This window comes from Magallana gigas, chromosome 9 (genome assembly GCF_963853765.1).
Source record: "Magallana gigas chromosome 9, xbMagGiga1.1, whole genome shotgun sequence".
In the NCBI taxonomy this organism is placed as follows: Eukaryota; Metazoa; Mollusca; class Bivalvia; order Ostreida; family Ostreidae; genus Magallana; species Magallana gigas.
The window spans coordinates 39896779-40040957 of record NC_088861.1 but is presented as its reverse complement, the minus strand read 5'-3'; the positions used below and the strand labels follow the sequence as shown (position 1 = coordinate 40040957).

General features: G+C 32.1%; 2 protein-coding genes across 3 annotated transcripts; both read right to left on the bottom strand.

Moving 5' to 3' along the window:
• Positions 1-30802: 30802 nt before the first annotated feature.
• Positions 30803-54206, bottom strand: LOC136271392 (uncharacterized). Of its 2 annotated transcripts, none has more exons than XM_066071325.1 (8): positions 54079-54206; positions 52989-53063; positions 48495-48569; positions 43259-43357; positions 43049-43093; positions 33846-33975; positions 33042-33129; positions 30803-31433 (listed from the first exon to the last, which is right to left on the bottom strand). In XM_066071325.1, exons 1-7 carry the CDS (start codon positions 54106-54108, stop codon positions 33077-33079), a joined length of 507 nt encoding a protein of 168 aa, XP_065927397.1. In that variant the 5' UTR covers positions 54109-54206; the 3' UTR covers positions 30803-31433; positions 33042-33076. The 2 variants fall into 2 exon arrangements, with proteins under 2 accessions (XP_065927397.1, XP_065927398.1); XM_066071326.1 differs by having other exon boundaries at positions 43049-43084.
• Positions 54207-55003: 797 nt separating this feature from the next.
• LOC117690630 (deoxynucleoside triphosphate triphosphohydrolase SAMHD1-like) lies at positions 55004-126702 on the bottom strand. The gene is made up of 14 exons (XM_066072490.1): positions 126641-126702; positions 122108-122155; positions 115345-115505; positions 115124-115239; positions 114987-115051; positions 80702-80818; positions 80372-80422; positions 80044-80196; positions 61195-61286; positions 60945-60995; positions 60504-60720; positions 58936-58992; positions 55403-55441; positions 55004-55012 (listed from the first exon to the last, which is right to left on the bottom strand). The coding sequence occupies exons 1-14, from the start codon at positions 126665-126667 to the stop codon at positions 55004-55006; spliced, it is 1203 nt and encodes a 400-aa protein (XP_065928562.1). The 5' UTR covers positions 126668-126702.
• Between the last annotated feature and the right edge of the window lie 17477 nt (positions 126703-144179).

Genomic DNA, 144179 nt, shown 5'->3' with positions numbered 1-144179 from the left:
GACCTTAATAAGTTAATTTCACTATTAAAATTGACCATTTGCAGTCATGCTTCCGCCTATCAGTATTTTCAGTACTTTGATTCCCCTGTATTTAAATATACGCAAATTTCTCTCTCCTTCTCTTTTTTTCTCTCTCTCTCTCTTTTTCTCTCTCTCTCTCTGTAAACAGGTATTCAATCATAGGTACATCCACAGGGGGCAAGCCCGTTTTAACATTAATTTCAATGTAACCATAAATAAAGAAAGGGGTCGAACTCTGACCCAGATAAAAAACTACCAGCTCGCTTCAAAAGCCAAATTAATCAAATATTTCTTACAACACTTGCAATATGCATGTATTTTTCAAAAAAGTAATATCTAAAATACACTCATGCGGAATTTCAAGTTGATGGGTCTTAAAATAGCGGATATATACGCCATTATTATCTCGAAGTCGCCTGTTTATTTTTACTCAGACATTTACCGGTCTAGGGCTTACGATTGGATTTTGCCTTTGACAACAGCAGTATTGCAACAAGTCGAGAAACTTTTATTCAAAATTTAGAAATAAAAAAATAAAATACTAACGCTAACCCTAAACACTAAAAGGTTAGAACAAAAACGAGATATAGTCTTGTCAAAAGTATTGTATTGTTTAACATCGAAGAAGTGTGAATTTGTAATAGGTTTTAATGGTTAGGATATATATTTTTAAGGCTCTGTTGAAATGTGATGTCATATATAAAGATACTGGAGCCATATATATTTGGTTAGTATTCAAAGGTGTGTTTTGTTTGCTATTTTAGGTCACTTTTAGAAACAGCCCAACAAGGTACAATTCTTCTGATTCATTATTTCTAAACCGTATCAATGAAGAAAAAGAAAAAAAAACATTATTTAATATAGAAGATCGAAATAGAACCTACATGTAGTGAGAAATAATCCAAAAATGATTTAACTGATATTTATTAAATAGGTTGTGGAACTTTATTAGACTCCTTACTTCATTCGAACTCTGTTCTGGTACTCAATGCAAGCACATTTTCTTAGATAATAAGTTAATGTTGCGATTCCTCTTGGATGAAATGTGGGGATAAGGAACAGTGTTTAAACTCAAAAGTCCAAAGGAACATTTCAAATCAGGAGCAGAGCAAACATGGACCTCTACTAAAATTAGAGACAGGATCAGGTGGCATGAAGTAGTAGTGAAAAAATTCTGATGACCAGTCACAGACGCCCTGTGCTCTTTGTCGTACTCGGGAAAGCGTAATACATTTGTAGACAATTCGGTGATAAATAATGGCCTAGCAATAACTATGGAAAAAGTCAGTCAGCATTCAAACTAGCGGAAGATTGTATTTGCTGACATGTTGGTTGTATCGACCATAGAACTCACAAAATGATGATTTCTTTTGAAACTTTTGATAATTTTGTTTAACAACGTGTGTATCAGTAGATTGCCTCGTTTCAGAAATTGTCCATGCGTTAAGGATACACTTGCATATCAATTCAAATAAGAGACAGAAACTCCATAATTTTTTCTACAACGGATAAAATAAGCCTCATAATCATTGCACTATCAATGTCATTGGTTTAAAATAAATCTTTTACTGGTATATTGTAGTTTTGAAATTGCCTCTATTATAATAAAGTAATTTGGATTATATATATATATATATATATATATATATATATATATATATATATATATATATATATATATATATATATATATATATATATTGAGAAAATCATAATTGTACAAATATGAACATTAGACATTTGCAAAGAGAGCCCTTTAACATAAGCAAAAATTTCAGATTAATTGGCATAATTGGTTAAAATAAATTGTAAACTTGTATGCTTTTCTTCATGTTGATTTGCTTTTTGATGTATTGACGAGCATTTATTTACATTTGAACAGTCAAATTATGCCAAAGACGTCACAATTGTAAAGCATGCAAACATCCGTTAAGAATTTTAACACTTTTTTTTACCTTTAAACATTGATAGACATTAATTACTTGTACAAGTATTAAACAGATTCAAAAATCAAAACCGGTTTCCAAAGATCAACACAAGCCTTCACCTCATTTCTCAACTTTTCAAACAATCACAAAATCATTTATATGAAGAAATTGCTTGAGGCTAGTCCTTACTTTAGCGCATTATTTTAGGACCGTTTCAATCATTTATGTTAACATATTTCTTCTATTCACTAAACTCATTGATTTTTTATTTGTTAAGATAATCGGCAACGAGCAGTTGTCAATTAATTGTTATGTATCTGTAAAAACGATGGTGTTCAAATTACATCTATGTATTACAACGAACAAATACCTTTTCTTTTGTATGGTGGACACCATAAGCTATTTAAGATTTAAAATAATCTTCACTTTTTCTTCTCCTTTTCTTAAAGTATTTTCTTCTCCTTGATTGAAAAATCAAATCTCTGTTATGTACACAGCAAATATGTGTTCAGGAATTAGACCTACTCGAACTATTTCAAATATAAATTGCGTAAAGCACTCACTGTATGCTGACTTAGATAAACCTGCTGGTTTGGACTTGATCCTTATGTATTCAATAAAACAGCAGTATAATGTTACTTTCTCTTTTCAACTCTTTCTAAAATTAAAAGAGTCTTAATTTTCTAAAACCCCATAGATCAGCAACTACTTTTATATTCTCGAAATCTTCATTAATGAACATAGATATTCAGTGGTAAATTAGAAGCTTAACATACCTGGGTTCTCATATTAATCGACCCTATTAACAGAAACTGTTCTGCGTTTTTATCTTTTTTGGATTTAGAACTAGACATTTTCAACAATAAAATGTTTAATTTAAAAAAAAATAGGTCTATTTTAACCATTCATTTTCAATTTCATCTTTTTTTTATGCGTTTGTTTTCTGTTGACCAATCAAGATCGCAATCAAGGCCTCAATCGCTACTTATGCAGCTGTCGAAAAGCGTGGTTAAAACTACTTTCAAATTGGCTAATCTAATTTTCAACGCTTTTAAATGTAAAACATAGAGTTAACCAAATAGTACTGTTTACCAAAGATTATCGCACTTATTATTGCAGTATTTAATGACAAAATTGTGTAATATCTGAACTTAAAACTCAAGTCCTACCAGCTACATGTTTAAACACATATATTTAAAGGCATAGTCACGGGATAAGAGAGAGTTGGTTGTATTTTGATGGCTCAATTAATAAAAAAAAACACCGCTCCCCCTTCCTATCACAACTACCACCATCATTGCATTTTTCGATATAGTTTACAATTCATGTATGAAAATACTCAGACATGTGGTGATACGGAATAGAGTTCAACATCTAAAGTCCAAAGGCAAATTACAAAACAGGAGCAGAGCGAACACCGACCTCTTAAACATAGAGGTAGTGTCAGGTGCCATGGAGGAGTGAGCATCCTCTGCTGACCGGTCACACTCGCCGTGTGCTCTTTACGCAATCGGGAAAAAGAAAATTCAGTACACAATAAGGTGATTGATTATAGTCTAACAATTAGTATGAAAAACGTCGGTTAGCATGTGCGACCCAATGGAAGATTGTATTTGCTGACAAGGTCTTTGTATCGACCATAGAGACTTACGAAAATGATGACTTTAAACGAGATAGTCATGTTTTATCAACTTGTTTATTGGTACATGTAGCTAATTGTCAATCAATCTGGCATGATATTAAGATCTTTTCGACTTTAGATCAAAGGAGCTTTTGCTTTCGTTTTTTTAGGGCATTTTGACTTTGGTCGATAAAAAACCTATAGTTGTCCTTCCATTTATTCGAGCTTTATAACCTTTGGTTCAACGAGGTCAAACGGAAAACCTTACTGCGTTTTTATATTTCTTTTGACCTAATATCTTTCCATCTTTTAGGTGAAAGACCTATTATCTTTTAAAAATGTTTTTACAGCTGTTTTTGTTCTTTCTACCTTACAGGTGAAAGACCTCTTTCCAACGGAAGACCTTATTGTTATTGCTTTGTTTCTTTTCCTTTTTTTAAGGTATTCCGTCTTCAGCGAAAGACCTTACTGTTTTTCTACTGTTTCTCATTCTTCTATATTATTATTTGTTTCTTCTTGGTAGACATCCTTAATTTCTCAACCATTTCTCCATCGATTTTCATGATGTTTACAGGGCTGATGTCTTAGGTAAATGTCTCTTTGCATTCCACTTCCTGTCTGAAAATCACTTCTGCTTTTGAAGTATCTCCCTTTATCATGCATATTAAAACATACTATTGTCCAAGCATTTCCTCAAAAACCGTTATTGTTAGAGACTTGAAATTTATATGCAAGATAGAGTGGTTATGGTACAATTGTTTGCTTGGTTTAGATTTGACTCAAGTAATTATCCTTGAAGCTCGCCTGGACCTGAAAATGTTGAGGTTGATTTTTTTGACAATTTTTTGAAAATTTAAGATTTTATAACGAATATCATTCTTATTAACATTTTGTTGACACATGTAGAGCATAAAAAGTTTATATATATAAGAGCTTTAAACTGACAAGTGTAAAAGGGGCTAGCCCCTCATATGATGGGCCAAGAGGGATCTAAAGTATTTTATCTATATATCTTTAATTAGAAATATTTTTTAAAGCATTATAGAAGCAACATGTTTATCTTCCAGCTATTTATCTATACATGATAAAAGTGTTTTGTTGTATTACATAATTAGGGATTTAAAGGGGCTAGAAGTCAAATATTTCGATCATATACATCTTAAAAAGGAGAAATATTTGGGAAAGCATTTTAAAAAAGAAGATGCTCGGAATAACGTTTGTAATAATATGTAACCACCAAAGTTTCGTTCAATGGTCCCTTTAAGGAGATAAAGGGTCGGCCCTAAAACAATCTTTCCCATATATTTCAAGAACGGTAAAAAATTTGGAAACACTGATTGAACAAAAGAAGACCTTTAATTTAATATAAAAAAGGGACTCCCCCCCCCCCCCCCCCACCACCCCCAAATTAAAGACCAAGAGAGGTCTAAAGTCTTTTTATCCAGATCTCTTTCATAATAAATATTTTGTAATGCATTATAGAACCAAAAATGTTTATCTTTCAGTTTCTTGTCTATATTTGTTAAAAATTCATTTGATGTGCTGCAGATATTTGTTTTAATGAAAAGAAAGTTACCAAAAATATTTCATGCTCCAGAATCAAATGAATATTTTAATCAAATGACTTGTGTGTTAAATAATGTGTTTGCTTCTCGAATCATTAAGTAAGTGTGCAAGTCTAAAACGTGTTTTTAATGAACAATTGAACTTTTTTGTAATGTTTTGTAATTACAATTGAAATATGTAAAATCATGAAACATTTTAGACAGTCAAACTACACAAATTCTTTATTTTGAATGCTCTTAACACAATTAAAAGTACCTGAATTTCATATGCTGATATATTTTTGAATTACTGCATTGTATATAGCATGCGTATGTAATATTTGGAAAGACAAGTTTGACCTCTCTTCATTTTTTTTAAATTTCTGATAAAAAAAAAAAAAGTTTCAAAGAATGATAGTTTCTATCATATTTTTACGTTTGCTGATGATCCATGATTTTTCTTCCATCTTTTTACTTTTTGCATGGTTATTTATCTAATGGATAAAAATAAAGATGCGTGCAAGATGTTAAGATACCAGTGTTCAATATAGTACCGCCACCCCGCCCAAATTTTGATGGATTCTTTAAAAACGTTGCTGTTCATAACTTTGAGTTAATTCATGTGTATTTTTACATTCAAAATATTACTTTGAATAACCTCGGAGGCATATCTGATTTTTAAAATCTTTTTTTTTACATTAATTTTGCTTTCTTCACTTACAGTACTGTGAAAAATCGTTGTCATAAAATGGGACTAGCTTTGATTGTCCTTAGATACTGGTGAGGATATTTGTAATCAGTCATTTTTTTCTTATCAATATGTTGTACGTATTTAAGTAGTGAATATTAGTAGATTTAAATCTCTGTTTTGGTAACTATTGCTTTTATAAATCTGTATAAAATTTACATTTTTTTTTCGAGAATTGGGCACAACGCCAGTTGTATGACCCTTTTGCATTAAGTTTGAAGGAATGTCAGTCATATCAAATATGTTTAAAAAGTATTATCATATGCCTGCTTTAAAAATGATTAAATACAAAAACATTGTAATCAGAAATCTCATTTTAAGCCCCGATAGATACGGTATTTTGCACGTTTTTAAATTATTCTTGAGCCCTCTTTAAGATCTTTTTTGTACAGAGCGTTAGTGTCTTTTATCTATATCTATTTTAATCAAACTTATTCATTGTGATTATTGGAAAGACAATATAAAACTTGTATGCCAATTATATATACTCAGTATCATAATTTTCATTTCACCTTGATAAAAGACACACCTGTGTATGTCTTACACATTCTGTATAAGTTCCAAGATTTTCTCAAACTGAATAAACAAAAACGGATTTGTTATGCATATACACTTAAATTTGCGTTGCATTCAGGTTCATGTTAAGACATGCATATAACAAACGTCGGTTGTAATAATTTCTTATCCTTCTTAGGTACTTGCACACAATCGATTTGTAGATAAGAATTTTCTCAAGCTGAATAAACAAAAACAGATTTGTTATGCATATACACTAAAATTGGCATTGCATCTAGGTTCATGTTAAGACATGTATATAACAAACGTCGGTTGTAATAATTTCTTATCCTCCTTAGGTACCTGTATACAATCGATTTGAAAATAAGAGATGTCAACTAGAATCCTCATTATCTAGAAATAATTATATAATAAAATACGTTGTCAACGGAATGTACAAACATTACCAGGGCGGGATAGATTAATATCATATCAATATCAAACAAACTGTTAGCCCCACTTAATAAGAATAAAAAACAAAACACTCTTACTCGACTAGTTAATGAATCTCATAATCAATATTCAAAACCTTAATTCATTGAACAGTTGCGTGTCTATTTCAGGTGCGCAAAGCTTAACCATTTGACGTCATGTAGGTAACAGTCCTTTTAATACTTATTTCAACCTAATTTAGTAATTAATAAAAAACTTAGCATGGTAGCTTCTAAGGTTTTTAGATTCCTAATCATTCATATATTCAAACATTACAATCATAAAATTAGTAACCAAAAAAGAAAAGGCTTGTAAAAAAAGAAAAAAATATATATATTAATGTTTATAGAATTGTCTCCTGCAAATTATAAAAAGAAAATTATCAATTTTTTATTCGTGCATTTACCTTTACCTATTTCCTATACGTAAGTTTTGACTTAAGCATTATCGGGGAATTTGAACAGGATACAATTCGAAGATAAAAAAGAAATGCTGATGCCCGTAAATGCATTTTGTCTTCGTAAAAATGTCTCTTACAAATGACAATGACTTAAAAGATTCATTAAACCTACCATGTAATTTTATATAAACCAATCCTCCTGCTGCTTGAAAAAATAAGTCTGTCACATCTTTCCCGGGCTGAACGGCTTACATTGCTAAATAAAATCGTGTTATGTATGTCTTGTTTTCTTACTGATTTACCATTGCCATAGTATCGCACTCCTTTATGAAAGTTACTGATCATATAGATTTTACACATGTACATTTTTGGTAGAGTAATTGTGATTGTTTGCCAACTTTAAGTGTTTAAGTGAGGGCACTAATTAAAAGTACTTCTATACCGTCTGGTTATGGGTAAGGGCGAATACATTTTCCTAAAACAGCCACATGATTCGAACAGCTATTTGTCGAGGCGGCATTTAAGCTGCGTCTCAGGTCAAGTGCTACTCTATGACTCCAGAGGAAGAAGCGAGTTGAGAACAGTGGGTTGAGCGTGCCATCGGTAACAAAAACAGTTTTAAACTAGAAACGGGCTTGTTGCAAGCAACAACTAGGTATTCCGTCGCAGCTACGTCATACATGTGACGCATTACAAAATTGATACCTGAGGTGTGTTCAGCAGAGAGAGGGCCCGTGAACGCTCGACAAACTTTGTGTTGCGGGTATAGAGGAATTTGGCTCGCGCTTGCGGGCGCTCGCTCTGTTGAACACGTCTCTGACCATGATACAATATTAGATGTATCGACTATTAGTAAAAGAGAAAAATGCTTTCGATATACAACAGAATTTGTTTCAAAATAATGACTTTGTGAAATACAATTGCTCTCGACCTATATACATTAAAGTTAAGTGATATATATACTATCGATACGCTGTGTTATTACATTCCTAATAATATATAAAGCCTTATTAGGCCTACACATGCACATGTATTTTTTTTCTAAAACTATCTAGGGCAAAGGAACCTTGGCTCTCCCGGTTAATTAATCATTTTAATTCAATTGTTCGGGGATTGTCTGGAACTCATTATTAAATGTGCATCAATTATTTGTGTCCGCGTAACTGTCGTGTAAACTTTTTAGCGATGCTTGCTCAGAAATGTAATTTACAGTAGACCCCGTTTGGTACGAACACGGATAGAGCGAATTATCGGATACAGCAAAGTTTTATTAAGTCCCCGGTAAAATTCTTATCAAATCCTTGCAAAATTTACGGTTATAACGAACTCGGATATAACGAATTTACGGATATAGCGAATTGATTTTGAGTCCCGAAGAGGTGAATAATAACGTAATTTAACACTATTATAACAATATCTGTTTAAATTAAAAAGTTCGCACTACCATTAAACATAATAGTTTGAATGAATTTATTTTCATATAATTTTTTTTTTCAATTCACAATCCGATTATTAAAGATGTCAAAGTAATGTATCAATTCTTTAAGCCTCAATTAGCAAACATTATAGTCTGGTGAAAGAAAACATGTATGTTGTGAATTCTCTATAGCTATTATTACAAATTCGTTATATTACGGATAAAACGAAGTAAATTCATTGGTCCCTAGGATTTCGCTATAACCGAGTTTTACTGAATCATGTTCATCGTATTGGATGTGTAAGCATATTGGCACCATTTCGATTAGTTTTAAAGCAGCATCACTTGATTTGATCTAAATCACGGTTGCTATTATGTCTTTTCCTATAATACTATAGCATAGACATAACATGTTTTCTTACTTCTGGACCATCTCGCGGCTGCCCGATTAATTTCACAGCGATAGGTAGAAAGTCACTTGTCTGTGCTTCATAAGATATGACGTCATAGTTAACTTTGACATCACGATCTGCATTCCTTTCCATCGTTCTTAGGGGATGTATCGTAGCGTAATAAGTGATATTCATTGTGCATAATAAAACCGCTTCGTTCCTTTACATAGACCCTGTTAAAAATACTAGCGATACTAAATTCAATATCACCGATATGGAGTATAAACAAATCAACAGTAACTATTCATAAACTAATGGTTTTGAGACTCCCCCTGCTACGTGTAATCTAATGAATGGTGATATGTATATGCATATAGAAACAGCTTGGCGCAAGTGAAAGATAAAAACAATCTTAGTATATTTTACCTGAAATCGGGAGAGAAAATAAGTACCAATGTGAATCTTGCTGGGGGAAACCTTCTGATTGACCCGATTTTGTGTAAATCGAGCCTAAATGGTAAAAATGTGCCTAATTTCGATGGCGGTGCGAAATGTTTTGACAATATTTCAAATAAACGAAATATTTATATGAACCCCCAACAAGAACTGCAAAATACATTACTTATCGAAGGATTTTTCATAATAATATTTTTGATTTAATGTTATTATTCACTTGCGCCGATGCGATTTTTATACATTATTTACCGTGTTAGAATACACCCGTCACGTGCTTAAGAAAGATATATGACGTCACAAAAATACATCAAATATAGTGTTGGGTGTCACTGTTAATTTATGTAATAAAAGTTTAAAGAAACTCGCTCGGTTGAAGTATTTTTCGATAATTAAAAATAGTATCATTTTTGGATATATATTTAGCTTCGGACAGCCTTAACATAGCCGCGCTCTTTTTTGAACAACATTGTTAAAATCTGTGTGCATATTTGCCAAGGAGATTGATGAAAAGAGCATATCTACTAAATTTACTAACTATATAAGCAACTAGATACGATCTCGTTACGAGTAAAGAGTAGGTCTTCCGTTCAATACTAACATTTTTTGTTCTTACAACCACCTAAAATGGTTATTGATTTTTGTGATACAAATGATTGAATATTTTAGGGGCCAGTCTTCTAGATCCTTAATGGGGACAGACATCGGTGCTTTGATTAATGGAATCGATTAGAATCATCAATGCAAACATTTTCTCTTCTACAATGCTTAACAAATTATGTCTCCTTTTCTAGATACATTGCGTCCAAGTTTAAGTACTTTGGCCCCTAAAAATCCCTTATTACGTAATGAATGGGCGTGACATTGATTTTTTTTTCTGATATATTTTGGTATTATCAACAACTTTGCTTCTATAATGGATAACAATATCTATATCGTTTTTAAATTATTTGCAATATAGTTTACGAGTCTCTTGGCCCCTAATTAAAGGGGTCAGCCACTTTTTCTTGATTTCTTTGAAAAGGTCTTAAGAATACAAACATTTTTTGTTCTTACACCCATCTTAAATTGTTGTTCATTTTTGAGATACATGTGCAAATGTTTGAATAGTTTAGGGGCCAGCCCTGTAGATCCCTAATGGGGACATACATTGGTGTTTTGATGAATGGAATCGATTAGAATCATCAATGCAAACATTTTCTCTTCTACAATGCTTAACAAAATATGTATCCTTTTCTAGATATATTGCGTTAAAGTTTAAGTACTTTGGCCTCTAAAAATCCCTTATAACGTAATAAATGGGCGTGACAATGATCTTTTCTAATAGATATTGGTAATATCAACAACTTTGCTTCTATAATTGATTACAATATCTTTATCGTTTTTAAGCTATTCGTAATAGAGTTTACGAGTCTCTTGGCCCCTAAAAAAAAGGGCCAGCCCCTTTTTCTTGATTTCGTTGGAAAGAATTTATGATTATCTACCACTTTTTTAATATATATCTTAACAAAATATCAACTGATAAAAAGATACAGATCAAAACGTATGAAAATTTTGAATAAAAATTCGTACCCAATTTTCGTGCCTAGGCGAGCTCATAGAAATAGCGCCACTGGCGTTAAACAACACAATAGTGCACAACCCCAAACTATGGACTACCTATCCTGAAAATTTCATAGTCATATCTCTGATAGTTTCTGAGATCAGCTCTGCACAAAATAGGTCATTAAAAACTACAAAATGGCCGATAAATCGGTACCGGACGTAAGGACAACAACAATTTCAAAAACATATAAAATTCAGATCATTCCTCATTTTTTGTTAAAAAATAGCCAAAATCGGCTGAATAGTTCTCGAGAAATCGCGTGCACAAAATTTGGGGGAAAAAATAATAAAAGAAACAGTACGAAACCTATAAGGTCTTCCGTTGGAAACGGAAGACCTTAATTAGGGATCTTTAAAAGTAGTCAATAGTTTGGTTCTCCTCATGTTGTTTTTTGCATTTGCAATTTATTGTGAGAAACTTGTTTAATCATCATACTTGTCTAACTTAAAATATAAACAGAATCACATGGACGACGACTATTTTTAGAGAGTTGGTATGCCCCGTATAAAGATATATAATTTTACACGCATTTTTTATCAAACGCTGCAATGAAGCTTTTAAAGATACAGTTATATGCGGATGTCCTGACCATTTTTAGTTCTGAGGATTAATTTCGTTTTCCGGGGAGGTGAAGGACCGGTGTTTTCTTATTTGGTTATTCAATCATCTTCATTTAATTATTCGTTTTTAAAATCATTGGAATGCCAATATTACGTTTTAATCCAGTTAAAAGTTAAAATACTAACCAGTTAGTCTCGGTGAGTATTCGGTCAACCTGGGTATGCGTACAGAAGAAAATGCAATAATTAAGAAAATCGGATGAAGGATCTGGTTCCCAGGTCGTCCATCTGTTTTTTGTTTTTTTTTTGGTTTTTTATCAAACTGGGAGTTACATACATGGAGCTAGAGATTTTCAGACTCTTATTATAATTAATCATGTAAATTTATTTTGTTTCATCGAGTCAGTTTTCACATTATTCTATTCTTTTTTAGCCGTATTTTAGCTCCGGGACACCTTAACACTGCTTCATGTTGAGTTGTTTTTCCCAATGGTTTGCTTTTTGCCTAATTTTTATAACTATAACTGGCTCCGCCGTCACCTGAATTTTCAAATTGCTCAACTAGATCCTCAACTCAAATCCTTAATAAAAAAGTGTGTGAATTTGAGGTCAAGGGTTGAGTATTAATTTGAGGAATGTTGGCGACGGTGGGGCCTGTATATTACCGTTAATAAAATGTTTTACATCGGAAGATGCACGTTTTCTTGTCAGACTCATTTGGAAGAAAGATCATTTTTTTTTCAAAATAAGTATGATGATATTGTGTGACATCATATACATGTATGTAATTAAAAGACAAAAATTTTTTCCTAAACCTTTTTCGTGGGGAAAAAATATAAAAGATTTTACATTGTTTTTTATAAAACATGTTACAAGTTTTAGCCAAATATTGTTTAATTTATACGAATTTTAAATAGTATAAGATTATCATAAATCCATGTATTTAACTTTTCATGTATGTTGTACATTGGCAAAAATGAAAAGCATAATAGAGATTGCAACGGCTATCATACATGTATCAACATTTAACAGTTTCTTGCTTAATCTACGAGGGAGTGCAAAACCCCATTAAATTGTTGTTTATATAATGCATACTATTGTATTTGTTCATTTAGTTTTATTTGCCCTTTTTTTTAAATTTCTTATTAAAAAAAACCCCCTCAAATATAGTGCTATTTTGCATTAGAAATTAGAATACTTACGGGTTAAGAAAATATTTTTTACTTCTTCTAAAATCTTAATTTCTACAAACTTATCGTTTAAGTTGTTTTTTATAGAAACGATGTGTACGATTTTTATAAAGAAGCTTAATCCGTTTTGTTTACATTAGAACAGCAAACAAAAGCTATACCGCTTACCCATTAATCACCTCCAGCATACGTAAACATTCTTTACTTATCTGTTCAATAATTATAAATTGTGTTGCACTGCTGTTTATCATACATGTATAAAAACAAAACTGAAGAAACGTTTGTTTTTTTATAGGTTTCTTTAATGGTTAAATCGTAAACCTCTGGATTAAAGACGTTATTGAACTTACTATTTCGTTGTAATGCAGCGAGGCTAAAAGCAGTTTACAAATGCAATATCATATATAAAACTATGGCATATATTTCTTCAGCCTACTGAAAGAGTATTTTTATTAAAAAAGAGTACTTTAAAATTTACAATGTCACAAGAAGGATTATAAAGTATTAACTGCCCAACCTAGATTATAATCGTTTAACGTGGGTAGACATTGACCTCATTTCTTAAATATTACTGACTTAGTAGGATGACCGAGAACGGAATTTATCATGATATTCATGCATTGTTTTCATGTTGAAAAGATGTCACATAAAAGCCACACATTACTTTATTTGATTTTATGACAATTGTAATTATCCTGTGATGACCCCCCTCTTTCGAAATGTTATCTGTTCAATTCACCTGTAACGAGCCTCAACTCACTGGACCTTTAAAATTAAAATCAGTCCGTGCACAGTTTGGACACGGCAGTCCGAGGGGAAGGACGCAACCAAGACTTCTCCTGTTTTTTTTTGTCCAAATACTGGCACATTTTTACTTTGCTTTAAGCATTCATATTTATAATGCCTATGGTCCAGCTTATCTGAGGTAAGCCGTTTTTTGTCATTATTATTGTGTTTTTAATGTTATTGTTTCATAAATTCAGTGAATGTCTTAAAACATCCAGTTACGAAGTTTCTCGGTAAATTCAACTTAAAGCTATTCACGTTTATTATTAAATATCTTTACCAGCTGTTTACCTGTATTTAGCATTCTTATTATGGTGGTCCGTTTATGTCTTTATGTATATGAATGAGATATGTTCCGTTGGTCTTTTTTTAAAGCGCTAAGCATAGCTGCAGAGCTTTTTGTCGCCAGATTTATAAACCTACTTCCACTTTCGTTTTCGCGTTTTCTATATACCGCCACCTACTGGCGGATGCTGGAGAAGTCGTATCATGGAGAAGTCGTACTCTGGAAAAATCATAACCATGCAGTAGGGAGAACTGAATTATCTTCAAGTTATCCTGCATGCAGATGCATTTGTTCCTCCAGTATTAAATTAACAATAAGTTTCATTTAAATGTCATTATTATAATTATATCGGATACGGGTGCTCCAAAAGCCATATCATAATGATTTATTTCGAGAAAAAATTAATGTTATATGCATTAGGTTGTGTTTTATGTGTTTAGTTATAATTGGAATAATTGTACAATATCAAGGTTTTGAGTGTTTTAAAATGTAATGTGGTACAGTTATGAACGCCATGTTTTATATAAAAATGTAGAATTTATATATATAAAAATTTTCAATTAACACCGTGCCCTTTCCACGATAATTTGTGCTGCTTTTTATAAACATTATTTTAGGCTTTGTTTCCTGTATGCAATATTTCAGAAATATTTTTCTTTCAATTTGCATTGATATGTAATTTTATAATTATCCAAAACCAATGATTTGATTATTATTTATGAAAAAAAATAAAACTGTCGAGTTACTTGAAATACTACAGTAAATATATGTAGCAATCTTTATAAAATGATACCAGCTAACCTCGTTTAATTTGCAAATATAATTTTATTAATGATTTAATTTATGTGCAGTATGGACAAATTACGCATTAATAAAACACTTAATAACAGTAAAAATGTGTAAGATTCAACATTGCTATGAATTAAATATAACTTTTAGATATTTAAATGAATTCGCTTATTATGTGATATCCATTTTATTGGTATATATGAAATAAAACTTCTTGCCAATTTAATATTGCTTGATAACGTTGAAAATATACTAAAAGTTTACTATCTGAGTTCGATTTTTCTAAAAGAACCCGTACCCTATTTCATGGCTACGGGTTTTCTTTAATACGACCTCTGTTACGCTGGTGAAAACAGTTCCTCCATCCAATGGCAGCTTCTCGGGCCTTTCCGGCAGACCATGTATGTATTGCAGGTGTCACTACAGTATTAAAGTTTCTATATATCCCTACCATAAATGCCCATCTTAAGATACAAGTTAAAAATTCAAAATAAACTTCTGCGAAAATCTTTTTGATATTTTTTAAAACAACACTTCTTCTCCAATTTAGTATCAAAAACACAAGCAAGGCACGATAGTTTTTTTTACGTTGAAGTTACACGTGTGCTTGAAAAGCACAAGACCACAAGTCAAGAACTTATCACCCCTCTTCCCATAAAAAACAACACACATCACAAAAAATGACCTAGCTCGCATTGTTACAAAACGTGAATAGTCAGACATCTTACACATTATTTTTTTTCATCCATAAAAAGGTAGCCCCTGTCGCAGGCGGAATCGACCCAAATTCGAAGGAGAATTCGGGAATGGTTTTGCCTCAGCTAGGTTTAGACGTGAACCTAGTACGGTGAAATACTGCTGTGACATCTGCATAGGCGTCCATGACAACATCCTTTTAATAAAACTTGTTAAAAACACGATACTTTTTACGTCTGATGAGATGTGAGCTAGACTTCATCAAATTCAATGATATATCCTAAAATATACCTCAGAAGAGACCGTCTAGTTGATGCTTAAATGAAAAGAAGCGACTCCATTTTGATATTCTAACATCAGGTAATGTGAATACATTAGGGGTCTTTGCATGGTGTATTGTAAAAAAAGGCTGGAAATATCGTTCAAATACCAAATCTTATAATTTGAAGAATAAGTTGCATTCCTTGCAAGGCAGATCTGTCTTTATTTTCTTCACAAGAAGCACGCACTCTGCAGCTCTGCTAAACAGTTGCAAAATCTGTTTAAAACTAATAAGCAATATCATTAAAAAATTACTACAAATGATATCGATTTCCAGAAATTGCTAAAATTTTAAAGTCAAGCATTTTTTCGACATGGCTTAAGGCAGATTGTTATACTGTAAATTGTAAATTTTGACTTTACAGTCAAATGGATATTCCATTTATGCTTACATTTATTGCGAAATGCTTTTATTATGATTTTTTTAAAAGTCTGTCATCAGTATTTTGTTTTCATGTAACACGACAACATGCATTAATCATTAAAAAGAATTATGCATTCTATAACTGAGACACATCCAAATTCTACATAATATCTGAATTCTGAGTAAGTGCATTTTTCTCAATAACGAGCAATATGATTCTTTACATGTATTTTCATATCAATCGATATATTTTTAACACTTTCTTCCCGACTTAGCGCTTTTCAGTACTTTCAGTACTTTGATTGTGAATAATTGTCTCACTTGATAGTCCTCCAGAAAAACAAAACACTCATAAGGTTTGTAACTGACTGATTATGAAATTATATTCAATCTTATAGACGGCAATGCGAAGCCGGGGTGTCTATGAAATTGATCAACCCGACATATATTTCCATAGTCAGTCAGTAACATACCTAATAAGTAATATTATTGCATTACAACGTTTTTAACACAAATAATTGTTTTATAATGTAGGGTTTTTAAAAATGATTTATTGTTTACTGTAACGTAAAATATATACACAAGTTTTAGGTCAGGTGATCTTTTGCCATCTGCGTAAATTTCATCCGTCGATGTCGGTTGTCAATTGTCCGCCGTTTATTAACATTTAAGGAGACCGATTTGGGTTTTTTTGCAGAAAAACTACGATAGCAAAACTCTTTATTTTTTAACCATGTATAATCTAAACCAACTCTAGTTTATTTGCAAATTAAAGTTTCAAGAAAATCGACCGTCTCGTTCTTTTTAAGGGTCATCTAAGAATAGAGGTACATTTACTATAGGAATACATAGGAAACTCTCATTTTCCGCATATCAAAGCAGATTTAAAAAAAAAAAAACTACAATAGCTTTTTTCTCAAATTGTTATATATGATTTGTTATATCATTCCTATCTTATATGTAAAAAATACTAAATTCTACCGTCTGGTTTTTAGTGGGGGCCATATCAAATATTAAAATGCACCAAATTTTGCTATATGTTTGGATCATAACGAATAAAGATTGGTCTAATGGATTAATTCAAAAAATAAGCAAAATGTTTTCGAGGATAGCATCATTCTGTGTATCAAATTTCAAGGGCGTATAATATTTACTTTTTCCTTTATGTTATTTCTTATAACGTACTCCTACAAAGCTTTATTTTATCATAACGTCATGGCAACGCTCCCCTACCCTACTACGGAAAAATCGATTTAAAAAAATCCTTAAAAAATCTAAGTATTTTATTCTGTTTTGTATTTATTGTGTTCAATTTAATAAATGGTATCGAAAAAAAAAATCATACGAAGTATAAATCAACTATGTTATACTAGAATGCGCAAAAATATGTGCAATGAAAACTAAAGTCGGCCTCCTTAAAACATTTTTCAAGCTTTTTTGGTCACTAAAGTCACTCAAGTAACCTATTGCAGTTGGTCTTCGTCCGTCGTCGTGCGTCGTCTGTCGTCCATCGTCCGTCGTGCGAAAACGATCTTACATTTGAAAACTTACCATTTTTAGTTTTTGTTGAGTTTTAGTTTGAAGCATCTGTAGGAGAAGAGGAATATAAATTGTAAAAAAAAAACCTAAATGCATGGTTGTGAGGTCCATGAAGCCTTCTACCGAAATTGTGAAATTCATGGACCAATATAGACATAAATTAAAATGTATTAAATCTTAGAAAATCGTCATCTTTATTCCCATATTAATTTGAGAAAAACTAAATGCATGGTTATGAGATCCATGAAAGCCTCTACCAAAATTATAAAATTCACGATACCTGGGTCAGGGTTCAGGCCCTATGGTGGAGTCCATTTTGGCCATATTGTGAAAATGTATTCAATTTTAGTTTTTTTCTACTCTACTAAATAAAGGTTATTTTTACTTATATAACTTTTTAATTACATGTTACAGAGCAAGAATATCCGAATATTCATTATTCGTACGATGTGTGGCATGGGATGAAGAACTTAGGGAAAAAATCATATAAAGGTATGTTAAATATTTGCTTGTCTTCACTTACAAGAAAAAAACCCAGCAATATGATAAGTGAAATTATTAACTTGTTAGTAGACATATAACTTACAGGGGACATGGATTGGTGTTTTACATTATGCTGTGAACGTTCACGAGTGAGTTTTGCCATACAGCTTCACCAACATATAGTGGACATGGACCTCTTACATCTGAAAGGGAGAAAGGGTGGCTGAAAAGAGACAGTCCAGCACATGTGGGCCTTAGACACATTGTGTTGGACAAAAGGCTTTTGAATAATATTCCATACTATCTAAATTTCAGGTACTGGTACATATTTTAGTTTTTATAAATTGACTTATGTAATATGCTGAGAAATTGATGAATTATTAATAAGTTGAGGAAGATGGGTGATCGACAAATTACCAATCAGATATGCACTAAGACTATAAAATATGACAAGTTTGACCATAAACTTATGATTGTTAAAGAACAATTTCAAATGGGTTAATATATTTGAAATTTGAATTCTCTGCTAGATCTCTATACAAAGCTCTTTTTATCTGAAAGAGTTTAATGTAGCTTAAAAATGGCCCCTACCAATTCTTAGACTCAATCATAAAAGGATCAATTAAAATATGTTTTAAGTGAAGCCATTTCTCTTGTAAAACAAAACATATGTTGGATCAAACTATATGTTTGTTCAAAGATAGGCAGTTGTCTTATGTTCACCATTTCCATAAATTATTTTGCATTTTTTTCACTCCACATTACAGAAGCACAACAGAACTCGAAAATTTCCAGAATCTGATATTGATGTATGCTTCCAAACGACATTCGTACACTCCTCCCGTTTACCAATGTAGAAATATCATGGCAGCTTTGGACCATAATGGTCACCTTGACAGAACGGTGATCACAAATAAAGATGGCTCTGTCAGGTAAATTTTCAACAAATAAGAAATAAATAAAATACATTTAATTACTTTTTTAATTAGTTAATCATGTTAGAGCTCTACATTAATTTTGTGTGTATAACACCTAACTCTTTAAATGGTAAAGTCAAGCTTTCCTTTTTATCAGTCAGATTGAAAATTTATGGATTGCTGAAATAATAAAACAGTTGTGAACTTTCTAAAGGAAGCAGTATATATATATATATATATATATATATATATATATATATATATATATATATATATATATATATATATATATATATATATATATATCAAAGAGTTTTCCAAAAGAAAAGTAGCCGTTGGTCTGTCACCCCCTGCAAGATTCATAAGGAATACAAGTATATTCCACAGGTTGTGCAGAGAATTTTGCAGAAACGGTTAGATGACGACATTGGTATGAACAAATTGTAGCCTTTGAAGAAGACGATCCAATGAGAGTTTCTGCCCATCTTGCTCCAATTCCACCTCCACCAACTCGCCCAATTGTAAATAAACAAAAGTCGAGGTTCAACTTCAAGAAGATTTGGATAAAACAATTGATTATTGGATGGAGTCAAATGTTTAACAATGTCCACTGATGGTTGACGCTTTTAGTTATGAGATATACATGCATGTGTTGTCACTTCTTTCTCATTGAGATGCTCTTAAAGGGGGATTGATACTTGAATGTGAAACTAAGACACACTTTTTGGGGCTAAAATTGGGTCAATCATTTTAAAAATGGGGTGCAATTATCTGTTTTCATGAACAAGTTGTGCAATTTACCAATGCAATTTGTATTTAATGCATCTTTGGTGTTCTCATTTAACACATTGAAATAAAACAAGTAAAGGATTCCAAACATATATTATTTGATTTTGAATCATTTATAGTAAACATTGTGGCTGATCAATAAACGTTCTTTGTTTTACATGTAAGTGCTGTAAATTGGTGACTTTGCCACAGTAAAATTCAACTAACTAAGATAAACAACATGATAATATACTGAATTGTGATGTTTATGGATGATAATGTTCAACAAACAAAAAAATACAACATTCCATATTTAAGACATGTTGTTTGTTGTTGTGTTTGGGAAATCAGATATCAGACCAAACGTCCACCAACAAAACCTCTGTATTGGCCGAAACTGTCTGGATATTGGTCTATGATTTTCCAAACACAACAACTAGAAATAACACGGCGATTCCCAGCCCCTAGATGCCCAAGCCGCCAATGAATAAACTGTCTGTAGGCAGCGTGTCGGTTGCTCTTGTTAAGATCCTGGTCCTCTCCAGCAGCTAGGATATCCTGTTTACAAAAAAAGTACTGGTCACAATACTATATAAAATGTATATGTACATAAAAAAAAGTTTTGCTGTATTCACATTATCATGACGGGCCCACATTTTTAAAGCCCAGGCTGTGTAGCAGCGAATTAATATTTTGCCTGTACCTTCGAGCCACCAATAAAACCAAAGGATCAAGCACTATGAAGTCAAAATCCTGAAATGAAAGCGCATTTGGTAGATTTGAAATTCATCTGAGTATTTACTTATATAATCATATTTTTTTATGAACTTCATAATTTGAGGGAAAAAAATACCGGTTGGGAAGAGATGCAGTTCACAGGAGTTTGTTTACAGCACTCTCTGTCCTCTTCTGTTGACATCTCGCGACATCGACCACAAACGCACCAGTCTGGAGAGTCGCTGTCTGGCAGTGAGTGGTAGCCACCACGACCCCGCTCTTCCTGTGACGCGTGGTGAAGAACGTCAATAATTAGTGATGGATCTGTCTCACAGACCTGCATCACTAATTTTCCTCAGTCCCTCCGCCGACATCTGCTCAACATGAGGCTGGAAATAAGTGATATCATATGTAAACTTAAGCCATTGATGTATTACCCTATTGAAATATACACGTTTTATATACATGTAAGAATATATACCTTTAGCTGGGTTAACCTCTCGTCCCTCCGCTGTCGGATAAGGTCATGCTTAGTGGAACTTGACATACCTCTAACCCTACCCCTACTCCTTCCATGGGATTGACTCCCCCTTGCCCTGCCTCTAGATCTTCCCCCTCTAGAATTTTCCCTGCCTCAAGATCTTCCCCTGCTGTTCCCCTTGCCCGTAATCTCGGGACTTGAAGTACTGCTTGAGTAGCCAGATTTCTACCGAAAATGATAAATACATATGTACTTATACATGTATATGTGAAGTCAAAGTAAAAAACAATATGTTTGCATGAAAAACATAACATATGAATGGTAATAACAGTGTCTATTTTTATGATTTTTGAAGATATAAAAATGTTGTGCTTTTCTAACGCAGTCAAATCATTTGAAATTCTCGCATAATATAATAATTGTGCTGCAGTAATTATTAGATTCAACGTTATACAGAACACGCAAGTTCTATACACGTAACGGTATTATGTAGTCATAACGTTATATTGCTAATTTAGTGAACATTCTTATAATTATGTAAACCATTAAAGAAATAAAAGATGAAAAGGCAAAAAAATTGTTGTTTGTTTCCCCAATTCACGAAAATCCCCTTGGGAACCCCCTTCCGATATATTTTGTTCAAATCATGGAAAGCCCACGTTTGTGACTGTGTGTTTGTCTAAAAACTACACAAGATCAATTTTATAGTAAAAGGTGTATCTTTATTATAAAAAATGCATTTAAAATAGTATAACAAACTGATGAGAAATGTTTTACAACTGTCATGTGCTATTACCTTGTCGTCCATTGCGTTGCAATCCGGGACTCCAGAATAGCGCTCGGCAATCATCAGAAATGCTCACGATGCATATTTAATGAGATCGATGGATAGTCTGAACGAAAAGTTTACGGACAAAATATGTATTTAGAGTGTGTATTGAACACATTTTGAATTTTTTTCATGTTTTTATACATGCTTATGAGTTTTTCTTGCATTTAAACTCTTTAAAAAAAAATACCACAGCCGTAGACACTATAACTTAAAACAGTTAGAGACTTTAGCTTTGGCACCAGCAAAATTGGTCTCCTTTCAAAGATAAAAATATTCGAAGATAATAAAAATAATTTCTTTATTAGAACACAAAACACCCAAGGCAAATAAATCATGGTATTTTATTCCATTGAAATGCTGATAAATACTGGCAAAATCGGAGATACCAAAACTCTAAATCGTGTGTAACATTGAGAAAATTTCCTTTTAATAAACTCTTTACTCTACGGTAGCTCTAACGTAACGTTATTCACATAAATGTTATTAGCTAATTTGAAATCGATTTAAAAAAAAGAAATACTAGCCGATCGATTTTTGTCAATTTTTAATATGTTGTTCAAGTATAATTCATTATAAAAATTAATTCAATCTTCGCAAAGATATCTGCTGTTGCAATTAGTTTGACGTTAAACTTTATTTTGACTAAAGTAGGCGTGTTTAAAAAAAATGAACAGTTTGCCCCCCCCCCCCTCTAAACCTCGATTGATTGGGTATTTTAACCCGCATATTATACATTGATTGTCGACATAACAAACTTCGGAAATATTAGTGTAAATAATATACAAAAGTTAATTTATTGAATTGCAAAAAGAGTCTTGACGTCGGGGGGAGTCTAAATAAGAGACAAAAGTACCATTTTCTGTATAGCTTGTTTTGATATATGAATTAAATGACCGGAAAAACTGTTTTGATGCCTGTTATTATGCACATACTTAACAAAACCATCAATTAAAAACGTACATAAAATCTGATATAAAACCAAACCACGCAGCTTTATTTGACAAGTTGTGTAGTTAAGTAGTGTTTAGGTGTGCAATTTGTTTACATTGCAATGACAGAAGAATCTATTTCTTTACTACTCAACCCCACCAGATTTACAAAATCTTGTACAGATACATGTATTACTGATGTTGAGTTTTAGGCAGCTCTCAGAAAAAAATGGTATACAATTATTTAATGCTTGAGCAGTCGATAGACCCGAATATTTTTCCCGAGGTGCAGGGAACAGCTCAGTATGATCTATTACCCGAGGCCAACGGCCGAAGGTAATAGATCATACTGAGCTGTTCCCTGCACCAAGGGAAACAATTTAGGGTCTATTGACTGTTCAGGCATTAAATAATTGTTTTGTTACCTAATTCCGTTTTTAGTATTTTGTGTTTACAATTATAAATTACAGAAGGTTTTCATACCATGAAGATAAATTCTAAGAACAATAAAAACAATAATAAAATAAACATAATAAAGTTATCTTTTAATCTTGTACAAATTTCACTTTTTCTAAAATACGTTGCCAGTCCAATAGATCGCAGTCTATTGACCGGCGGTCCAATAGATCACAGTCTATTGACCGGCGGTCTAATAGATCGCAGTCTATTGACCGGCAGTTCAATAGATCACTTGCAAATCTGAATACACATACGAATAAACGAAAATATCTAATTTGTAATAAAACAACAAAATCCCTTTGATTAGGTAATAAAACAATTTATTGATCGTGACGGCATTGACTTTCAAACATAACTCCACAACAATACTACACACTATTGGTTCGCGATTACCATTGGAGTTGAGGTCCTGCCTTCATCATCAATATGAATGGGGCATTCCTTTGGTGGCGGTTTTGATAACGGTGGATCGCTACATCGTCTTAGCATGTCTGATATCCGTTTGAAACGCCATTTTGTTCCGGATTGATAACATTATGTCGTGGTACAAAACAGCTATACACCGTTTATTGAACTCTTCTTACGAGGGGATGATATAAGAATGAAATCACCAAAACGCTTTGAAAAAAAGACAAGTTTGTTTTGGTATCAAGCTTTCAACTAACAATGATTATCAGCTGTTTGTACGGAAAACATAAAATCTAACTAGAGACGAGCTCGTTGCAAGCAACGATTAGGTTTTCCGTCGTAGCTGCGTCATACTTGTGACGTATAACAAAAAATTGATAGCTGACCATAGTACAATATTAGATGTGTAAACACTGAGAAACAAAGTATTATATTTCTGTGACCGCGTAGATTTTACGGTGATAGAGAATTCGTCTGGATCTGCATCGGTCGTGTGCAGTACGAACGGGGTGAGGGAATGTTGGCGTAAAGTATATAAGGTATAAGGTTGTGGCGCGCTGTGGGCCGTAAGCTAAAACGAAGGGTAGGTTTGCCGTATTCCCGAAGGTCCACCAGTATACAGTTCCAGAGAAATAAACAGGCAATTGATGCAGGATTCCACATTATTGGACGAGACTCGACGATGGCAACATTATAAAAATTTAACAGACAGACATGTTACAAACAATTCGGATATGGCCATTAGTGGCCTCCGGACTCAAGACCCTGGGAGAGTCGGACGTGGCCGGGGCTGGCCGCCGTATTCCAGACTGCGCATTGACAATTGTACATAACTATTTATAAGAATCTTAACAATGAGTATAAATTGACAGGCAATGATATAAGTAAGCTGAGAGAAAGGTTCACAGATATAAAATAATTAAATAAACTCAATAAGTCTTTGATGTCCAAGAAATGAAAATCTGATAATTGCATAATGTTGTTTTAAGAGATTAACAGTCCTTGAGACATGACACTCTGTCTCTTTGAAATCACAAATAAAGTCTAAAAAGTGTCAATCAATAAATAAAAAAGTAACTTTGTAAGATATAACTGTGAGAAAAAATTACGAATTTTACAAGTAAAGTAAAAAGAAAAAATTATAATTGAACAGTGCATTTTGCACGATGATACTACATGTTTATAAGCAAATACAGATCTTAACACGTTGTCTCTAGTTTGATTCGCCGCATTTTATTCACAGAGTGGGACTGTGGTTATGCCCGGTACGAAGGTAAAAAGACCATTGGCAAACGTTTTACACGCATTTTTATCGAACGCAAGCGCCAATGAATCTCTTAGTGCGGAGATTTTGGAAATTTTACAAGGGGTTTTGAAGAATAATTTTGTATTTCGAGGAGGGGGAACATGCGCGGATCAGAATTTTTTTCCGGGGTGGGGGTTGTAAAGTCAGACGGTTATTTGAGTTTGCCAAGGGATGTCCGAGGCATATTCGGTAAGTTTATAATGTACACGTAATTGAAAGAAATTTCGCTGGGGGGTGGAGGTGGGGTCTGGAACCCTTCCCCTCCTAGATCCGCGCACGGAGAAGACCGATGCCGGTAATTTTACTTTAATTTTAACCATTTTTATTTTATTATTCATGTTCATAATTATCAGAAAACCAATATTACCTTTCAAAGCAGTTCAAACTTAAGATACAAATCATTTAGTCTCGGTGAGTATTGCGTCCGCGTACGAAAATAATGGCAATTTTCAAGAAATTCAGATGGACGATCTGTGTCCTAGGTCGTCCATCCGATTCTTTTTCTGACTAAAAGCTACAGACCTGCAGTTAGAGATTGTCAAACTCTTATTGATTATGTCAATTTGTTTGTCTCAAAGAGTCATTTTTTGAATCAATTAAGTTTTATCTTAAAAAAAGAAAGAAATCGGGCACAATTTTTAATGTTAGCATTTTACAATTTTATGGTCTAATAAAATTTCAAGAAACAAATCTTTATTGCTTTATCCGAAATATTGCATGAAAAAAAATTTACATCGCATATTTTAAATTACAAAAGGATATTCAAAATGAACTTGGATTAACCGCTAACAAACAGGTATAAAGAGAGACTGAGAACCAATTTCTTCTCTCTTTTTTTTTACATCAAAAGAAATTCAAAAATAAATCAAAATATATTTTTTCTTTGTATGCGTTAATGAAAATGTAGATCAGCAAGGGGTTCTTTGTCGTGCAAGCACCTACTTACATATATATTGTAACAGATTGTAATACCGGTCTACAACGATGACAAATATCGAAAAGGCAATATTGTGGGTGAAGGATGAATGTGTAGTTTATTTTTGAAGTTTATTTTTGAAATAATGAAATAATTTTAATTAAAACAATATAAATAGACGTCATAAATCCCATATCAAACGACAGATAACCACTTGATTCTGCGCGTCTTTTTAATGAATTTATCAACAGCGGCAAATTCTAAAATGTATTTTTAAAGGTAATGTTAGCTGCAAGTCTGTAGACCTTGTATGAAAAATTTCGGATGGTAGTCAATTTTTCCGGGATACAGACCGAGCGGTACATATATGCAGTTAAGGTAACTAAGAATGATTCCAATAAAATACTTTGTTGAGAAAAGCAAGCTTTTAAGAAATACTTCGTCTTACATTCGCTATTTGTAGAACAAGCAGAACCAGTATCAGTCTGACCGGCCTCACCATATACATTGTTGGAATTAAATTGTCCTAGCATTGTATTGCTCTGCATGTACACAATTTCTTTTTAAAATTAAACACTTAAAGTGTTCATCTATATGGCTACACATAACGTACACACGTGATTCAAAATAACCAATACGGAAAACGGTAAAGAATTCAGTCACTAAGTCTACATTTTATAGAACTTGTAAAAAAAAAACACATTGCGGGTCTGAATGTTTGTTGATATGTCAATCTATCAATATACAGTTTGTTAATTATTTTCGATTGCTAAGGCTACAGCGTATTTGATGAATATTGAACAACATTTTTTCCATGCCACTTTTTTCCATGGAAGATAGCGAATGTATACAAGTATAAAGCATTTATAAAATCTATTTAATTACCTCTTTAGAATTGTGTATGCAATAAATAATTTATAAGTTGCTGCTGAAAGTTGTTTGGTATTTTCGTTTGTAGATGTTTTGCAAGTAAAAAACCTGAAACGCGGGGCAAGTCACAATTAATATCCCTAATAACCGTAACTTAAAACTAGCGGCTTTGGATTCAAATATTATCGTATACGAATATAAGTTCACATTTTAAAATCATCTCACCGATGATAATTATATTGTATCCATCGCAAATCAGTATTTTATTTTTATTGCTTTAAAAGAATTGTTCTATCGGGAGCAATCCCGCGTTCGTTTAAATTGCCAGCGTACATGTGTCATGTCAGTAATACACATTGTGCTTTATAGGACGGCCGTGTGTACGTATTGTAGAAAAGTTGAGTTTAATTACCATGCATTGGAACCATTTTATTAACACATCTCCCAGTACTGAAACAATTCAAAATGTCTCTGTTACAGTAACACAGTGGGGCGTTAAACGTGTACGTCCAGCTCTACAAGCACATGCACTATCGTCTAGGCGACGGCCTGAATACAGCTAGCGACTCTCCTATCGATCGGTTACCTGAGTCTCGTAATGCATCTAAATATAGACAGGGGCACAGTTATGAAACAAACAACAAAAATAAGGTCAAAGAGGTTCATCTATATGAAATGAAAATGTACATATGAATAAAAACATTTAGGAATTTTATGTGGAATTACTTTTGCGCACTTCATGTATCAGTTAGTGCATTACAAGAAGCCCTTTCATAACCTCATAAACGTGCGCACCCCCACATAAATGGACCGAACTGACAACAATTGTTTCTGCAAATACTGACTATAAATTACGAAAACATTAAATTGAATACTATGGAAGGATTCAAAATAAATTCCTTTACAACTTTGCTTCAATAATGCATTAGAAATTTTTATTCCTTTTTAAGTTATTGACAAGAAACTTTGGACGCCTCTAACTCCCTAATTATAAGGGCAAGCCCTTTTTTCGGCATGCTGAATGAAAGGTCTGGGTAAGACCAAGAACTTTTAAAATACATGTTATAACAAATTTTTATCAGGTAGAAAACTAACACGGAAAATACGCGAATTTTTTTTTTTTCTTACCTTTGTTTCAACATCTATACCACCCCTTTTATTTGCATTTAAATAATAAATAAAATATATCTCGCACAAATTCAATGTATTAGCTTCCAAACCAGCCCATGTTTGAAACTCTGCCAGTCATCGTTAAAGCTAAACCCCCTGGACAAAAAAAAGTCGTTAAATTTTACTAAAAGGGGAATAACTCAAAACCGGATAGGGATTTTCCTCAACTAAAATATGCAACGACAACATCACGCAGCATGTTATCAGTCCTGAAAATTTCAAAACAATCGGTGAACAAACGAGCGAGATATTAAGGATCAAAGTTGGCGTCTAGAAGAAAAAAAAAATAATAAGAAATTTGAAAATTTTTCAGAATAATAGTAAGGTTTTCCGCTCCCAGCGGAAAACCTTAATAATATACTGTTTCCCTACTATTGGCAATACATTTCTGTCATGTCATTCGCAGCACACGATCATACGTACGTGACGGATGATGAAGATAAGCTGGTATATTTTCACTTAAACTTATATGTATGATGAATATAAAACGATAGTTCGATCTCTTGAATTGATTATAACTGCCAAAATGTAAACCATTTGCCGTAAAAAACTTGCATTGGGGGTAAACTGAAAGGTAAGAGTTATGTTTGGCATTAAACTAATGTTTTTTTAATTTGAAAAGTTAAAGGTAGCAATAGCAGTGGAAGATTTGCAAGCCAAATGAGGGAACGTCAGAACTCTGAAAAGGAACATGTTTTTCATTAACACACGTACATGTGTATCACTGTTAGTGGACAGCGAACGTATGAATTAATATGCTTATGGTTGTTGTTTATAATTGTTGTTGTAATTAAAAGTAAAATGCAATTTAACTACTAAAATTGTGTTTTAAAGAATTGAATATATATAATGCATTCATCAAAAAATAAAATTTGTCTGGCTAAAACATTATTATGAACACTACTTACATTATAGCTACATATTTAGCATTGACTTGTTCCTTTATAATCTTTCTTCGTGATTATTATTAATCAAAAAATTGATACCAATAGAGTTGAGATCAGGTAAAATAAAAAATAACAACTCTTAAATAAAATCTTTCATACCAAGATTTTGGCAAAAATTCAGTATTTTGATTTTTCATTCAATTTCTTTTCTAAAAAATATTAAACCACAAATTTTGTTAATATTTTCAGATTTTTGTAGGATTTCACCCAGCAGTTTGCCTTAAATAATTTTATTTTAATATTTCAGTTTCATTTTTATGTGGAATCCAATACAAATCATACAAACTTCATTCATGATTATTTTGTTTTTCATTTCAAAACTTTATAACATTTCACTTTCATAAAAATTATAATGCGGATTGTTTGAAAATTTTAGAAATAAGGGATTATCTGGAACAGGACTTATATTTTCCAAAAATTTTAGAAAATAGAATATTGTACTTTTAGGTCTTATGTTTTTGAATACTGGGCCTACTATTATTTACAATTGATTATAGTAAAAATCTCCTACACATGTTTTGGTATAGAGATCCACCTTAAAACAATAATAATTGCTGTGCTTAATTATGCTTACCATGTCGCTATATTTGTGATTGCGAGGCGGCTTGTGGTAGCCTTAAATTGAAACTACCAGGCCAGTAACCCCATATGATTACATTTAATATATTAAATGCTAATAACCTTGTCATTTATTTATTAGGCATCTTGGATAATTCTAATATGAAACCAACCTTAAAAATTATTGATTCTGGCATATAATTTAGAGTTTTAACTGTTCAAACCAAGACCCTCAAAATCATATTCGGAATCTTAATATGTCAAAAAAATTAGATTAGGAATACGAGGGATGTCCAAAAAATTTGTGGACAGTAGCGTTTTTGTCTTTTTTAAATGGGTTTATATGTATATATTTCATACCGATTTGTTTGTTATAAAATTCCAAAAAAAAAACTAGAGTGGTTTTGAAGTTTTTTTCTAAAATCAAAATGAAATTTTACAGTATTAAAGTGTCGAAGCAAGTACAAACCTCCCATTCTAAAAATTGTTCAAACTGCGTAGAAGAGTTTTTAGTTGTAAATATTTACAGTTTAAAAAAAAACCAACATGTCAAAACATCATAATCTTCAATTGTGACGTAGTTAGTATTGTGCTCGTCATTGTCATACTTATCCTTATATGGCACAAGCGATTTTTTGATTGAGTGTACAATTGTACCCTCTGGCCAAACGGTGATTGCGGGTAGTACTAGTATGAGGTAAAACTAGGACTACGACGATATGAAACGTTGTTATAACTCAACGCCAGACTGGGCCTTTCGTCCTGTATAGGTATTGTATATAGTGATAACTCCAATAAATGTGCATTGCTCTGTTTTATATACATGAATATTATCAGGTCTAAATTAAAATACTATAATATTTTCCTGAAAATAGCGTCGTTATTTAGAATAATATTAATAATATTAATATTAGAATTTATTATGTTTTTATTCTAATTATATAAAATGTTGAAACGAATGTTCAGTGACGCTACAAAAAAACGCGCAACGTTTACCATATGGATTATACTTAACTTATATATAATTGGTCAGATATTTTGTATTTGATTCAATAAAGTTGATTTGGTCAGAGTTGGTTCTACTGTTCCTCAAATTAGAGATGTGAGTCTTGGGCCTCTTGAATTGATAAATGATAACCAGAAAAAAAATAAAAGGTTAAGAAAAATTAAAAAAATGTTGATAAGTACATGTACATTGTATAGGGTGATATTAACATTATTTTTAAAAAAAAACTTTCAAATTGATTCAGTTATAAAAGATGCCACTTCCTTCATGTGATACCATTACATATACATGTATGTACATATTTATAGTTGTCATATTTTCGATCATATGTTTGAATGTCGAGAGGAACAAAACAGTAAAATTCAAATATTGATTTAAAATGTCGCAAAATAAACTATTTTTATTGTCATTAATAAGCGTGATATACAGAAACTATAAATGCAAACTATTACTTGTATCTAAAATTTGAAACAAAATATATAACGTGTTTCCCATAATAAAAGAAAAGTAAAATCAAACAACACACTCGATAGTTACACTGTAAGTCTGAAAAAGGTTATCACTTAGTAGGCCCGCTTATGACACAGCATAAAACGTATACATAATTCATTCCAATTTCCCCGGATACATTAAAAAAATGTTTGAAGTTTGTGTTACAGAAATACAAAAATAAAAATAAAGAACCCCATATCTTTTCTCAAAAGTAAAAAAATACATTATTTGCAACTGTTAGGAAAAAGTCTAAAGTAACACAATGTATCAACATCTTCAATTAAAGATATTATCAGCAATATAAACACATAATGGTAAGTTATTTACTGCAATCCGCATCATCTCAATGACACTTTACGGATTATATATGTTCACACAAACAATCAATATAAAGTTATAAAATTTTATAAGATATTGTTCATCAATGTTTATATTGACAAGTTTCCAAAGACTATACAGAAAGTCGCTCTAGTAATGCTTTAGACGGTTTTCTTCACTGTGTAGGACTCCAGACCGCCAAATACATCTATAATATTAAAGATATTCTTAAATCTCCTACTTGAATGTATAAGTATTAGACAACTAATGCCGATATGACAGATTATTATTTTTTCTTTTACAGATAATCACCTCAAAATAACAATGTATTATATATACAAAATTAAAAAAGCATCAACAACACAACCTAACTGTTCGTCTTTCAATTTCATCATAATGCATAGTACAAACACGAAATACATGTATATCAGATGCTGTTTTAAAAGTGTCCTATATTTGTAAAACAATATATATCATATTTTGAAAATATTTTTTCTAGCATTAACATAATATTTTTTTTCTGGAAATTTCTTTTCGGAAATGTGTGAATGTTCAGGTTTCGCGTTTAAAGTATATCTACTTCTTTTTCATCAGTAAGATAAATTATATCGCCACGAATAAGTTGCTTGGAAATATAAAATGCATGGTTTCTTTTATGAACTATAAGCTAAATCTGGGCGACGGTAAGAAAACTTGACATAGGACGAGGCTTGCCCAAATATCGCTCATACACGAGTTTCAAGGCAGTTATCATGCATTTTGTTTTTTTCTTTTACATTATATCACAATTTATGCCTCAACCGGACTATTTTCGACATATTTCACTGCATATCTGCAGTTGTCACCATGAAATCATGGCATAAAGGACAAAAAATATGACGTCACAATGCGTTTGAAAGTCGAATAAATGCACAGGGATATATATTTGGGCATTGACCGAATATATCTTTGTTTTATTGGGTTATTTTTATGCAGTCAATAAAAGAGGTTAGATTGTTAGATGAAATGTTTCCCTCTTTCCTATATTTAATGTAAGAATTTTACTGCGTATCAGATTGTTCATTTTAGAGTGTGGAACAAGATTTCTGTCAGGGACAATGTGTTACAGTGTAGCCTACTTGGAGATCTAGCAACATTTGTTATTGATGGACAATGGAATGGCGTGTGATAGTCCTGGCATATATGATAACTTTGGTTCAGAAGATTGCGCCTGTTGTTTCTGTTTAGTTCATACCTTTATATGCCAATTTGACATTATTTGGTACCCAATTCGAAGTTGTCTCAGGTGCCGCTCACCGAAATCGGAGTTAATGAATAGTGATTCTTGAATGTGTATTGTTTGCAATTAATACATTTTCAGTAAAGTAATTGAGCAATTCGCAATTTTATATTTTGCAAATATTTTCTTTGCCGTTTACCGGAAAGAATAAATTTGCACATTTTAATTTAATTCAAATATTTTAGGCAATGACTGGTTTTTTGCCATATCAATTTGTGTCAGTGCACTAATGACATTATCATGGTAAATTATAAAGTACTTCAGAAGATATTTATTAACATCAGTTATTATAATGGCCTTAATGTCAAGCTCAATAAATGCCACTCTTGGGGTGGATTAAATAGTAGAATAGTGAAGTTAAAAATATACAGTCATTTATTTCCTAATATTATATATTCAATATGAATGACTGAAAATATGGCATGCTTGAAAATCTAGATTGGTTAAGGGTAAGGAAGTTCTATTAACTTTTACAGGTTTCGGGTTTACAATAATAGTAAATGCTGGTTCATAATGAACGCTGCTTGTGGGACTTACCTTGTTTTCTTTCTTCTAACATTATAACTGACGTTCTATATGTCAACAAGCTCTCCTTTAAATTTGCTTTCCTCACTGCACTTATATTCTAAATAATATAAAGAAAATATGGCTCTGCCATATACATTGTAACACAATTATCAATTTAAACAAAATAGTGAACGGTATATTACGACTGTCACATTAAATGTTAATATGGTAATGACATTCAAATTCAAGATACGTAAGTACTGTACAATAGCTAAAGTATTTTTACTTTAAATAAAAACTAATAATGTAATTATATTTCAGTTTCCTTAACTTTTTTTCTGTCATAACATTGTATATCTAACAACTAAATAGACAATTTCTTAATATGGCTGGATGGTCGTGGCTATTTTAATACTATATTACTTTCCCAAACAGAAAAGTTCTGTATACAGATATATCAAAATTATAAATCTAAATTATTTGAAAATTTTCTTCACTAAATGATAGTTTATGACTAAGCATTTTATATCTTAAATTTAGGGACGATCTGATTGTTAATTTGTTGACCACCCAGCCTCATCAAATATGAATATAACCAAGCAATGGGTCAAGAAAATGATTTACGCTCAATTTTAAGATTTTGAAATTTCATTTTCCCATTTCGTATGTCTAATACAGTTACCTAGGAAAATTAAAACCATTCATACAACAATTGAATCTCAATAGATGAGAATGAAGTGAGATACATTTACATTGTTAATATGAAGTCTTTGTTTTGTAGACCATTATAAACAAAGCCTCCCCTTTATTCCAACTATGGCATAATAAATTTACCTTTAATAGCCAAAAATGCGTCTCGCAATTTTTTCTTCCGTTCTGGATGTTGCTTTGTGTTTTCGCAATCACCCTTCCAGTATAGTCGAACGTATATTTGTTCAAATGTAGTAGGAAACATGTCGGATTTCTACAACAAATATATTCAGTTTTATTCAAATTTAAGTGTATATCCCCCCTTATGTTTGCATTGGAAATCTGCGACGTTCAACTTCCTGTTAACACACTTAGCCTTGTCATGGCGCATGAACACAAGTATAAACCTCATCACGCTTTTTGCATATATTTATTACGTTCAAACTTACATAACCAATTTGATATGTACTTATGAAATATAATCGTTAAATCATATTTATTGGTTAAAAAAAAAGATTTCCTCGACAAAGTTTCTTGCACTATCTTTTAGTCGCGGAAGCGAACTAACTAACATTAATATAACTGTTCCATGTATTTTTCATATCCCTAACTTAGAGCGTATATAAAGGCTTTAAAGCGACGATGCATACATATTTAATACAAAAATATAAGTATAAGCATTGAATGCTTTTTTTCTGGATGTCGTTGGTCCTATAACACAGCAAGGCTGTGCAGACAATCATAATACCGCACGTTTGCGCGGTACGATAGTTAAAACAAAAGGCCCATGGGCCACATCGCTCACCTGAGCAACACTGGCTTAATATGAGCATACAGAAGATATTGTGCCATATGGCCCCTCGGTAGATTAACCAAAAAAAAAGATTATCCGAATTTCACACATATATTTTTGTATATACATTAAAAATCGGTAATAGCGAAGTCCTCGGGACCAATGAATTTACTTCGTTATATCCGTAATTTGTTAATTCGTATAACAAATTCGTGATAATAACAATATCGAATTCACTATAGACATGTTTTCTTTCCCAAAACTACATTTTTTGTTAATTGAGGCTTAGAATGAAAATACATTCTTTTGATACCTTTGATAATCGAATGTAAATTGAAAAATTCATGTAAAAATAAATTCATTCAAACTATTATGTTAAATGGAAGTGCAAACGTTTTAAATAGTAAAGAAATTCGTTATAAAACTGTAAAATTCGTCATTATTCCCCTCTATATCACTATATCACTAAAGAACAAGTCACGTTATTGGCCAAAAAATGCCGTGTTTTAAAATCTAATGATACCTACCATTTTCAAAATCCAAGAATAAACAAAACTCAGTGGTATATGATTTATTCATATAACTTTAGTGTAAGTATGATACATTTTACGTTTAACACAACGCCTTTTAAAAACGAAACGTCGACATTTTACGAAGCCTTTAACGCGGCGTCATAAACATGACGGCCAGGCTTAACTGGATTTTAACACAACCAAACATTTCTTTTTTATTTCTTTTTTAATTTTTTTTTGGTATAAGTATCTATTTCCAAACTTTCCATTCCCTTTGTTTAGAATAAGAATTTCGTATTAACTAACCCGACATACATGTAGTTAGGGAATCCGTACTGCAGGAAAATACTCGAAAGCCAGTAGAGGTAAATGAATATATTATTTACATCCACCAAGTATGAATCCCTCTATTTTATAACGAAAATGGATTGTACATTCACAGCTCTGTTGAAATTGAGAGAACTGAAATATAAACGATCCAGATCTTACTAGTTTTTCGATCGGTCGAAACCTTCAGAACCTAACAAAAATCCCGGACTACACGAAATAATCATGGTGATGTCATAATCAAATTCCAATAGGAAACGATTTGACTGTTTCTTATACCTAACGTACTGATGTACGTTACAATAATTTTGTTAATTTTTCTGACTTTTTTCAACCAATTTATTAATTTGTTGATAGAAAGATGTAAATCTAAACATTTTCGAAAATAAATTAGCGATCAATGTAGAGAAAAAGAATGCAGGTAATGTAATTTTTTCTGCAATGTCGCCACCTTCATTTACCGCGTGAATCACCATAGAAAGCATTTTATTGTTTAATATCTTACTTATATACTTTGTTAGTTTCTTGATTTGTCGGCTTATAACGTCCCTTATTCTTTGTTATATCCGAATTCGTTAAAACCGTAAAATATTGCAAAAATTTGATAAACATTTTACCGGTCACTGAACACAACTTCGCTATATCAGAGATTTCGCTATATACGTGTTCGTATCTTTGACACATACGTGTTCGTTAATCTTTGACACATTTACCTTTATGGAATACCATTTTTACCGAAAATAAGATTTTATGCAATATATATAACTAAATTTTCAGTAGAGGTTCACGGTGAAGTCCCCTTTATTTTAGCCCCCCCCCCCCCTCCACCACTTTATAAAGCGATCAAAATAAATGAGAGCGTAAATATAGGTACATTTTCTCCCTGAACTACTTACTAGTTATTGTATTTCATTTAAAAAAAATCCTATATGTGAAAGAAGAAAAGTGTACCTCAATGCCCTCAATTCCTCAAATTAAAAACATTCAAAAATGTAATTTGTCTTCTCCATTATAAACGATTGTTGTTTACCTGGTGTGAATTCAGATCGTATGGCGTTTCATAACTGTGACTGATAAATAAACTTAACTGAAAAATGTTGTAACATGATATGTTAAAGTCCTATAATTCAAATCAATGCATGTCACTATATTGTACTAAGGACCACCCATTATTTTTATCTTTATTAAAAAACAAACAAAGATGATTTTCCGCTGCAATAATGTTCTAAGTACAACGATATAATGCTTTTATCCTCATAATGATAACGTGTCAGAACTATGGAAACAGTTTAAAGGACGTCGTTTTTATTTACTTCGAAAAACTATCAACAATTTGTGTAGAGTTTATGCAATTCATCGTTTAAGAAGAAAGTAGTTACAATACAGCGTATTATCATTTTAGAAAGACCTTTCTGTTGATTGACCAAAATTTTGGCGACAACCGCAGAATCATAAGCAAAATACATAGCTTGGTTTGAGTCATGTTTTTGTTAACATAAGTTTAATACATTCAGATTAAGATTTTTAAACTTGGTATTTCCTATTCAGCATAGCTGAATTTAAAATGTAAACTAACTAAAGCATACCCTCAGCTCTATGTACAAACATAGCATTGTGCGCAAACTTCTGCATCTTGCTTGTAACTCGAAGCTTGACTCTAAGATACGGTTAGTGTGGTGTTTTCAGGAATATTCTACGTACAAATTAATATTTTGGAGTGAGTTACTCCCCTTTTCTTCTACTCTCTTGTCATTAGAGAATTTTGCACTGAGCCGTGCAACTTCGGTAGAGCCATACGGTGTAAGTACTTGTATTTGTTTATCATTTATATAATATAAACCATATGCTCAGTGTTTATTGATATAATGATGTTATAATGTAAACAAATAATTATTCACTCATTGGCGCCAAAATCATCCGTGCGTGAAATTATAGGTATCAAGTTTATTGAGTAAATTTACAAAAATATTGTGAATTATTTTACATGTATACTTATTGATATCATTATACATTGTGTACAACATTATTACACGAATATCAATTCTATTTTTTACTTTATTTACATTGAAAGAATTCAGTCAGTCTATTTTTTATATCAGTGTATTCATAGAGTCAGTATTGTCAAATGTCAGTATTTTCAGTTTTGTAATTTTTTTTTTCAGCTTTAACTAAAAGCGTAATACTACTGTTGTACAACAAGCAAATTCATCTTTGTCAGTTTGACTCGTTTATCATGCGTTCATCATGGCTACCTCAAACAGAACTTTCGTTTTCGATATATGAAATATCGAGCCCGAAGTTAAACTGATGACCCCTATTATCTCTGCTTATAATTATTTTCGTAAATTACTCAGATTTGAAACAGAATTAGCCCATAATATTTGCAATTTATATTTTCCTTACCATAAGGATTATCTATGCTAAATTACGTTGAATTTGACTCGGTAGTTCTTATGAAGAATATTTTTGAAATTGCACCCACTTTTTCTACATTTTCTCTGATTTTAATAAAGATCGGTCTTTCATTTCCGCGATTTATCTTTACCTTACAATCAGGATGTTTTGTGCCAAATTTGGTTGAAATTGGTGAAGTGGTTTTAGGGAAAAAGTTTAAAATGTGAAAACTTTACAGACGGACGGACAGACAGACAGACAGACGGACGGACGGACGGACGGACAGACGGACGACGGACAAAATGTGACCAGAAAAGCTCACTTGAGCTTTCAGCTAAGGTGAGCTAAAAACAACAACAGGAATGATTCCCCTATTATGTTTGATTACATTGAATACCAATTGTTGAACCATTAAAAAAATATATATAAAAAACTAAATACGAGTAACGAGTAGGTCTTCCGTTCAATTTTTTAAAACGATACGATTAATTACCGATAAAACTTTAGATACAAATGATTGAATATTTCAGGGGTTTTGGTGTTATAATTAGTGGAATCGATTAGAATCATCAATTCAAACATTTTCTCTTCTACATTGCTTAAAAAATATGTCTACATATATTGCGTCAAAGTTTAAGGACTTTGGTCCCTAAAAATCCCTAGTAATGTCATAAATGGGTGTGACAATGAGTTTTTTAAACAAATATTGTAAAGATTATTAACTTTGCTTCTCTAATGCATTAAAAATGTTTATATCGCTTCTAAGTTATCATTTTTTTATTGTACTATCACATAGTCACATACCATAGTATAAGTATTGCACATAAACATATATATATATATATATATATATATATATATATATATATATATATATATATATATATATATATATATATATATATAAATATATATATAAATATATATATATGTGTGTGTGTGTGTGTGTGTGTGTGTGTGTGTGTGTGTGTGTGTGTGTGTGTGTGTGTGTGTGTGTGTGTGTGTGTGTGTGTGTGTGTGTGTGTGTGAAAACAGGGTTTCTTTTCAGAAAAAAAAGAAAAGAAAGAATTCAAAGATACAGAACAAAAAAGAAGAAGAAACAGGGACATTAAGGAGAGAATATAGATTGTGATGAATTTTCCAAACGTTGAAATATATCTTTCCAATAAATATCAAACATATGATAATTGCATGTTTTCAGAAGCAAAAGTTTTTCAATAAACAGTCTTCTGGTTAAGGATTTCTTTAATGCTTAATGCTTTTCACATTTAGCCTTGATGCTTTTTGAAAAATGCACTAGGCCAGTTTGCCTTCCCCGTTATTAACTGATGTTGTTCACCTGGTGTGAATTCGATTACATGTAGCCATTCATAATGTTACTTGCCTGTACTACGCGTGTCACGTGACATCGATATCGGTAAGCGTGTTAGAGGTGACTATATTTCCAATTATTCTTCATTTATACGTAAGCATGATTTATACGTTGTATTTCAACGGATGTTGTTTCTATTAGCTTAGCTTTCTTTCTAAATTGGTGATGAATTATGTCACGTGATATGTAAACGATTTTTTCCCGATCTGCTTAACTGTTTTTCATTTAGATATCATCTATTCTACCAGAGTCCGCCTACTTTATTCATTTTTATTCTTTGCAAGGGTAGGGTCACAAACCGGAACGAAATTTATTTTTTGTCGGTGTACAAAATCATCGATAATGCGTCAATTATTTAAATATTAAGCAATCAAAGGTACATGTATTAACACTAATTAGATCACTTCCATTAAAAAAAATATCAAGAAAATAGTTGATTTTTTAAAATTATTTAACGTATAAAATCCGTTTACATATGTTTATGGATATCATTCTTTTGAAGAAATATAAATGCTAGTAATCACCACTACATATAGTGCGCAGATCTAGAGAGGAGTCAGGGGTGTTCGGGCCCCATTACCAAGTAAAATTCAGAGTATTTTTTTTTTAAATTCACATAGTAAAGTTACTGAAAAAATATAGACATCGAAACACCCCCCCACCACCACCACCCCCACCACCCCCGCCTCCAGCCCCTAACAAAACTTTCTCGAGAATCCCGCCTTTATTGGACAAAATACATGTATCTAGATCTGCTTATGTATAAGAGACAGTAACATTGTAAGTAAGATTGTATCCGCGCGTCATTTTTACATATGCACTACTTAATGGTCACATACCACTATTTTAAGTAGTTCCATTCTTAAAATGTATGTATTTTTAAAAATTCTCACCACTGCTAAATTGGATTGAAAAAGAAGGTTTGAAAAAAAATACAAACAGGGACAAATATATCTTTAAAGACGCAATAGGAAGGGTGTAAAGTGGTCAATGTTTATAAATATTCCGAAGTGAACAAGAAGTTTGTAATTGTTTATAGGCTGGTATAAAAAGGTTTTTTAGGGGTCATATCTTAGTTCCCCCTCGGTTTATTATCCTGTAGTTTGGAATGTTGTTGGACAAGTGTCATTCTATAGGTATAATTTATATAAATTGATTTGAGTCAGTGTGATTTTTTTAATATTACTTTTTTGTTTTACAAAGGAATAAGAGGGAAAATAATGGGGGTCTTTGTCTGTATCATAGTATCATCTCCAAAGATACATAAAAAATTAATAGCAAAAATTGGATGGTTTAAATATAACATATTCCTAAGGCATCAAACATTTTAAACCTTTCTCTCTTACTCTCATGCATAACCTCAAGTCTCTTTTATAACTTTAGGATCGCTTGCATAATCAACGTCATCATTTCTTTTTGTTAACTAAATTTAAATGATTGTTCCTCAGGAAAAAATCTAATAAGGATGTATTAAATCTATTTCATTACATTTTTAAAATCCTATTCTTACTCTGTTGTGGAACCCATTTTAATCCTATTTTAACTCTTGTGGTCATGGTTTGAAGAAACTTACTATACCATATATTTAAAAGCTAATCACCCTACCATTTTTCATTCTTTAAGAAAAAATATTCCTTTGGATTAGGGCGTGTGACTTTAATTTTATTAATTGAATTTTAATAATTTTATTATTACAATTCCAGGTTATATTAAGGAATTAATTCTTAGCATACATGATTATTACATTATTTTTAAGATCAAGATCTAAGTATTTAATTCTTTGGTACAAAATATTATTATTGTATTATTAAATATCATTCACAACAAAAACACATGTAGATTTCTTATAAAGGTAAGTTTGTCAGGAATCAAATTTCTGTGCTGATTTTTTTTTCAGAGAAAATGGGGAAAATGTAATTTTAAGAAATGAGTATTCAATAATCATCAAACTTTTATAAGCATCCACTAATTATGTTTCTCTCTATTTATTACGAAAAAAGATTGTAATTAATACATGCATGACTAGCCAGAAATATACGAAATTCTATACACGACCTAGCTTTCGGCGTAATAATATATTCCTAATTTTCAGAAAGGGTTACAGGTACATTGATTAGCATTAAAATGTCAATATTCGAGTAGCTATGATTCATAAATTATTCATTGAGGTCTTCTTAATACTGTTGTTGCTTATTTTGGGTGAATTATTTCTAGATCGATCTTTAGCTCTAAAACTAAAGCTAAATTGAGAGCACGACCTCTACACACTTGCACGGACTGACCTTGGACTGCCAAGGAGACTATAGTCCCCATTGCAACCTTCACATGATTATTTAGAAAACTGACTGTTTTTTCTGTGTAATGTTTTAATTTACAATAGTTATAATTTACGTCCTTTTACTCACTGTTGATGGATACATTATGTAATTGTTTAAATGATTCAAAGTTAGATGTAAATATAAACAATGAAATACTTTGTTTGGTGCTTTATTCGGGCTATGGAAGAAGCTGCCATCGCACACTCTCTTTTTACATGACCAGCATAGTTTTTTTTTATTCTACATTGCTAGCTACTTTCATATTTCAGCAATTTAATATTTATATAACATATTCACTTGTAATATATCGGTAATATGTTAAAGGCCCTGTTTAACTTTTAGAAATCAAAAGTAATTAGTGGAATTGTCTTTTTTTTGGAAAAGGATGCAACAATATTGAAAAAGTATAAAAAAAAATATTTAGTCATACTTTGCCAGAAATTTACATATGAAGCCCTCCTGCTAAAATCTACATCACTACCCCCCACGTTTTATTATCCGAGTTAAATACTGAAGACATTTAATCTTAAAACTGCATTACTTATATATTTTTGATATTCAAAACACTTTATTTAAAATCAATTTTGTATCTAATGAACAATTAGCCATTGTAGCTGCAACAGATAAAAAGTAAAAATAATGCAGGCTTATACAGAATTTATTTTCCTTTTCACTATATCTAATCTGACCATTGCTTCACTTGAAACATTATTTGATGTCATTTGTCTGCTTAGTTGCCGACGAATTTCCAATACAGAAAAAAACTATATTTACTGAGAATTCGACGACGCTTAATTCTGCCATCTTTTGTGAAGCATGGAATTAAAATCAAGTCCCCTTCAGTAATGTCGGCGTGTGTTATTTATTTTGAAATGAAAATATAATTTATTTACAAATAAGTGGGTGAGTAAAACTTTTTATGATTTTTTTTAAAGGCATTTAAAAGTTGAAGAAGAAGGGTTCTAATATTTACATTTTTTCATTGTCTTTGCCTTAATACTACTACAAATAAATTTTGTAATGTATAGTCCAATACATATCATCAATGATTTTAATATTTAATCGTACAATTGTTGAAATTCTTCTAAATATAAGTAATAAGGAATAATTCCTTGAATATTATGAGGTGATCAAATACGGTTGGGTGTGATCAAATCAATCATAAAGGCCTTCGGACTTTATTGGATTTGATCACTCCCAACCTTATTTGATCACCTCATAATACTCAAATAATGAATCCTTATTTTTTAATTAACTGTGTCTTAAATGCCTAACACATTATTACACACTGACCTCCTTCCCACTATTTTTTTAATGGTGTGGGTTTGTTTTGACTATATATTTTAACGATACATTTAATTTCCTCATATAATTCTTGATACAACCAAAGTAAGGCATGTAACGCCTTTATACGTAATATTAGCATATGCAGTTTGGTATATCCTTGTATCACACCCATTTCTTACATTTATTTTAACATTCGTTGACAATTAAGTTTTTGTGACTAATCAGATAGCGTATTTGGACAAAATGTTATTTATATATGAAGCAACGATATATGCAATCAATTTGGATTTTAAATGCATTTTGGTTTTAGTCATAAAAGAAAAATAATTAAGATAAACATGTACCTTTTCATCCATGTCTTTGCTACTGACACTTTCGTACTGTGTTGACTATTTGCAAAAAAAAAAATAATAATAATAATAATAATAATGAAAATAAATAAAGAAATAAAAACATTTCAACGAAAATATCTAATTTCATTTGCAATACATTATGTACATGTTCTGTTTTATAACACGGCAACAAAAAAGGAAACATGTAAGATAAACACGTACTTGGTCTGTGCTTGTGTTTTGTTGAGATGCTTTTTTTTTATGGAATTTAACTTTCTCCATTGGATTGTCTCGGCCGCTTCCATAACTGAACTCCACTACCTATTGATTGCAATTAAAAAATATGATTTGATCGTAAATAGTTTTCAATTTTCATTTGAAATTCAGTTTTGTTTTGTATAAACATTTTACTTGTTATCACAATATTCTTTAGATATATGCAAGTCATCATTTGTTGTTTTTTTTTCAAATTTTATTAAGGTAGTTATGCAATCCTGTTTTGTAAGCGGATACATTAAAGGGAAAATTAAAGGAAAGTGTTTTATTTGTATGTTTGTTCGAATTTTTCTCGTTGGAGAGAATGCTTATTATTCTTGATTGACCGATAAGAATCTGAACTAGACTGTTGTTGCTATAGCAACAGAAAGGTCTTCCGTTCTCAAATAAATGAATTATTTAAAAAAAAACCCTCTTTCAAACACAAAATATAATGGATAGAATATATACTTTGAAGACAACTTTCAGAACTTACTTCCTTGTCAAACAACGAGATGTAAAAAAAAATTAAAATCAAAGATAGTAGTACCCCCCCCCCCTACCTCCTGGAAACTTATCTTTTTTAAGAACTACTGTTAAGTGTTTTTCCCAAGCCTAAACATGAAAGTGGGATATGTTGTAGTTAAAAAAAAGGTATTTATTTAATAATCTATTTTTGCGAATAGTGTTATCTAAATAAACATCTAACAAGGAAAGTGCCGTGAAATGACATCTATTAAATATTTCTCAAGTTTGCCTATTTCAGAGCTGGGGTAATCAAATATTGTCAGTTGATGTATTTAAGCACCAGCACATGGAATGACAAAAAACGTTAGTCGAATTACCTCTATCTTAATTTTATTTCTGTTTATACGTAAAGCATTTATGCCATATAAATCTTATTGTCTTATAGTTTTATCAATTTACATATATGAATTTTGGAGCGTTGTTTATTTGAATTTTAGCATGGGTCACCATGTTATTGAATATCAGGGTTTTTTTATTATTGGGTGGAGCACTACAACTCTACTAGTTTATGCATATAAAGACGTCGAAATATGCTAATTAAAAAGAAAGTCACAATGACCTACCCTTAGAAAATTATAATTATATGTAATGAATTCTTAGACTTTGATTATAGAAAAACAAACTCTAAAAAAATATTTTTTTTGCATCTTACAGTCCCACTATATCTTCACCTAAAATTAGGTAAGCACAAAACTTTTTTTTTGGTTTTCAATCAGGATTTGTTTCCAAATATCGTTATACACTGAACCAAAGTTTTAATTCTTCACCTATTATAATGTGTTACTATGAAATAAGCACATATTTATTTGTCTTGCCGTCAAGGTGATTGATTTCCACTTAACTTTCAAGTAATTAAGAACGATGCACTGACATTGACCTCTGGTTGCGACCCGAAACCTTGACCTTTGCTAAATACATGTAGCACAAACACTTTGCTCAGAGGTTTCGGATTGTGTTTAAGTTGCCGATGGAAATGACATTACACTTATAAAAGAGAAAAAGCATATCAAAAAAGTGTTTTCTTCGAATTGCTTAATATTTAAAACAAAGTTGACGACAAAATAAACAGCAAATTAAACAATGCAGACACCAAAATTCAAACGGCTCGGCTGTTTTCTCAATGATAATTTTGGCATTATTGTATGTTTTTCTTTTTAAACTACTACCAAAGACTAATTTCAATCACAAAAAATTGCCAATCATATTAAGCACGCACATAAAATAATACCAATTTATTGTTTTGACGAATCATCACGGGGAACTAACACAGGGCGAAAAACCATCTTTAAGAAAGTCCTTAAAGGTGGCTTAAAGGTGACTTAAAGGAGCTTAAAGGCTATACAACCTTTAAGCCGCCTTTTAGTCACCTTTAAGCAAGTGCTTATAGGTCCTTAATGTCCAAACTTCTTAAAGCTACCTTTAAGCCACCTTTAAGCCACCTTTAAGCATCTTTAAGTGGCATTTACGCTCTCTTTACACTGCCTTTACACTGTCTTTAAGTGGCCTTTAAGTCAATATTGATCAAGCTGAACAATAAAAACATATATTAAATGCAAAATCTCTTTTATAGAGATGGGAGGGGGTCATCCGAGTGATAATATAATTTCAAAAGAAGGGGGGGTGTTCCAGGCGGTTTTTATCGTCGCTCCATTAAACACAGATCGCTATCATCAGCACCGCTCTGATGGACACAGATTGCCGTTATAAAATTCTTTATAATTTTTGGGGGGTTTCAAAATTATTGTAGGTATGAGCGCAGTCTCTGTATCTTAATATGTGCATAAAACTAATTAAAGTATGTTTGCTTCCTATTATAAATTAATCGGTGAAAAAAATCTCTCTCTCTCTCTCTCTCTCTCAGTTCATCCGGTTATTAAACAAAATAAAGATAATGAACCAAAAATGCATGATTTAATTTGTTAATCGGTTTAAGGTTTGTATTTTTTTTCAATTTTCATTATTTCTAACTCTAGATCTGCTAGATACATGTTAAAGATAAAAAGACTCTCAACTGCCTTTGTTATATCGGGCAGGAAATTACTGCTTTGTTTGTCTAGACATAGTTTTGTTCGTTTGTGTATATCTAATTAGAGTCTATTGTTTGTCCAACTTAAGAAAACCCCTGGAACTAACACAGAATATACAAGATATACACAGCAGTTGTGTCGTGTGCCCAGGTGCACGTCAGGGTTTCTAAAGGCGTTGAATCTTAGTATGTACGAGTATACGATAAGTCTAGTGAATAAAAGTTAATTTACATTTGTAATTCATTTTCAAAGTATTATTTCCTAGCTCTGAGTTTCAAAGATGTTACGTCTACAAATTAACGATACATGTATGTAAGAGTAAAATCTTGAGGTTAATTAATTAATGTACCGGTGATCATAAATAGGGGTTGATTATTTAAATATATGTATAAGGGTAAATATGTCAAATATACCCGGCCTGGCACATCATACAATTGTATGTACAAGTCATTTGCAATTGCCACATGCAGTAAATACGTCACCGGTAATTGGTAATTTTGTTTGTTATAGAATTGATAGTTTAAAAATCATGTACATACAATTACATGTAAATATTTAAACATATTGGAACGGCGCCGCGATCATGAAAACCGGGAAATTGCGGTAAATTGAACAAATACCCTAATAGTATCAATGCATTTAATAAAAGAAATGATTTCATTTTCTTTCTTACATTTTTATAGCTATAAATTAGATGCACGTATATCTACTCGGTTTAAATTTATTAACTAAGAAAGCCTAAGTGAACCTAACGGTTTCCATTTAGGTATAATATATTTTTGTTCACTGAAGACCAAGTTCCGTATTTCATTCGAAATACATGCATGCATGTAATTTATAAATTAGATATAATTGATTGTTACAAACTGAATGGTTTGTCAAAATCCTTTCAAGTAAACACATTCAATACAGTGATTCAATATCCACTGATATAGGATATAAAAACGCTTATATATATGTAAGTTGCCGTGGCGCAGAGGATGTGTGGTGATGCTAGTAAACTAAGGGTCCCGGGTTCAATTCTCGCCGTGGCCGGTTTTTTTCTGTTTTTTTTTTCATTTTTCTTTCTAGAACAAAAACCGTTTTAATACCTTTTCTTTCATAAAGTTAATACATTTTGTTGGAAATTAAGCACAATATTGAATTAATTTTTTTTAATGGCTTAAAGGTGGCTTAAATGTAGCTTAAAGGTGGCTTAAAGGTGGCTTAAAGAAGTTTGGACATTAAGGACCTATAAGTTGTTCTTAAAGGTGGCTTAAAGGTGGCTTAAAGATAGTCTTTAAGCTGCCTTTAAGCCATCTTTACGCTTTCTTTAAGCCACCTTTAAGCAATACTTATAGCTTAAAGGTAGCTTAAAGGTGGCCTAAAGATCGTCTTTAAGCTACCTTTAAACACCCTTAAGCTATCTTTAAGGAGGACTTAAAGATGGTCATTCATCCTGTGTAATTTCAATCGTTGATGTCTTATTTTATCTGTACTATTGATGAAAAGACATATCAGTTAGGAAATGTTGAAAATTTTACTTTATTCTATACCTTATTTTTTAAATTATTCTATTTCTAAGGGTGAACAGTTAGAAGTTTTGTTGAATGTACTTGTTTAAACCTACAAAAATGATTATTTGTTAGTTGATGCATACTGGCACTGTACCAGTTATCGGCTATAATTTTACGTTTTCTTTTCGTGTTTCCTTATTTCTTGATATATTGAAATCAACATTTTCAATTTTCATACTTTAAATTGTGAACTCTTTATTTATCCATCGGTTAGATTACATCATCATTTAGCCGAGGTTTTATGATTTACTGTACAAGTTATCGGCTTCGTAATAATAACATAGTAAAATCCTTGTACATGTTGATTTTATATTCTGCAAAGTGTAAATTGAATTATGTCCCTTGCGGGGTCAACCTATATATATAGCTATTATACATAAACAGAAGTCATAAAATTATTTGTTTATTATCATACGGTAATACAAAAAATCTTACGCTAATCAATACATAATTATACAATCAGGCGTTCAAATGCGCCATGAATCTCTCGGAATATAGTGAGTTCCTTTTGTTTATAAATGTTATATGTAATGATATTATATGCCAAATCAAAGAAGGGATATAAATACGTATCACAAAGAGGTCATATTCTATTTTTAACTTATTACGTCACTTCCCCCACAGCTGAAAGTGCAAAGATGTAAATCAGCGGTAAACAATGATTTTTAAAGCTCATGTTTAAAACATATTGAAGAAAGTTTTCAAGCAAACTTACTTTTTTTCGAAACAGACGACTGAATTAAAAAATCTCGGATATTTGCGATCTATAAGTCCGAACCCACAGTTTAGCCGTTATCTGGTCTTAGCCGATAACTGGTACAGTACCAGTATCAAGATATGAAGTTATAAGAAAGATATAAGAAAAGATATAAGAAAGTGGGATTCATTTATCTTATCTTAGATTTTGTGTCAATGCATTTTTTTTAATTTGAGATTGTTCATTGATTTTGTTTTAAGTTTTACATGATTATGGAATAGTTTTTAAAACTGAAATCTTATTAAGATAAAGAAACAGATGTTAAAATGTAGCCTTCACTTTTTGTTGTTAATTTTTAGATATTACAACTGAATGTATGTAACTCATTGACTCACTTCTATCTCATACAGTGCCTCCGGAACATCTTTGGGGCTCAGTTTCTTCGCAATATAGTCTTTTAGACTTCCATTCTTTCATAAAAAAAAAATACATGTATCAGTTTTTATTTGCTTACAATCATAACAATTATTATTATAAGTAATTATTAGTTGTTCGACTATAAGAAATACAATGTATGTACTTAAATAATAAAGAGGGTCATACATTGAATTAATTTAAAAATAAAATAGATTTAATGATAAAACCAAAACGTTATTATACAATAAACAGGAACAATGTAAAAAAAAAAAGAAACATGAAGTTGCATAGAACAATAACACAATATCAATAGCTTGCTCTTTTTAGGGTTAAACACATCAAATGGATTAAGCACCTGAAGATCTACTGAAATAACTGTTTATTTGCAACACAGAAACTGGAAGTTTTCTATTTTGCATTCAATGTGAACTAAAGATTTTTTTTATTATAAACACATTAGGAAAACCCAGACTACACTTGTTCTAAAAACACATTTCACAACTTTTGTTATGTGCTTGATTATCAAGTGGGTGGGGTGTTGCTACTACTATTGAAATAAAACCACAAATGAAATAAAACCACTATTGAAATAAATTATTTCAATAGTGTTTGGGGACGTATTTCATTAGAAAAAATCACTTTTCAACCGCTATTGTAATACAAATACTATTGAAGTAATGATTTAATAGAGGTTGGGGATGAATTTCATGATAAGAACTACTTTACAGACACCATTCAAGTTCAACTACTATTTAATGTATTTTTTTTAATTGTAGATAGGAATGAATTACTTATAATCATAACTATGTAATCACTATTATGTAACACATTTGGAAAGAAAGAAGTTGTATATCATGTTAACAAACTATTTTGAAATGCAAGAAATCTAACGAAAAACATCAAATACACAATTATGGTACAATTTTCACTGCTGTGTAGTAGTAAATAACCAATTCTCGCAGATAAACATGCATATATACATAATAGTGGTTTTATTTCAATAGTGGTTGCAAAGTGATTTTGCTAATGAAATGCATTCCCAACCACTATTGAAATAATTTATTTCAATAGTGGTTTTTCTTCAATAGTGGTTGCAACAATGCATATGCATTTTTTTAACAAACAATTCAAATACACAATTTACGTACTAAAGACTTGCATATTTTATGGTAATAGTAATCAAGACTGTGATGTTAATGTAATTATTTTAGGATTTTCACTGTTGTGCAGAAATAAGCAATCCTCGCAGATTAACATATAGACTCGTTTTCATATTTTTATTTACCTTTCTCTTTCTATTGATATTTCATGTTTTATGGAAATTGTAAATTATTTGTACCAGAAGACAACGTTTTAAATTGCCAGAACTTCTATTCAAAACCCCTGCATATTAAAAAAATAATTTATAGCTTATATATCATTATAGATTTATGTAATAATGAATATCACTATCAAGATAAATAATTTCAATAATGGTTAGGTATGCATTTCATTAAGATCAATATTGAATGAAATAAATTATTTCAATAGTGGTTGGGTATGCGTTTCATTATAACCACTATTGAAATAAATTATTTCAATAGTGGTTAGGTATACATTTCATTACAACCACTTTTGAAATAATTTATTTCAATTGTGGTTAAGGATGCGGTTCATTACAACCATAATTGAAATAAAATATTTTAATAGTGGTAGGATGTTATTCTAATGCATATTTTCCGACTTTGCATAACACATTCGGTTCCAGATGACAGGTGGTATGGGAAACATGACCATAAAGAGGTAAATCAAAGAACATCATAATCAAAAAGGAATTCATCTTCTCATAAGACATACTTCTTATCTTAAGAAACTCCCCTAGCAGAAAAAAAGTGTTACAAACAGACATAACATAAGTATTGAAATAATTTATTTTAATAGTGGTTTTATTTCAATAGTGGTTGCAAAGTGATTTTTCTAATGAAATGCATTCCGAGCCACTATTGAAATGATTTATTTCAATAGTGGTTTTATTTCAATGGTGGTTGCAACAGTGAGGAAAGGAAACACATCTAATGAGCATGCAGATATTTGACAACAAAGAATTAAACCCCAATAAAAGCCATAGCTTTATATAGTTTCGCTGTCAAATTATATTCATCACTTAATAGTTTAATCAACGTTAATAACATTGATTTAGTTTGTTAAAAGAAGCAAATTTTTTTTTATCTATGAATCAATGGTTGTTAAAAACAAATTACTTCAATAGGGAGGATATTTTAATTTTTTGAGAAAAAATGAAAATAATCATCAAAATTATTCGTCTGAAATGACTCCTGTTATTATACAGGGGCAAAGGCTAGTGAACAGCTTTATTGCTCAACATACACCAGTGTGTAATTGAAAGTAATTTGACCATTTAAATATTACTTACAATTGCATCAACATTTGTAATTAGTGACTGTCAATTACCATTACAAATTACCATCATCCCAAACCTGTTTGAATGATGTTAAAGTCTACCTTTCAAAAGCTGCAAAACTAATATATGTGGTATTAGTATGGAAGAACACTAAAATAATGTTGATTTATTTAATAATTGTTCAAACTGTAAATGCTTGGTCTCAGTAGGTGTTCAAAGTTCAAACAAGAAAATATATTTTCAAATAAGTATCACAGTTTTTAAGGAAACTACAGTGTATATTATAAAAGTCTATTGTAAGTTTATTATGATTATTGATAACTAATACTACCGCTTTCATTATAGAGAGCCTAGGATCATAAAATTATCGTGTGATTTGCATCTTACAGCCTCTCTACGTCTTCACCTTAAAAAAGGTCAGCGAAACAAAATCTATTTTGTTGCTTTTCATCATCATTCGATTTCCAATGTTGTTATATTTGTTGATGCCCATAGTCCATGAAACTTTTTACTTTCCCACACGAACGGAGAGCGGAAGGTGATTTAACAGTGTATAAACGCTGGAAGGAAGTTGGTGAGTGGTTGGTGAAAAAAAAACGGTGAGCGCACGCAGAACTCAAATGGAGCGCAAACGCGAGCGCAAAGTGAACAGTGAACACTATGTTAACGCAAGATGAATGATCTGTTTGGAATAATTCTGATGTTATCCTTAGGCTGTATACAGAATAATATTTTTAGTATTATTTGTTTTTTATTTACAGACTTGTGCAAGAACTTAAATTGAATTCATTAAATTATGTTCATGCTTTGAAATAAAAATATTTTATACTAAAAATAATTTTAGTAAATTTTCATTGGAACTTGTACATCTCTATGTAATTGAACTTGTTTTTTTATGTATTACATTTATTTCTAATTTACATAACAGGCTTTCATATAGAATTGATATTAAGTATGTGATTAAATGTATATTTAATATTTGCTCACTGTTTACCGTTTGATATAAGATGTCGGGCTGATCTTTCCGTGATCAGTCGTACTGTTCTAAAATTAATCGATAACAAAGTAACTTCACTTGCAATTCCTCCACTATTTTAGCCTTTTTTTTCTCGAAAATATGCATTCAAATTGGTAATGCAATTTATTTATAAATGCCACGGCTAAGGTTGATCGTTTGATATTTGTTGATTAAAAAAATCTGCCTATTTGAATCATACATTTTGTTCATTAAGCTATGTTTAATTGAGCTAATACTGAAGGAAAACAATTTATGAATCTGTTTAGAACAAGTACATGTATGCGGGAATGCAATGCAATGGAATAGCATATAATCATTCATACTATCACTTGACTGCTAACTTCGCAGTTATAAGTGGTTAGATTGTTTTTTTTAAAAACAACATCTTTACAGACATATTGAACCAAAGGTGACGATGTTTCTCAATAAAGAAGTTTAACTAGTCAATTCATAATAAATGTATTAACCTACTGCCGATAATATTAATGTTTTGATAAACATGAACAAATCCAGCTTTATTATATGAATCCCTGTATTTTCTTCATTTTAATTTTTAATTTTTCTATCATGATCTTAACACTTTGGAGGTCCGAATGACAATGGAGATGAAAAAACCTAAGCGGCAAACGAACGCAATGTCAGCAAACGCTTCATACTTTGTGAACGGTGACTGCAGACGGAACGGAGCGGAGAGTGCAAGACTGAGAACAATGAACAAACGGTAAGCAAACGGTGAACGATGAGCGAACGCAAAATAAGGAAGTATATCGTTCTTAGGACTGTATATGAAAGATTACTTGTCAGTTGATGCATCCTAAGTTGTAATGTTCAAAAAGTAGTTTTTGATTATCTCATTTTACATTTCTTGTTAATTCATTTCTTAATTTGGAATTTTTTATGATATTTTGCGAGTTTAAAATTTTGTTGAAATTTTAGTTTTAAATATTTTTTTTAATTTAGATATTAAGAACAGATGTTCAGTTAGCGATTTAGTCAATGTGTTCCTGCATTGTTTTTCAACGTCATTGAATTTTATAAAACACTTTTACTAACCTGTATCAAAGTCTTTGCCTCCGGAACCTGATCTGTTTTCAGTATGGTGTCAATAGCATCATTTAGTTTAGCAGTCTTAAATAAAAAAGCAAAAAACAAAACGATATACATGTTTCAGTTTTCCTTTGCTAACAATCATAGAAATATTACACTATTTCAGGAATGAATTCAATATTTATTAGTTTTATACGATATAAAATGGTTTGGGGCAGTTTACGCTTTATAAACCGCGAAACGGTTTATAAAAAAACGTAAACTGTTCCACACCATTTTATATCGTATAAAACTAATAGATTTTGAATTATTTCCTTATAATTATAATTTTTTGCTATTAATTGTATATAAAAACAGTCATTTGATATTTAAACTGACATAAAATTGTGCAAAATTCAAACGTAACGTAAGGCGGGTTGATACTTTTTTGACGTTTGTCTTATTATGACGTAGGCAACATTCTTAATGCGATATAAAATGATTTGTTTAGCCAATCAGAAAGTGCGTAACAAACAGAATTAAATTATTAGTTGTTGGACAATTTAAAGTAATATCACTATATTTTCATTGGTTTAAAAAGGGACCAAAACATTGTCAGTAGCAGTCCGACTAATAGTTTTTACCGGAACCATTGTGTATTTTTTCACAAAACCTCTATATGAAAGGTATGTTATTGATTTACATAATGTCTAAACCAAATATCTTTGCAAATAGTGTTATCTCAAGGTGACAAGAAGATTGGCCGTAAAATTTTCAACAGGTTGTATTTTTAGAACTAGGATAACCAGTTATTGTCAGCTGACTCATTTAAGCACATGTAGATGCACTGAATAAATACATTCAGTTAGTCAAATGATATGTTGACTCCTTGTATTAATAAAGCATTAATACTCAATTTCCCTGAATTTAAAACCTTTCCTTTTATTTCAGTCGATGGACTTCAAAGCTTTATACTGAATTTGATAGCTATTTTACAATTGTTGATATATTATATATATAGCAAACCAGAGGAAGTTTAAACTTTTTTTTTTCAAATGTTTGTTTTTCACTAAAACATTTTTAGCAGAAGTATAATAACAAACACAAATTTATTTACCTCCATTTCCAAATCGTTGAGGTTTTTCATGTCCCCGGCAGTCTTTTATAATAAAAAAAATCCCACTAAATTAGTTTATTTTTGCTAGCAATTGTTATAGGCCAAATTCAAAGTTATTTATCATTCACCTATTCAGATTTTTTTAAAATATTGAAATTTGTTACATATGAAAAAATAAAAAAAAATATATATTGAAAATATATAAGGACAAAATGAAATATGAAACCCATTATTAATCATGAAAGAGGCACTTTACAATCAAAAATAACAATTTTTGGTAAATTAAGCTGCAATAAATGCAATCTCAGCATGCATACATCGTTGTTTGAACATTGAACATTAGTTGAAATTTGTTTAGACGTTGATAAACAAAGGCTCAATTTTGTTTAACATTGACTTTTCCACATTGAACATGTGGTAAACATAAATACGATGAATAAACATAAATTTGATTGAGTTAAAAGAACAAAAATATTAAATTGATTAAAAGTCAAATATTTGTTGCGCAGATAACTGTTACAAATACATAAATATTCTTTTAGGGGCAACAATTTGCATTGATATTATTATACAAACTTACTCATATAATAGTGTTTATTTAAAATGTGAAAACAAACAATACTGGGTCTCATCTTATATTCAACTTTAACATAGAAATATAAAACTTTTTTTTAAAATCTACCTCTCGGAAACTGCAAAGCTAATATTGGTGGTATAGTATGCATGGTTATTAATATTATGTTGATTCTTAATCGTTAAAACTGTTACATTCGCCTCATGTTTTGTCATAGGAGGTGTTTAAAGTTCCACAAAGAAAATATTTTTTAAAAGTAGTAGTCCTCCTCCAATCAAAAGAGTTACTGTGTATATAATATAAGCATAATGTAAAATAGAAAAAAAAATATGTCATTTGCATCTTACAGCCTTACTTTATCTGTGTAGATGAGGTGAACGAGTAAATATTTTTTTCTTTTAATTTGCTTTTCATTATTAGTTGTTTCTCAATGCTGTAACGTATACTATATACTGCGCTGAAGCCTAAATGTAGGATTATTTGTCAGTTGATGCATCATCAGATTTAATATTCAAAAAGTAAGTTTAAATTATCTCAATTTTTATTTCTTGTCAATGATTTTTTTTTTTATTTGGGATTCTTTATAAATTTTGCAAATTTTACATTTTTTTGAAACATTGATTATATCAAATTCTTTATTTATATATTAGGAGCAAATGTTCAGTTTGGTGATTTAGTTAATATGCTTTTTGTATCGTTGTATCGTTGCAACGTGTTATTTTGTTGAATTAAAATAACACTTTTACTAACCTTTCCTTTCTTGTCAATTGTGTTCTTAAGTGTAGCAGTCTTCAATAAAAAAAAGAAAGAAGATATACATGTCTCAGGTTTCTTTTGCTAACAGTCACAGAAATCTTAAACAATAGGCTCTTTGATAACCAATAAGTAAATTGAGCATTGAATCATTATATATTTTTTGATATGGTCTCAAAACTGCATCGCTGTGCGCATACAAATTGAGTAACGCGCGTTATGAAAATGTGTTTGCACATACCATTGGAGTTATTAGAATATCTATACTACTACATTAAAATAATAGACTAGAATTTTTGGGCTTTAATACCGAGAAATCGGAAGAGTACTGTCTTTTGTTTTATATATTTTAAACATCATTGGTACTTAAAGATTACCAATTTGTTTTTATTTTTTCTCAATCAAGCTTCACTAATTAATAATCAACAAAAATCCTTTTGAGAATCCAGAAATCATCTGGATTTTTTGGATTTGACAATCTTGCGCATGCGCATTACATTTACGCTAAAAACAGGAGGCTTTTTAGTTGAAGTTTTCATAATATCACATCTGCATGGATAAACTCAGAACCGAATATACAGATACGTGTACATTTTCATTGAAAGTTTGTTTCATGTATATATTCTGTTCATCAAAGAAAATACGGGATATAACTTTAACTCAGTGCATTTGATTTGAAAAATATATAATACGAACAACTAAGATATTTTTTTAGTATCATGTATTCCTACGCCAGAGTTTAATATAGCCTCGTTCAACCAAACGCTCGGCTGTCTCCGTAAATCTAGGAGCAGAAAGGCTCTCTTGCTTGTCGGAGATTAACGGAGACAGCCGAGCATCTGGTTGAACGAGACTAGAGTTCGATATCAATAGTGCTTGGATCCATTTAATTTTTAGAATTGCTTCGATTACTTATAAATAGTTTGAAATCTATCTTTAAACATTACACAACATGATTTATATGGGGTTTCTCGAAATTCTTGTCGGAAAAGTCTAATATTCACATCATAAAAAAGTGCGTAATTCAAATAAAGACTAGAAACTAGTTGCCATGCAAGATAATTTAATTTTAAAATAAATAATAATCGATAAAATCAACTCCCGTCAGTACCTCAGTTCTTTGATTTTTTCTTGTAAAGCAACGTTAAGGTCTCCTATTCAGTAGCGAATCTATCATCATACTTTGTTTTCCCTCGGACTGAAATGTCACACTTTCATTGGTTTTAACATAGCACGTAATTGTCCCATATATCTCTATGTCAGTTCGGTGGGAACTAATATTAGGTAATATGGCCGTCATTGGCCGACGCTTCGCTTACTCATTTCGATATTTCATAATATTTAATACAGAAACTGCATGCCGTAAGATCTTTAAGTATTTGAAGTAGTTGCCCTTTGGAATTCTTTAAAATTAGAGCAGTTGCCCTCTGAATATTGACGGCGCATTGTTTTGGCTGGAGCAAAACAAATGGCAGCGTCTAAAGTTGCTCAAATTTCTGCAGAGGAAAGGGAGAAAACGTTTAAGATTGAATAGCAACAAAACATTGTAAGTAAACATGGGTGAATCAAAGATTTTTAGAGTAATTGAAAGGGGAGATTGATAATTTTGAACAGTTAAAATGAGTTAAATTGAACGAGATGTTAGGCTTGTACATGGCTTTGCGTAGATTACCGCTATTTGTGAATAAATATGTCGCGTGATAGTCCTCGGGAAAACAAAACACTTATTAGGTTAGTTAGTGACTCACTACGGAAATATATTGGGTTGATCAATCTCAAAGACCCTCGACATCTATGAGATTGATCAGCCCAATATATTTCCGTAGTGAGTAAGTTACTAACCTAATAAGTAATAATATTACATAATAAAAATATTACAATGCAATATACAAAAAGACTTAAAATTGCATACTGCAATACTCTCTGCATTTATTCATATTTTATATATATATATATATATATATATATATATATATATATATATATATATATATATATATATATATATATATATATTTATATATATAAATCCTTTAAAACACTGTTTCAAATTATTTCGACCGTGTTACCGGTCTTTATCAGTCGTGTTTATTGTCTACAGCAACATAACGTTGAACATATACTATGACTTCACAATACGAAAACAGTCCGGAAAGTGACGTCAATCAACAATTTTGCTCCAAAACATATGAAATATTGGTGAGAGAGTCTAGAAAGCACATTGATAGCAATAATGAATATCTAGACAAATTATATGAAGAAATGTAAAGAATGCGTCACAAAATAGAGAAAAAATGTATCTTCAATATCGTAATAATAATAGAATCATTCATTATTACGAGTGTATTTAGATAGTGAAATTCCACCGAGGGGACAAGATTCACAGTCTAGGACGAGGCTTTGCCGAGTCCTAGACCTGGAATCTTGGCCCCGAGGTGGAATTTCACTATTTCACACGAGTATATAATGAACGATTATTTTTCTTGCATTATTTTACATTAAAAAACCATGTCTGACATTTTTCTGTCATGACGTTCAAAGGATTACTTTCGGTTTATCCCTCCGCGTGCTTTAAATAGTGCAAGTCAAAATAAGAGCACCCGACAGTTTTATTAATAAAAATATAATAAATTGTAATTAACTAAGCAAAACAATTTCTTAATGAATAATCTCAATCAATGATTTTGCATTTCCCTACAGCAGACAACGTTTGTTTACGTTTTAAAGCGGCGTAGTAATACACAGTGTAAGACAGACAAATCTCACACTGCTGTCTCACACTGGACAAACCGATATCAAACCGGTGATAATGCGAGAATAGCAAAGTCTAAAAAGAATAATGTTCTCTTTTGTTGATACCAAAAGGCATATAAGTATCTAATTTTTTTCTTCCACAGATTTTTCTCTAAATTTTCTGTAAATTTCATCTTTGTACAATTTTTCATTATCAATGACAGAATAATCATCAATAGTATGTGCATTTGTGTAAACTGCATTGCTACAGTGTCATTAGTTTCTCTCCTAATCAGTGATAAATTTATGTCTTTGATATAAAGTCACCCCCGTTTTCCCAACATATACAATTTTGTTACACCTTTTACAAAACACCCCATAAACAATATTATATTACTTGACTTTCAATCGATATGATTTTTAACATGATATGTCTTGAAAATGGCTAGAGCAAATAATATATTTACACATGACACATTTTTTGCACCACACGGCTCAAATAAATTTTCTTTCTTAAAGAAGAGGTTATTATGTTTCTTATGAACTAATATTTCTTTCAAATTTCTGTCTCTCCTGAATGCCACTATAGGTGTGTTTTGAAACGCGATACTCAGGCGGTCGGAATTTTCATATTCTGAATATTTTGAAACAGTGTTTTAAAGTGTTTTATTTTTTTTATTATTACTGAAAAAGAGACTTTGGTAATATATATATATATATATATATATATATATATATATATATATATATATATATATATATATATATATATATATATATAACACAAATTTACTAACCTCCGTTTTTGACCGTGCCAAGGAGTTCACAAGAGTTGTCAGTTTCTCGGCAATATTCTTTTATAATAAAATCCAAATAAATAAGCTTGTTTTTGCTAACAATCATTTTATGCCAAATTCAAAGTAATTTTTCATTCCCCTATTTAGGTTATTTTAAAATATTGAATTGTGTTATAAGCATAAGTAGGATTGACGAAAACATTTCAAAAAGATATTAAGAAAGAATGAAATGATAAATTCAATTACTTTTACTCTGAAAATGGAACATTGCAATATAAAAAAAACATTTTTTGTCAATTAAACTGCAATAAATGCAATCCCAGCATTCATGCAACGTTGATTAAACGTTGACTGAGCTTTGAACATTGAATGAAATTATGTTTAGACGTTTAGATGTTTAGAGGCAAGAATCAATATTCAATCAACATTGACTTTTCAACGTGAAAATATAACATTGATTTAATGCTGGATTTTGAATACTGTGTTGAAATGACAAAATTGTTGCGCAAACAACTTGTTTTAAGTTAAAACTATTTTAGGGACGAGAATAAAGTCAATGATTTGTCAGTTTTTGTTGTGTGTTTGTATTTTTGTTAGTATAACCATTTCATGTTGCCCAGCGGTGACAATGCACGCGATGCATACGAAACAAATAATATTTTATCTATGTGTAAATATCTATTATAAAAAGCTTGGAACTCTTATATACTTATTGAAACGTGTAACGGCGTAACCAAAAAGGTAAACAAATATCTTAATATCTACTAGTTTGCCAAGGTAAGAATTCCTTTGAAGTCATTACGAGTACGAAACACTAGAAGTATCTGAATTGAAATGGGGGGAATACAATTTATCGTGGTAAGTTTTGAGGATTTTAAAGATCTTATGTATGCAACTCTCATTCCTGAATAGTATACAGTTAAAAATTCATGTACATGTAGGTGTATGTGGTTATCTATCGAAATTGATCGAGATGTGTAATGGTAACTTGGGTATTACAGAGATTCAAGTTGATAAAGTAGTAATAAAGTATACGTATATCAAGTGAGCTCTGGATAAAAGGGACGGTGGTGGGCGGAAAAATGAAAATATTTGAAAATTTTGATTTTGATGACAAATTTTAATAATATTATATAAAATCTAATAATAAAATTCTTTAAAATCTATGTTAAAATTTGGACTTATATCTATTTGTTTTTAATTTCATCGAACAAGATACATGTTGAATCAACTGTATTTCAACATTCAATCAACATTGATTTTCATTGTTGATTCTTCATTAAGATTTCAACGTTGAGCCAAAATTTCAAAATCTAACATGAAATAGATTTTAAACCAACATAGACAATAAATGTTTATTCAGTGTTGTATATCTGCTGGGTTGAAATACAACATAGTTGGAATAAGTCACGTACACGTGTTAAACATGTAAATAAGAACACTACTCTATCAAATATCATTTGATTAAACAAATGGCGCCATATAAATGGTTAAACACTTACTACATAATTAACTAGGGGTAATATTTTGCTGTTACAATGAATAACATTACATTAGTTTACCAATACCTTTACGGACTCCTTAACCCATTTCACTCGTTTTTCTCCTATCAATTTATACAAATCTCGACGATAGATTCTGTCTATGATATGCTGAGAATCTTTAACATTTCCATAGTTCTCTTCTATGAGGTCAAGTTCAATACGTCTTATCTGTTGTAGAACGTCATCAGTCACCCACTGATATGCATCCATATTTTCCGTTGACTTGGATAAAGACTGACAGCTTTAATTTGAATAAAAAATATAATTGCATTTAGACAAACATGGACCATGTCTATAACACTGTATCTTTTCTTTTAACATATACTGGGAGTTTGCATTTTGCAATGCATTTAGGAAAAATACACCTATTTGCATAAAACAAACACATGACAGCTATGAATACAGCATCACATTATTTGCATTATCTGAGACTAATACATAGAGTAAACTTTATTATTCCCCTACCCCGACGGAAACGTCAGATTATTATCTGCTTTAAAAAATGCATCTGCTATCCTACAAAAAACAAAAATTATTTTATATAATCTGCTATTCTACAAGGAACAAAAAACAATTTTGCTATAATCATTTTTAATTTTAGCGAGATTTAAATATTAAAGATCAAGGAAAATTTATATATCCTCATTTAGAATAAACTTAGACATTTTGTTCACGTATTGATATATATGTATACTTATATCAAGAAAAATCTTACATCATTTCAACAGCTTTAACCACGGGATGTTTGTAGGCTCTGCGATGCAACGTAAACCGGGTGTAAAACATGTCAAACAAATTGAAGTATTCCTACAATAGAATAAAAAAAGAGGGTAAGGTTGTTCAATTCTACATCACTTCAACGTTAATTTAAGAGCATTCTATTAAACTTTTCGCTAAAAATAAATGGCATACATTGTACCAAAGTTTCCTCTTACTAGTGAAGGACTGATATGCCGTGAATATTTAAATTTAATTTCTTTAAATCCTTGAAACAGTTATGAAGACCTGGCCCTGAGGTTATAAAACTTTCTTTAGTACGACTATGGGCAGCGGGAAGGGTAAAAAGACGTTAATGCAAATCGAACAACTTATTTTTTAAAAACATGCTGAAATACGAAATAGAGCAGCTTAAAACAAAACCGACAGCCTATTTTGCAAAATTAACAGACACTGATGCAAAACAAACGATCACCCATGAAAAACAGTCTTGCACTGAATTAACGCTAGATGGCATGCAAAGATGTATCAGAGGAAATCGTACCCTTGAGAAAACGTAAACCGGAGAAAACGTATCCATGAATTTGGGTGCGTTTTCTTCGAGAGAAAACGTACGCTGGAAAAATCGAAACAAGAATTTAAATAATTATAAAAAACAGTTTTAATGTATCAAAATTATCACGTACATCATTTAATAATTACGAAATGCAGGCATTATTTTTTTTAAAGTGGGGAAGGGGAGGGGGGGGGGGGGTAACAAACACATCCTAAAAAGATTGAAAAGCCCAAAATAACATCACAAATCCTGAAAACCCTAAAACCCTAATCCGGGGGGGGGGGGTAAAGGGGGGGGAGGATGGGTTAGGGGGCAGGAGTATGCGTTTACCTATTACTTCAATTTCATTGTTAATTTCATTATTTTCGCTTTTACATTCTCCTAAAGAAGAGGCCCTTGGGCCACATCGCTCACCTAAGAAACAATATGTATGATAAAATTTGCTTTATGAAGTCATAATACAAACTGTCTGGACAATGTACAATAAAACATGTAGATCCTGTATAAATAAAATCCATGTTCTCCCTTTTCTAACAGGATGATTTTAAAGTCATCGCGTGTTGTGTATTGCAGTTCTCAAAAAGATTCCAAACAATTGTTTATATATGGGATATAAATCTACATCAAACTCTGACCCCCCATTGTAAGGCCGAAGAATCGTCCAGGGTCTAAACAATTATAAGGAATCGCCAGGCTAATTAGTTTCTTAGAAGAAAATATTTAAACATTTATTCTATATATTCCTATGTAAAACTTCGACCCCCCATTGTGGCCCCACCCTACCCTCGGGATTATAATTTTCACAACTTTGAATCTTCACTACCTGAGGATGCTTGCACACAAGTTTCAGCTTTCCTGGCTGATGAGTTTCTGAGAAGATTTTTAAACATTTACTCTATATATTCCTATGTAAAACTTTGACCCCAAATTGTGGCCCCACCCTACCCCTGGGGATCATGATTTTCACAACTTTGAATCTACTATACCTGACAATGCTTCCACAAAAGTTTCAGCTTTCCTGGCTTGATAGTTCTTAAGAATACGATTTTTGAATATTTCTTTTTTTTTTTAAATTCCTAGATATTTCTCCTTGAAAATAAAGGCGTGGTTTTTTATTTTCACAAATTTGAATCCCCTTGACTAAGGGTGCTTTGTGTTAAGTTTGATTAAAATTAGCCCAGCAATTCTTGAGAAGATGTTGAAAATATGAAAAATTTACGGAGGGACGGACTGACTGACAGACAGACAGACAGACAGACGACAGACAAAATGTGATCAGGTGAGCTAAAAAGTGGGGACCATCTCTTTGATAATTTGGTTATCTAATGTTAATTCAAGAAAAACAAATGTTTGGTGCGAGAGAAAGTGGGAGGGGGAGTCCTCCCTGACCCCCTGATGCTACGCGTCTGTAATAATTGAGTATATTCACACGAACAAGTCGCATTAAACCAGTCGGCAATTAATCAATCGGTACGGTATATCTAGTTAATAAACATCTAATAGTTTTGATTGCATTATAATTAGAGAATTTAAAGATTGCTAAAAGGATAAGAATAATGTAACGGCTGTGTGCATTTGATAATGAGTATTTTTTTTATTTATGCATACAATGTATCTTTACTTATAAATTAAGACATTTTGCCATAAAACTAAAAAATGGCTTCATCAGAGAAACTGCTTACACCTTCGGTATTTTAACATGTGTGATTAAATGTCCGTAAGCTATACATGATTTTTTTCTAATAAGTAATTACTGTAAATTTAATCAAAAACCTCCTTTTATTTTCCATAAAGAAGCCCGAAATAGCAAAAATGAGAGTAAGGTGGTGGACACGCTTTGGCGGATCCAAGTTAGTGGGAGTTTGCACCAAAATATATGCTTGCAATGAAATTATATTGAATGATTACGTAAAGAGTGAATATGTTTACTGGGAACTTACTTAAAGTAATCATAGATGTTAAGATTTGACAAACGTTGAATAATAAAAATAAGAAAATTCGTTTCTTGATTGCACAATTTTAGTTTTGATGGATAGACTGCTTGTGAAGCACGACATCTGATGAAAAATGGGATAGAATTTTCCTGAACGGGGTAACCAAGAACGCGGTATGGCTAAATAACGTCATGGCGAAAAGTGTAGGACTGGTTCATCATGCATCACGGGCAGATACCTTGGATCAGACATCTTGGTTTATACAAAAATGGCACAATTTGAAAGCGATTTCAGTTTTGATGGACATAACTTTCCAGAACGGGGTGCTCAGAAACGGTTGACTAACTAACGTCATGGCAGAAAGTGTAAGGCGAGTTAGCCAGATACTTTGGATCTGACAACTTAGGTTTAAAATGTTTAATATATGCAAATAAATATGCATACACTAGCTTTTTTAATTTCATACATTTAAATACCACAACAGATTGGTAGTAAACCTCATACATGTACATTTAAGCATTGAATGCTTATTCTTGTATGTCGTCGGTCCTATAACACACCAAGGAGGTGCAGACAAATTGAATACCGCGCGGTATAGGACCGACGACATCCAAAAATGGACATTTAATACTTACATTTATATTCATATTGATGTTAACATGTATAAAGTATTTGTGTATCATCGCTTTAAAGCCTTTATATATACACCCTTAGTCAGGGATATGAAACATACATGGAACAGCCATTTTATTATGTTATTTAGTTCGCTTCCGCGACTAAACATATAATGCTAGAGACTTTGTTTTTTTTTATTAACGAGTAGATATGATTTAATAATTATTGTTCATAAGTACATTTCAAATTCGTAATGTAAGTTTGAACGTTTCATTTATTCTTACAATTGTAAATAAACCCAAAACGCGTGATTACTTCTATATTTTGTGCTCATAGCGCATGAATTTGTTAAGTGTATTCACAGGAAATTACAATTTGACATAAAGAACACAACTTAGAGATACGACGCACTAAATACCAACTCCCTGGTTTGAAATAAAAAAAATAATTGTTATATTTCAACAAAAAGAATTAAGGCCACGAACGTATATGAATATATCATTTTTTTCAGTTTACATTTTTCAAATCTGCCCGCTCTAAATGTCCAGCCAAAATAAACTGCCTGATGCATTTGTTTCTTTATTTTCATTTTAAAGAATAGGTTAAGAAACCAATTACGAAAATTTTGGGACACAGTATATACAAAATGAACAAAATATATGGTTCAACATATTATACATTAAGTCATATTGATGTGCAAAATGTTAATTCCCGCGCCTGCGCGGGATATCATCTAGTATGTTATGTGTATATGTATGTCTTTTATATCTTTAAATGTATGTATCCATATATGTTAGGGTGCCCGGGTCTATAGTACCCGGCTGGGATTGAGTATTATTAAAAATATGTGCATTTGTTTAATTAGCAACAATTGGCAACATTAATAATTATCGATTAGACGTATTACGGGAATTGGGGCATAAATTTCTATCTACAATAATTGCCATTATCACATTCTTGGATTTTATATGATGTTGTTAAACAACTTTTACGTTTGTTTTTCATGATTGTTATTTACACAAAATCTTTATCTTTAGGAATTAAGACATTTTGCAAATAAACTACAAGATGCCTGCACCAGAATAACTGCTTACACCTTTGGTATGCACAATTTTAGTTTTGTTGGATAGAACGCTTGCGAAGCACGACATCTGGTGAGAAAATGAGATAGAACTTTCTAGAACGGGGTAACCAAGAACGCAGGCCTAGGTTGACAGATCAAAGTCATGGTGAAAAGTGTAGGACGAGTTCATCATGCATCACGGGCAGATAGGACAACTCTGGTAAATACAAAACAGCTAGTTTATAAATAAAATGGAATAATTAAAAGCGTTTTTTGTTTTGATGAAAAAAACCTTTTTCAGAACGGGGTGCCCAGGAACGTGGGCTGACTAACTAACGTCAAGGCGGAACGTGAAGGGCGAGTAAACGGTCGGGTAGATACTTTGGATCTGTCAACTTTGGTTTTAAATATGCAAATAAATATGCCTACACAAAACACTAGCTTTTTATACCACGACAGATTGGTAGTAAACCTTTGCCATTAATTTGCAAACAATGAACAAATGAACCGATTTTGTTATGCTAAAATGGGTAAATTGAATTATGAAAGGGGAGAATGACACCCTCCCCGTTTTTTTTCTAAACACATTTTTTATCTACAATTCTAATTTGGGACTGTTATGAAAATTGTAATGTAATTTGACCTAAAACACCAAATTTAGAGATTCGACGTACGCACTCAATACCTACTCACTGGTTTAAAATAAAAAAGAAAAGTTCTTTTTTTTTCAACCCTGCAACAGAAAGAATTAAGGCCACGTACATGTATATAACATCAATTTCAGTTTGGATTTTTCACCCCTGTCCGCTCCTCTAAATATCCAGTCATGCAGTTAGTTTTTTATTTTGATTTTAAAGAATAGGTTAAGAAAGCAAATAAGAAAAAAATTGGACACAGTATATACAACAATGAACAAAAAATATGGTTCAACAAAATTATAAACATTGTATCATATTAATGTGTAAAGTGTTAACTCCCGCACTTGAGCAGGATATCATCTAGTAAAATATAACTCTTTCAACACTGAAATTCTTGTTATGATTTTTTTTATCCTTCCGAACTAAGATAATCTACGGGACAAACCCCTAGATAGTTCTGTTACAATAAGAAGACGATAGTGCGTGTTTCGTTTTTGTTCTTCTTTTACCAGTTTTCTAACGTCTCGAGTATTTACCATAAGTATTTTTTAAAAAAATGAATATGAAAGCATATAGAAAATTACAAAGTTGCAAATATAGTTTCAGAATCAATTTATTAAAGTGACCTAAAATTGGACACGATTAGTACAAAAAATTAAAATATTTTCCAATTTTTATGGTTAGAGTAGTAAATGAATGCCTTTAATGCTTGTCCAAACTATGAAAGTCAAGTTACGAACGAAATTCAAAGCTTAAAAGTCTTTTTTTCCGAGCAAGATATGACGCTTTATGAAAAACGTACTCAACATATTTAATTAAACTAAAATGCACTGTACCGAATTAGATTGTTACATATTGTAATATTATTGTTTTTTTTTTAAATTTCATTATGATAATGGCATGTGTATATAATATATATGCAAATTTACATATTAAGATATTAAGCTTATGTAATGTACTTATACATGAAGGTATACTAAGGGGTTTCATTGCAATAGCTAGACTCACATAGAACTGTCTGCTAATCAAAGATTATCATACTCTTCATTTTAAAGATTACAAAATTAATGTTTTTTCTATTCAATATGCAATTAACAGGCACTTACGAGAGTTATGTGAGAATTGGGGTTAGTATTTAACATGGAAGTGGGGGTTACATGTTTGTTTAATACTTTCTAATACGTACAGCATTTTTTCATTTAATATTTTATGCAATCGTCATGTATTTACATCAAATATGATTTTTTTTCTTATTTCTTCAGAAAATTAACTATATTTTAATAGCTCTAAACTGAAAAGACCGAAATCTACCATATCAATTGACACGATGTAAGAGTTTGATTTTTCCCATTCTAATAACTTTTAAAACGTGCTTTAAATTACATTGTTTAGCTAATATATTGTTAACTTTTATTTTAATACCTATGATTAATGATTCAAGAGGGACCGATGGCCGTGGCCATTTTTGGAATATACTGATCCTCTTTAAAAGAAGAGCTCTATTTAAAGATATATGTCAAAAGTAAGATGCATGTTTGTAATTCCCGGTCTAAAAAAAAAATAAGATGGACAACTTAGGACCTACAGTACCTCCCATAGTAAAAGAAAAGTCTGCAATTTTTACTGCACAAAAAGTTGCCCTAGTTTTTGACTGGTTAATCTTATTTTCAAACACATTCCTTACAAATATTTGATTTCCAAAAAAAATTCTGACACTTTACCACGGATATCGTCACTTAAATTGCCTCTGATATTTTCTTAAACACCATCACCAGTCCTGTACAGCGAAGTGATGCTGTTTGTTTACATGTACAAATGGTGACTCTTGATCTCGACGTGAATTTAAAATTCTAAACAATTTTCAAAGGTCGTTTAGCGTGTTAGGGAGAAAGTCCGACAGTATTAGTGGTTAATTATCCAAAGAAGTTTATGGTACTATTTTCCCCCACACAATCTGTGTTTAAAAAAGGTTGTACCAGGGATGTATACTCTCAAAAAATTTAGGACGTTAATTAACTTTCTATAGTTTTTTTATAGTCTTTAACGACTTAAAAACATTTGATATGAGACGAGACTTAGAATAAACGGAAGTCAGTGATGATTACCGTTTTTTTTTAAATTGCTTATCACTTATGGTTCATTTTTAAATATATTGAAGTAAGATATCTTGTTGAAAAAAAAAATCAGTAAATCCATGTTACAAATGACATGCGGACTGTGCAAGTACCATATCGTAAACAGAAATTTTAATTAACTAAACATCTTTGTAAAGTAAGTTTAGATTTTGATCGACCATATTTTATCACCTTAACGAGGCCGGGTCTAATTTTTTCTGCCCTAGATTTTTGATTGAAATTTTTTACAAGAATTTCTAGTGATGTAATTATTTACCACACCGTTTGTTTAAGGGGTCATCTCAAAGTTTGTTAATTTTTAACATAGGACCCTATGGGATTTTGCTTGAAATGTACCAAATTTGCACATTTTTTAAACTTCTGCCCTAGGGATTTCTTTTTTTTTTGCTCTACATATTAAAGTTATTGCTAAAGGCATCAAATTGTCAAATAAAAAAAAACCTTTTACCTCCTGGTTTGTTCCAGGGGTCTTATCAAAGTTATTTTTTGTACGCCCAATTTCCAAGTTTGTCAGATAATGGCTATTTTTTATTTGACAAAGACGGAAATGGTGATCTTTATTGTGTTATTAAAACATTACGACATATTTAAGTAATAGATAAATATATAACATCACATATTTAGGGTAATTAATATAAAATACATAGTTAATGTTTTGAAATAAATGAATTAAGTGATATTTAGGCGGGTTAAGAAAACGTGACAGAGGGTTAGACTTGCTGAACCCTCTTCACGTTTTCGACCCGAGCCCAAATATAGCTTATACTTCGAGGCATTTATGTTTATTCCACAATATAATATCAATTTTACACATCAAACGAGCTATTTTCAACAAATTCGCTGAATATCTGCAATTAAAACTATCACGCCATGGCGTCAACAAAGCAATACAAATGAAACGCTGTGCAAAAGCGTGCGTAGTCGTTCTGTACTCGGCCTCGTTAAAATATACAAAGAATGACTCCTTATCACTTATACATCTTTTAGTTATTTTTCAATCAAATATTGAAGGATTGGCATTTTTACGTCATTTGCATTTCGTATAATTATGCAAACTCTGACCTGCGCCCCAACTGCATCTTTGATATACTGTATTGAACTATACGTGTACGTTACAAAATCGAGTCGTATTCTGTTATTACAGACAAAGACGTTAGAAAATATAAATATATGCACATCAATACATTATGTAGTACACTCTTCAAAAGCCGCATTTATAAATATAAAACACACCTCTTGTACACAATTTTATAAGGTTTAATAATCGTCTACAGTACTCTCTTAAATGCTTTGTGGCAACGAACTTTGAAAAAAAAATGCAAAGTGCGTTATGAAGGTACATCAACATTTTTTAGTATTGAGACACCTAACGCACTTTGAAAAAAAATATGTATAAATCACAAATTCTGGAATTGCTTTCCTAATTTGTTGATAGTATTATAATTTGTTAACACTAATAAATCTAATTTACCGTCTTTGAGAACAAGGAAGGAGGTGGGGGTGGGGGTTAACCAAAGATACAGGTAAATTACCATACATCATTTAATTGGTTACAGAAACGCCTCATACCCTTCTGTTTACATTCCAAAACATATAGGATTTTCATCAACTTGGAGTTAATGTTTAAAGGGGCATGACCACGATTTTGGTCAAATTCTATTTTTCTGATTTTATTTTTTACAATGCTTTAGGAATGCATTTCTTATGATGAAATAAAATTTGTGAGTCAGTCGTAGAGTAATAGCCAAGATACAGAGCTCACAATTCTTTGCCATGTAAACAAGGCTCGTGCGCTGTTTTTGTTTACATAGCTTTAATATAAAAGTAAAAAATCTTTTTCAAGCTGATTAATTTATCTTCTTATTCATTTTAAGCATAAATAAACATTTCCTAACGTTTAACACATTCATTTTAGGCCTTAAACTCGAATTTTCACTTCAAAATTCAAAATGTAAACAAAGATTTTGTTTACAAAGCAAACAATAGTAAGCTCTGTAACTCGCTTATAACTCAACGAATGACACTCAAATTATGGTTGCCTATTAAAAAAGCCTTACTGAAGCCTTGCAAACATTAAAATCGGAAAAAAAATAACTGTTGACCAAAATCGTGACCATGATTCTTTGAGATAAAAAAAATCCACTTTGTTGTAAATAAGGCACACTAATATTGCAAAAAAAAAAAAAAAAAAAAGAGCTGGTAAAACAATAATTTCTCCAATGGTTTGCTAGAGAATCTATAAGTGTTTCAACTAAAACCCTCTTTTCAAATTCTAATCAGATCACTTCATTGTAAAAAAAAAATTACATGTACATTGACAAACATTTAATTATTATAAACTTAAAAATAAGCATTAGGGTGTAGGGGTTTTTTTTTTTTTGGCAATGTTCCTTTTCTCACATCATGTTGCTGCATACACAAAGGGTAATGCAGTTGCTAAACGATGCAGTTTATGTCATATTTGGATAATTCAAATCTCCTGAGATGTTCTTTATCTAAATTGTCAAACTACATATAAGCTTATGAGAAAGGAAAAATGAAATTAATCGAGAAACTGTTTAAGTTTCTGAGAATGCATTGGCTTCTTTCATTAAATATATATCCTTTTAAGCTTAGGCAGGTTAAAACAATCATTTATTCTATAAAAAATATTATTTCGACAAAACCCTGAACATTTTTTTTTCAAAGTGTGTTAATATCGACAATACACCGCGCTTTGAAAAAAAAATATATTTTTTCAAAGTGCGTTGACTTGGTCCAAAAATTAACGCACTTTAATAAAAATCTCAAAATGCGTAATTTTTCAAAATGCGTTGTAACAATTTACCTCAGCAACACGAATTAATAGACTTATATATCGATGCATGCATGTTTTTTTTTTCTTCTGAATATCATTATATTGCAATAACAGTACAAATAATTCAGTTCTGGTCTCTTCTTCTTGCAAGTCAAATGTTCGTTCATTTACATATTTTCTAGGAACTAGATTTGGACGGATTAACAGGTTTTAAATATTCCATGCACAAAATCAGATATTCATCAATACCGGTATGTATCCGATTGGTTTTACTGACTGGTATATCTATGTGTAAAAATATTTGTAAATAATTAAAAACAATATAATAAACCGAAGATTTGTCCTGATATTTGATCATAAACATACGTCATTGTCAAATTCGCTCTCACCGTCGGAATTGTGTTGAGGCGTTTGAGAAAAATATAACAAGTACGATGGAATCACACGCGTCTTTATTATCCAAAATGAATGCTTTCTTCCGTAGGCACATTCTGACCGGTGATATAAGTTAAGAATTTAGACAACAATCTTCACTTGACCTCCTTTTCTGCCGCTTAGAGAGCTCACACCCCGTGTACAACATTGTATATACCTCGCATGTTGTAGTAAACGTGGTGATACATGCCAGGATTGTCAACATGTGTAACCGTGCTGTTTCATACTCCAGAGACGTAACATTGCGTCTGCCGCATTTTGGAGTATACTCCAAATAGTACATGTACTAGGACATCTACGTGCATGGTACAATTTTAAGTTTGCATGACATTATAGTAGTATGCTCTTATTTGTCTTGGTGGTTGCTCATTTCAACTGTATGCATTTTTTGTTTTTATTTTCGAGAAAAGAAGTCAATCTCAATCTTTGAAACTAGCCGGGAAGCAACCGCTTCTCTCGAATCCTCCCTCCAAGCCCTGGAGTGCAGATTCTCTCGTAGTTTAATTAAATCTCGCACCCAAGTCATTGTAGCACATCCCTGGCCCTTCAAACACACTTCGTGCATATCGATCCTTGGAGCATCCTACTACACCACCTTAGCATCTTCAAGATCTGGCCGAGCGAATTTTAGTTATCTTGGGTCAAAGACAAAGGGAATCCTGCTCGATCCCAGGAGATGGAAGGTACATTTTGTTTTCAATAATGATAATCAACTGGGACATATATAATGTACCCAACAATATCAGGAATAACATTGCTAATCAGGAATGCGCTAAGTTGGTATCTTTGAACAACATAATGAGTAGAACGGAAACTGACTTAAGGTATTGATCCATACCCCACTACAAAAATAAAATATGTACAGAATTTTTTTCATATTTCTCAAACGTGTATCTGGGGATACATCCTCATCAAATCTTATAAAGTTCACTGTTCCATCAGTATAATAATTATAAAAGCTGAAGCCGTTGCTAAAAATAAAACCAATTGCCGAAAACGGTGTTTTTTTTCTATACATTAAGAATATTAGCCTAAGCCTGAAATTTGACTTTCAAAACAATCATTTGTTGGCTGATATCCTATGTAAAATGAACAAATTTATTTTTCAAAAAGAATAATTTCATGTTACACATGCTTATTTATAAAAAAAAAAGATAGATAAATTTGCTACCAATGAGATGAAATCAAACAAATTTTCAATGAGAATTTTAATATCTAATAATTTCTTTTACCTACAAAATTCTCTGAAATATTGATTATGTTTACCCCTCAAAGCTCTTAATCAATTGCACATAAAATTCCCCAAACGATTGGCCTTTTCAGGATCACAATGGGTGTATTTTTGGTAAAAATCATTAAAATAAAATTTGAAAAAAAAGTTCGTTTTAAATACATTGTTGAAAAGGTTTATCATTTCAATTCTCTAAAAAGTATGTTTTACTTTATATTTTTGTTAAATACAAAAATTGATTTGAACATACCGTTGATCAATCTGTATCAATACATCGCATAAGATGGTTTCTTTTTGGATATCGGTGAGTATTATAGATCGAGATCGTGGGTAAAAATTACAGTCATATACGCGAGAAACGCTTATCACCTGATATGGTTTCAAGACAAAACCTCTATTCAACTATTTGTAATGATTTTAAAGACTATTCTAGGAAATGAAATAACCTTTCTTAAACGTATAATTTTAATAGGGATGTCAACGAGTACCCGGTTAACCGGGTACTCGATCGAACGTCCGAGTATCGAATACTAAAAATGGTACTCGGTTACTCGGATGTATATTTTTTAATATTTCTAACTTTATTTAATAATGCATTTAAACATCGGTTTTAAAACTTTAAATGTCCATTGCACTTGTACATACAGTAATTAGGATTTCCTACGCCTCTAAATGTGCTAAATGACCGTTATCGCCCGTGGCAGTGTTTATATTGTAATTATCGTGACCAAGCACCTGTTACCTAGCTTTTTTCACATTTGGCTGTCTTCTACCCTTAATGTTGGCTTACTTTAATGATTTGTTTTCACTGAACATCGTTGACATAGTCTATTATATAAATTAGATAGCACACAGTAGAGAAATTGAACAGACCTAAAATGCCGCCACCGGCTTCAAAGGTCTGGAAATACGAAGTGCTCATAATTCTTACAACAGAAACACACTTACGGGGTCCCCAACTTCCTTTTGGATCATGTGGTTTTACAAAAGTTACAAAAGTGACCCAGGTTTTACAGTTATCAATGTACTTACACTTTTACCGAGTACCCGGGTACTCGATCGGAAAAACGTCCGAGTAACCGAGTACTAAAAATTGACCGATTTGACATCCCTAAATTTTAATTATAAAAAAAAAATGGGGGAACATATATTTCTGCTTGTTGCTAAGCGTATATAATAAAGATGGTAAAGCTTTAACAAGTAGGCTAAATTATTCCCATTTGTGTATTTATCTCCCTTATTGCACTGGAATCGATCTCAGTCAGGATTTTATTTTGGATATTTATGGCTGTTCAGGGATTTATGTTCAAAGATTCGAAATAAATTCAACCTTACAACGCAATGATGTGTATACAGGAAGCAATGAGCGGTCTATATTTTCAAAAAGAGTACACAATCGACATCGACACAGCTAAGTAATGTTTCTTTCCGTTGATTAGAAATATTTGGAGTTGTCAGGATTTTAATTGGTTAGTTTTAAATCAATAAATCAATTTTTAGGTCAGCTTGGTTTCTTTGTTAAAATTTAATACATCTTTCAGGTTTCAATAAGATCGGGCACAGTCAAGACGTAATAACGCGTGCATTACTTCAGACGTTGTTTTGTGACGTATGGATAATTACTTGAACCCTTTCAACGCCAAAAAGACAAAAATGACGTAACCCGTCGTAATGCCAAAACGATGTACGTTTTTGATACTTATCTAGAATTTATCTGAAAAAGTATATAAACGTGTGGGTAAATAAATGTATGGTAAATAAAAAGTTTATGTTTTTTATTAATTGTATCTATCATATAGCTTAAATTGACGTCATTTTACCCTGAATTAAGGACGTTGTTTACTCAGGGTTTGAGTTCTCAAATCCGGATTGTTAAAAAGTTCAATTTCATGAGTACAATTGGTTTAAATACAAAAAGTATTTATGAAATGAATTATTAATGACATAACAATCGAAATGTTTACTAAATTATGGAATTAGGCTCTGACAAAGTTTGACTTTTAGCAAAACAGAGGAAATTCGGATTACATTTTCAAGATTTTGTTTTCCACTAAAATATTCTTGGTAGTACTATAATTTTTAAAGTTAAGATTTTATTTGGTAGTCAACATAATTTTGCATATTTTCTGTTGGTTTTATCTTGCGTTTTCATTTAGATAATCGTATGGCACACACTACAAAAATATTGAAAAATGCTCAAAAATGATTAAAGACACCATATCTCAACAATTTGATCATTGACCTCATATAAATTTTATGCCAGCAGAGAAAGGTCAATATACTTAGTTTTATACTTTAAATGTTTTAGCGTTATCATCATTCAGTTTTTTGTTATATTGAATCAAAAATGGATAGTAATTTGAAAACTGATAGAGGAAATTCGGACTAGCATATCTATAAAAATTGTGAATGAAAAGTTAATGCTTTGTATCCATTTAATGTCACTACCATTCATAAACTGTATTTCATTTGTTAAAGAGTTAAGCAATTTGTATTATTTTCACAATTAAGAAAATCTCAATCATTGTGTAATTGTTTATGGTTTTTTCTTAAATTTTCTAAAAATATTCAATGGCCATTACCTCAAAAAGTAGGTCATTGACCTCCTTTTTTGAAAGTGAAGAATAACACTACCATGTAAGGTCTATAACACACAATAGTTGGTTTTTCATTATCATAAGTGGAATTTTTTTTCATTCTGAGTAAACGTCATCCTTAACGTCAAAATTGGACGATATTTGATTGCGCTAACAATTTTCGATGACAAACAGTTCTGACACTGGGCTGACGTTGTTGCATCCGACGCAGACGTTTCCGACTAAGAAAGTGGAGCAGTAGGTGCTGTTTTTAGAGGTATGTTGTTAAGTGTAGTTGAGCCTGATACATTTCAACTGCTGGGCCCGTCAACTTTGACCCTTGTATATCAATTATGGACTTTTTGTGAAATTCTTGCATGTCGATTAAATATGATATAATAGATATATTAGTAGGAGAAACAATTCGTAACGCAGGCCAAAAAATCGCCTAAAAAGCAGACCTCCAAGTATATTTGGTTGATATTCTCGTTTTCCAAACTGGCTTCTGGTGAGACCTGACGAAATGCTTGCTTTTATTGAAATAATTTTGAGCATGGAGAAAAGGTCTTACTGGGATTCTTTTAAAACGCATTGCCAATTTAGATGTTCCAGAGCCCGGGTGGCGTAAGTACAAAATTCACAACATGACAAAGTTGTCGTGTTGTGAATTTAATGTCTACTGCCACCCGGTAAATTCAAAATTCACAACATGACAATGACATTCTTTCTATTTGTCATTAAACATGTTCTCTTTAAAAATACGAGAAAAATACGAAAAGAAATCAAAAGTGTCTTCTGTAGGTCAAAATCAAGATATCTGTGTAGACGTTCTCATTGTTGTCTTCAAAGGCGGGCATCAGTTAAAAGTATATTTCCAACAAGAAGGCCAATCGATGGGGTATAAAGTATAAAGATTCAATTGCTACCGCGACACATTCCTGGTTCAGCCAAACATGATCCATCTAAAATTCCATCAGCAACTCTGCCGGGAATTGATAGGGGGATACAGACAGGGTAGCAGAGACAGGCAGATAACCTGGTACCTGTACAGAACAGAACTTTAGCGCGAGGCATTTTCCGTCCGTCATTCTAGACGGAAAAAGGAAGAAGTGCGTAGTGTGTGCTGAAAATGACCGTTTCAAGAAAAGTATTCTTTAAATGGCATTTTGACCCATTAGAAATATTCATGTTTGAACAAATGTACATGTATTTCTTTTTTCGAATGTATGGTTTTTTTTTGCTCTGGCTTCCCCTACAGGAACCTCAGACCTGTTTAGATCATATGTAAACACAACCCGTATTGGGGCAAGTTTGGTCAGTGGATTGGATTGGTGCGATTACGACACTCAATTCAGACTCAAGAAAAAGTGCAACTAATCATTACTATCTGCTATAGCTGACCAGGAGATATGCGCTTATTCAGGCAAGTGTTTTCAGAAACACGCCAGCTCCCAACAACTGTTCCAGACTATTCTGCAACATCCAACTAAAAAAAACTGCTAAACTGTTTTCTATACGAAAACACCAAGACAACATACCTGACATCGGTGCAACAGTTTAGTTTATTTTGCCATGCTTATGAGCGTAATCAAATTGTCCACCAAACAGCAATGACTTGCTCAACTTTATGGCGTATTCCTCATTTAAACAATTCTTACCAGACACAGTTAAATCAGGAATATCTCAGAATTGCAGAATTCAAGTTTTTTTCGGACACAAAATTATTTATCTTACAACGTATTAGTTGGTTTTGGTCGTATAAACACATAGTGTAACATCCACAAACTCATTATTATCCTTTAACGTCTAATTTCTATCCTTCCTAAACTCTGCCGATCAAACTATGAATCAATTCTTTTGAGTGCACTATTTTGCACAGCATTTTGTTGGTGGTACTTTAGAATAGAAGTCTTATGAGAACAACCAAGGCACCAATACAAGTTGACGATTGTATGCTTACAACAAGCGATAGGATCATTATAACCTTAATACACTCTACCACTGACCAAAAGGGAATTAAAATGCGTCACAATGACTTCAGTGCCTTCTAGTTTCTAGTCAATCTGCCCTATCCAACATCTGCACACATTAGAAGTGGAAAACATTACAGTGTTTTTAATTTTACTACGTTCGCGATCGGACGGTTTCCAGCGAGCATAAAGCCTCTGTTAACATTGTGCATTAATAATATTAGTTTTTTTTCGTAGCAATTAAATGGATTAAGACAGTTCGTTATCATGACTTCAATAAAGATGAAAAATCATACGAAAGAAAATGATAACTATACATTTTCATTCCTCAAAAGAATTATATTTGATAAAGTCGTGATTTAAAAAAAAGAAATTTCGATCATACGTAACATTAAAACCACCACAAACGGTAGAAAAAACACCAGGTTGTGAATTTTGAGTCGCGAGGAATTAAAGATATTTGCAGTAAATAAGTAATTTAAGGTCACATGCCCTGGGGCTTTTTTTATTCATTTGTATGGCGATCCAGTGACCAGATATAAAACAGAATCTGTATCTAATAACGTTATTTGTGTGCTAGGTTTAGACACCAAAATCTATCAAACTCATTATTTTCGCATCAGTGCAGCTACTATAGCATTGAATGATTCATTTTTGACGTCGTCGTGTCAATAACTGCCGTCAGGTGAGCAGACAAATTGAATAACGCGCGTTAGCGCGTTATGATAATTTGTCTGCTCACCTGACGGCAGTTATTGACACGACGACGTCAAAAATGAATCATTTAATGCTTATATTTACATTCCCTTACTGAAGAAATCAATTGTTTACTTAAATAAATCGATATAAAGTGCAGATCACGGAGGGAGTGAATAAGTAACAGCAGGAACAGCTGTTTTGTAAAACCGGTTTAAACTGGTTTTCACATAGACTGTTGAAATGAGATCGACGAGCATGAAAATATAATCCATGATAAATAACTCTTGAAATGGTGCTTTAAACAATAAAGTCAACTTGTTTGTTGAATAATTATAAAACATGGTGTTTTTACAACATTCATGAAATACATTTTTTAACAAATAACATAGAAATCACTGTTTGAGAACTACTTATGTAAATTACTCGTAAATTCATACGCAGTGAATAGGTGTTGCATTTAGAGGCATTTAAACGTCACGGAATTTAATGGAAAAACACAGTAGAATGTCAATATTAGTGCATTGGTTAGCGAAATGAGGCAAAAGAATACTTTTGGGAAAGGGCTTTAAAAATCACTGAACATTATAGGTAGGTGCATAAGAAGTAAAGCATATTGCTAGCATCTATATAGTACAAAAAAGATGGGTTGTAAAATTTATTAACCTTTAATTTTACTCATGATTTCCTTATTTTCTCTTCCATTTCTTAAATGCCTCCCAATTTAGTATTTGTGTGTAAGGGGGGGGGGGAGCAACTCAACTATAATTCAGTTATTTAATTTTATTAAATTTGTAAATCTAAAGAGCATGTCTGCTGCGAGAAAAAGCTCCCCGCCCCCCCCCCCCCCATCCCGGTCCCCTGATGCTACGTGCCTGCTTTTGCCTGGCAAGGCATTCAATTTTTCTAATTCGCCTTCCGCTAAAAAGGCATCGTGCAATATTTCTAGCAGGGTAAAGGGGGATACGTGGTGAAATTTTGGCAGAAAATAAAGTCTTTACTAAAGGTATAGGATTTTCCCATTTCCTTGTTTTTCCTTTTTTTCTATATGAGGTCGTATTTTGTGTTTCAACAAGGCTTGCAGACTTTCATTTCAAAACCCACCAAAATGTGTCACAAAATACAGGAGAGTTGGTGCTATGACTAGTTAGTGGGTCATTGTCGTTGTCATACGTTGTTGTTACTGCATTGCTTATCTGATTGTTTTTTACTCATTTGCACTTATATACCCAGTCAGGTTGAAATTTGCAGGCAATGTTTTTGCCTAGGATGGACGTTTTGTCACGTAACAGTAATCAATATTTTATAGCTAAGTTCAAACATTACGTTTTTGTTGATAGCCTCATTATGAACAAGGGCCATTTTCGGCCGAAAAATTCCGTGTTTTAAAACCCAATAGCGTTAGTCATTATCAAACGCCGGGGTTTGAACTCACGATATTCGGAATATAATCTCCTAGCAGTAAGCGGTTAGTGCGCTAACCACTCGGCCATCTAAGCATAAAAGATCTTTTTTTTAAGTAAACTACATAGTCGTTGGAGATTGAGAGGTGGAATACAGTTAAACGACATTTTAAGAGGAACAGAGCGATACACATAGCATATATATATATATATATATATATATATATATATATATATATATATATATATATATATATAAATGTAATATTATAACTCTTAGACTAACGTATACCTGCCTATAGTGAAGGAATTACATATAAAAACACAACGCAATTCACTATAATGGAGCCCGCGAGGTTTGTGAATGTTAAAATAAATCAAAGTTTAGAAATTACATGAAGTCAAATGTCATACTATAAGATCACTATTTGAAGGGAACAATTTTAAATAACATTCTATATAAAAACAAACCATTTTCGGCCTTAATAACAAATCACTTTGGTGTTTTAGTAACAGTCTACGTGTTTCATTAAATATTTTACTATTAACTCACTTCAACAGATCATACAATAATAGTTTGTAGAGGTTTAAATATAGCTTAGTTGGTGGAAAAGTTCATTTGGGGATCATTACGAATACAACCGTCTATAAGCACGATCGGAAAATAAAATGTTTGCAAAGTAAGAGTTGTCTGCGATTATTAAAACACACATCTTAAAGATATCAGAATATAACATATGAAAAAATAGCACATTTAAAAAAAAAAGACGTCTTTGTAAATATAAAAAAAAGAAATACCGATTTTGGAAAGCTGATATGATCCTCCACGATTCTCGCAAGTTTGATGCTTCTTTTACATTGGAAATTGTGATGGAGTCCCATCATGTGGCAATCTCTTGAAAAATAATCCCATTTATCCACATCGATCTTGTTTTCTTCATTGGCAATTATCTGTTTAAAAAATACAACAGTTATAGATATATACATTTAATAACAGTCAAAGATATTTGAGTATATTCATTCGTCGTTTCCTAATATTAGCAGTATAGTCGCTATAGATTTGGTTATTTTAACAATTAATGTATCATTAACAAACAATAATAATGATGGATACAATGTGAATTACCTCGTATAGAAAGGGTTTCTGTATTGGCCGGTCTTTCGGATCTTTGGGTGGCTAGATGAATTTAAACATAAATGTGTATGTGTTAATTAGATGTAAACCTGAATAAATCCATCACGCAGTGCATTGGTATGTAACTTTTAAAATTTCCACATGTTTATAAATAAAATTTTTGAATCATATATATATATATATATATATATATATATATATATATATATATATATATATATATATATATATATATATATATATATATATAAAAGAGGATTGAGAATGCCCAAACATAAATGTTTCACAAAAAAATAAATATAAATGTTGATGTATAATAACCTTGATAAAGGCTTTTATATATTTTTCCCCGTCTTTCCCAAGGTCGTTTTCTTCCTCCTTACTTAGCTTTATACTTTTAAAAATCTCGTCTACCATTTCAATGGAGAGGTCCTCGTGCTGATAATAAAAACAACGAAACCATATATACACATGGTAACTGTTAATCCAACTGATTTAGCAATTGGTGGACTCGTTTTCATGTCGTGTTTTGTTGGAAATATTGTTTTAATAAAATTGAAAGGTTCTTTTCGAAAATTCCAATACGCAATAAATAAACTCAAAGCAGAAATGAATTAAAGGTAATTTATTTTTAGCGTAGTTAAAATTGATTTCATTGAAATTAATTTGTAATTGACCATACATCGATTGCATGTAACGTTTTTTTTTTTTTAAATAAAAAGCATATTATTCAAATATAAAAGAAGAAAAAACAATAAAAAGGCTGTACCGAACGTTTTTGTGACTAAATTAAACCCAAGTATAAAAGGGTTAAAGATACTGGGATAACATACACAATGATGAAGTATGCAAAAAAAATATTCACAACACCTTCTATCGTTGCATACAGTAAACACAAAAAAAGGTGATCTAATCATTAGATCCGAATTAAAACCAAATGAAGTTCAAAGAGATTAACTGAACTCCTGGCGAGGCGGGCATTATTACAATTTTGAAATGGCATGTGCTATTAATACTGCCGAAACACTCTTAACTAGCAATGACATATAAGAAAATTACCAATATCTTAACTAAGAGTGTCGGGTTATAATAAGTTTAAGACATGTCTGGATGTTAGGATGCCGTCGTTTTTTTGTTTGTTTTTTTGCACAATATTTTATAAATCCTGATATAAACCATTTGGTATGTTCTGCAAGATTTTTTTGAAGAGGATTGCAATCTTTTACTTTTTTGATGTTTTTAAACACATATATAAGACCGCAATGATATACAGTAACGGTCAGACCCAACGTAACATAAAGTTGACCCTAAAATAAACCAGGGATTTCTTTCAGGATTTACTCGGGATTTACTCCGGATTTACTAGAGCGGACCTAGAGTGAACCCCGATTAAATCCAACTTAAACCCAGAGTGGACACGGAGAGTAATCCCCGATTAGAAGTAGACAACTGAAAACAGACGATACATGTGTATATTAATATACAATGGGCGGGAATTACAAGCGGGAAGATGGTAAGACAAAAGACGGGTCTGCTTCACAGTTCAGTGTGTTAAGTTGATCCTAAAATCAAACTCCGAGTAAACCCAAAGTCAACCCCGAGTGGACTCAAAGTAAACCCCATGTGGACCCAAAGTAAACCCCCGTGGGCGCAAATTTTCGAAAAGCAGACCTAGAGTAAACATCGAGTAAACTCCGAAAGTAAACCCGGTGTTTTGTTGGGATCTGCTCTGATGATTGGATGGTTCTGGCCTATACTGTGTGTATTAAGCAATATAATAACATTACAACATCAATTTTAAATCATTTGCAATAATTATATGATATGACTTCTGTCCAAATAATACCTAATCCATGTATGCTATTTTTAAAACCTGTTTTACTTCAGAAAAAAATTACTTATTTACTAAAATCATTTATAACTTATTTAATTAAGAAAAAGATGTACCATTACCATAAATAAATGGAATATAGAACTTATATCTTAAGGTATTGATAATACTTCAATAAATGATGTTTTAAAACATTCAATGATTCTCATGTTCAGTGGTTACAGTTTAGAATTCTACACAGAATTATTTCAGTTAAGTATTATCAAAAAAAATAATAATTAAAGGCCGAACATTTTTACCGGGTGGTAAATCTGAGAGCGGGGCTTATTTTATAGAGGTGTGAAAGCCTCCGGGGCTTGGACTCTACCTGCGGTCGTGAACGCTGCTAATCTCTATACACAGGGGGCAAATTAAAACACAGGAAATAAATAATTAGTCAGAATTGGTCTTAGTTGGAACATCTTATTGTTCTAAATGTCCATATGAAGCGATTTTATATGGAAATGAATCCAATCTAACAGTTGGACTGTACGTTCTACATCAAAGTCTATGTCGTCCGAATTTTCTCTAAACACACTTGTGTAAAGCACAAGTGAGAAATTGCAGTAAATTAACTAATTTAAGAATGTGGAATGTAGGCAGCCATGTTACGTTGACGAGGTAGTTCGTTTCCTAACTGGGGCACCAAGTGATATTGCCTGCTTTACCAGTAAATAAAAATTTAGTAGATCATAAGTTTGTTTTAAAAAAGAAATGTTGCTATATTATGGAGCTGCTTATCTTTGTGGAATTTATAAGGTCACACAAATTCAAATATAAATGGCTTAATTTTAATTACTGGATGATTACTTTTAATCATCAATTTCGGTAATGTTAAAAATCGGATTTTTATTTCCCTTTTTATACGCGACGGAAGATATCAAAGATAATGTTGTTATTTGCTAGTAAACAGAATTTCACGGACCTGGCCAGATCACGCTCTGACGATCACGTCATCAAACTGGTTGCTGTTGTTTCAAACTTGATTGATATGCATCAAGCATTCCATGGAAAGTGGAAAAAATATTTTTTTGACGAGCTGCTTGTATATTATTGATCTTAATCTACTTAACACAAAAATACTAATGAATAATGACTTTTGTCATATTAAGGGACTGGTATCCAAGGAAATTTATTTACTTATTTACGGGTCCACAGATCCTGAAAATAACACTATGATTTTAGCTAAACATCTAGGTAAACTATTTCTTTGCATGGTATTATATAGTTTGTTCCTTCTTTTATTCATTATTAGATTGAATTTCCCCATTTTTAGAAAAAAATAAAATTTAAAAATATTTCATTGTAATTGTTGCCATGTCAACAGTAAGGGAACTTGCATTTAGACGCTTATCATTTTCGAAAAATTGCACATCTTTATCAATTTATATGCAAACTCTGCAACCACTGCTCGAAAAATGATTTTTTTTTGTTAGTAATCATCTGTTCTACATATATGCAAAATAAAATCCATAGGCAACTTTGATGGGAAAAATATGTACATGGTTTAAAATATATCAAATTTGCATTTTAAGCTTTTTACGAAGGGGTAAGGGTAACATGAATACCGAGTACCGGTATTATAAAATTGAATAGATCATAGTGTACCTAATTTTTAAACTATTCCCTGGTTAGAGATGCACATTAAGTCATAATTTTAATTTTATAAAGTTTTTTTTAAAATGTCATGTTAAAGATCATTCATTTTCCCTTAAAATTAGAAACCATGGACACAGGGACATAAGGGCACATATTGAGTAAAATATTTATTTCATTTATAAATGAGGTATTTTACTCCGCAATGAGGTTGAACCATAAATTTAATGACAAATAAATGTGAACAATGACATCAAATATCAATATTATTTTAAATTAAGTATTAGATGATCATAATGAATATATAAAAAAATATATATTATGTTTAAGTTGCATTTTTCCTGACCTTTTGGTACTTAAAATTGGTTAATTTTTAATAATAACAGTTTGATTCGAAATAAAAGCTTTCTGGATATTTATTATTCTCATGATATTGACACAGCTTTCTGGATATGTTTTTTTAAGGCTTGTTCGTGGTATTTGAAGCAGTTTACACTGGAAGTATATCACCTATCAAGCTCTGAAGGGCGTATTTAATAAAAGTGACCCCAGTTTAGAAGCAAGATATCCTCTTGACCTCTATATGTAATACTGAATCTCCAGTAAACTTCAAGAGATTCAAGTTGTTCTAATAAAAATAAAACACAAATAAGATTATGGTGACTATCTTTCAAAAAAGCCTGAGAGAGCTTGCTGTGTATTGTTTAAATGTGACTCAATCATATGACCTTTTGAATTGAACTTTGATATCTTGTTAAATATATCTATATTTATGGATAAAAGCAATACAATAAAATGCTTATAAAGTTTAATCTTTTTTTTTATTTTATTGTCTTTGGCTTAAAGATATTTTTCAATATTGAAATTGAAAGTCTGATAATGAAACCAATATGTGTGTTTCAGAGACCATTTACTATATTTTTATAGTGCCAAGATTGGTTTCATCAGTATATGTATTTAAACTATCAGATAGAGAAATATGTTTTTCTTCAAAATATATCAACTATTTTACATAAAAATGAATTGGTCTGCAAAGAACTTTCCTAGTATTTAGTCTTGGTTTTGTCAATGTCATCAGGTCAGTTCAAATAGCTTGACATTGACCTGTATTACTGCAGAACTTGCTGAATGCTTTATCTAACATGAATTTCCTTATTTATTTAAAAAAATCTTGAACATCAACTTTGATTTTTTACCATCATTCATCTTCTTTTTCATGTATTCAAGATGTAATAATAATTTTCAATGAAAATAATTCAACAAGAAGTCTCTGGACAGCTGTAAGTCTTGTAAGAAAATGTAGAAACCAGTTTATATTTTTCATTCTTATGATAAAATGTATGCCTTGTTGAGTGAACTGAGTCTTCATATATACAGAAAGACTTATGAAAGGATTGGATTTAATGTCTTAAATATTATATTTAGTAAAATTCCCTTGATATTTCATGACAAAATTATTAATTTCATCATTTTATCTATGGAACAATACTCATTTTCCTGTGTGATGTTGAATGAGTTACCAACTCTGATTAGTTTTATTGGTTATCTAAAGGTATTATTAAATGTTGAAAAATTGCTCCAATTCAAAGTGCATAAATTTTAAAAGCAAAGGAATATTTGGAAAGATATATTTGACTGATTACTTTTTCTTGGTTTTTTCTCTTGTTTATTATTAATTTTACAACTAATGTTCCTTTTTCTTCAATAATTGTAAGTAACCACTGCTTAGCATTATAAAAGTACATGTATATGGAGTTTGTTAAAGGTATTTAACATATGAGTTGGTGAGTTTGTGCATAGTTGTTGTGGATATAATTGTGTGTATGCTTCTATTTCAAAAATAAATATATTAAAAACAAAAACAACAACAAAAAACATTGTCCATAACTCTTTCCAAAGTAGTTAACTCTGATCAAAACTGATTTATAAAGTCAAATACAAAAAAGAAGTCAGTGGGTTTTTTTCAGTGGTTTGTACGTCTACATTTTAGAATGTGAATGCTTTAATACAGAATAATAATAATGAAAATAGCAGCAATGCATTAATCTAAAAAATTACTTTTTAAGGATTTTTACCCACACATTTTTTTTCTGATTTATGAACCTCTTATAAATTTAAAGAAAAGGGGGTATTATTTAAATCAAGTTCAAAACTATATTCCTATATACTGTAGAAGCAGAAATATTCGTTGTTGACTTAATTTCGTTATTTTCGAAGTTAGTTTAAATCAGCGAAATTAAATATATGACGAATTTTAAACCCAAGTATCAATTTATACAAATTTGATACGCGATATATTTAAGGAATTACGATATGACAAAATTAAATGCCAACGAAATTATATTTGGTTTAAAAACAACGAAATTTTAAACCAACGAATATATGTGTTTCTACAGTAAATCTAAACCTTGAATATTTCCTTGGGGTCCCAGTGTTGTCCTCATGGTCACCATTTTATACGATGTAGAATCTGCACTTTATTAGCTAGGATGCTAGAGTCCATATTTAATTATCATACATTGTAGCATTGAAGTTCTCAATCGTGAATATGTTAACCAATGTTCAATAAACATGAATATTCTTATATAAGTCTTTGAAATCATCTTTGGTCCCAAAATTATCCAGGGATCACAGTTTAAAATATTGAAAATAAAGTTATTCTAACCTCATGTTACTTTCGCCTATCTCGTTTGTAAAGATTTCCCCACAACTTAATATTCCCTAAAAAAAACCGTGTAGTTAAGAATAAGATTGTTGAATTTTAGAGTCTTATTTTAATTTTCCCAACTCTTAATGAGGGGTAATATAGCAAAATTAAAAGAGAGAGAAAATTTCGCCTCTCTCGTTTTAAAGATTTCCCCTCATTTAATATTGCCTGAAAATTGTGCAGTTAAGAAGAATAAAATTGTTTAATAATATAGTCTTAATTTTATTTTCTATGTAATAATTAAAGACTTATACAGTGGTCTTGCCAGGCATAGTCACCGATTTTCTTTATATTTCAAAAAGGGATACACCTTATAGTAAAATGCAAAAAGAAACTAAAATTGGTTGTTGGAGGTAACCGTTGCCATGTTACAGTCAGATCAAGCATATCTTTTACAACATACACCATAGCATACATGTAGCATTGAAATCTCGTATCATAGCATTGAAATCTCTACCATAGCATACAATCTCATTCGTCGTATCATACCATAGCATACCAAAGGATAGCATACAACATGATTTAAACTCGGTTTTATTTAAAAGAATAAATGTTCACATTGCAAAGTAGTGGTAAACTTTGGCATCTTATCATTTTACTTCAAAATGTTTGGAACTCTTATATGTATTATGGCGTTTTGTTGAAATCTCATAGCATACCATAGCATAGAATACCATATAATTTAATCATTCATTTCAATTTTCATAGCAAAGCATACAAATCTCATAGAATTACATTGAATTCCCATAGCATATTATTAAAATCGCATAGCATAAAATTGTAAAAGATATGCATGAAATGACTGTATCCGAGGCTAAAGATAAAAAAGTAGCTAATCTTACCAACTTTGAAGCCATATAATAAGGTTTTGCCTACTAATATAGGCTATTAAGACATAAAACAACCTTTAGTATATTGTAAATTTGCATTTTTTAGAAGAACATTGATGGATAAACCTATATTTTTAGAATGTAACCATGGAAACCGTTAACGTTTATTGATTTTTTATTTTTTTTTTACATTTTGTTTAACCCACAGTGGGAAACTCATTAATTTTTGCATCCCTATCAATGTTTATGCAATATAATTTGTCATGAAAAATAACATCTGTTGCTTTGGTAACAACGCGAACGTGCAATAAAGGACTATATATGGTATGGGCCTAAAATGGCCCCCTAAAAGGAATATCATTTTTTTACTGTAATTCTTTGTTTTCTTTGTACAGATATATATGTGATGTTTAAACTTAATGTTCATTTTGATTCAAGTGCCCACAATTTAGAAATACGGCATTGTAAAGACAACCTTTTCTCGCCATTTTTGCATTTTAGCATAATAAAAGCTTGTTTTCAAGCAGTTTTTCTTTCAGGAAACATAGAGCGCATGCTTGAACCAACAAAATATTTTAATCAGAGATGTACAATGTATCTAGCCAAGTCTTATAAGTGACAAAAAATGTGTCCTGGTTCAAGCATGCGCTCTGTATTTCCCATTCGTAAAAAGATTAAAAAAATGTCAATTTTCGACTAATTTTGATTGAATTATAGAAATAGTGTCACTTCTGGCGTCATATACTGCAAGTTAGTGCAAATAAATCAAACAAATATGTAAAAAATATATTTTATATTAACTCTTCTAAATTATAACATAAAATTTTATTGTACCCGAAACACTTTAAAAATGGTGAATTATGGGGGCCATATTTAACTCTTATCATATATATAGTTCTTTATATCTTGCCAAAACAATAATCCACCGGGCTTATATCTTGTGGTTATGTAAAAAAATGTTAACTGAACGTTTAAGAAAAATAAAACATTGTTCATTTAAAGTTGGCCTAAGTTAAAAACGCCTCGTGCCAAAAGTTTAGATTGAATTGTGTGTTGGCGGAACCATTTACCATTGACTAAATTGAAATATGAAACATAATCAAATCCAACCGACAAATTTAAAATTAAATTCCTGCCACCAAGTATATGAGCTGTACCAACTCAATTACGATATATTCAATAACGACTAAAAAAATAACAAACTTAACAAAAACAAAATCCGAAGATATGAAATAATACTAATGAACAATACTGCCAACCACCCTAACAAACCCCAAGTTCTTGTTTTTTTTTTTTCGTAGCACCTACCTTTTACTAATACAATTTGAGAAAATCTATATAAGAGCGTCTTTTAATAATATATGTAACACTTTTGAAAAGAGGAGTACCCGAAACAGGAAAGTATCCATTAATCTTATATAGCATTTCTTTTCCGATCATAGTTGGCAATTTAAAAAACAAAATTCAATCATTTTTACATCTAGACGTGGTAGTTCGAAACTACCGTTCGTATGCCATGATAAACTATGGGTTTTTTTTATTTTTAGGGTTTTTTTTGTTTTTTTAGGGGGGGGGGGGGCTACCTAGACCAAAACTCGAAAAATGATTGCATCATTTAAATGAACAAAATTTTATATTAGGATCACAAACGAAAAATTAATGTGAATTTGTAATTTTTGTTGTGAGGAGTTTACATTTACAGTAAATGAAAATCGACTTCGTTATTTTTAATAATTACTTAATCTATCATAGGTAATAGGTAGCGCTTTGACGAAGATTCCTGTTTGTGTAGTAGCTTTGTTTACTTGACATAAAGCGTTTAGTGTATACGCTAACCGCTTAAAAAGCACCACGCACCTTAATATGCTTTATTCAAGGCAAAATAAAAATAATAATAAATAAAAATAGAAAGAGTCTAATATATTTATGATATCATTGTTACACACCTCTAGAAAACACTACATTTGACTACGAACATCCATGCTAAAACCTTAACAAAAGTAGGATCTCCTAAACTACGTCAAGAAACAAAACAGAGGAAATTAAAGTCCTAGCAGTATTTAGGCCTAGGAAGATGATGACGATGAATGTACCCAGATATACCGTGTACTTATGAAGAGTTGAAGTGCGATATACGGAGAGAAAAAATAGTTTGAAGGATAAGGCCTTTGGAATCTTGATGATGATTTAAATTGGATAATAAAAATCAGTAACACGCGTTTTGAGGCATTCAGGTGCGCCATACTTGCCGCTTGATTTTCTATGCGTCGAATCAAAATATAAAAAGTTTGACAGATGTTCCCCACAATCAGTATCTTTGCAAATTCGGGTAGTTTCCAAAACAATTATTATTTGTTGACGAGCATTATAATTCACCTAATATTACTAATGTACAATTTCATGAAAATGACTAGCATAAAAAAACACCTGTTTTTTAATCACCGTATCAACTACAACTATCCATTTAGGTAGACGAACTGGCGTAGCACTAATCGATCACAAATACAATATATTTAAAAAGAAATTATAACTTTAAAATTAGCAGAATTAATGTGGAATAAAAAATGATGTTTAGGATAGAATGGCACTGTAGGATATGCATGAAAAAGCCTCGTCTATTCTTTTCTCACTAATCTAGTAAGGCGATCGTAACTACGAGTCACATTTCAAAAATTGATTGATACGTTGAACTTACCTGTTGAGTGAAATAAAAATATTTATATTTTATTCGTGTAGCATCATTATGAAGCTACAAAGAAGTTTGAAATCATCTCGCGAAACCATTACCAAAAAAGTCTAGAAAACGAAAAGGGGACAAATGACTGACAAACCGCGTTAAAGACTAGAGTCCCACCGATTTCAACGGTAGGGTTCTAATGAGACGAATTAGTCGCCTTTTTGTTTTACTAAACATTAAAATGAATCATAGTATATACTATAAGTTTAGTTGGCCTATTCAAGTCTCGTTGTTGTTTTAAAATTTAATATTTCTAGTAAACTTACTGTTTTTCATAAATTTTAAATTTCTGCGCTCTACCTTTCTTAAAAGTTATCAAACTATATTTGGTATAATTTAAATATATTAAATAAGGCACAAATCAAATGAAATTTGAGCAAGTCTATAGTTTTATTTACCATAAAAATATGTTGTAACGATTTTCTAGGATTCAAATTGATCCCTTGGTTCAATTTAACATTGTTTTTGCTTTTTTTTTTGTTATTTTTTTGCTTCAGTTACTGAAGGGGAATAGTTAAGAGAACTATGCTTTTTGCGGAGTCCGTGCAACGAAATATATATATATATATATATATATATATATATATATATATATATATATATATATATATATATATATATATATATATATATATATATATATATATATATTTATATATATATAATCCAAAATGAGTAAAGTTAATCCACTCAAGTACTAAATAATAAAAAATAACAGAAAGCCGATTCAAAACTCTACCAGTTTCATTATAATCTTCCTGAAGATTATAATGAAACCGGTAGAGTTTTGAATCGGCTTTCTGTTATTTTATATATATATATATATATATATATATATATATATATATATATATATATATATATATATATATATATATATATATATATATATATATATAGTATTTTCACAGACGTCCGGGTATAATCAAAGTCGCTTTTCTGCGGTCCGTACGCCGCCTACAACGATGTCACTGAAGACGACTCAGTCAAATCATTACGTTCAAACTTCAATGTAGTTTACTTTATCTATACGTCTGTCAAACAAATGTTCTCCGTATAGAGGTACATCAGCAGTATTAGCTGAAAGCTCAAGTGAGCTTTTTTGATCACAGTTTGTCCGTCTGTCTGTCCTTCTGTCTGTCTGTCCGTCTGTAAACTTTTAGCGTTTTAAACTTCTCTAAAACCGCTTATCCGATTTCAACCAAATTTGGCACAAAGCATTCTTATGAACAGGCAGATATAAATTGCAGAAATGAAAGACTTATTTTAATTCAAAGCTGAGAAAACATCGAAACTGTAAAAAAAAGGGGGGGGTGCATTTTTAAAAAGCTTCTTCTCAAGAACTACTGATCCAAATTCAACGTAGTTTAGCGTAAATTATCCTTATGGGGAGAAAATTTTAAATTGCAAAAATTAAGGGCTAATTCTGTTTAAATTTGAGTAATTTACGGAAAAGATTTTTTTTATTTAATTTATTCACAAACTATGCATGTACAATCGTAACATATAAAGATGAATGAAATTGGAAACTCAAGTAACTAATATTTTTGAGATGATCCGCCAACTATCCTTGACCTCATTTTCTTTTCGTATGTTCAATGAATGGGAAGAGTAGATGTCAACATATCTAAAACACTTAATGTATTCGAACAGTGATTTTGTAGAGGGTAAAATATACTTACATCTGTTAATATAAATAAACCTTTTTGCTAACAATATCAATAGATTAAGTGCTCTATACAATACAGGGATGGCATGTTTACATCCAAAAATGTTTGTTCATTAAAACACACATCAATATTGCACAAGTTCTTTAATTTTTCCTGTATTGTAATCCAAATGTTTCGTGCATGCAGACAACTATAAAAAAGATGACTTATTGACTCCTTAGTTTTATGGCAAAATGAACACATTTCAATATCTAATATTTTGAATATAAATAAACGAGAGTTAGTGCCCAGAATTCTATGTAAAATTTGGAATTGGAAACTTATCAATTTTGTGTTCATTGTGACATTATGAGGAATCATAAAATATTGCTCCCATTCGTTTTCTACAATATCTATAGACATTCTCTCTTCCCATTTGTGTTTTACATTTACAGGGGTTTCGGCGACAGATGATAAAAATATAGGGTAAAAAAGTTTTGATACCTTTTGCGCCTTTCTTAGTTTTTCAATATTGCCATCAGATATTTCCTATCTCGGGACATTCTTTATCAATTCTTTCCAATGTTTTGGGATGGCTGATATTAATCCATTATAAGTTAAACAAGAGGCCCATGGGCCACATCGCTCACCTGAGCAACAATGGCGAAGTACATTGACTTAACACACTTAACGGTCAGACGCGACCTATCTTGAGTTCCATTATTTTCTATTTTTTCCTATCTCCACAATGTGAAGATTTCCACCAAGTAGTTCCATAATTATATTTTCCTGTTATATGATACTTTTTTTTATTTAGATATAAAGTGTTCAATTGAAAATATATACTATGACTTTATTTATAAGCATTCAAATGCATTTTGCATGCTATTTTAAGGAAAATTCTAAATATTATAGCTCTAAAAATAGCCTGGTTTTTGGGAATTAACAGCTTGAAATGTTAATAAATAAGGAATAATTTATCAAGGAAAATTATATAAAATTGAGGAATGTCTCGTGTGTCCTTAAATATTTATGAACAGTAAAATTTAATATTTCTCAAAGTTAAGTACCATGATTATTTTCTGACCTAAAACTCAATATTTTATAAAGGGGTAGGGGTGAAAATATATTGTGATATATTAATTATATATAACACCGGTATATTATCTCCTATAGTTTTTGCACATATGTGAACAGTATTTGCTCATTTAAGATAAAAAATCATACATTTCCTAAGACGTATATCAGTTAAAAATCAGCACCCATTGTGTGTAATCATAATTTGAACATTTTGAATCTACACAATTAAAGGATGCCAACATTTTATTTCATTAATATGTTGTCTTAGAGGCCATGCAATGCATATTTATTTTATATGATGAAAATACTGGAAAAGTTAGTTACCATTTACCTGCAATATTTCTTGTTTGGTAAATTGGTATTTATGAAAAAAAATATCGAACTTAAATTAGTGTAATTATCATTTTCCACATCTAAGTGAATATTGTTTGTGTGTTTATTTAAGATGCCAAGCTCTATGAATATACCATGCAGATGAGATACATTTCATTTTCACAGCTGATATCTCATATGTGAAAGTTAACAAAGATTGACGGACAGAGAATCGCCAGCTAGTCTGGAAGGCAGTACGCAGTGTTTGAACTCTGTGGCAAAAGTTGCTAAGGCTACAGTAAAAAAACTTAATAGGTCTTCCCTTAAATAATTGTTTACCTGATGTAAACTTGTGTGACGTTTAATATCCTTACTCACTTGATCGATGAAAATATTTGACTGGAAAATGTTGTCACATGATGTGTTAAAATGCTATATAATTTAATATATTGTCAGGCATACAGGTATCAGTTCTGTACTAAGGCCCATTAATTACTTCATAGTCCCTCAAAAACAACAGACGGCTACAAACCAAGATGATTTTCTGCTGCAATATTTTCTTTAAAATAATGATAATGCTCGAATATCCTCATAATTATAATGTGTCAGAACTGTTAAAAAGAAGTTTTTATTTACTCGTTTGAAAAATACCAAAATTGTTGCAGATTTCAAATAATTTATCAAATGAGAAAGGACCCCAGAAATCCTTTTGATTTTTCTGTACACAAGTATATAATGTTTAGCAAGACAATTCCAATGATCAACAAACATTTCAGCGTCAGTCGTAGAACTTTTAAAAACTTATTCCATTTGTTAAATTTCATAATTTTTTTAATGCATTCATAAATTATATAGATAAAATGTTTTGTAATTGAGTTAGCCAGGTGAAACAAAATCAGTTTATGCACTGTGTATTTTGGAGAAATTAGTCCTACCCTATGACCCAATTACAACAGTTTTTAGTTTTGAAGATAACTGTAAACAAACGGTTTTGCATTAATTTGGCAGAGTTATTAAACAATTACAAGTTACCTTCTAATTGTAGTATCAACAAGAAATGTAATGATTATCGATTGTAAATTTCAATGCACGATATATGTGTTTGCATCACCCGTATTTATAACCTCTAAAGATAAGACAGTCGCGGGTAATTAATCACAACAGGGTTTAATTGAGGCTGGGAAGACGTCTTTTCAAATTCATAAACATCTTTTTATTGTCTTTGGATTTAATTTACACGATTATAAACTCGGAATACATGGCTACTTCAAATTCTCTTTCGGAGGAAATTTCGGCGAAGTTACCGATCAAAAATCGATTATTTCAATCAAAGTCGCTCCCTTATTTGATCCTTGTTGACACAATTAGAAGTTAATAAACAATAAAAACAAAGGGGAATGCACTTTAGTACGTTGTTTATGCATCAGATTTTATCATTTTCGCAGGTAAACAATCAACTGCCTATTTACCGAAGTTTATGTTCCAAATACAAGGCGATTGTTTCCCAAGTTAAAAAGCAAAATGAAACGAAAAATTCAAAACAAGCTAAAACCACCCTCACAAGTGAAAATGACAACGCGTTGAAATATTTAACCTCAATTTACTTCACAATAATCGGCACCAATGTTATTTCCATGTTTCATAGATTATATTCGCACGTGAACTGTTGCACAACAAACTGCCAGCTTCAAACAAAGAACCTCGTTTTCGAGGTGCGGTAGACTGGCGATGCCTGTCATAAGACGAGTCTATCACAATGAATTGCCAGTCTACGTATATGGAATAACGAGCTATTCTTTATTTGTATTTTCGCAAATATCTCAAATTTGGAACAGAGTTCGACTATAATTTTTGCAATTTATATTTTCCTTTCCCTAAGGATGATTTATGCTAAATGATGTTAAGATTAACTCAGTAGTTCTTGAGGAGAAGATTTTTTAAAATGCACCCCCCTTTGTTACAGTTTCGAGGTTTTCTCTGCTTTGAATACAATCTGGCCTTTTATTTTTGCAATTTATATTCACCTTCTTATAAGGATGATTTGTGCCAAATTTGGTTAAATTTGGCCAAGTGGTTTTAGAGAAGAAGATCAAAATGTAAAAAGTTTACAGACGGACAGACAGACGGACAGACGGACGACGGACAACGGGTGATCAGAAAAGCTCACTTGAGCTTTCAGCTCAGGTGAGCTAAAAATTAGTATGAACATTGAATTTGTCTTGAAAGTTTCCGAGAGAAAGAAAATTACCGTCGTCATTGATAAGATCATTGATAAAGAATATCCCCTTTTTGATCCAATGAGATTTACAAACACGTTGTTTATTAATTAATTTTTCGTTATTGTGCCATAGTGGCTGGCGTAAAATTTCTGATGGGGCTGTGGTAGGATACTGTATAATTTCGCTCCAAGCTTGCATTACGCTTTGCCAAAAATTATTAAAAACTTGCATGGCAGTCGACAAGCCTTCTCTCCGAAGTTTGCATATATTTGAGTATCCCCACTTTTCGAATTTATCCGCTATTAAAATTTTACATGAGGATTAACATTGTGAATCCAAGCATTTTTTGATCCACGTATGTTTAAGACTTCTTGCGAAAGAAAGAATATGAGGAACTTTCAACCCCCTTATGCTTGTCTTTAATCATAATATTTCGGCGGATTTTATCAATTTTACCGCCCCAGATAATATTAAAAATATTTTTTTGGATTTCTTGAAATTGTTTTGTTTTTGGGTCCGGTAGGACAGATAAACACTGTACTAATATCGGTATTGCAGGTGTTTTGACAACAATGATCTTACCAAAAATTGTAAGGTTTCTAAAAGCCCAGTCATGCAGCAGTTTTTTCATAGAGTTACTTTTTTCTGTAAGATTATCTTCAGTAAAATCAACCTTTTGTAAATCATAATTATATGATACCTAGCAGCTTGAACTTTCCTTCGTGATTCCAATATAGCTGATGGGTAGTTTGGTATTCCTCACCACAGCCCCTTTTTACCCCAATCTGTAATGCTTGTTGTAAACAGACCTTAAATTGCTAGTATTAAATAATGGTCACTATGATATTTGAGTGTAACTAGCTGCTGGGCACTGAATGGTGCTAAGGATAATTAATAGAATGAACTCTGTGAATCTTGTAGCACTGCGTAGTATTCCTAAATGTGTTATAAAACCAGGCGAATAATACGGGCATAATAATATCCAAATTGAGAGTTTAAAAACAAGTGTCATATTTGTCATCTGTGTCTGCAACGATAGCTCTCGTACTCTATATTGACTCATGTATTGTGTATTCTATATATTAACCTTTGTAACCTTTTATGCCGTGGATGAATGAACGTATTATGAGTAAGTGATACCTCATACTAGGTGGGGGACTCCGAGACCCAGGACTCGGAGACTCACATCCTGCATCCATACTCTTTGATTGGCAGTTTTGACGGTTTTGTTACTTTATTTAGGAATAAAATATTAATGTTAATTTTGAACACTAAATGTTCACTCATGATCGTCGTATATGGGCCGAACTAGTCAAAACTGTCCATCATAAATAAAACCTTATATATACCCATGTGAAATGAGATTGAGCCGACTCTTGATTTGGGCTGCTTTAGATTGTTGTAATCTTAACTATACGATCACGATTAATAAACTATTGTTCAAAGAAGTACCGGACTTCGAGTTGAGTATCATCGCCAGAATATATCAAAGTCTGAAGGCTTACATGAACTTTCTTAGTGCCAGTGACCAGGACTGAGCGAAGTTCAATATCGAATAAGGTAAGAACCATTTCTATATGTCTCTTATAGCTATCTCGAAGTAAACAACTTTGTCTAAGCAACCAATATGACGACAGGTGATGGGTTTGAAAAAAAAATTAAAAATCAAATGGAGCAATTAGAAAAACAATTCGCGGGGTTGGGTCAGAACAAAGAAAATAAAGGGCAAGAAACATGTCAAAAGTCCCCCAAAAAAGAGCAGATTAAACAAAATACTTTTGAAACATATCATGATGCTAGGCCGTATGAAACTCGTGGACCTCGACACCGAGTCCCAGATCAGGATGATGATAAAGATTTTTTCATTGGTCAAGTTAAAGCTATAACAGCCACACTCTCAGTGCCCCTATCTTCTGTGATAACTCCTTTTGAGGGAGATGCTCAAAAATTTAAACAGTGGATAAAAGAAGTTGAAAAGTACAGTGTTATGTCTGGGAAACAAGGTCATGATATCCCCATGCTTGCATACATAACGAGTAAGGGTTCAGTGGGGGATTATATTAAAAGGTATTCAGATGAAACAGATGCGTCTGAAGAAATCCCATCTTGGAACGATCTTAAGGAATCCCTTAAAAATAGATTTGCAGAAATAACAGATCCCCAACACGCGTTAGCTGTAATGCGTAAGACTTGACAAAATTCAAATGAAAGTGTTCAGTTGTTCGACGAGAGACTATTGCAAATCGCGGAAGACGCCTACAGTAATGACAGACTAAAAGATCCTCTGATACAACAACAGTTAGTAGATATCTTTTGTGACGGGTTGACATTCGACTATCTCAGAATGAACATTTTGCGAGAAACTACGAAAGCCGAGAAGGATCATTCGAGATTCGAGATTCGAAATACGAGATTCGAAATACGAGATTCGAGATTCGAAATTCGAGATTCAATATTTAAATTAACCAATCAAATCAAGGATCTGAAAATATGTATCCTAGCGACATCAAACTGTTTTAAATAAAAATCATACGTACATGCTCTTATATACAAATAATTGCTATGTTCACTTCTCCCTACCTAACTAAATAATTATTTGTATTTACTTTAACACAGAATATCTAAGTAGACTAGTAATAATGCAGTGTGCTTCGCGGATCTAAGTGATTTTGTTTGCCCTGGTGCATTTCCACCTGATGCGTTTGAACCCTAAGGTATTTCACCACCAGTAATAGTTTAAAACCCGGGTTTATTCACCCCTTTTGTGTAAAAATGCGGTTATGGTAGAGAACTTCATAAGCGTAGCTATTTTTTTCTGTAGGGGGTCCTAGGCCAATTTAAAAAAATTTTACTATGTAAATTTAATAAGCTCCAATTTTCCCGAGGAGGGGGTCCAGATCCCCTGACCCCCTCCTTTCTAGATCCCCGCATGAAGATTAGTACATGTATCTAAATAATCTAAATATAAATAATCTGTCCTGTTTCACTAATAAATATAAGCATTACTTATCGTTTTTATGTATGCATACAGTGATACACTAGTACTATGATTATAAACAAATCATTGAGATATTATCACATCATACGGAATTATTAATAAATACAATTTTTTTTCCTTTTCCTCAGTAAACAACTTATTATGAGTCTTACTTTTGGAATTGTTTTCAATATAGAAGGATACCTACTCTCTACAATTAAAGGTAGGGATGATAGGGTGCCAATTTGTTCACATTGCCGATTTCTTGTGCAGAGAACAGTAAAACCCTTTATTTGATTGTGCATGAATATTTCAAAATTAATTGTTGTACATATATATTGTTATAATTCATTCATTGATATATCAACAAGAAAGAATAAAAGCATATGTTTCAGAGCCAAGTTAAGTTTCTCTGTAGTTTCCTACCCCCCCCCCCCCCTCCTACCCCCCACCGCACCAAAATTGACAATAATTACATATAAGTCATACAAATGTTTACTTTTTTGTAAGTAAATCTCTAAAGATGTAAATAAGCACTGCAAACAAAGATGTGTGTATTTAATATACTACTACATTACACTTAGCCAGATAAAATGTAATCAGGATGAAGCTACAAGAGGTGAGTGGTGCAAATTTACCAATTTGTCGCCATACACACAGAACACCAAATAAAGAAACTGTGAGTGGTGTGTGGAATGCATAAAAGATGACGGCAAATTATCTCAAATAATCAGTGCAAAAACCCACAAATAGGCTGTTATTTGTTACATATCCTGCAAAAACATTGATAAAAAATGTTATCGTCCCATAACATAGCCGATTAAGTTAATGTGTACATATGGTCAACGTACATGTAATTCTAATATACAAGAAGGCGGACGTATCAGGCGGGGATCCAGAAAATTAAATTTCAAAAATGATCGGTTGAATTACATTAAATGCTTTGAAAAATTGTTTTAAACTATCGCACGGGTCAAAATGCGTGATAGAAGCTATGTACAGTGTAATTGGAAACTTTCATTTTATATCAATATGTAGTATTACCTATTACATGTATAACAAATGAGATTGTTATACTTTCATGTTAAATACTGAAATCTGATTGGTTAAGACGCAGTTAATAATATTTACTATTACCCTCAGCGTTAGCAACGCACTTGGCAACGGGTAATATTAAAAAATGTTACATGCGTGAAAATTATGCGCGTACGGTTCGCTGTAGAATTCACGTTATTCCTATATAAAAGCAGTAAAATTTTCTTAAAATTTTTAAAAAAGACATTCAGTATAACAAAATAAATAGTGCCTGTTTGGGAGGATAACAGTTGAAATTGACACCCCTCGAAAACCATTGTCAACCTCCGCTTCGCGTCGGTTGACAATGGTTTTCTCGGGGTGTCAATTTCAACTGTTACCCTCCCAAACAGGCACTATTTATATAGTATAGCACAACTGCCACAAGCAATACATGTACTTTACCGGCACCACCTCCCTCCCCATAAAAAAAAGGAAACAATTGTCGTTTTATTTGCTAAAATGTGTGTGGTTCAAGATTTTTCTAAAGGACATACCCGATTAGAATTGAAAAAAAGAGTCGTACGTTTAAAACTAATTTTGTCAAAACTTTTAGATTCATTTGGTTATATTTTGGTCCATTTGGGTAAATATATGCACCAGCGCAGCTCTAATTTATATATAATCAGGCCATAAATTCAAAATATTTTCAAAAATTAATAGATCCAGTGGATGAAAGAAAATGAAAGCAAGTCGAACTCGATGAGTGCTAATACCTGTGTTGAATGAATGGTACAGTAGAATATGCGCAAAAAAGTCCCGTCTACTCTTTCCTACCCTATAATTATTGGAATATTAAATCCGATTATAAGAGTCAAATTAAAAATCAAGTACGGATATGTACCTGTTTATCAAAAGTAAAACTACTCATAATTTATCTACAGTGCATCGTCATGGAGCTACACAGAAAGTTTTATATTTATTTGCCGAGCCAAATAAAAAAAACCTGGAAAACGAAGAGAAAACAAAGTGGGGACAGAATAACCGACAAATTAATTAGGACTATATAGCCCCCCCCCCCCCACCTCTTGAAATGTATATACTGAAAACAGATTATTGGCGTACAACATCCGCACACAATGTAAAGAAAATTTCATGTTTTTTTTTATCATTTTTGCTAGCTAATGTAAAGACATCACAAATATCCCAAGCCCCCTCACGGAAAAGGAAATGCTAGGTGATGAGAGAGAGAGAGAGAGAGAGAGAGAGAGAGAGAGAGAGAGAGAGAGAGAGAGAGAGAGAGTCGATGTAAATCACAGGTGCGCTAACACCGTTAAAATTAAAGCTTGCTAGTTGGTCTGCCCTACCCTAGCTACCTCCTCTCTTTTCTCGTTTTAGAGGCTTAATTATTTTCTATATATGCTTGTAACAAATCAAATCAATTTCAAATTCTAAATCAAACTGAATTTGACACTACAAAACTCTCTCTGTGTCTGTCTGTCTGTCTCTCTCTCTCTCTCTCGTATCGACAATGACATTGCCATACCCTACAATACACTATTCTTATCTGGAGTTTTGTCTTTGAGGTTATAAATCATTATATCTTCTATGGTTTAAAACTTTATCATAACCTATATTTTGACATGTCGATTATTTTTGTGAGTTTCGTTTCATAGCTAAAACATTTAGATTAAACAGATCTTTCTTCGCGAGCCGATTTTTACACAGTTGGGGCGAATACACTTCGGGTTAAAATTGTTCGGGGGGAAATACATACAGGGCAAACAAAACCACTTAGATTCGCAAAGTCAACAGTGTTATTTCTAATCTAATTGTTTATACTGTGTGGGGTTAATTCATCAATGTTAATTTAACCATTTTATAACCACTATATAAGAGCTATTAAGACATTTATTTGTAGGAAAGAGCATGTACGAATGATCTTTATTTAGAACAGTTTGATGTTGCTAAGATACAGGTTTCAGATCCATGATTTGATTGGTTAATTTAGATATTGAATCTCGAATTTCGAATCTCGAATCTCGTATTTCGAATCTCGTATTTCGAATCTCGAATCTCGAATGATCCTTCTCGGCTTTCGTAAGAAACCCCTATAGATTTAGAATCCGCAATTCAAATAGCAATGCGAGAACAAAATCTGAGACAGAGGCCAGCGATAAGAGGGTCAAATATGACAGAAATTGTACATAGTAATGACAACAGACGAACCCTTTCAAATTTTGATACTACTCTTCCCTTATTAAAGGATAGAGCAGATAATCTTACCTCAGTAGAAACAAGGCATGTAGAACCAATGGAAATTGACCATGCGCGGAATAGTAGGTGTTTTAAATGTAAACAGACGGGTCATATGGCTCGATTTTGTACTCAAAATAAACCCCAAGTCAGGTCCCGTCCTCAAATAAATAAACGACCCAGTCAAAACAAACCCGTCCATAATATAGAGCAGAAACCCCGTTCGCCTGGGGCAGACCATCAAATCGTCAAGGCCGAACATATAAATCTAGCGACCAAGTAAATAGGGGATCGTCTCAAAATTTCAAATCGCGCTCTTATTTTGACAAACAAAAACAGGAAAACTAAGACGTTCTTCCTTCGTTGAAGCCCGAAGAAAGAACTTTAAACAAAGACCTACATATGAAATTAATTTTACTAACAACCCCAGTAGCTGTTTATTAAAAGTAGGTAAAATTTTTTTTAGAGATTTGGTAGATACAGGTGCAGCCGTATCTCTAATTAGTAAGAACATGTATGAAAATTTATTTCCCCGCCCCAAGTTGTTTAATAATGATATCCCCTCTTTACAAGCAGCAAATGGCAATTCTTTAATTGCAATAGAGTATGTAAATATTTCCTTTAAGATTTCAGGATTAACTTTAGACCACAAACTTTATGTGACAAAGGGACTCAACCGAATCATGATTCTCGGTCGTGATTGGCTCAAGAAAAACAATGTTCGTTTATACTTTGATCTTGGACTCATGCGTATTAATGGCAAAGTATACGCGGAACTTAAAGAAGATTTACACATCTCAACTATTGTAAGAACTCCTAAGAAACTTATTATGAGACCAAACACGGTCACTGTATTCTATGGAAAAATAAATAACAATTTTCCTCTGGAGAAACGTATCTTGGTTAAAGTGAACAGCATATACAATAACTGCATTATGGAAGACCCAGGACTATATTTAAAAGACGCCGTTTGTATAGTTCGGAAAGATAAGAAAGTTCCAATGATCTTCGTTAACCAAACTAACAAAAATTATAAAATTCCAAGAGGCTACATAGTAGGACGAATTACCGCATTAAAACAGAAGGAAATCTCAGAAATACAGACTACTCAAGACACAAAAGAAGAAATTGATGTACCTAAAAGATTTGAACACTCAATCAAAAGACTTGTGAGCAAAAAAAATGATTCATTTGCAAAGAAAGACAGTGATCTTGGAGTGACTGATACTGTTAAAATGAAAATAGAAACTGGTGATCACCACCCAATAAAGAACAGACCCTACCGTGTACCTTTAAATAAAAGACAGATAATTGACAAGGCCATACTGGAAATGATGGACGCAAAGCTTATTGAGAGATCACAATCGCCTTGGTCATTTCCCTTAGTAGTGGTAAAGAAAAAGGACGGATCAGACTGGATGTGCGTTGACTTTAGAAGCTTGAATAAGATAGTGAAACCCGTATCATTCCCGCTACCGTTGATTGATGCCATCCTATGTTTACTAGGTAAGGCAAAATATTTCACTGCACTAGACTTAAAGAGTGGATATTGGCAAGTGAAATTAGAAGATTCAAGTAAAGAAAAAACGGCATTTGCATGTCACAAAGGACTATTCCAATTCAACCGGATGCCATTTGGGTTGAGTAATGCACCGGCAGTCTTTCAAGAGCTGATGAACATAGTTCTTTAAGGACAAGAGGAGTTTGCCATCGCATACCTGGATGACATTCTTATATTCTCAGAGACACCGGAAGATCATCTTCGTCATATTCATGACGTTTTCAATCGCCTAAGAAAGCATGGACTAAAATGAAGCTAAAGAAATGTAGTTTCTTCAAGGAACAGACAGAATATCTTGGTTTCATCATTGATGAACATGGCGTTACACCTGATCCAAAGAAAGTCGAAGCTATAAGAAAGTTACCAGCGCCCACTACAGTCCGAGAAGTTCGTGGCTTTATAGGTATGTGTAGTTATTACAGGAGATTCATACCGAACTTCTCTAAGATTGCAGAACCATTGATTGACTTAACCAGAAAGCATGCAAGGTTTAAATGGACACCATGTTGCAAACAAGCGTTTGACTTTATTAAAGAAAGTTTAACAGTAGTGCCTTTACTAGCATATCCATATACTAATAAGCCGTACAGCCTGTACACCGATGCCAGCGACAATTGTTTTGGAGCGTGCCTTACTCAAATGACAGAGGAGGGAGAAGATAAGCCAATATATTACTTATCCCACAAGCTGAGTAAAACTCAAGAAAAGTGGTCAACCATAGAAAAGGAGGCATTTGCAATCCATTACGCCCTTCAGAAGTTAGACCATTATTTACACGGTGCTCAGTTTACAATTAGAACAGACCATAAGCCGCTCAAGTATATCTTAGAATCTCCAATGCAAAATAAGAAAAAATTCAACTATTGGCGTTAAGTATTGCAGGATATAACTGTAATGTAGAGTACATAGAAGGAAGATTTAACTGCTGTGCAGATCCCCTATCCAGATTACCGACAGTCAACCTTGAGTGTAAAGAGGAAGAACAATCAGAGCATGATGAACCAGATGTTAAGGACAATTTCTTTGAAGTGAATGTACTTAACTCCAATGCCTTTTCGCCTAAGAGATTGGCCAGATGTGAAGTTAAGCAACACGACGAATTGGTCAAACCCTTTATTGATCTACCAGAAGTAATTAACATCAAAGAAAGTCAACAACACGATGAGCAGATCAAGAAACTGAAGAATTGGTTAAATAAAGGAACAGCAACGGCAACCGAAGAAAAGAAGTTTCTGGAAATTGATGGTTTAATGTACTATCTTTCAGATGGAGACTCAGAAGGCCCACGACTTCGCCTGTATGTACCACGTGAGTTAGAACTTTAAGTAGTGCAGCAGTATCATGACGGACTTGGACATATGGGAGTGGACTAAACATATGACGTAATCAGACAAAAGTATTACATACCAAATTTGTACAAAAGGTTATACTCTTATATAGAAGGATGTGTAGTATGCCAAACGAGGAGCAATAAAAAAAATCAACCTCCACTTCAAGAGACAGACATACCACCTTTTCCAATGGCTAAAGTAGGACTTGATCTATCAGGACTACATCCAACATCATTGTCAGGAAATAAGTACATAGTTTCTTTTATTGACATTTACTCTGGTTGGCCAGAAGCTTTTTCCGTTCCTGATAAGTCAGCTGACAACATAGTACATCTTATCTTAGAAGAAATATATCCAATATATGGTTGTCCTCTTCAAATCCTCACAGACAACGGAACAGAAAATGTTAACAAGAAAGTGGAAGAAACCTTGAAAGAATTGAATATCAACCATATCAAAACATCTTATTACAGTCCTCAAGGTAATGGTAAAGTAGAGAGATTTCATATACCTCTTCATGACGTGATGGCAAAGAAAATAACAGACAACGCTCAAACATGGGATATTCATCTTAATCAGACGTTGGTAGCCATTCGTTTCCATCCTAATGATTCGTCAAAGTTTTCCCCATATTAGCTTATGTACGACAGAGATGTCGTATTACCTCTTGATACGTTAATGAAACATCGAAGGAGATATGCGGGAGAAGATCAACACAAGATCGCCCTACAAGAACAACATAACGCTTTCCTGCTAGTACATCGTAATATGAAGGAAGCCAAGAAGAAACAGAAAGCTCAGGCCGATAAGAAAAGCAAAGACGAAAACTTTCAGGTAGGTGATCCTGTCTACCTTAAGAACAACAGGAGACAAATTAAGTAAGATAAAAAGTGGCTACCATATTATCGAATCATTGAGCAGAAAGGACCAGTTAGTTTCGTGGTGAGAGACCAATTGACTGGATTAACCACCAAATGCCATGCACGACAATTAAGACTGGCAGATATTTCGCACTGGCCCCTTTCACAAACTACTGAAGATGGTGGAAGAACTCTAAGAAAAACTAACTATGTGGTGCCACTTGAAGATGAATCGTCGTCAGAAAATGAAGACATGCAACCAAAACCACTTGAAAGAGCTATACAGTCCAAACAATGGGAAAGAGAAGGATCTTCAGACGAAGAGGATATTCCCCTAGCAGAACCTCAAAGACGTATAAGAGCGAAGAAGATCATGGATGATCAGCAGTATAAACACGAGAATGATCAGACCGTAGATTCAGAATCGGATGAGACCCATGAGTCAAAACAATGTGATGAAAATAGTGGTCAAGACTATGAAATACCCTTAGAAAACCCAAATGTACCCTTATATGAAAATATGGAAATAGATAAAATAGTCTATAAAGTAGGTATAGGCTTCAAACCAATCCCTCAACCGCGCAAGTCAATCCCTAAGCCCTGTAGAAAAAATAACAAACAAGAGTATGTGTTGGCTATTATGAAGGAATTAGCCAGAATAATAAATCAAATAACTTATATTATCGTATAATGTAGATGTAAATAATCTTGAATAAGCTTAGCTTTGTATATATTGCACGCTTTTAAAAAGACATGACAGGATGACCCCCTGTGACATTAAAACGTATTGAGATACGCCGACTAGCAAACGCGGACTCAGCACCTCGGTTAAAATAAACTATGTATATGCGGAGTTAAGATATTTAACATATATACGAAGTACATGAAACAGCGACTAATTAAGAAACTATAAGACTCATTTTGTATGTGATTTAAGATTATTGGTAAAAACAATCAAATATTGCGCTTGACATCTTGAGTATGGGACAAGGTTGCTCGAGTTTTCATGGTTCATTTTAATTAACCCATGTTTTAAAAATTAAAGTATTTCAAAATTAGTGATTTTTCAGTATTTCACACAAAATAACTAGATATCAGACAAATAAGAATACCTAACAAACTAAAAGATATTAAAATTTTCCCTATGAATGCACTAATGGTGGAATTGCCAGTAATTAATTTGCAACCCATGAAATCCTCGTCTTGGGTGGGAACTTCCTGGTTTTATGTGTTTAACTTTGGCAGTAAGAATAACGATAGGACTTTGTATTAAGAAACGCAAAACTATTAAAAAGTGGGGTGGTATATGCTGTGGTGGTTGCTGGACAGGTTGTCGAAAAAGGGGTAGTGACGGAGATAAGAAAGGTTCTTCCAAAGACACTGTATTTTGTTGTGAGAATCCAGAGAAAAGGACCTCTAGCGACATTATTGAACTTGAACCAATCCCGAAAGTCACTAGGATCCAAGAGAAACCCCGACGAAGCGGAAGAATCGCAACTCGCAAATTGACCAGTAACACGGGGACAATTTCGACTTAACTAGCACAACAATTTCTTGGAGAGGAGAAATATGTAGAATATCCATGGACCAAATACTATTGACTGGACCCAGAGCTGGCACGTAAATACATGGAAGAGAAGGCCGCGATGTCTACGCAATAGAGGAACGCAGGAGACGCTCCGCGAGAAGTCGCCTCGCCATCCGCGCCGACCCTCTATCCACGGGTGCCGATGATGGATGAATAATTAAGCTACAGCCGCGAAGAAGTTGTGTATTCCTTATAAAAGCATTGTGAAGTTTAGTGAAAATTAAAAATGTGAATTGTGTTAAAGTAGAAATGTGCGTTATCTTGTGCTAATATAAATCTCGCATTGGTGATTCACTCTGGAGAACTTCAGGAAGAAAGCGATGGACTCCGAACCTATGACGCTAACCTCGCCCCTAGGAAGGAAGAGATATTTTGGTAAACTTACAAGCATGCACTGACTTTGTATATATATGTGACATCAGGCTTAACCATACTTAGTACTACTTTGATGATGAATAACGATTATATTCAACTATGGTTATTTCATCTTGGTCATTATTGTCATACTTTATTCATTATTGTTTTCATGATTGTAATGCGATATAATCAAGCCATATGATTTTATGTACATGTATACATCCTGGTTATAGATTTCTTTTTGTAGATGAATGATGTTCCAAGCCGGAGTTCGAGGTGGAAACATGTCACCTAATACTATCTCTTAATATAGATGTTCTGACTGGTATGTCACTAGGAAGTTTGTCTGATCAAGGGTAGATCAAGGACGCTTTCCTATTCCGGACGCCAGGCATGAGAAATCTCCCTTCGGGATATTTCTTTTGTTTGAGGGACGTATGTAAACAGATAGCCATGCTATGACCTTAAATTGCTAGTATTAAATAATGGTCCTTATGATATTTGAGTGTACCTAGGTGCTGCGCACTAAATAGTGCTAAGGATAATTAATAGAATGAACTCTGTGAATCTTGTAGCACTGCGTAGTAGTCCTAAATGATGTTATAAAACCAGGCGAATAATACGGGCATAATAATATCCAAATTGAGAGTTTAAAAACAAGTGTCATATTTGGCGATTCTGTCTGCAACGATAGCTCTAGTACTCTATATTGACTCATGTATTGTGTATTCTATATATAAACCTTTGTAACCTTTTATGCCGTGTATGAATGAACGTATTATGAGTAAGTGATGCCTCATACTAGGTGGGGGACTCCGAGACCCAGGACTCGGAGACTCACATCCTGCATCCATACTCTTTGATTGGCAGTTTTGACGGTTTTGTTACTTTATTAAGGAATAAAAAATTAATGTTAATTTTGAACACTAAATGTTCACTCATGATCGTCGTATATGGGCCGAACTAGTCAAAACTGTCCATCACAAGTAAAACCTTATATATACCCATGTGAAATGAGATTGAGCAGACTCTTGATTTGGGCTGCTTTAGATTGTTGTAATCTTAACTATACGATCACGATTAATAAACTAATGTTCAAAGAAGTACTGGATATCATCGCCAGAATATATCATTGTCTGAAGGCTTACATTGTGTTTTATTTAAGTTTGCTCTAAGACCAGACCAGTGCGCAAAAGAATCTATACAGTCAAGAGCGGCATTTAAACTATCAGGATCATAAGCAAACGTTAATGCTGAGTCATCTGCGTTTTGGCTGATTAAATATTCGGTGTTATTTATATTTATCCCTTTTATGCTAGTGTTGTTTTTAATTGAAGCGCTGAGGAGTTTCACCGTTAAAATAAGAATATAGGGCGAAAGTGGGTCCCCTTGGCGAACTCCTCTGCTAATCTAAAGAAAACAAATCAGTAAAAAAGCCATTATTTAAGACTGTGAATGATATATATCTGTGTACAATATAGTGAACCAGTGAATAAATGATGGACCAAATCCAAAAAATTCTAATGTATTTACAATGAAATTCCACTCTAAAGAATCGAACGCTTTCTCAAAGTCTAAGAGAATAAGTAATCCGGGTATATTATCGGCGTTCGCTCGTTCAATTACTAGAAAATCGTAAATAAATCTGGTGTTTTCTCCTATGGAACGGCCTTTTAAAAACCGGTTTGCGTTTCGCTTATAAGTTTATCTAAAATGTGTTTCATTCTATTTGCTAAACACACAGATGCAATTTTATAATCGACATTTAAAAGTGAAATCGAACGCCATTTTTTATATAAACCTCTTTTTGTTTTCCCTCTTTCGGTAAGCATGTTATTACACCTTGTCTCTGAGTAATCGAGAAAGATCCAGATTGTTTTTGAGATTTCGAAGCGCTGATAAACATTCATCTATCGTGATTATTCCCTCGAGAGTGTCAACCTCGTCTTTGTCTAGTGTACTTATATACGGGTTTTGTTTGTCGAAAAAATTGCGCACGTGTTGATTGCGAATGTCGCAGTCTCGTGATGTGTAGAGATTTTCGTAAAACGATTTTTGGATATTCATTATGTTTTCAATGTTCTAGAATTCTTGGCTATGATCTATTAATCAAGTGATTATTTTCTCTATATAGTTTCTTTTTTCTAAATTACAAAAGAAATCCGTTGATCGCTCCCCTTCCACATTCCACCTGGCTTTGGCCCTTTATCATCATTCCCTGTATTTTATTATCTCGTATATTTTTCAGTTCATTTTCAACTTTGTTAATTTTTTCTTTATCTACCGTTCCCGCGATTTCATCCCTATACAATGCAATTAATTGAGTTTCCAAAACTTTTTCCTGTTTTTTATTTTCCATTTTCCGATAGGAAGCATACGATATAGTTTGACCCCTTATAGCAAGTTTTAATGTTTCCCAGAGTCGTTGGTCGTTAACAGAGTATTGTACAGTTTCACTGTCTGAGAAAGTTTCATAGATAGATAGAGTGTCATTAATACATTGCTTTATGAGTTGCACATACTCTCTATCATACAATAAACTGTTGTTAAATTTCCAACTACCTTTTCCGCGTGGTTGATCTACATACTTAAAAGAAACTTCTACAGGGGAGTGATCAGATCGGTATGCACACCCAGTATCTGCATTAACAGTAAAAAGCTGAAGGGAAGAGGAGACAAATAAGTAGTCAAGTCGGGCCTGTTTACTCTGAGGGCCATGCTAGGTGAAGCGTGAAACAGACGAATTACGCTCTCTCCACACATCTACAAGGTCGTGCTCAGAAATCATCTGTCGTACCCTCCCTCTTGCTTTGTGATTATTCTTTCTCCTATATAGTTTTGTATCACGGGAGTAGTCGAGCGGTACATTAAAATCGCCCCCAATATCTACAGACTCATTCCCGAGCGTTTCAATGTGTTTGGAAATAATCTAAAAAAATCCAGGTGTGTCTTCATTTGGACCATATAGCACAACTAATGAGTGCTTGACATTGAAATAGTTTATATTAAGAATTAAAAAACTACCCGATTCATCTTTCAAAACATCTAGAACCTAAAATTGAAAAGATTTTTTAACATTATAGCAACACCCCTGCTACTGCTCGAGTAGGAGTTAAAAAATGCTTTATAGCCCCACTCGTTGGCCCAACATTGTTCGACTTCTGGTGAACTATGAGTATCGACAAGAAAAGTAATATCATCTTTATTTCGACATTTTTCAAAATATCTCGTCTTTTTATGTGATCTGACGCCAAACCTTGACAATTCAGACAACCAATCTTCATAGTACTCATGTTTACAGTGTAAAAAAAAGATATACAAGAGACCTGCAGATCCTCGTACTAGAATGTAAAAATGAGTTGTACATGCAGTCATGCATAGTTTGATGCTTTTCTTTAAATAGCAAAATTTCCCTCCCTATTATTACCGATTCCTGTACCATACAAAAATCACACATTCCCTCGACCCCCAGTCCCCGGTGTTTTAAAAAGAATGAAGTCACCCCATCTTACAATACATATCTGAATGTAAATGTATACATCAATGGACATGTTAGAGTACTTCATAGAATAAAGTATAAAGGACACAATACTATAACCCAACAAATAATTGTGCTTACTCAAATGTGATGGGCATTAAGCACCAGTCAATGGATTTGACAGTCAGAATGTACGCTTGAGTAATCACGATAGTATTTGTAAACACTTTTTTGGGTCATGTTTTGGTTTACTTATCTTATTTTGTTTAACCTATGTTGACATTTTTAAGTGAGACGAATGGGAATTCTTTGGTGTAAATTAACTTTATGGAATTTTAAATTAAATTTACGGAAATGATAATAAGACAGAGAGAATGAGGGTCAATCAGTTTAACTTCGGGTTCGGTATTCCATATCTCAAAACCCTCTTTGAAACAAAGAAACGGCCATTTTGAACGTATAAGGAATGGGTCAATATAACGGAGATGAATTTGGTTGTTGTGGAACAGTTTGCGTGTAAAAGGAATATTTGAAACGTGCAAGATACATTAATGCCGATTGTGTGAAGTAAATTGAGATTAAATATTCCAATGCGTTGACATTTTCACCTTTGACGGTGGTTTTAGCTTCCCAAACAAAAAATTTTCTTAAGAAATCATATCAAAATCACTTAAAAATCATATCCAACTCACAAATTCATGATTTTGTTCTATGATTTAGACATTATCCATTAAATGAATCATACCCAAATCATAGGTGACAAATAAGGAAGTATGATCCTGATGTGGTTTGTTTCTTGGTTTTGAGTCTGCTATGATTTTCTTGTGATTCTGGTATGTGCTATTATCTTAGAAGGCAACAGAGCATGCGTTTGAAATGATTCGTTAATTGCCAGATAAACTGACCACTAAGAATTAAGATTTCTGCATAACAGGAAGTTGAGTTGCAAATTTTGAATGTTCATCTTGGAGCCTAAATGTGATGTACATGTCAGGAAAATTTGTTATTGTTAGGCATCTTGCTCTATCTTGGCATATTTATAAAGTGAATTTATAGAAGTATTTTGGGGGAATATATTCTTATTCACTTGCGGTAAATAATATTTTATAAAGACTAATTTACAATACACTATCAAATGATTTATTAAGTGAAGCAAGCAACTAATGCATGGATGTACATGTATCATTAGTTCAGACCGGGAGCTACAGACCTGCAGCTAGGTTTTGAAATGCATACATGATATTTTAATTTGAACAATTCATGTAATAATTGCTAGAAGAGTTTGAAATAACAGTATAATTATCATCTAAATTATGGAAGACTTTGATCCTGCGTTCTAATTCAGATTATATTGGCTTAACGATACAGTTCATGTGACATATATGTATACTATTTTTCATATGTGGTAATTGACAACGTATTTCAAATATTAAAAGTATATAATTGTCTGTTGCAAAATAATAATTAAGTGGTCATTTTTTTCTTTAAGGAATTATTGTATAATTGTCCTTTAACAGGTCATATAAGGATCATGGTTTTGATATGAGTTGTTAGTTACAACAGATCATACCAGGACCATGGTTTTGATACGAGTTGTTAGTTACATACAACAGATCATACCAGGACCATGGTTTTGATACGAGTTGTTAGTCACAACAGATCATACCAGAACCATGGTTTTTATATGAGTTGTTAGTTACAATAGATCATACCAGGACCATGGTTTTCTTGCAATTTGTTTAGTTTAACAGATCACCCGAGAATCATGATCCATTTGCATGTGAAATTTTCCTTTACCGAAATCATCTCAAAACCATGATTTACACACAAGCCATTGATATGATCCCGTAGGCTATTTTTTTCTGTTTGGGTTGTTTTGATTTTCATTTCGTTTTCATGAATTACAGTTTGTAACTTAAGGGAACTATCGCCTTTATTTTGTAATTTTTACGTACCAATCAAATATAGACATCGGAAAGTACATGTAAGACAGCTGACTGTTACTTGCGGAAAATAAGATACATTAACAGGTACAGTACTTTAACAACTAAAATACAAATCTAATGATAATACGGTATGGTTTTGCGTAATAGTTGATTACTGCAATGTGTTTTAGGCTAGTTGTAAGTATTTTCTCGTCTATTCAGTCTAAATGGAGATTAATTTTGCTGATGGAAATACTAAGTGTGTGTACATGTAGCAGAGACATAAATAATTGTAAGCTCACCTGAGGTGAAATATCACAGGCGCTTGTTTTATACAGGAGGTCTATTAACTATACACAATATTGTGTATAGTTAATATACCTCCTGTATGAAACAAGCGCCTGTGTGAAATATACAGAGAAATATCTTTAAAAATATTCTTCTCAAAAATCAACCGACCAAAAAAGCTGTAACTTGTGTGGAAGCATCCTCAAGTAGTGTAGATTCAAGTTTGTCCAAACCATGATCCCCGGGGGTACGGTGGGACCCAAAAGAGGATCAAATTTTTAGATACAAATGTAAAGAGAAAAATCATTAAAATCTTCTTTTCAAAAACCAGTCAACCAGAAAAGCTGGAACTGTCAAAGCATCTTCAGGTAGTGTAGATTCAATTTTTTTCAAATCACGATCCCCGGGGGTAAGGTTGGGCCACAATGGGGGGGTCAAAGTTTTTACATAGGAATACATAGAGAAAAATCTTCTCAACAAAAACCAGTAGGCCAGAAAAGCTGTAACTTGTTTGGAAGCATCCTCAGGTAGTGTAGATTCAAATTGTTCAAAACATGATCCCGGGGGTAGGGTGGGGCCACCATGGGGGGTGGTTCGAATTTTACATAGGAATACATAGCGAAAAGTCTTTAAAAATGTTCTTCTCAAAACCCAAATGGCCAGAAAAGCTGTAACTTGTGTGGAAGCATCCTCAGGTAGTGTTGATTCATTCTAAAAAAATTTCAAACCATGATTTCAGGGGATAGGGTGGGGCCACCATGGGGGGGGGTCAAATTATGGTGGTGCGTGTAATTCGGTAGTATCTCTACATAATAGTTGATTAATGCAACATGTTCTATTAAGATATTCAGGAATTTCAATCTAAACAGATATTATTCTCGCTGCTAGAAATATAATACTAAAGAAATTTTGCTTGATCAATAGATATGTCTGGCTAAAAGGATGATATGCTGTAATTACTTTCTTGTGCCCCTTCTTCAAAGATGAATTGCATAAAATCTACACAAATGTTTGATAGTTTTTCGATCACTAGTCAATGAAACAATGCCTTTAAAACAGTTTCCATAGGCCTGACACATTATTATTATGAGGATAAAAGCATTATCGGTGTATTGCAATGGAAAATCATCTTTGTTTGTACACATTTGTTGTTTTTTAATAAAGATGAAAATAATGGATGGGCCTTCGTACAATAGAGCGGCATGCCTACCAATACGTTAATTTGAATTATAGCTCTTTAACATATGTGACAACATTTTCAGTTAAGTTTATTTTCATCAATCAAGTGAGTAAGGATATGAAAGGTCATACGAAATGAATTCATGCCTGGTAAATGACAGTCGTCTATAATGGAGAAGGCCAATTACATTTTTCAATGCCTTTAATTTGAGGAATTAAGCGCATTCATTCTGGTGCATTGAGATACACCTTTATTTTTTTACATATATAATTTTTAAAAATACAATAAGTATCAAGTAGTGTAGGGATAAAATGTACCTTTACGCTCTCATGTATTTTAATCGTTTTATAAAGTGGTGGGGGGGGGGGGTTGATCGTGAACACCAACTGAAAATTTAGTTATTTATATTGCATATGATCTTATTTTGGTAAAAATGGTATTCCATGAAGGTAAATATGTCAACAATTAAGTATATGCAAAAATAAGTGAAAATTCGGATATTCATTTTTGGTTAATCTACCGAGGGGCCTCATGGCACAATATCCTTTCAACGCCCATATAAAGCCAGTGTTGCTCAGATGAGCGATGTGGCCCATTGGGCCTCTTGTTATCATATATCATATAATAATAGACTACAAGTTGGATATTATACTATAAATGTAGTTTCACCAAAATTATGATTCGTCTCGATAAACTATGTATGTTTTAAAATCAATGTTTATATGTAGCCTCATTTGAAAACCAAGTAACAAGACCTACATGTAATGGTATAGAACTGATATTCCACTTACCGTCCAACTGTGATTGCATTTCGCTTGGAACTGCTGATCAAACACGTGTGAGAATGGGCCATGTCCTAGAAACCAACAAAAATGCAATTTGTCTCAGTCGTAAGGATTCAAACACTGTTATCATCATGTGTACTTACCTAGGTCATGGCAGAGTCCTGCCACCTCCAAACAAAGAATTTCTTCATTGGTAATTATTTTGTCACTGTGTTTTTTCTGTAGTTCCTCGCCCATCATCCTTGCCAGGTGTGATGTTCTAAAATGTTTTAATAAAATGTTATAATAATTCAAAAGAAAATACTTTTTTTTTTCAAAAAGAAATCGAGGTTCCGTGAAAGTCATTTTATTTTTCTTCATTTACCCGATTGAATGTTCAAATCTGCTGTGACAAGCTCCAGGATAAACAAAGGAGCATCCGCCAAGCTGTTTAATGTGTCGGAGTCGCTGAAACTGTGGTGTGTCGATAATCTTTATGCAGAGCGGATGCAGTTCGATTGGACCCCAAATTGGGTCATTTATGATCTAAAAAAAAGTATGTAGACAGGTTTTGTATTTATCGTATATTGAACAAAGAAACCACAATAATTCAACATACACACATCATATTCAACTTTATTGACTCTTAATTTACACAAAAGAGTATTCAACACAGAATGTTTGTTATATAAGTGTTGTTTGTTGTTATGCTTAATCAAACCAAGTTGTGATAAACTACCCAGAATGCTCTTTAAAAAACAAATGTGAAGGGTAATAGTTTTCTTGCCTCATAAAGCTATTAAATAAAAAAAAAAGCACCACGAAGTTTGTTGTTTAAAACTATTTGATGAATATTGATTTACTAGAAGTAAAAGTCAACATGACTTTTTTTTATTATCTTCCGAAAAATGAGACAGTATTGATTTCTTTTAAAGTTAGGATACGGTCAAAATACTTTCGATTTACATTAGTGCTTCTTCATATTGGAGGCACGTTTAGTAGGGTCGTCCGGGAAAAATTTCGTCGTGATGGACGCCAACTGCAACTATCAGGATTTACAATGCGCGGATCTAAAGCATATTATAAAAAACTAAAGGCATTCCTTTTCTCGAACAAAAGAAAGCAACATTTAGCTGACTTATGTGAACGCGCTGATGCTCTTAATTTCCCCGGAATCGATCAGAACGATAGCGAGAAAGAGGTTTTCAATCTAGAGACGGACGGTTCGAGGGAAAACTTATCGACATCTAAGTTACGACACTGGCATCGTCTGGAGCCGTAATCTGGCTAACATCCCAGCTATCGATACTTTTGATGTTGCATATTTTCTCCAGAACTACTGTAGATGATCTGAAGAACGCCTGCGGAGGAGAAAATCGGACAATGGCTACAAGCTGCATTCTTCCAGCCGCATTTATGATGTCACGATGTCACCGTTAGGTACTTGTTAACTTCCTAAAGCATACCATTTTATAGATCTATTGACACTGAAATAGTACCCACATATTCTTCTTAACTTATGTTGTCAAAATCGTTATAAAGGGACCGAATAAATGATGCGTAGCTCTACGGGAAAATTCGATTGAGATGCCGAATTTTCTCAACCAAAATTTCTCAATAGAACGTCAGATCTGCAACTATATTATAAATGGTTAACTTATGCAATTTATGAAGGTAACAACAGAAACATACTGTTGTTGATAAACAGTTTTCGACTCAGTAAACATGGATTGGAAAGGTCATACCAAAACATACCTTTATTGATTTATCAAACATGATGAGAGACAGTCATGCAACAAATCTTAAAAGCAATTAGATATATTGTCAACAACAATGTCAACAAAAGGGATTTAGAGTATTTGAACACAAATGATTTATCACTTTTTATTTTAGATGAATATGTGTATACTGTAAAAGGCAAATGTGTACCTAAAGCATGGCAGTCCAGTGATCCCCATTTTTGTTTTATAAGATATAATATGGTTTAGGGCAGTTAACACCGCGAACCGCGTTTATAAAAAACAAGAGGCCCATGGGCCACATCGCTCACCTGAGGAACAATAGGTATGATAAAATCAGCTCAATGGAGTCATAATACAAACTATCTGGACAATGTACAATAATACATGTAGATCCTGTATAAATAAAATCCATTTTCCCCTGGATATTCTTATGTTTATAATCATTAGTCCCTTTTCTAACAGGATGATTTTATAGTCATATCATATGTTGAGTATTGCAGTTCTCAGAAAGATCCCTAACAATAGCTTATATATGGGATATAAACGTACATCATACTCTGAACCTTCTCGTGAGGCCAAAGAATTGTCCTGGGGCCAAAGTCTTAACAATTATAAAGAATCAACTGGCTGATTAGTTTCTGAGAAGATGTTTAAAGATTTACCCTATATATTCCTTTGTTAAACTTTGACACCCCCCCCCCCCTCCAATGTGGCCCCACCCTACCCCTGGGGATCATTATTTTCACAACTTTGAATCTACACTGCCGGCGGATTAGTTTCTGAGAAGAAGATTTTTAAAGATTTACTGTATATATTCCTATGTTAAACTTCGGTCCCCCATTGTGGCCCCACCTACCCCCGGGGGTCATGATTTTCACAAATTTGAATTTACACTACCTGATGATGCTTCCAGACAAGTTTGAGCTTTTCTGGCCGATTAGTTTCTGTGAATAAGATTTTTAAAGATTTACTCTATATATTCATTTGTTAAACTTCGACCCCCCATTGTGGCCCCACCCTCAGGTGAGCTAAAAAGGTTAAGTTTACAATTCAATAGGTTGGTTTCTGGAAGAACAGACTTTGAAAATTTTCGTAATGAATATTGACAATTTTTTAATTTTTTAATCTTTAGCTTTTAAGATATGTGTACAAACATAGAAGTGTGAGCAAATCTCTTGCTTATAATTCGAAGCTTAACACTCAAATATGGTTAGTAAATAGAAATTGTAAATAATTAAACACAAGAAACATGCACTACATGTATAACAAATAATATATATATATATATATATATATATATATATATATATATATATATATATATATATATATATATATATATATATATATATATATATATATATATACCTACATATTTCCGTCAGCGATATCAAACTCTATTTAAACTGAATAAACTCAAGAAAATGCCGAGCATATCAACAAAACCTATTGCATTAATCTACCATTACGCAAAAGATAATGCCGAATTACCGATATAATGAATTGTATTTCAGTACACCTACATCAGATTTTGCTTAATTTGCGCAGGTAAACAGTTAACGCAACTGTTTGATTTACCGAAGTCTCTGTTTGATTTAATACGTAAAAATCACGAAATGCAGACGATAGTTTCCAGGTTACAAAGCATAAATAATGAAACCGAAACGAAAATCAGAACAAGCTAACACCAACGTCATGTGTGAAAACTGTCAACGCATTGACATATTTAGCCTCAATTTACTTCACAAAATCGGCACCAGTATATTTTTGATGTTTCAAAATTTCCCTTCATACGCGAGCTGTTGCACAACAAGCAAATTCATCATAGTCAGATCGACCCTTTTTCGTATAATGTCATGGCTGCTTTAAACAAAGAACCTCGTTTTAGAAGTATGGAATACGAGTCTTGGTAAATTGGGTATGCAAACCCGGGCCGTGGCAAAATAAAAGCCGGGGCAGATCGGCAATCGTCAATTCCAAATACGCATTATTTTGCAGCAATATTTACAGCGAATACAAATATACTAGTCCATCATATATCCTGAAATTTTAATGAAATTGGCAGATTAATAACTGCCAATCTTTTGTTTTGCCCAGGCCAAGTCTTGCCTACCCATTTTACCGGATGCCGAGCCCGAAGCTATTAAACTGATTGAAACACGCCTTTCCTTTATTATTATTTTCGTAATAACTCAGATTTGAAACAGAATTACACCTTTTTTGCAATTTATATTTTCCTTCCCATAAGGATAATTTATGCTAAATATGTTGAATTTGCCTCGGTAGTTCTTGAGAAGAAGATTTTTATAAATGCACCCCCTTTTTCTACAGTTTCAAGGTTTTCTCCGCTTTGAATACAGATCGGACTTTTATTTTTGCAATTTATATTCGCCCTCCCATAAGGATGCTTTGTGCCAAATTTGGTTGAAATTGGATAAGCAGTTTTAGAGAAGAAGTTCAAAATGTAAAAAGTTTACAGACGGACAGACGGACGACGGACAAAATGTGATCAGAATAGCTCACTTGAGCTTTCAGCTCAGGTGAGCTAAAAAGTAAAGTGTTCCAAACTATTTCTTATCGTATAAAACTAATAAATATTGAATTCATTATTTAAAATTTATTTTTTGGCTATGAATTGTAGATAAAAAAAAAAGTCATCCGACCTTTAGAATGACATCAAATTGTACAAAATTCAAACGTAGCGTCAGGCACATTAATACTTTTTGACGTTAGTATTATTATTACGTAGGCAACATTCTTAATTATACGATATAAAATAATATTTTAGCCTATCAGAAAGCGCGTTACAACCACAATAAATTATTATCATTTTTCATAACCACATATAATTAATCTTTAACAGAGGGGATATATCATGTAAGGATGTCGTGCCCTACTATTTGGCATAATAGACCATTTCACTTCCATGGAAGATCGAAGTTCAATTGGAGTTACTGATACTGCAGCATATTGGGTAAACCACGGAATGTATGCAGGCCAGTACCTGTTCATGACTTAGATATCAGGTATGTTACCCTATTTTGAAATATTCTCTTCTTGAGATTAAGTGAATTACCTTTCTTTATAAACATTGTCAGTTCGACTGTTCATTTCTGGCTGTTTGCATGTATTGTGCTTATATGCAGTTTTAATTTCATGCCATGGCCATTTCTTCAATTCATATATACGAAAACCAAGCAAATTTTGCAGAATGAATAAAGAAACTAAGTTCTCCATTATTATTTAACTAAGAACTAATCTTTCGCAATTACAATGTGCATTATTTAGATATTTACTTTTAATGCGTTATAATAACTCCAGATAAATTACAGGACTATCGTGAATGTACCAGATAAACTACGACCATCTGAAGATTCTGGTTATTTGCAACTTAAGTCTTGAGATTTTGATATGGAGTCATTGGCGAAGAATATTGTTCTTACAGAAGAGCAAAACATCAGCAGTTGCTTTGTATACAATGTCAGACTCTGATGATGGCATTGACATGTCCATGTGTATTGAGGACACACCCAAAATAGTATTGATTTAGTGGCAATGCTTAGTCAAAATAATGTGAAAGTAGACGATTGTTATGTTAAGAAAGTTAATGAATTTACCAAAAGACAGTAAATTATCCTTATATGGCAGAACCAAAGAAAGGGAAGATTGACTGCTTCAATTTTTTTCAAAGCTTATCACTGAAGAGGGAATAAAACAGAGAATTATAATGTGCGCAGTGTTATGTGTCAATATAAGTTTACTTCGAAATCAGTTGAATATGGAAAAAATAATGAATCCGTTGCACGTGAGAAATATATAAATCACATGACATGTTGTCATTCCTCATTTATGTGTTTGGAGACTGGAATTTTTGTTTTTAAAGATTTCCCTGATATTTTTTCTAAATGCAAACGCTGTGGCAAAGGTCTTGTTGAAATCAAGTGTTCATATCAGGGATGGGGTAATCATAATCAGTAACCGAAATCAGCTGTAATCGATTACAGATTGCTGAGTAATCATTAATCATTCATTTTTCTGATTATTTGATTAATATTCAGTATCAATAACATTGGCCATTTTTTTGCCAGAAAAAGAAACATCTACAACGGAATGCAAATTAAATTCAGTTATAGAGAGTTAGGTTTTGTGTAGAAAAAAAACCCATAATTTGGTAGCCAATAACCCTTGACTGAAAATTAATATTTTGAAACACTTTTGTCTATCTACTTTACCCTATTTGAATTGCAAAAGGTATTTTGAAATAAGTTTTTTTAATTGGTGGATAGGTGGGTGGATTAGCGTTATTTTTGACACTGTTTGTTCCCAACCACAACCATCCTCCATGCCCCCTCCCTCTTTTTAAGAATTATAAGTAGCTTTGAACATGTAATCCCTGAAGTGGAATTAAATTAAATTTCCGAAACCTTATTGCGCATCACGAAGACAGACATGTACACCTCAATAATATTTAAAGAAATGAATCGGCAAGCAATAGAGAACATTACGACCTGACGCAATTTATTAAGTATCGATAGTACCATATATAGCGCTCGAATAATACGTTATTTATCTATCAATTTGAAGGTTTGCTGTGTTTTTAAAAAAGTCCACTTAAAATTGATTTAACGTATAGGCCTATGTTCTTATACAAGTCTTCAGAAACAATTAGAAATTGATACCCGTGAATTCTGTGTTGTGTTTTGAAAACGTTTTCATAATATGGCACTATTATTGACGAAACAGACTTTATGAAAATTGAATAACTAACTGTTGTGAGTGTATAATAATGTGCATACATATTCATATTGATATCATAAAGGTAATAAATCTTGGGAGGGTCTGATAGTTTACGCCCCAACTGAGATTTACAGTTGTACACGCTTCCCGCATCAATTTGTACTCTCAGCCGTAATTTTAGAATGTGTAAACAACACATTCTGCCGCTTATCAACTCTCATTGCAAACTCAAAGTATTTAGATAATAATCGCGAATATCACAACATCAAATATAGATACAGATACAACATGTTTACTGTTTCTTTACTAAGTTAACGCATGCTTCATTTTCTCTACATATCTAAAACAATTCCCTACCTTTCACGTTGCTACATTTCGTTTGGCAACACGTATACTGTGGTTTCATCAATATTCGTTGAATAATAATTTTCGGGGGTTTCGTTGTTAAGTTTATCCATGAAATTAAATGTTCATTGAAGTCCAATGTCTGCTAATAATTTGTATTGATAGGGTCATTAACCACGAATTTACGTATCCTTGAAACTGTTATTTTCACTTTATCCACAAAAATTGATATCCTTGAATATTAATGAAACCACAGTACATCATGGAATATTTAATTAAATATAAAATGTTTCTAACTTCGTTTATGTAAAATAAAAAAAATACCGTAATTTTTTCGTCTATCTTCCTCTTTTTTGATTGACTACTGTTGCACTGTAAACAAAAGTGTAATCTTAATGAAATAAATGAAAGCGACATGTACATATACATAAGCACTTTAATCAAGCATGAAATCTAAACATGTTGATACAAAATTGCACCTTTTCCTTGGCTTTAACTTTGGTTTTTCTTAAGAGATAGGTGGGTACAAGAATTTTATGATTATCATAATAGATAAGAAACATCAGGGGGTGTTTGTAAACGGCAGCCCATGCTTTTTGTGCGTGGAGAATCTAAACTTACTGGACATCACTTACCTATGTATGTTATATTATTACTTATTAGGTTAGTTACTGACTCGCTACGGAAATATATTTGGTTGATTAATCTCATAGATCGCGAGGCGAAGCCGAGCCGTCTATGAGATTGATCAACCCAATATATTTCCGTAGTGAGTCAGTAACTAACCTAATAAGTGTTTTGTTTTCCCGAGGACTATCAAGCGATATATATATATATATATATATATATATATATATATATATATATATATATATATATATATATATATATATATATATATATATATATATACATCTAGTCCAATTTAACTCATTTAAACTCTTCAAAATTTTCAATCTCACCTTTTAAATACTCTTTAAAAATCCTTGCTTCACCCATGTAAACTTACAATGTTTTGTTGCTATTCAATTCAAAATGTTTTCTCCCTTTCCTCTGCAGATATTTGAGCAAATTTCGACGCTGCCATTTTGTTCTGCTCCAGACAAAACAATGTGACGTCTATATTCAAAGGGCAACTACTCTTATTTTAAAGAATTTCAAAAGGCAACTACTCCAAATACTTTAAGAACTTACGGCATGCGGTTTATGTATTTAAAACTATGAAATGTCGAAATGAGTAAGCGAAGCGTCGACCAATGACGGCCATATTGCCTAATATTATTTCTCACAGAACAAATATAGAGATATATGAGGCAATCATGTGCTATGTTTAAACCAATGAAAATGTGACATTTCAGTCCAAGGGAAAACAATTACATATATATATACTCTAAAAAAGTAACCAGTAAATATATTCGTTCTTTACGTAATCATTCAATAGTATTTCATAGCAAGTATATATTTTGATGCAAACTACCCCTGATTTGGACCCACCACTTTCATTTTTGCTATTTCGAACATGTTTATCAAATATACAATGTTTTTGATTCATTTCACAATAATCGGTTACGGACATCATCTCACATGTGTTGAAATACCAAAGGTATAAGCAGTTACCCTGGGGCAAGCATTTAGTAATATATATATATATATATATATATATATATATATATATATATATATATATATATATATATATATATATATATATATATATCAGGCTTGGGGTAATGCTATATGTAATGGTAATGCATTGCAATGCATTACATGTTTTCAAAGTAATGCTAGTAATGTGTAATGCCTCAAAATTAGCATTACAAGTAATGCTAATGTAATGCATTACTTTCCAAAATCTAGTGTAATGCTGGCATTACATGGCATTACTTTGCATTACTATGCATATTTATGCATGTTCACTTTTAAAAATGTGATGAATAAATGAATAGTTGAAATTGAATTTGATTAAATTTATTTTTAAAGAAGAAAGAAATAATTCTAATAAAGAAAAAAGTGTTTTAATTGTACATGTTTTTATTAAAAAAGGTTTTTTAAAATTCTTTTTTGAATTGTTTATATTACTAAAGATAACAGCACAATTTCATAACATTTTAAAGAGTGTTGTTATTAAGAGTTTTTAATCATTTAAACAATTTACTCCAATTAGTTTGCACTTCAATAAGAAATGTGTCAACAACACACTATGCCCCCAGGATAATCTAAGTATCAAAACAATCTATTGTTATAAGAAGTGCTAAACACCCCAATCCCCTTCCCTTCGCTATGTCACAATAGAATAGGAGACAGACATGCACCTTTAAAAGCAAAATGAATGCACTGTCCATCCATGATTAAAATCAATATCACTTCCAATATTTTAACCCATTTGAAAAAAAATCTTACTTGTTTCTCTCTCGCTCTCTCTCTCTCTCTCTCTCTCTCTCTCTCTCTCTCTCTCTCTCTCTCTCTCTCTCTCTCTTGTATACTAATTACACTGTACATTAGTTTGGACTGATAGAAAATACAAGATTTATGTATTTTATCTATTATTGCACTTAATATATCTTAAGAGATAAAGATCGTCAAACAGTATTTTCCAGTCCAAGCTTTGACCCAGGTACTCGATCGGAAAAACATCTGAGTAACCCAGTACTAAAAATTGACCGATTTGACATCCCTAGTATAAACACAATCATAAATACATGTATAAGGAATCGTTAACAGAAAAACGATTTTCTGATTTGTATGTGTGTTAACTGTAACAAAGTCACGGTAAAATCCCCCCCCCCCCTTTTACGACAGATGATTTTAATTTTTACAGACACGGCCAATTCGTAAAAAAATAACGCGTAAAAATTCAAACCACCCTATTTTATGACAAATTCGTAAAAAATTACAGCAGTAAAAATTACCCGTTATACGGTATATAGGCCCCTAATACTCTCTCTCTCTCTCTCTCTCTCTCTCTCTCTCTCTCTCTCTCTCTCTCTCTCTCTCTCTCTCTCTTGTATATTAATTACACTGTACATTAGTTTGGACTGATAGAAAATACAAGATTTATGTATTTTATCTATTATTGCACTTAATATATCCTAAGATAAAGATCGTCAAACAGTATTTTCCAGTCCAAGCTTTGACTGCTCCTGCAAAACATTTATTTAGTATAGCCCGGAAGATGGATGCATTTAAAAGATGAACCCTTTGAAACTTCGATCCTAAAGTGCAACAGCAATCTTTTGTCTTAAAGTGTCCTCCGTAAAAAGAAATACGATTAAAATATATTAAGAAATATAATTGGGAAAATCATCTGTTTATAAATTAATAAAATTAAGTGTCCAAAATTATAAAGATTTGTGTAATCTGGGGATATATCTATATTTAGCTTTTAAAAACCGCAACATTATTTCATAAACTGTTTTTTGTTACGCATGTTATCCTGTGTCTCTATTTCATATCTGATATTGTATCATGCCAAATGTCTATAAATATCATTTTACTTATGTAATATGTTTGTTCATATTGCCACAATATGATTATATATTGAGCAAATAAAGAATGACTCTTGTTTATTCATTGAATTTGAACCTGATACTGAGCATGAAGCTGTAGATATGTTAAAGAGTGTTGTATATCTGAAACATTTGCAAAAACTCTTTATTAGCTTTACTTAAAAAAAAAAGTAATGGTAATGGTAATGCATTACTTTACTCATGTAATGGTAATGTAATGCATTACTTCAAGAAAATCAAGTAATGGTAATGGTAATTTAATGCCCAAATTCATGAAGTAATGGTAATGTAATGCATTACTTTACAATGTAATTCGCCCCAAGCCTGATATATATATATATATATATATATATATATATATATATATATATATATATATATATATATATATATATATATATATATATATATATATATATATATAATTTTGTAACGCATTGTTCAATACACTCCATAAATGACACAAATGCTGTTTTGTTAAGCGATATTTACATACTTAAACAAAATTAAAAAAACTGCAAAATTGTCAATTTTTAAGTTTAATATTATTTTAATCATACAGGTTGGGCGTGATTAGATAATAAAGCCTTAACGGCTTTATTGGATTTGATCATGCCCCGACCATCATGATGACTATAATATGTACATTATATTCATTATATATTTGTCATTTATGATTTCATAATTGCTTATGCTTATTTTTTAAGAATGGTAGTTTATTATTTAAGCTGAGGTGTGTCCCCTACTTAGCAATTATTCGTCTAAAATTGTGGGGGGTTTTTTCTCTTTAAATTTTTGCTTGAAATCTTATGTAATTGTAAAATCCACAAGCAATCTTATTTTCATATTTTACTTTTATACCAGAATATCTACACTATGCGCACTGCGTTCTTGTAACACGTTTATTAAGCCAATGTCCATATCTTGCCGTTCTGGATACATTAAAGAAAGGTTTAAATGTAGATTTTAAGTAATTTTTTTAAGTATAATGAGAGAAACGCATAGCGTTTGTCCTTTTTATTAATAAACTAATAAAAAAAAATATAATTGTAGAGAAAGAATATGAATTATGAAAATTAAAAAAAGAATTGAAATACCTTGACATACATTTGCAATGTGATCTTTACCTATCCTATTTTTGTCTTAAGAATTTTAAATTGATATCTATTGCACATGAAAAGCTTAAACAATTATAGGGGTAAACATGCTTATTTTCTTTCTACAACTTCAAGATCATGTAAACCCTTTTTTGCGCAATTAACAAGACCTTTGACAAATAAAAAAGGGTTTTAGAGAACTAAAATGATATTAATTATGTTGTTTACACTGATCAAAATAAAAATTATCTTACCCCATCATCGGCACTGTTTTCCATCATTCAGTCGTTTGTAGATACTATACAAGACTGATAAAAACAAGAACAATAATTATTGTACATCTATTAACGAGTTGCATGACATGCAAATGCAAATATACTGTTTAAAATTTTTTCGGATTTCTCCTTGTTGAAATATAATAACTACTGAATTCAAAATCTACTGATATTCCCGGAAATTGAGTGACATTGTCTGACATTTACTGTACATTGATTGTTCCTCACTGTACATTTCACTGACTTTCACTGTACCCCACTGTACATTTCTACTGAACAACACTTTACTCCACTGTACGCGTCTGTATAGTCCTACAGACTTCCACTGTACTCCACCGTACGCCACTGTACAGGGAACTTACCAGCACTGTACCCCATTGAACGCCAATGTACAATTAATTTGAAAGATAACATCTTTCTCAATATTTTCATTACGATATTTTTTTTCCTCGATAGTCAGATCTTTCCAGTACTTATACAGACAATTTACAGGCGGTTATGTTTTGAAATTCACAAACAATTAAAATCTAATTGTTAATTTAATATTAATTTTGAATTGATATTGAATCTTGCAATTGCAATTATAATGATATTCTTTAATATCATTACACCAAGAAGATGAAAATCCTCAATTTTACATTTTAACTCATATTTAAAAACTGCAAGAATTATATATATATATATATATATATATATATATATATATATATATATATATATATATATATATATATATATATATATATATATATATATATATATATATATATTTTATAAATTGCCGGTCATTGTAATATAAGCAACAGGCAAGTTTACAAAATTTATATTATAATGTTGGTTATTGAATTATTTCTCTAAGATTATGGCAAGCCCTTGTTTAATATGACCAGTCTGAACCAGTCTGTAATCGCCCTCTATCTCGTTAATTGTGCTTCAGCCAGAGAAAAACAAGGCAATTAACACAGAGCCAACAAACTATATCGAATCCATGCTTGTTCTTTATGTACACATATCCCAGTATGCAGGCTTGATTACATGAGTATATTTTGTAGATATCATGCAGATTTCTTATATACATATTGATTTCTATTGATTGAAATATTCAATTACATCTTTTACTATGTAAGGTTTAATTTTACATGATAATACCTACTGCAGGAGACATTAATATTCTGAGTTTTGATCGATAAATATCATCGGTGACATATTAAACGATATACAATTAATTTATTCAGATTGTAATGATTGCCATAACACAATTTTTTGATACAGTAACTGAAGAAAAGCCAGAAATCATTTAACGGCAAGGAAGGAGAGAGAGAGAGAGAGAATTTTAGAGATTTAAATTTATCAGAAATCGATTAGATTAAATTGATTGTCTTTATATCTGCTTGTTATACAGTTTTTATTTTTATCTTCTTGTCTCAAGTGTTATCTTTGCCGACTTACAATATGTGGTAAAAACATCTACCGAGAAGAAAATAAAGAGCATACATCTTACAAATGTAGTATGGTTACCAGTATAAAATGTCCCTTTCAGGATCCTCTTTATATTCGTGTATATTGTAATTTGATGATTATTATGCACTTTGCCATAATAATTTATTTTTTTAAAAAATGAAAATCAGACTTTTTGTTTTAACAATGTATTTCCCCGCTCTTCATACGCCTGTTTATTTCGAGGTTTCAACGCTTACTAGTTTATTTACATCTAAGTTTTATTCCCTCTCCCTCTATTTCTTACGGAAACTTATAGTTAATTCATAGCTCTATGGAAACAGCCAGACTGAAATCTACACGCCCCGTTTATCGGTCGGGCGAAATCTACAGCGGCTTAAACTGACAGGACTGAAATTGACACGCCTTCCTTATCGATTGGTCGAAATCTACAGCGACCTATGAAAAATTACGGACTGCACGAAATAATCATGATGATGTCAAAATAAAAGTCTCACAGGAGACGATTTGGCTGTTTCTTTTTACTTATATACATTAACATAAATTTAGTGAATTTTACTTAATTACTTTTCATAATCAATTTATTAATAAACTGAAAAAAAAATTAATATTAACAATCAAATGCTTTCTTTGATAATTCATGGGGGTTATGAAGGTAACGCTCATTGCAGAAAAAAATCACATAACCCGCTAAGCAATGTCACTACCTTCATATCCCGAATGAATCACTAAAGAAGGCATTTTATAGTTTAAATGTTCAATGTGGCCAGGTTTCACACCTTCTCGCGGTTACCCGGCCATGCGTATAGTATGAGCCTTGTCTGTAATATCCGATGCTTTTCTTAATTCAAAACAGACAAAGGATTTTTTTTCTGTAGTCATCCCCAAAGAAGGAAACAAAACACCGTTTATCATACAAGTGTCACTTTTGGGCGTGGACTTCAATCAGAATAAAGGCGAACATCAAACAATGAAATTAATTTGAATCCATAAAAAGTTTTCCCACCAAAGGATTAAACGCATGATTTTTTTTTAGCAACTGGCATCATTACTGCGTATTAAAGAAAGCACATGCATTAATTATTCTAATAAGAAAAAAATATTAAAAGATTTGAACGTTTGAGAGAGAGAGAGAGAGAGAGAGAGAGAGAGAGAGAGAGAAAAAGAGAGAGAAAGAGAGAGAGAGAGAGGGATATTTTATTCACATTGCAGTGATCTTGTTTGCTCTAACACTATATTTTGATATCAGTAAATGAAAAAAGAGATTCTTTTGTTTTATTTATTGGGCCCATAAATTTATAAATTATCCTATTGCGGAGAGAGGTTATAAACATTTTTGCCTATAATATATATCGAGGTGTCACTCAAAGAGAGAGAGAGAGAGAGAGAGAGAGAGAGAGAGAGAGAGAGAGAGAGAGAGAGAGAGAGAGAGAAAGAGAGAATAAAAACATTGAAAACATAAAAAATCCATGCACATTTAGATCATGACAACATACATTTGAATGTACTTAGCCGTGCGATAAAAGATACATGTACGTGTATATGATTAAATAATAACGAGTAAAATATTTTATCGAATGGCGAGAATGGGAAGGTGGTAGGATGTTTTTTAAATTATAAAAATATATACAACATGATTTCAATCAAAATAAATTGATATAAAATGATGAAGATAAAAAAATGTAATAAATAAAAAAATTATATATATTTATATATATATATATATATATATATATATATATATATATATATATATATATATATATATATATATATATATATATATATATATATATATATATATATATATATATATATATATATACCCAAAGTCTCTTTTTCAATGAATAATGAAAAACTTTTAAAACACTGTTTCAAAATATTTCGACCGTGTTTCCGGTCTTCATCAGTCGGTGTTTATTGTCTATAGCAACACAATGTAGAACATATACTATGACGTCACAATATGAATACAGTCTGGCAAGTGACGTCATACAACAATATTGCGCCAAAAACATTATGAAATAAAGGTGAGAGTCTATAGAAAGCACAGTGATAGCTGCAATTAGTACATAAACAAGTAATATATGAAAAATGTATAGATAACGGGACATAAAATAAAGGAAATGTCTATACAAACTAGTAATAATGTAGTCTAAAGACAATAATGTTCCCTTTTGTTTATACCAAAAGGCATATAAGTATTCAATTTTTTCTTCCACAAATTTTCTCTGAATTTTCTGTAAGTTTCATCTTTGTACAATTTTTCGATACCTATTACAGAATAATCCTCAACTGTGTGTTCGTCAGTATAAAAATGCATTGTTACAGGGTCGTTAGTTTCTCTCCTGATCAGTGACAAATTTAAAACATGTCTTTGATATAAAGTCACCCCCGTTTCCCCAACATATACAATTTTGTTACACTTTTTACAAAACACCCCATAAACAACATTACTTGACTTGCAATCGATATGATTTTTAACTTGATACGTTTTGCCCTGAGAATCTTGAAATTGGCCAGAACAAATAATATATTTACACATAACACATTTTTTTGCACTTATCCGAGCTCTCAGCAATGTAAAACTGTTCATCGAGAAACCCCTGACCAGGTTAAAATATATATTTAAAAAGTTTAATTTTTCAGACAAAACCCTGCAATTTTTTTTTCAAAGTGCGTTAAAATCGAACGTATTTAAACATCTCGAAAAGCCACGGCCTTTTTAAAGAGCACTGACTTCGTCTTTAACTAAACCCAACTAAGACGTACAATGAAAACAGGGTGCATTATCCTTATACACTGTATATAGAACTTTAGGAATCAATATATATACAACTGATACCAGCTTATGCCGGAAGTTAACTTTTATGAGACTGATATTCTATCAAAGAGGAGTCACATACTCTCATCCTTTCATATTACCACCAATTTGAAACAAAATCTATTTCATTATTTATATCGCAATTGTTTTTTTCAGAACTTTTTCCTCATGTCTATAACAATTTTAATTTATATTATGTGTCCTATTTTTAATTACGATTTGTTTCATTTATTCTGCTACGACATGTTATTATAAGAAAGAACACTACATAAAATATGTTTGAAAGGAAATACCTGAAAAAGATCCAAATACCTAATTTCTTGCAGCTGGCAATGCAATGGGTGTGTTTAATATTTATGGACTCTTTGTACAGTTTAAAATATCTACCGTGATTGAGTGCAAAAATACCTTGACAGCTACATTTAAACATTCTATTATGATGATATTTAAATGTCCTGTCTTTAATTTTATCTTGTTTCATGCCCTGACGAACCGTTCAACTGCTTCATTAAAAAAACCGGATCCAAATAATTCTAATACAAATTTACATCTACATTTAGTTTGAATAAAACAGTCTGAAAAAAACCAGTCTGATTATTTTACTATAAATATTGTTTTGTTTTTGGGTTTTTTATGTTTTGTTTAATATATCTGTTTGTTTTGATTTTTTTTTTTTTTTTTGCAAATTTTAAATCAATGCAAAAAATACTACCTTCCACCACTCCCCCGATTCATAACATCTTGATAGTAATTGTTCAAATATGGATTTAAGGTAATTATTGATACGTCACAAAACAACGTCGTACGTAATTCACGCGTTATTACATTTTGACCGTGCCCGATCTAATTGAGACCTGATGTTAAAAGGTGTATTTCAAACAAAGAAATCAAGCTGACCTAGAAATTGATTTAAAACAAATCTATTAAAAATCCTGACAACTGCAATCATTTAGGCTATTAATCGGCGAATGAAAACATAACTGGGTTGTGTTGAGTGCGTACTTGTTTTGAAAATATAGACTGCTTACTTTTGTTCTGCATAAAAATCAATGCATTGTAAGGTTGAATTTAATCCGAATCTTTGAACATTAATCCCTAAAAACCCATAAACATCCAAAATAAAATCCAGACCGAGATCTATTCCAGTGCAATTGGGAGATAAATACATAAAGGGAAATTATTTGACTTAGTTGTTAAGCTACATGTATATCATCTTTATTCTATTCACTAAGCAACATATATAAATATATTATCCGGAAAAAATGTTTTTGGAATTAAGATTATATACTGAAGAAAACTTATTTCATTTTTAGAACAAACTTTAAAACCAGTAAAAAAATAGTTGAATAGAGGTTTTGTCTTGAAAGCATATCGGGAAAATTAGCGTTATCCACGTATGTTACTGCAATTTCTAAATACCGATCTTAATCCAAATTACTTACCAATATCAAAAGAAACCATCTTATTCGATTTAGATAATACAGATTAATCAACGATTTGTTTTAATCTTATTTTCTTTTCAACAATGAGAACAATATATTTTTTAGAATGATGAAATAATAAACATATGCACAATCTTATTTTTACGGACCTTATTTCAAAATATGTATTTCAATGATTTTTACCAAAAATCCCCTATTGTGATCCTAAAAAGTTCGGTCCTTTTGGTAACTTTATTTCCAATTTATTAAAGGCGTTAAGGGGTAAACAATATTAATATTTCAAAGAAATATGTACGTAAATAAGATTACAAGAGCTTAAATTCTCTTCAAAAATGTGTTTCCTTTTATCTCATTTGAAAGCAGATTTATCTAATTTGTAATAAATAAGCAAGTGTAACATAATTTTTTTTGTTTTGAAAAATTAGTTTATTCATTTTACATGTCAGTTAATTTTTTTTTTCCGAAAGTCAAATTTCAGACTTCGGCTTATATTCTTTATGTATGAAAAAAGGGACCATTTTCCGCAATCGGTTCTATTTGTTAGCAACGGCCCTAGCTTTTATAATACCGATGGACCAGCCAACTGGGTAAAATTTGATAAGAACATATCCTTAGAACATGTTTGAAAAATATTTAAAAAAATTCGGTATGCATTTTTTTTTATCAAGTGGGGTATGGACCATTACCTTAAAAAGAATCGAAAGATAGTAATTAAGTTATGAAGAAGTTTTAAGAGCCACCCCTGGGTATTTAAATTGACAAAAATGGGACATGCATTCTGAATGTAAATATATCGGGTTGATATATCTTAAGAATCTGGTAGTCGATAAACCTAATGTGTTTTTTAAAAATCACATCTATTGTACCGGCACTATGACATCATTCTTTAGACTGCCAGTCAAAACATGTTTGAAATGCTTTTAACAAAAATATTAGGTGAACAAATACGAGTTAAAACAAGATATCATTTACTCGCTGTGGAAATAAACATCACAGAATTTAGGTTATTTCGTACGGCAGCGTGGAAGGGCCAGATGAAAAAATAAATACTTCTTATTTGTTCGAAGAATTAGCTATTTGTTCGGACTAATTAGGATTTGTTCGGTCGAATTAGAATTTGTTCGGACGAATTACGATTTGTTCGGACAAATAAGTTATTTGTTGGGACGAATAAGCTATTTGTTCGGACGAATTACGATTTGTTATGACAAATGAGTTATTTGTTCGGACGAATTACAATTTATTTGGACGAAAAAGTTCTTTGTTTGGACAAATAAGTTATTTGTTCGGACGAATAGCGATTTATTCGTACAAATAAATTTTTGTTCGGACGAATAAGGTTTTGTCCGGACAAATAAATTATTCGTCCGGACAAATAAGTTATTTTTTCGGACGAATTAGGATATATTCAGACGAACTAGCTATTTGTTCGGACAAATAAGTTTTTTGGTTCGGTCAAATTACGATTTGTTTGGATAAACAGGAGATTTCATAATTATGGATACGCAGATGTGAAAAGTCTAAATCAGTTTACGAGATCATGCGCAGATCCAGGGGGTTAAAGATTATTTTGTTGGCCCCATCCCTACCCCACCTCCCCCCCCCCCAACTCCCCTTGAGATCTCGAGATGCATCTTCTAGTGATGCCCATTCTAGGCAACGCAGGTTTTTCTTAAGTAACTAACAAAAAAAAAATCGCGCCATATCATAACAAGTAATATAACTCCCGCCATTTTTCGACATGCATAATTTTGATAGATTTGGAGACTTGATCTTATATTCTGGCAGCAAAATATGTCAGATATTGTATAAATGCAAGGGCAATGATAGATATTTCAAGCAACCTTGTACTTAATCTTTATGTCTTACCTTTGACGACATAATATGTGTATCAAATAAACGCAACTCATATTCATATTAGAGAACATTGATATGTGCATCCCCTAAGAAAATTCAATTTTTTGAAATTGACATAATAAAGCTACTTTAAATAGGTCCAAACCCTCCTCTCGGCAAACATAAATATCCCTTAGACACCCCCCCCCCCAAAAAAAAAATAATTAAAAAAAATCTGGATCCGTGCATGCGCATGAATACTGGAAGCAACAGTTATGTCCACGTAAATTTGATTCAACTTATCAATCTCTGTTGAACCTCAAAGACGTTATAAAAAACCTTATATGGATTTCCGTGAATCGTGTGCTTACATATTATTACATATATTTTCATAGCTCATAAAATATATGAGAATAGTTGTTTCTAACCTACAATTTGTAATTGATCATTAAAGCTGAAGAACAGCATTTCGTTAATGTCGAACTTATGTAAAAAGTGCACTGTACATTGTCACACGCTAGAAACATGTATTTATACCATACTTTGGACCGTGTAAACAATAAAGTTCATGCTTCGCCGCTCCATTGAACAAAAATCGCCATTATTATCGCCGCTCCAATGAAAACAGATCGCCGTTATTAGATCTCAATTCAGTCTTCATTTTTTTAATTCATTTTTTGGCAAAATTATTGGGGCGGCGACCACCTCTGCCGCACCTGTTCCAACATCCTTGAAATATCAGTGACTCGTACATGTAAAACATTAAGGTGCTATCATTTAAAGGAAAAACGACATTCAAGGAAAGGGCCGGGGTGGCTTGATGACAGACCCTCTCTCTCTTTATTATCTTCATTATTACCAGATCAGACAGTCTTGTGAATTACTTATCAAAACTTCTGTTTTTATATACAAATATAACTTATTCGTCTGAACAAATAGCTAATTAGTCCAAACAAATAGCTAATTCGTCCAAAAAAATAACTTATACGTCCAAACAAATCCTACTTCGTCCAAACACATCCTTATTCTTCCAAAAAGAACTTACTTGTCCGAAGAAACGGCTATTTCGTCCGGACAAACCCTAATTGGTGGGAACAAATAAGAATTTTTTTTTCACCAGGCCCTTCCACGTCGCCGTACTTTCAGTTTTGCAAAGTATGTGATTTATTTTACCTATCAAAAATTATTTGTTCTTTTATAACTGTATATTTTTTTATCCTAAGCATCGATATAAATGTTGTCTTTTAAAGTATTTTAGGTTGACCAATATAGGTAAGTATAATACAATATAGTAGCGCAATATTATGAGACACCGGTATACAGTTAAGTTTTACTTTCACTTTCTAAAATGTGAGGTCCCGTTGCCAACATACTGTTTCATCATCTTTTTTTGAATAAGCCTATCATCGTTAACTTTCTTACTGCACAGTTTCTGTCATCTTAATTGCGAAAGTTAGTTTTTCATTTGTCAGACTTACAAATTTGTGTATTAAATATCATGTTTATATAAGTTATACTAGGGAGGAAGGGGAAGGGGTCTTATTAACTCTTCCCTATCCCCAGGATATGTGGATTAAATACATTTCTAGTGAGAAAGAAGGCATGCTGCAGCTATTTGTGTGGACCCTGGGGTCCACGTAGAAAATATATAAGCGAGGTTAAACCGGATGTTATGGGGAAAATTCAGTCTGCGCATGAGCTAGCCTGGTTCCTGTGCGTAATGGGTAGCTCAGGGAACCAGGCTAGCACACGTTTATCGTCATTTGGCTACTGCAAAAAGAAATTGACATTTTTTCAAACCAGATTAAAAAAAGAAGTCATTTTTAAGGCACTAAATGACCCACAGGACAACATTTTAATTTCCGAAACCTTATTACGCATCTATAGGACACCCCAAAACATATTCCAAGAGATGATTTGTCTACTGTTGAAAATATAAGAGGAGTTTGAGGAAGAAGGTTTTTTTGTGAAAAAACGTCATTTTTTACTTATTAATTGACTCCAAAGACTACACAAGAATTTTTGAAACCTTTTTACAAAACAACATGCCCCCCCCCCCCCCCCAAATCAAACTCCAAGAGTTCAGTTTGCTGGTTTATAAGATGTAAGAGCAGTTTGAGAAAGTAAAACGTGACAGACAGACGGACAGACGGACGGACGGAACAGAATAACAATAATATACCCAAACTTTCTTAAGAAATTGCGGGTATAACTAGTCACATGTAAAACAAGAGACCCATGGGCCATATCGCTCACCTGAGCAACAATAGACCTATTAAATTAAGCTGAATGAATAATTTATAAGAACGTTTAAGTTTTTGTAAAAAAAAAAATGAAATGTTTTCCTTTGTAAGATTGAACCACCCCTCCATGTGGCCCAACCCTACTCCCGAAGAATATGATTTTGACAAATTTTAATCTACACTATCTGACCTTATTTAAGTAACAGTTATCTAGACAAATTGCGTTTAAGAAGATGATTAAAAAAAAAAAAGATTCCCTATATATTCCTATGTACAAATTCCCCCCCCCCATTTGTGGTCCCACCCTATCCCCGAGGATCATGATTTGAACAAACTTGAATCTACCTTATGTGAAGATGCGTCCACACAAATTACAGCTTTTCTGCCAAATCGGTTTCTTAGAAGAAGATTTTTACAGATTTTTCTTTATACATCTTATGTAAAAGTTTAACCCCCGACTATGGCCCACCCTACGCTTGGGATCATGATTTGACAAACTTAAATCTACATGTACGCTACCTGAGGTTGTTTCCACATGAGTAACTGCTTTTCTGGTCGATCGGTCTCTGAGAAGAAAATTTTTAAAGGTTTTTCCTAAATATTCCTATGTAAAAATTCGACTCCACCCCCCCCCCCCCCCCCCCAAGGTTGCCCAACCCTACCCCCGAGGATCATGATCTATACAAACTTGAATTTACACTACCTGAGGATGCTTTTAGATGAATAACAGCTTTTCAGCTCGATCGGTTTTTGAGAAGAAAGTTTTAAAAGATTTTTCCTTATATATTCCTATGTAAAAATTAGACACCCCATTGTGACCCCACCCTTTCCCCGGGATTATGATTAAAACAAACTTAAAACAACCCTACCTGTGGATGCGTCCTGCACTCTTCAACAATGTAAAACTGTTCATCAACAAACTGCTGATCAGGTTAAAATACATATTGTATTCAACAATTTTAATTTGTCGAACACAATTCTGCAATATTTTTTTTTCAAAGTGCATTAATATCGATCATATTAACACATCTCGAAAAGCCCCGGCCTTTTTAAAAAGCATTGACTTCGTCTTTAACTAAACCCACCTAAGACGTACTATGGACACTGGATGTATTATCCTTATACACTGTATAGAGAACTTTACGAATCAATATAGATGCAACTTATACCCGCTTACGCCGGAAGTTAATTTCATAAGACTGATATTGTATCAAAGAAAAATCACTAACTCTCATCCTCACATATTACCATCAATTTGAAAAAATAGAATTGTATCATTATCATTATTAGCATTATTAGCATTATTTCTTTCAGAACGTTTTTCCTCAAATGTATAAAAATGTTGACTTATATTATGTGTCTCATTTCTAAATACAATTTGTTTTATTTTTTCTGCTAAGACATTTTATAATAAGAAAGAATAGTACATAACATATGTTTAAAAAGAATTACCTGAAAAAGGTCCAAATACCTAATTTCTTGTAGCTGGCAATGCAATTTGTGTTTAAGTATTTATGGACTCTTTGTACAGTTTAAAATATCTACCGTGATTGAGTGCCAAACTTACCTTGACAACTACATTTATTTATATAAACATTCTTTTATGAAGACATTTAAAATGTTCTTCCTCTACCTTTCTCTAGTTTCATGTCCTGACGAACCGTTCAACTGCGTATTTAAAAAACACAAGATCAATAAAATTCAAATTCAATTTTTTTTTTATATACATTCATCTCGGAATGCTAACCGGTATAAGATTTTCGTGTTTTTTTAACTTACATTTTTAAACTTACAATTACAATTGAATTTTTTTTAACAAACTTTGAATCAATGCCAAAAAATATAAGTCTAGGAATATAATCCTCAAATCAATGGTGCTAATATTAGAGAAGAAATCTAATAAAATCTACCCCCTACGACTCCTCTGGTTCATAACATATGGATGGTTATTGTTCAAATATGGATCTAAAAAGAGTCAAAGGATAGTATTCAGGTCATGAAGAAATTTTAAGAGACACTCCTGGGTATTAAAATTAGTAACAATGGGACATATATTCTGAATGTAAATATTCCGGGTAAATATATCTTACGAATCTGTTAGTCGATAAACCAAATTTGTTTCAAAAATCACATTTTTTTATACCGGCAATATGACATCTTTAGACTACCAGTCAAAAAAGGTTTAAGGGCTTGAAAAATATATTAGGGGAACAAATACGAGTTAAAACAAAATATAACTTGATCTGGAAATAACTGCAAACGACATATCTTGAAATAAAAATCGAATGAATCTAGGTATTTTTCGATCTTGCAAAGTTTGTGATTTATTTTCCCTATAAGAAAAATGTTTCTGCTTTTATAAATGTTTATATTTTCATCCTTAGCATCGATATAACTTTTGTCTTTTAAAGTATTTAAAGCATGTGCATATACATGTATATATGTGTGTGTTAGAAGTAAAACAATATAAATAACTCTCTATGAAATTTTACAATCTACATGGTTATTTTTTTTCAGTGGAGTTTCCACATACACTACTGGCTCTAAAAAACCCTGTTCATATGAAAATTCCCTGTTTTTCCCTGTCATCCCCTGTGCTTTCCCTGTCATCCCCTGTACCCCCTGTCAGCCCCTGTAAAAACTCCCTGTACACCCTGCAATCCCCTGTCAGCACCTGCACACACCCCCTGTGTGCCACTGTAAGCCCCTGTAACCCCCATGTACGCCTCTGTCACCTACTGTAAGCCACTGTGTTTCCCTGTAGATGCCCCTAACATGCCCTGTACGGTCTTCAACTGCTTGCTAAACTAAATAGTTTTTAATGATGTTTTCGGGTTTTTCAAAATATATACATATTTAGCAGTGTGTGATACATAAGGAAATAAGGATACATAAGGAAATTGAAAGCAAGAAAAGTATGCATGGTTTAAACGTTGCTTGTTTCTCTTTGTATTTCATAGAAGGCAATATTATTACAAACGTGAATAATTCTGACTAAACGTTCCCACAGATCAAGATATACATGTACAGACACGTAGCATTGAGTGATGGGGATGATTTTTCTCGCAGCAACGATTTTTAATTAAAAATTTAAATGTAAAAAATTAAATTATCATTGAGTTGCCCCCTCCTCCCAACTTTTTTGGTTGTCTGTAAAAAAATTGAAGTAAAAATAAGGAAATTAAAGTTTAAGGTAGACTACCCTATCCCCTCTCAACCACCCTACCCCCTACAAAAACACACACACATGCGGATTAGGATTTCGAAGATTTTTGGAAGTTACCTTTTTTTTGTTGCTTGTCAATATTTTTTTGATGAATCTGCCTTTCCCCCACTTTCAAAAACGATGCTAACTGCCTATTGCATACCGATAAACCGCTTATTTTATTACATGTATTTTAACAAATGACCGTTGTTTGTAACTTGTAAAAAAAAAGTGCTGGAGTAGTGCGGGAAATCTGCAACGTTTTGTGCCACGTAACCTGCCTGAGTTAAAAGGCTTAATAACTCAACATGATAAGTTCGTACAGATAATCAGGTACCGATTGAAATGATCACCTATATTTTGACTGTTTTGCTAGTGTAATGATGCAGAGAGAGAGAAAGAGAGAGAGAGAGAGAGAGAGAGTTGATTTTTCGGAGGGTGGTCAGTCCAGTCCTTTGACACTTTAAACCTTATCAGTGTGCATTGTCCACTTTTGTAATTTATATTCATTATTGTATTGAATTTTCCTCATAAATATAAAGCAATACTACAATTCACGAACAATTTAATACATGCATACAAATACCGGTAAAGAGTAACGTAAAGACACACGTGCATGATCTTAAAACGATGTTCCGGGTTTTAGATTAGTCAACTGAATGTTAACTGAATGGTCTGGAAAGGTGACTGAATGTAATAGTTATGCCATTCCGCCACCTTTCAGTAACCATTCAGTCACATTTCAGTTAACGGAATGGCAGACATTCATCCAGTGACAGATCTTAGGAAGTGTGTGTATATACATGTACACGTGTGTCTATCATCTCATTTTTCCTACTTTGCTACCGTGCACTGCAAATTGTCAATAAGAGCTTAGTACAGTAGCTATTATAAAACCACTGACCGAGTAGAAAAATGTCAACATCCTTTCCTTTGAAAACTGTAACTTCAATCAAAGTTGTTAATCATGATTGTGTTTTCAAGTTCGTTGATCAATTGATCTGGTGTACAAAACAACATTTATGGATTAAAATTAATTTGATCGCTCTAAGTTAATGTAAATAATGATAAAGAATTGATAATGCAATTAGGATTGCGTGTTCAGTTATTAGAAAGTTAATTCCCATGTAAACTATAAGTAATTTTTAATTCAAAATCAATGCAAACTCTCTCTCTCTCTCTCTCTCTCTCTCTCTCTCTCTCTCTCTCTCTCTCTCTCTCTCTCAGTATCTATATAAACTCCTACATGTATACAAACACTAGTACTACATATAAATGTATGTTGTGTATGTTCTGACCAGGGCCGCGAATTTCTGTTCACTAGCAAATAATAACATTATCTTTGATATCTTCAACTTCGCAGTAAAAAGGGAAATAACGATTAGATTTTAGAAATTATTGAAATTGATTATAAGAATTAATCATCAGTTAAAATTCATTTTAAGGGTCCAATAAGCCGCTCAGAAACATTTGAAACAAACAAACTGAAATTATTTCTTAGGCAACCGTATACGCTTTTGAAGCTTTTGTTTGCTCTTCACGAGAAAATAATAAAGGTATAATCAGGAACTGAGTTAAAAAAAACGTGCTTTATCGTTGCATGGCTGCTTATACATGTACATTCTACATTCTGACTGAATTACTTGCTTTGATGTGTAAATATTTGTTTAGATAAACAAAATCTAGTGTTAAACACCATGTGCTGCACTTGATCTTGTAGAAATAATTCACTGTATTTTTATATCTAGCTTTCAAACATTAGGGAGTAGCGGTGTTCCCGACCGATAAAGGACTTCATGCCCTGAAGGCTTTCACACTTACCGAAAATAATCCTCGCCCTCACTTGAGATTCACCACCCGGTGAATCTTGAGCCTTTAGATATGAGCATAATTAAATTATTCATTAAAACGTATTATTTCTAAAATTACGATAACAGTGTTTCCTGTGCGTCGGTGCTGTTGAGTGCAAAAACTGATTTAAAGATTCAAACTATAATGAACGTGATTTAAAGAATTGAATTAAGAAAATAATATTGAAATTAAATAACAGAAGAGGCTGTAATGAACAGTCAAAAACCGTACAGGGAATGTCAGGGGCATGTAGTGGAAAATACATGGCTTACAGGGGATACAGGGGCGTGGCTTACAGTGGCACAAAGAGGATGTGTACCGTGGCTGACAGGGGATTACAGAGTGTACAGGTGATGTGTACAGAGGCTGACAGGGGTGCCTAGGGGATGCCACGGAAAACACAGGGGATGACAGGGAGAGAAAGGGGATTTTCATACGGACAGGGCTTTTTTGAGCCAGTAGTGATGGCTTGATACTTTATACTATGGATTTTATTTTTCATTCGCATTGTATTTTAATACGTATTCCATAGAAATATTAAACAATAACGTAATGTATCAATTGAAATGTTATTAACCAATTTGAACGAAAATTTTGTAAGGTAATTCAAACTTGGGAGAAATATAATTTAAATAAAAATAGAAGAATTAATGTTACAAATAATTCCACGGTAACATGTAATTTTAACGCATTTAAAAATGTGATATAACTAAAAAACTCTGACAATTTTATGTGTTGTTAATAGTCGGTCATGGACAACTTAAAGGAGTGTTCTATTTAGCAGTCATTTTTTTAAAAGTTGTATATACCTTTTCACTTAGAAATAGAAGTACTTTAGGTATGGAGAAGTTCGTTTGCTGGTCAAATGATATATATCAAACATATTTCTTTAAGAAGGGGTAGGTGGTATATATGCTGACAAAAGAGAAGAAAATGAGTTGAACTATGTCATTCCTTCTGTCATTACTAATAAACAGTCATAGTTTTCATGCATACCTTAAACAAGATCAGACACATATTGCCTCGGTTATTAAACCGTTTAAATGGACAGTCCAAGGTCTTAGTTTCAAATTAATTCTTAAGTTATTTCTTTATATATTTCTTAAGCAAAAACATATCTTTAGAACGCTATAATCAATAGATATTAAATGGAACAGACCCTAAAAGGAAACGCATTTTAATTCAAACCAGAACCTTGCCATTTTTAGAAATGTACAGGAATATGTAAAACTGTCCCCCTATTATGACGTTACCCTACTTCAAGAGATCACGATCTGAATAAACTTGAATCTTTATTACATTGGAGTGAAGGAATTAGGAAAAAGACAAGGTTAACCTAACCGTTTTCTCACTACACCTTCACAGTAATTGTTCGCATATACGATTAAGGAGAACAAATATAATATACTGCCCAAACTATTAAGGTCAAAGCAGAAGCCCTAAATGCCACGTTATAAGAATATAAAATCTACAGTCATTTCATGCATATCTTTTACAATTTTATGCTATGCTATGGTATGCGATTTAAATGATATGCGATGAGATTTTTATGCTATGCTATGAGATTTGTATGCTATGCTATGAGAAATGGAAATTAAAGGGCTTAATGATATGGTATGCTATGCTATGCTATGGTATGCTATGAGATTTGAACAAAAACGCCTCCATACGTAGAAGAGTTCCACACATTTCGAAGTAAAATAACAAGAAGTCAAAGTTTACCATAAATCTATTATGTGAATATTTATTTTTTCAAATAAAAACATTTAAAACCAGGTTAAAATAATGTTGTATGCTATGCTATGGTATGCTATGGTATGATATGACGAATGCGATTCTATGAGATTGTATGCTATGGTATGAGATTTCAATGCTATGCTATGAGATTTCAATGCTATGCTATGATATTTCAATGCTTTGCTATGGTGTATGTTGTAAAAGATATGCTTGAACCGACTGTATAACAATGGAAATGTCTAATTATAAAAGTATCTTTTAATAAAGACAAATATAGATTAATTTGTGGTTATTATCATAATTAAAAATGGTACTCGATATTCTTTAATGTGTAGACACCTTGACATTTTTTCATACCTTCCAGGAAACTATACTTAGCAATACATGTCACTACTGGTATCCCCGATTTATATAAGAAGTGTTATCTTATGTGACAAAAAGAAATAAAACATGGCGAAAGAGGCGAATAAACACTTTAACTTGTTAAGTCATAATGGCTTGGAACAAAGATCAAGTGTCCCACACACTCATTTAAAATACTTGTAGCATGTAAAACAAGAGGCCCATTGGCCACATCGCTCACATGAGTAACAATAGACACATTACATTAAGCTTAAAAAAGCCATATATACAAAATATCTCATCAATTTAATATAACAGATCCTGTATATATATAAAAAAAATCCCATACATATTCATATGTTTATCATCAAGCCCCTTTGTAACAGAGTGACTTTACAGTCATATCACATAATATTGAGCATTGCAATTCTTGAGAAGATCTTAAACAACTGTTTATATATGGATTATACACCTAAATCAAACTTGAACCCCTTGTGGTCCCAAGAATTGTCCAGGGCCAGAGTCTAAACAATTTCAACCAATCAACAATATGTCAAAATGCTTACATTTAAGTAAAGCC

Bases quoted from the DNA above. Each gene is read 5' to 3' on its own strand.
- LOC136271392 (XM_066071325.1), bottom strand. From the start codon at position 54,108: ATGAAAAACCTCAACGATTTGGAAATGGAG. The intron at 53,064-54,078 runs GTAAATAAATTT...TTTTTATTTAAG, and splicing joins TCAACGATTTGGAAATGGAG to ACTGCTAAACTAAATGATGC. The intron at 43,358-48,494 runs GTGAGTCAATGA...TGCAATCAATAG, and splicing joins AGGCACTGTATGAGATAGAA to GTAGTGGAGTTCAGTTATGG.
- LOC117690630 (XM_066072490.1), bottom strand. From the start codon at position 126,667: ATGATGGAAAACAGTGCCGATGATGGG. The intron at 115,240-115,344 runs GTAAATGAAGAA...AAAACATTTTAG, and splicing joins AGATTTGAACATTCAATCGG to AACATCACACCTGGCAAGGA. The intron at 115,052-115,123 runs GTAAGTACACAT...GTTGGTTTCTAG, and splicing joins AGGACTCTGCCATGACCTAG to GACATGGCCCATTCTCACAC.